At 40.7% G+C, this 144,179-nt stretch overlaps 6 protein-coding genes across 6 annotated transcripts in view; 4 read left to right on the top strand and 2 right to left on the bottom strand.

Moving 5' to 3' along the window:
- The window catches only part of LOC311059102 (uncharacterized protein), a 14,668-nt gene extending 90 nt beyond the window's left edge, over positions 1–14,578 (top strand). The window contains exons 1-8 of the mRNA XM_084076735.1: positions 1–119; positions 1,919–2,089; positions 2,920–2,983; positions 3,661–4,076; positions 10,138–10,610; positions 11,882–12,122; positions 12,953–13,216; positions 14,141–14,578. The exon at positions 1–119 is cut by the window's left edge and continues 90 nt beyond it. Coding sequence (XP_083932861.1) covers positions 1–119; positions 1,919–2,089; positions 2,920–2,983; positions 3,661–4,076; positions 10,138–10,610; positions 11,882–12,122; positions 12,953–13,216; positions 14,141–14,575 — 2,183 coding nt within the window. The 3' untranslated portion in view covers positions 14,576–14,578. The remainder of the gene's footprint in view (positions 120–1,918; positions 2,090–2,919; positions 2,984–3,660; positions 4,077–10,137; positions 10,611–11,881; positions 12,123–12,952; positions 13,217–14,140) is intronic.
- Positions 14,579–17,233: 2,655 nt separating this feature from the next.
- apmap (adipocyte plasma membrane associated protein) lies at positions 17,234–32,516 on the top strand. Its single transcript, XM_084076738.1, has 9 exons — positions 17,234–17,487; positions 19,875–19,991; positions 23,250–23,365; positions 24,150–24,242; positions 27,971–28,087; positions 29,503–29,677; positions 30,189–30,323; positions 30,617–30,809; positions 31,692–32,516. Exons 1-9 carry the CDS (start codon positions 17,396–17,398, stop codon positions 31,899–31,901), a joined length of 1,248 nt encoding a protein of 415 aa, XP_083932864.1. The 5' UTR covers positions 17,234–17,395; the 3' UTR covers positions 31,902–32,516.
- A 5,451-nt stretch (positions 32,517–37,967) lies between these two features.
- LOC311058893 (cystatin-F-like) lies at positions 37,968–42,313 on the bottom strand. Its single transcript, XM_084076424.1, has 4 exons — positions 42,176–42,313; positions 40,868–41,052; positions 40,311–40,430; positions 37,968–38,776 (listed from the first exon to the last, which is right to left on the bottom strand). The coding sequence occupies exons 1-4, from the start codon at positions 42,222–42,224 to the stop codon at positions 38,696–38,698; spliced, it is 435 nt and encodes a 144-aa protein (XP_083932550.1). The 5' UTR covers positions 42,225–42,313; the 3' UTR covers positions 37,968–38,695.
- A 3,368-nt stretch (positions 42,314–45,681) lies between these two features.
- psmc2 (proteasome 26S subunit, ATPase 2) lies at positions 45,682–51,932 on the top strand. Its single transcript, XM_084076409.1, has 12 exons — positions 45,682–45,839; positions 46,696–46,733; positions 46,844–46,925; positions 47,132–47,231; positions 47,380–47,511; positions 47,840–47,912; positions 48,501–48,596; positions 49,068–49,232; positions 49,338–49,425; positions 49,789–49,991; positions 50,771–50,867; positions 51,169–51,932. Exons 1-12 carry the CDS (start codon positions 45,770–45,772, stop codon positions 51,324–51,326), a joined length of 1,302 nt encoding a protein of 433 aa, XP_083932535.1. The 5' UTR covers positions 45,682–45,769; the 3' UTR covers positions 51,327–51,932.
- An 893-nt stretch (positions 51,933–52,825) lies between these two features.
- Positions 52,826–101,238, top strand: prim2 (DNA primase subunit 2). Its single transcript, XM_084076737.1, has 14 exons — positions 52,826–52,934; positions 54,642–54,791; positions 55,337–55,449; positions 55,594–55,688; positions 56,697–56,817; positions 59,114–59,209; positions 59,446–59,583; positions 76,660–76,727; positions 78,818–78,890; positions 79,578–79,763; positions 91,152–91,278; positions 92,688–92,770; positions 97,242–97,310; positions 100,883–101,238. The coding sequence occupies exons 2-14, from the start codon at positions 54,647–54,649 to the stop codon at positions 101,108–101,110; spliced, it is 1,542 nt and encodes a 513-aa protein (XP_083932863.1). The 5' UTR covers positions 52,826–52,934; positions 54,642–54,646; the 3' UTR covers positions 101,111–101,238.
- A 37,984-nt stretch (positions 101,239–139,222) lies between these two features.
- The window catches only part of khdrbs2 (KH domain containing, RNA binding, signal transduction associated 2), a gene marked incomplete at its 3' end in the record, with an annotated part of 93,606 nt that continues 88,649 nt past the window's right edge, over positions 139,223–144,179 (bottom strand). Inside the window, exons 7-9 of the mRNA XM_084076740.1 lie at positions 142,488–142,570; positions 141,866–141,924; positions 139,223–139,317 (exon numbers count right to left, since the gene is read on the bottom strand). Of these exons, the coding sequence (XP_083932866.1) occupies positions 139,223–139,317; positions 141,866–141,924; positions 142,488–142,570 (237 nt within the window). The remainder of the gene's footprint in view (positions 139,318–141,865; positions 141,925–142,487; positions 142,571–144,179) is intronic.

The following is a 144,179-nucleotide window of genomic DNA, read 5'->3' as shown; positions in this document are numbered from 1 at the left end:
TACGTTTAAAACAACCCTTTAATGACGTCATGGAGCGGTTTGTTGTGGAAATAAGTCAACTCTGTAAGGAGTTCACAGCTGATCAAGAGGACATGACAACAACACACAGGGAGACAGAGGTGATGTACTCACATGTTTTACTTAAAGGGATATTTCACTTTCAAAAAAACTTTTGGTCATTTTATAGTCTACTCAGGCTTTAGTGAGCCCTCCAGACCATTGTTAAGTTACTTTATTCAGTATTTAGATATTTGATATTCATTTTACCAGCCACGCCCCCTTCCTATACAAACCCATTATAACTTAAAACTCAATTTTTAACCTTTTTAACCATCAAAAACACCCGTCCTTGGTTCTGGTGACTCACCCTGCCCTCCTAATGTGTGAGGGGGCCGTGTTTTTTTTATTACTTTTTTCATTTATTTTTAATATATATTTTTTGTATTTAATTTTTTCATTTTCCAAAAAAAAATATTAAAAATAAATGAAAAAAGTAATCAAAAAAACACGGCCCCCTCACGCATTAGGAGGGCAGGGTGAGTCACCAGAACCAAGGACGGGTGTTTTTGATGGTTAAACAGATTACATTTTTAGTTTTAAGTTATAATGGGTTTGTATAGGAAGGGGGCGTGGCTGGTAAAATGAATATCAAATATCTAAATACTGAATAAAGCAACTTAAAAACGGTCTGGAGGGCTCACTAAAGCCTGAGTAGACCATAAAATGACCAAAAGTTTTTTTGAAAGTGAAATATCCCTTTAAGTAAGAGTATCAATACCGCAATGTAGAAATACTCTGTCACAAGTAAAAGTCCGGAATTACAAATTTACTTGAGTGAAATACAAAGGTATTGCCATCAAAATGTACTTTGAGTACCAAAAGTAGAAAGTACTCATCAGGCAGAATCCCATTTTGCAAGTTCAAAATGTATACTGTATAATCTTGTGAAAACAGCAGATCTACAAGCCTGTAGATATGCTATTTCAAATTATTCAAATAGCCAAAGTATATATAGGGCTGAAGTGGTTACAGTATGTTTTGTAATAATATTTAAATTTAAATGTACAAAGTAACTATAGCTAAAGTTTTCAAATAATTCTATTAGAGTAAAAAGTACAATATTTGCGTAGTGGAGTAGAAGTAAAAGTGCCGAAAATTTGAAATACTCAAGTAAAGTACAAATACCTCAAAATTGTACTTAAGTACAATACTTAATACTTAATTACTTTACACCACTGGTGTGGAATAATGATCATGACCTGAGTCCTGAGTCTACAAATGTCTTCTAAAGCAGTTTTCTGAAAAACATATGATGATGCTCAACCTTTTTCATGTCAAGGACCCCCAAAATTATATGTATTTGGCCACGGACCCCCATCCCAAAATATTTTGTTCCAGGGACCCCCAGAAGCAAATATTTGAGTTTCAAATGTTAGCTAAAATATGGTCAAAGTGGTTAAAATAAAAAAGATGACACAGATGCTTTCCTGGTTTTAATGGGTTGGTATCGATCATTTATTAATCCAAATATTACACACAAGTATCAAGTCATAAAGATGATAAATAAGTGGAGATCTACTGTCCTTGTCCTTGAATGGGATCAAGTTAAGAGTTTGATGAAGCTGCAGTGTTTTATCTTTTCTCCAGTTTTTTATTACACAATACTTACTCTTATCTGGCCCTTTTCAATCCTGCACCTGACTTATTTGTTTATTTGGTGCAGGATAGAAAAGGGCCGAAAGTATAAATGAACTAAAACTAACACTAAAACTAATAAAAACCAACTAAAACTATTAGCATTATCAAAAATAAAAACTAGTAAATCCGCTCTAGAAACTAATTAAAACTAAGTGAATTAGAAAAACAAATCAATCAAAATGAACTTAAACTAAAATGAAAAATCTGTCCATGTGTGCAGCTGTGGTGTGTGATGAGGAGGCTCTCGCAGGAGGTGGCGGAGGAGCTGCTCAGACTGGTGGAGGAGGAGGTCAACAACACCCTGCAGAGGAAGCTCCACCGAGAGGATGAGGAGGCGAAGGGGAGGATGGCAGTCACAGAGGAGGAGGATACTACACAGGTTTTACTACAGGTGTTTGTAGATCAGCAATCTGGGAACCCAAAAGGGGGGGGGAATGTTTGTTTTTGCCTCTGGGGGCAGCACCTTTTTTTGTGTAGAAACAGGAACTCGGTTTGGCTCCACCCCTTTCTTAGTCCACTTCCTCCCGGGTGCTTCTGTGTTTATTCCTACTAACAACAACACTACATGTTTAGGGCAGTGGTGCTGACACATTCTGCTGTTGGCAGAATGTGTCTTGAGAGATTAATAGATCAGTGGTTCTCAGTTTCATGTCAAGGACCAATGGCCACAGACCCCCATCTGAAAAAAAATGTGTCTCTGGGAACATGGGGGTCACAAATCTGTTGTTTTCATGGTTTACAAAGCTTTTTAAAGCTAAAGGTTACAATTTCTACAATTCAGATTGGGGTCAGCGTTAGGATTAGGTATGTTCCTTAGAGGTTAGGTTTAGGGTTAGGTTTAACCCATTAAGACCTGAGGCGATTCTTAAAACAAATCTAAATCCTAACAGTTTTTGGAAAAAAATCTAAAAATATTTTTTCAAGATATTTCAAAAAATAGCAGATCTACAAGCTCATGGCGCGGCACTCGGTGCCGCGCCATGAGCTTGTATATCTGCTATTTTTGAATAATAGCCAAAGAAATCTAAAGTGACACAGATGCATTCCAGGTCAAAATGCCAAGAAAAAAGTATAAAGCATTTACTATATCAAGAAAAAATTGCCATCCTAAAACGTGTGTGTGTGTGTGTGTGTGTGTGTGTGTGTGTGTGTGTGTGTGTGTGTGTGTGTGTGTGTGTGTGTGTGTGTGTGTGTGTGTGTGTGTGTGTGTGTGTGTGTCAGTCTGTAGAAGCAGCAGAGTGGTTCATTCATTGTCAGAAGTCGAAGGATGCACTGCAGCTCAGCTGTGAGTACAGACCAATGCCAACATATTCTCAATTAAATTAACCAACATTATCAATTATTATTATATATATATATATATTTATTTTTTTTGTCCAAACATAGCCAGTCTATAGGTTCATTTTCCCTATTTGTTGACAAAGTATGACAAAGTATATAGGGCTTAAAGGATTAGTTCACCCAAAAAATTACTACTTTTTTTACTTACACACCCCATGAAGCCTTGAATTAGTGGAGATTTGTTATTTTTTGTCGCATTGAAGAGTCCGCAAGTGTCCTACCGGAGACTCCGCCAGTCATCAAATTATTGTCTAAATCTAAATGAATTCAAGGCTTCATGGGGTGTGTAATTGATAGAAAATAAGTCATCTTTTGGGTGAACTACTCCTTTAAGTTGTTAAAGTGATAAGAGTGACATTTTTCATCAACATGCCATGTTACTTCATATCGTTGCTGTCGGGCAGAAACATCCTATCCATATTTTAACTTCTTGTGTTTTTCCGTAAATGAACGCCCTAATTGATCATACTGCATCATCACACAAAAGCATCAAACGTAGCAGATCTGCTACTTTTGATGCTTTTGAATTTGAATCCTGAAAAGTTACAGTTTTGGACATAATGAGGTTTCCACCCGACAGAGACGATACGAATGTTTACCGCTCACCTTGTTCACACGCAGCGTCCACGACAGACACAGCAGCTGAACCTTCCACAAAGGAAGCCACACACCACCACCACCACCTCCCCACAGAGGAGGAGGAGGTGCAGAAGGAGGAGGTAAAGGACAACCGCCTCCTCCTCCTCGCTCCGGGGGGGACGCAGGAGGAGGCGAGCGTCCAAAGTGAACAACAACCCGCTCCCCCTTCACCCCGACAAATGGAGGACGACGACCCCCCGGCCCCCCGCGAGAGGAGGAAAACCAGGAAGAAGACCGTGGGCCAGAAACCCGCCGCCGCCGCCGGGCCGTACTCGTGCAAGCTCTGCAAGAGCACCTTCGCCCGGCGGGGCAACCTGCGCGTGCGCGCGCACGGCCACGAGAGGCCGTTCAAGTGCTCGCTCTGCGGCAAGGGCTTCTCGGCCAAGTGCAGTGTCAAGGTGCAGTGATGTGAAGTAACTGTTTGCTCAAGTACTGTACTTAAGTACAATTTTGAGGTGTTTTTACTTTCATTGGAGTATTTCCAATATTCAGTACTTTTACTTCTGCTCCACTACATCTCAGAGGCAAATATTGTACTTCTACTCGGGGTCATGCCTATGTTCCCTCAGCCCTATGTTCCCTCAATCCCTAACAATTTTATTTTATCCAAATTAGTCCCTATGTTCCCTCAGCCCTATGTTCCCTCAACCCTATGTTCCCTCATCCCAAATTAGACCCTATGTTCCCTCAGCCCTATGTTCCCTCATCCCAAATTAGGCCCTATGTTCCCTCAGCCCTATGTTCCCTCATCCCAAATTAGACCCTATCTTCCCTCAGCCGTTCCTTCAGTGTCACATAATGGCCCTTCCATAATGTGCTGTTGGGGTCACCTGTTGGGTTCCCCCAGGCTCCCCAAGGTATCCCCCAAAGGTATTAGACTATATATAGATATATTATTAGTACGTTCTAAGTTATAAGACTTCATAAACTTTTCTTTACACCGATGATGATGGTGACCACAACATTAAATTGTGGCTACGTGGTGCAGCTCCGACGGCCCAGGTGAGGCGCGCACCGTGGGGTTGCCGGTCCGCGGAGACCCCCGTCTCGGTCTCGCTAGGTCGGGGTGGGCCATGGAGGAGTGGGGAGGAGGCCGGGGCCTCTCTGCACGTGGTCCCGCCGCGCCTGGTCGGCAGCGTCCGCCGAGCAACCAGAGGTGCACCTAGAGGTGCCGGCGGGGCCCTTGCAAGAGGCGGGCTACGATTACCAATCGGTCAGAATCAATTGTGGGTTCCACGGCCCTTGCGGGCGGCGTGGTTCCCGGAACACAGTGCTTTGACTAGAGTGGCCACCGTGGCAGACGGCGGGCCCTGCATTCGGGCAGGCCTACCGTCCGTCCAGAGCATCCGCACGCCGGATCAACATATCCGGTCTGGGAAAAGTTGCCGATTGTACCGGGAGAGAATTTCAAAAGAGGGGGCCATGGTGGACCCCAGATCCTCCTGGGCTCTCCGAGGACCTCCAGGGCGCCCATCCGCCCGGCCGTGCCCGAGCGGAGGCCTCTGTCTTCCCATAAGCCCGATGGCCACCGTGGCCTCCAATTTCATGGCCATCGCCGCTCGGCCCACCTGGGCCGCCCCAGACGGAGCCTCGCGTCGGGCATCGCCACGGCCAAGCTCCACAGGTACGTTCTAGAGTGAGTGGGCGTCCCGACCGGGAGACTTTTTCACAGGAGGGAGGCAGTGACGAGCGGGACGCCTCCTGGGCCACGGGGAGGGGACAGGGAGGTACGACGCGGAGATCCAGGGCAAGGCGGCCCGCGCCCCCCCCAGACGGAGCCTCGCGTCGGGCGAGGCTCCGTCGCCCTAGCTATCCTATGGCACCAGTTGGCCCTTGTCCGTAGCTTCCCACTCTCCACCAGGGGAGAGCCAGGGAGCCCAGGGCGACCTGAGGCTGCAACACTTCAGGCTGCAACCTCCAGGATCCATGGCCCTGCGAGGCACGGGGACGCCCCCGAATATGTTGCACCATGTCGGTTGCTCTACCCGCCCCGGGAGCCACCATCCCTGGGCGCGGAGGTGGGCCGGGGACCCCTGGGGGGGACCATGGACCGGGGAGGGCCTTGTGGACACGGCCGGTATTGCGCCCCGCAGCCACCACAGGCCTATCCAGGCTTGTGGATCTGCTCTTTTTCCACGGCAGGACTTTGTCCCTTTTCCAGACCCACGACCGGGGACCCGCCGGCCGCCCTTACCCGCCTCGGGAGCCACCGTCCCTGGGCATGGAGGTGGACCGGGGACCCCCGGGGGTCCCTGGCTCCATGTGGACACTTAGCCCCATCGCTTCCCCCAGGAAGGTGCCTCTTCCTGGGCATGGTCCCTACCTATCCGATGGCACCAGTCGGCCCTTCTCCCTGGCTTCCCCCTTCACACAGGGGAAGGGCCAGGGAGCCCAGTGCCTCCCGGCACAGTGCCGGGTTCACACTCGCCCGCTCTACCCGCCCCGGGAGACACCGTCCCGGGCACTGAGGTGGTCCATGGACCCCTGGGGGACCATGGACCGGGGACGGTGCCACCTGTGGCCGCCGGTGGTATTGCACCCCACGACAACAGGCTTTACAGGCTTTTACAAGCTTGTGGATCTGCTCTTTTTCCACCCTTTTTGAGCCCGGATTTCGGCTTTCGGACCCACGGGGCGTCGGAGCCGCGCCAAATAACCTTAAATTGTACGTGTTGAAAGCATATGTTCTGGGGGTACGTATACGTGTACATTATGTCACAAGGAAAACTTGACCATGATGACCATGACCATGACTGACCATGATGCTGACCATGCTACTGACCATGATACTGACCATGATGCTGACATGATACTGACCATGATACTGACCATGATACTGACATGATACTGACCATGATACTGACATGATACTGACCATGATACTGACATGATACTGACCATGGTACTGACCATGATACTGACCATGATACTGACCATGATACTGACATTATACTGACCATGATACTGACATGATACTGACCATGATACTGACATGATACTGACCATGGTACTGACATGATACTGACCATGATACTGACATGATACTGACCATGGTACTGACCATGATACTGACCATGATACTGACATGATACTGACCATGATACTGACCATGATGCTGACATGATACTGACATGATACTGACCATGATACTGACATGATACTGACCATGATACTGACCATGATACTGACATGATACTGACATGATACTGACCATGATACTGACCATGATACTGACCATGATACTGACATGATACTGACCATGATACTGACATGATACTGACATGATACTGACCATGATACTGACATGATACTGACCATGATACTGACCATGATACTGACATGATACTGACCATGATACTGACCATGATACTGACCATGATACTGACATGATACTGACATGATACTGACATGATACTGACCATGATACTGACATGATACTGACATGATACTGACCATGATACTGACATGATACTGACCATGATACTGACCATGATACTGACATGATACTGACATGACACTGACCATGATACTGACCATGATACTGACATGATACTGACCATGATACTGACATGATACTGACCATGATACTGACCATGATACTGACATGATACTGACATGATACTGACCATGATACTGACCATGATACTGACCATGATACTGACATGATACTGACCATGATACTGACATGATACTGACCATGATACTGACATGATACTGACATGATACTGACATGATACTGACCATGATACTGACATGATACTGACATGATACTGACCATGATACTGACATGATACTGACAGACAGACAGACAAGACAAAACATTAGAATATTACATGGGCTGATGGAACATAAGGCTGAAGGAACATAGGGCTGAGGGAATATAGGGCTGAGGGAACATAGGGTCTATTTTGGGATGAGGGAACATAGGGTCTAATTTGGGATGAGGGAACATAGGGTTGAGGGAACATAGGGTCTAATTTGGGATGAGGGAACATAGGGCTGAGGGAACATAAGGCTGAGGGAACATAGGGCTGAGGGAACATAAGGCTGAGGGAACATAAGGCTGAGGGAACATAGGGCTGAGGGAACATAGGGTTGAGGGAACTTGAGTACGCTCCCCTTTTACTCCACTACAATTATTACCTGAGGCTGCAACACTTCAGGCTGCAACCTCCAGGATCCATGGCCCTGCGAGGCACGGGGACGCCCCCGAATATGTTGCACCATGTCGGTTGCTCTACCCGCCCCGGGAGCCACCATCCCTGGGCGCGGAGGTGGGCCGGGGACCCCTGGGGGGGACCATGGACCGGGGAGGGCCTTGTGGACACGGCCGGTATTGCGCCCCGCAGCCACCACAGGCCTATCCAGGCTTGTGGATCTGCTCTTTTTCCACGGCAGGACTTTGTCCCTTTTCCAGACCCACGACCGGGGACCCGCCGGCCGCCCTTACCCGCCTCGGGAGCCACCGTCCCTGGGCATGGAGGTGGACCGGGGACCCCCGGGGGTCCCTGGCTCCATGTGGACACTTAGCCCCATCGCTTCCCCCAGGAAGGTGCCTCTTCCTGGGCATGGTCCCTACCTATCCGATGGCACCAGTCGGCCCTTCTCCCTGGCTTCCCCCTTCACACAGGGGAAGGGCCAGGGAGCCCAGTGCCTCCCGGCACAGTGCCGGGTTCACACTCGCCCGCTCTACCCGCCCCGGGAGACACCGTCCCGGGCACTGAGGTGGTCCATGGACCCCTGGGGGACCATGGACCGGGGACGGTGCCACCTGTGGCCGCCGGTGGTATTGCACCCCACGACAACAGGCTTTACAGGCTTTTACAAGCTTGTGGATCTGCTCTTTTTCCACCCTTTTTGAGCCCGGATTTCGGCTTTCGGACCCACGGGGCGTCGGAGCCGCGCCAAATAACCTTAAATTGTACGTGTTGAAAGCATATGTTCTGGGGGTACGTATACGTGTACATTATGTCACAAGGAAAACTTGACCATGATGACCATGACCATGACTGACCATGATGCTGACCATGCTACTGACCATGATACTGACCATGATGCTGACATGATACTGACCATGATACTGACCATGATACTGACATGATACTGACCATGATGCTGACCATGCTACTGACCATGACCATGACTGACCATGATGCTGACCATGCTACTGACCATGATACTGACCATGATGCTGACATGATACTGACCATGATACTGACCATGATACTGACATGATACTGACCATGATACTGACATGATACTGACCATGATACTGACATGATACTGACCATGGTACTGACCATGATACTGACCATGATACTGACCATGATACTGACATTATACTGACCATGATACTGACATGATACTGACCATGATACTGACATGATACTGACCATGGTACTGACATGATACTGACCATGATACTGACATGATACTGACCATGGTACTGACCATGATACTGACCATGATACTGACATGATACTGACCATGATACTGACCATGATGCTGACATGATACTGACATGATACTGACCATGATACTGACATGACACTGACCATGATACTGACCATGATACTGACATGATACTGACCATGATACTGACATGATACTGACCATGATACTGACCATGATACTGACATGATACTGACATGATACTGACCATGATACTGACCATGATACTGACCATGATACTGACATGATACTGACCATGATACTGACATGATACTGACCATGATACTGACATGATACTGACATGATACTGACATGATACTGACCATGATACTGACATGATACTGACATGATACTGACCATGATACTGACATGATACTGACAGACAGACAGACAAGACAAAACATTAGAATATTACATGGGCTGATGGAACATAAGGCTGAAGGAACATAGGGCTGAGGGAATATAGGGCTGAGGGAACATAGGGTCTATTTTGGGATGAGGGAACATAGGGTCTAATTTGGGATGAGGGAACATAGGGTTGAGGGAACATAGGGTCTAATTTGGGATGAGGGAACATAGGGCTGAGGGAACATAAGGCTGAGGGAACATAGGGCTGAGGGAACATAGGGTTGAGGGAACTTGAGTACGCTCCCCTTTTACTCCACTACAATTATTTTGAAACTTTAGTTGCTAGTTACTTTGGAGATTTTGATTATTATTACAAAACATACATTAAACTTTGTCTATTTGAAAATAGCAGATCTACAAGCCGATTAAAATAGCCGATTGTAGATCGGCTATTTTCAAAAGATTTGTATACATTTCATACATTTGTAAAGTTGTGAAATGGGAAAAAAAATATTTTAAGTACATATTGATACCAATACTTTTTGTACTCAAGTAAATTATGAATTCCCGCCTTTTACTTGTAACAGAGTACTTCTACATTGCAGTATTGATACTTTTACCTAAGTAAATAATTTCAGTACTTTTTCCACCACTGTCAAGGTGCACGAGGTGACCGTGCACGGCAAGGCGAGGCCGTTCAAGTGCGCGCACTGCGGGAAGGTGTTCGGCACGCGGGGCCACCTCCGGGAGCACCAGCTCACGAAATGGCCGACGACGGGGGGCACGGCGACGAAGTGCTCGGCGTGCGGCGAGGCCCTGCCGGCCAGATGCTGCCTGAAGGCCCACGGCGAGGCCTGTCCGCGGGCGGCACCGGCGCCGGCGGCCGGCACTAGCTTCGGATGCGAGGAAGGAGGGTGCGGAAAGCGCTTCACCCGACGGAGCGACGCGGTCAAGCACCTTCGCGTGCACACGGGGGACAAGCCGTTCAAGTGCCCCACCTGCCACCGGGGCTTCACGGCACGCCGCAGCGTGCGCGTGCACCAGCTGACGGTCCACTGGGGCGCCAAGACGTTCGTCTGCCACGCCTGCGGCAAGGCCTTCAGCCAGAAAAGCGGGCTGAGGGCGCACCTCAGGTATAGGCCTTTGTCACAATTACATTTTATAATTTAGGCATTTAGCAGATGCTCTTAATCCAGAGCGCTTTACAGTAAGCAAGAAAAACACAACGTAATACATCAATTGCATAGCAATAGTAATCTAGGATCATAGGTAAACCAAGAATCATCAGTCGAAACAGTATAATATCAAAAAGTCTATAATCTGTACATTGAAACTATACACACTACTACATAATTGCCCTAATCGCAATTACTTTAGATAATTGCAATTATTTTGCATAATCATCGAAATTGTTTCCACGTTGATTTTTTTTTATACAAGTATACAATTATTAAATATGTCGGTAATTTATTTGATTATTTATGTTATTTGTTATATCTGCGCTGTTTACAAAGCCTAAAAGGCAAACAGATTTTTAATCTGTTTTTATTCATATGTTCCAATTTATGTTCAAATGCCAAAAACACAATTAAATCATTAATCGCAATTATTTGTATGACAATAAATCGTCAACTTACATTTTGTAATCGTGACAGCCCTAACCTCAGGTAGGCTTTTGTCACAATTATTACATCCTAATTATTTTGAGATAATCGCAATTATTTTTGGCAGAATCGTCAGAATCGTTTCCATGTTGAAGCATGTTCATTAAATGTTTCTTTTTAGTAAAGAAATAGCAGACCTACAGGCTCACAAAGAGTCGTATCACGATGCGTTGTGAGCTTGTAGATCGGCTATGTATTATTTTAAAAGTATGCAATGTGATGCGAGAGTGCGGTCTAGCCAACACCAACTCAGGATTCTCAGAAATTAAAATTATATTCATATATTCCATTGTCCATTGCAAAAAAAAAAACACAATTTATTTGGTTAAATAGCTCTATATTCTGATAGTAATCATTGCGTGTTTGTTCAGTAACAGGATGTCTCCAGCTCATTAATGAACTGGGAAAAAAAGGTTAGGTCTGGATACCAATTTTATCGAATCAGGGTAGAGAACTAAGTTAGGATACAGATTAGTGAAATTGGAAGTGATGACACAAAGAAATGAGCAGACAAAATTGGAACTGTAACATGACAAATTAAGCTGATAAATGTGTTGATGTCCTGATTGGCTGAAATGTTGTCACCTACCTGAAAATGTATTTTGTTCAGTAACAGGGAGACCCCTGTTACTGAACAAACACTTGTTTTGTTTTAACTTACCCTACCATAATTGCAATTATTTGTATGACAATTAATGGTCAAGTTAAACTGTAATGACGGTGACACCCCTAACCCTCAGGACCCACACAGGGGAAAGGCCCTACGTGTGTGAACTCTGCGGCAAGGGCTTCTCCCGGAGGAGCACGCTGAACATCCACCAGCGTGTCCACACGGGCGAGCGGGCGTTCGGCTGCGGCGAGTGCGGGAAGCGCTTCAACGTGGCGGCCAACCTGAAGCGCCACAGGCAGACGCACATGGGCGTGAAGGCCTTCTCCTGCCCTCTGTGTCAGCGGAGCTTCTCCCAGGCCAGTCACCTGAAGGTAGCGTAACACCTGAACCAGTGTTAATTTTCTCGACTAAAACTACGACGAAAAATGTTAGTCGGCTACCTTTTTTCACTGACGAAAACTAAATAAAAACTAAGCTATGATGACTAAAACTAAGACTAAATATATTGACAATGTCGTCAACAAATAAAAACTTAAATGTTAGGGAGGGACTAGTTGAGAAGAGATCCAGTAGAACTAAAAGACAAGACATTTTATGTTTGGCTGCGCTCGAGTGTTGTGCTCTGAACATAGCAGATCTACAAGCTCACAATGCGTTGGGAGCTCACAACGCGTTAGGAGCTTGTAGATCGGCTATTTTCAGCATGCAACCAAGTGTAAAATCAGGCATTACGACGCCATCAACTGTAGAATATTAGGGCTGGGCTTCACTTCAAAATTACTTTTACTTTGATTGATTGAATACTTTATTAGTCAGAAATGTAAACAGCACGTTGTACAGTAAGACATTAAGGCTAAAAGGATAACACAAAAACGTCCCTGGGGGCTTGTTTCCATTGTGTTCCTATGTATTCAATTCATCACACGCACACTAATACATGTCATCAACAAATACAAAATACTATATGTACAAAGAAAAAAAAAGGAAAATGGCGGCAGTGCATGACACCGGCAGTGAATGACACCTTTCTATGGGAATATGCAAATTAAATAAAGAATATATATCAAAAAATCATTGTTTATCATTTGATTATAGGTCGTTTAGTGGCGCTAAATATCGGTTTTGATATATTTTCAGTTAATTGCGTAGCCCTAATCTCTCTCTCTCTCTCTCTCTCTTTGTCTCTCTCTTTCTCTCTAAGGTGCACCAGCGCACGCACACGGGCGAGCGGGGGTTCATGTGCGACGTGTGCGGGAAGGGCTTCGGCCAGAAGAGCGCCCTGGTGGTGCACGAGAGGACGCACACGGGCGAGAAGCCCTACGTGTGCACGGAGTGCGGCAAGGGCTTCCGCTCGATGCAGTACCTGAAGAGGCACCAGACGACGCACGGCGGGGAGAAGGCGCACACCTGCGAGGAATGCGGCAAGAGTTTCCTCACCGCTCAGGCACTGAAGACCCACCTCCAGGTCAGGGCCGTCGCCATCATCACATTTTACCTGAAGATTAACTGCCATACAAAATAACTGTGACAGTTTTAACCACTAACCATTAACCACTTGAACCCTAGCATCCCTATTCTGGTGAGAACATTAGCCAAAAATAGCAGATATACAAGTTTAAGTGGTTAAATATCTGAAAATACACAATAACATGAATCTAACATATGAATAGAGAAGATGCGTAAACAAATAAACAACAAAATTAAATTATTTATACAACACTGATGATAGTGCTGTCCATGAAACTATCTATCAAATCTATGAAAATGTTTAATCTGCAGAACAATTGTATCCTTGACTTAAAAACACAAGTCCTAGTAAAACAGACCTGAGATGCAACTGTACTTGGTGCTGCTCTTGTTTCACTCTACACCCAAAAAAATCTTTCATTGAAGATCTACAAGCTCACGTTGCGATGCATTGTGAGCTGGTAGATGTAATGCCCCCCCCTAGAATATGGATGCTGGGGTTCAAGTGGTTGATTCTGTTTTTGGCATTGGAGTACACTTACACTTTTGCTTTTAGGCTTTTAGGCTTTGTAAACACAAATTGCACAGGGCAGAGTATGACAAATAACTGGAAAAAAACGGGAACGCATCTGTGTCATTTTAGATTTTAACCTCTTTAACCATATTTTATACTTTGGCTATTCAGAAATAGCAGATATATAAGCTTGTAAATCTGCTATTTAAAAAAAAAATGTGTGCAAATCTTTGAATATACATTTTTAACTCAAATCTTTGCTACTGGGGGTCCCTGGAACAAAACATTTTGGGGTCCGCGGCGGCCAAATACATATCATTTTGGGGGTCCTTGACATGAAAAAGACATTTGTAGAATCGGCCTCAGGTCTTAATGGTTTAATGGCAATGAACGCCTGCCCCCACCCAGGTCCACGGCAGAGCGAAGCCCTTCCCGTGCGACATCTGCGGCCAGGGCTACAGCTCGCTCACCTACCTCAAGACGCACAGGCGCTTCCACTCCGAGGGGAAGCCGCACGGCTGCTCCAGGTGTCAGAAGACCTTCTCCACGCAGAACAACCTCAACCTCCACCTGCGCACGCACACCGGCGAGAGGCCCTACGTCTGCGAGGTGTGCGGCAAGAGCTTCAGCGTGGTGCAGAACCTGGTGCGCCACAACCGCGTGCACACGGGCGAGAGGCCGTTTGTGTGCACGCTGTGCGGCAAGACTTTCAACCAGGCCAATAACCTGAAGGCGCACCAGCTGGTTCACACGGGACAGAAACCCTTCAACTGTTCGAAATGCAGCAAAGGATTCGCCTGTATGAGGAACTTAAGAGACCACAAGTGCGTTATGGGTTTTTGAGTTGTTGTTGTTGTTAAAACCATTTTTTGGGGGGGGGGCTTTATGTGTGCTGTAGACATATAATAATAAAATAATATGAACCAGACCGGTGCCAGAATGCTGGGTCCAATACCGATTCCTGATTTTGGACAAACCTAGTAGATTTTACTTATAAGCAAACAAATAAGTTTAAAAGAAGAATGTAAACAAGTAAATATAAACACACAAACTGACCTTTTATTTAAACTGCTGTTTTAGCAGTCAGGCAGCTCAGAAACAAAAATAATCAATATATCTTTTGTGTATTATATTTATTTAATAATCTGGACACATCTGCTGTGTAACTGCTGGTCATAATGGCCGATAAGCCAGCAGCCTTTTCAACCTTTTCTGGATCAGGGCCCACTTGAAGATATCGAAAGCGTTATAAATAATTGATATTTTATGAAATATTGAATTGCAGATCTGCTACTTTTGCTATTTTTGTTGCAGTTTTGGACATATGAGGTTTCAACGCGACAGAGACAAAATGTGAATTAACAATATGACACCAAACTATCAGTATAATAAGGATTATGCTCCTTCTGTACTTTCCTCAGGTACGAACATTAAAGGGTCTGAGTACGCTCTCGTCCCTTTTTTATCAATAAAATAACAAAACAATTATTTGAATGTTATTGTCTTTTAGTTGCATTTTATTTCTCCCGATTTAACTAACATCTGTTCATTTATAGTAAAGGAATATTAACATAGTTTTGAAGGAAGCATTTTTTATTTACTTGTTTTACTCATTTTTAAATGAGTAAAAAAGGGATAGTTCACCCCCAAAATAACTATTTCTATCGATTACACACCCCATGGAGCCTTGAATTCATGGAGATGTTTTAGTTTTTGTCGCATTCCTAAGCTAATAATTTGATGACCGGCGGAGTCGGTCATCAAATTATTAGCTAATATAGCATCACCACTTTATTCCTATTTTATACAGCCTATCTACAAGCTCACAACTGCAATATGTTGTGAGCTGAGCTTGTACATCGGCTATTTTTGAAAATGGTAGCGGATACGTGGGCACCTCCTGTTAAATTTGCTATTTTTTCCAAAATGTAAAACAATACAAATTTGGAAAATGTTTTTAACTTAAAGGATGACTTCACCCATTTTCATATAATTGGTCCTCATTAATACTTATTATACAATGGTACAATTTTTTCCCACTTGGCCTGTCTCTCAGAAGTGAGCTGTGGACAGAAACAGAAAACCTGTCTACCAGTGACATCATCGATGGGGAATCCAAGCTAATAGAAACTGCAGGCTTTCTATTCCTGGAAAGTTTGCATGCTATAATGGAAGCCACTGTTCTCGCGTTATTAAAAATCTAAATAAAAAAATGAAATCTTGTTTGATTTTTTTTCTCCTGTCTAACGATGATGTCACTGGTAGACAGATTTCTGAAGTGTCCACAGCCCTCTTATGAGACAGTGAGTAGATTTTTTTTTTATCATGAGCATTAGTGAGGACTATTTATATGAAGATAGGTTGAAGATGGGTATAAAGAAGAAGTTGAAGGATACATTTATGTCTGATAATGATGTACCGTGCATGTTCACAACAGTACTTAAGGATTTTGGACAACATTTTACATCAAGGTGCCCAGATATCCCTAGTGCCCACCTATCCTGTATCCCTGCGGCCAAAATACATACAATTTGGCCGTCCTTAATACATGAAAATGTTTATACTACTATTTATTTCTCTAGCAGTGCAGTGTGCACTCCTGTGCAGCAGGTGGTGATAAAGACCAATCCGGAAACTCTTAGGAGTTGCGTGAAGTCAGCTTCAGTGCGATACACATTTAAGCCTTCAAAGTAAAAGCATTAAAATGGCTCAGAATCCAGAATGATGATTATAATAATATGCTTACACAATTTCAGTAATTAGTATCAGATTTTCAGCTACTTCGATTGTATGTTACAAATCATGACTACATGACTAACAAACTGAAATAAGAACCAGTGGTATTTGTTGTGGTTTGATACAGGAACAATGGCATAAACAAAATGTCCCATCAAAATCAGGGAAAGCATTTGTGACATTTTAGATTTTAACGTTGTGGCTATTTTGTTCAAAAATAGCAGATATACAAGCTCAACAGCGTGTCACTTTGTTCCGCACCCTGAGCTTATACATGATGCTATTTCTGAAAAATCTTGAGAAAGTGTGAGAGAACTTATGAAAATTAGAAGGCATTTAGAATCAGCTTCAGGTTGAGTTCACTCAATAAAGGACTTATTTCCTACCTATTACACACCCCATGAAGCCTTGAATTCTTAGAGATTTTTTTGTTTTTGTCTCATTCCTGAGCCAATAATTTGATGATGGGTCATGATAGGAGACTCTTTGAGTTTCCTACCGGACACTTATTGGTTCAGGAATGCGACAAAAACACAAAAATCTCCATGAATCCAAGGCTTCATGGGTTTTTTTTTTGGGTGAACTACTCCTTTAATGGGTTAACCATAAAAAAAACGAAGCGATCGTCAGAAAGCTCTTAATTTGAAGTGTGGCACAGGAAGTAGATTTCTATCCTTTCAACGTCTATCTTAACGGCTGCTGTTGGTGTGGTTTTGGTAACCTCGCGGGTTTTGGTCATCGTTGTGTGTGTGTTGACTTGACGAGGAGAAGAGGATGGTGTGTGCTGTTCTGCTCGGACCAGGTCCATTCAACAACCCGCTGTTCACATAGAACCGAACCGGACCGGACCAAACCGTAACCGAACAAACATACCGGGGGAGGAGGAGGAGGACCGGGGGTCTTCATCACCACCATCATATCATCATCATGAATGAGTCGGAGGGTCTGAGGTTCAGGAGGCTCCACCGGCCTCACGTCATCACGGATGATCTACAGGAGCCCCAGTACAAGGGATCCAGGTACCAATGAATGCAAATGACTCGGCCCGCCGGCGACTGTCTTTTGTCTGTCGCTCGCCCACAAGAACAGATCTACAAGCGCACGTACGTGCACTTGTAGATATGTTCTTGTGGGTGAGCGACACGCGCGGATTATCGGTGAAATGACCCTCCCGGTCCGTTAACTTGACCTATATTATTATTTTTTTGGGGGGGGGGGGGGGTAGAGAGTCAGGTGCGCATCATTGTCGGGCGGCGACCTACACGAATACTGTAACTCGTGGCTATAAGCTGTTTTCCGATTTATTTTCGACCAGACAGATTCTCCAGTCTAAATCGTGGATGATGTTGTCAAAGCTAAATGCTAATTGTCCTTCAGACTTGTTTGCCCCTTTGTTTTGTTATGTATTTTTTGGGAAAATCGCACCACGACTTATGGAGTCACACTTAAATGGGCCACTAAAGTCCGGGTGACGCATATGTAACGCTGAACGGTCCAAGGCAAACCGCCGTAATATGTGGGTCAGTTAATGTATGATGATGAGTTAATGTATGTGTGCACCACCAGAGTGGGTCAGTTGGTGTGTGTGTGTGTGTGTGTGTGTGTGTGTGTGTGTGTGTGTGCACACCACCAGAGTGGGTCAGTTGACGTGTGTGCACCACCAGAGCGTGCACGGTCATCTCAGTCATTATAGGAGGTGTTAAAGGGCAAGACCACTTTGGTAGAGGTTTTGGTTGTGTAGTTACCTTGCCATGATGTAACTCCAAAGGTGGACAAGAAATCAAAAATAATTGCTCCATTGATTAGAAATTGATAATTCAAAATATGCTCCTCATTGACTTACATTGTACGGTAAAACAGCTCTCAAAGTCATTCTTTTAGCACATAAATGAACACAAACAAAGTTGATTCAGACAATATAGAACATCACCAAACCCAGTACTGTTTTTTTTTAAATAAAAATGTTAACTTCCTGTTGATTTTGCTATTTTATTAAGAAGAAAACCTGGACCGGATCTTCAAATAGTAAAATCAGCAGGAAGTTAATATTTTAATAAAAAAAAAACAGTACTGGGTTTGGTGATGTTCTCCATTGTCTGAATCAGCTTTGTTCGTGTTCGTTTACGTGCTTAAAGAGTGACTTACAATGTAAGTCAATGAGGAGCAAATTTTGAATTATCAATTTCTAATCAATGGAGCAATTATTTTTGGAGTTACATCATGGCAAGGTAAATATACAACCCAAACCTCTACCAAAGTGGTCTTGCCCTTTATGCACAGAATAGTACATCATGCCTGACATGCCATTTCATATATTCGTTACATCTATGAAATGGTTGATATAATCAGTAGGCCTATGAAACGAGGGATTCAATGAATGTGGCAAGGATAAATGTCAGCCGATATACAATCACAGCATTTTCACTAATTTTGGCTGTCCCTAAAGTTCATTGTATCTCCTACACTGTCTCCCTCTCAGCTTTCCTACTGCCTGTCTCTCCTACACTGTCTCTCTCTCTCTCTGCTTTCCTACTGCCTGTCTCTCCTACGATTGTCTCCCTCTCAGTTTTCCTACTGTCTGTCTCTCCTACACTGTCTCTCTCTCAGCTTTCCTATGGTCTGTCTCTCCTACACTGTCTCTCTCTGCTTTTCCTACTGTCTGTCTCTCCTACACTGTCTCTCTCTCTCTCTCTGCTTTTCCTACTGTCTGTCTCTCCTACACAGTCTCTCTCAGCTTTCCTACTGTCTGTCTCTCCTACACTGTCTCCCTCTCAAATGTCCTACTGTGTCTCTCCTATGCTGTCTCCCTCTCAGCTTTCCTAATTCCTACTGTCTGTCTCTCCTACACTGTCTCCCTCTCAGCTTTCCTATTGTCTGTCACTCAGTATTAAATACGAAAGGACTGTGTAGTGCACTGTATTGTAATAACACTGTTTCTCAACGTTGGGTTCAGGGACCACCAGGGGTCCAAATAGAGGGTCTGTAACTTTTAACTTCCCCATTAAGGTTTAAGGCTGATCTAAAAGCATGGCTCCATGAACATTCAAATTAGCCAAATTGTTTCCCCGGTTGGCCTGGCCTCCCTCCATGGTCCCCCCACCCCCTTTTATGATGTTCCGTGTGTTCATGTGTGTTCATGTGTGTTGTCTAACAGTTTGTACAGTGGGAAGGTGTTCATGTTCTTGTGTTGTGTCGCAGTTCATACAGTGGGAAGGTGTTCATGTTCTTGTGTTGTGTTGCAGTTCATACAGTGGGAAGGTGTTCTTGTGTTGTGTTGCAGTTCATACAGTGGGAAGGTGTTCTTGTGTTGTGTTGCAGTTCGTACAGTGGGAAGGTGTTCATGTTCTTGTGTTGTGTTGCAGTTCGTACAGTGGGAAGGTGTTCATGTTCTTGTGTTGTGTTGCAGTTCGTACAGTGGGAAGGTGTTCCGTGTCACTCTGCTGTCCCTCGGAGGATTCCTGCTGCTCCCTCTGCTTGTGATCGTTTTCATTCTAGAGTCTCCCATCCAACCAGAAATATTCAGGTAAGCCTTTCCATCCAATCAGAGTTACACAGATGAGTGTACTGTCCAATACTCCCAATTACACTCAGTATTAAGTCAGCTATTTTATTATAGGTAAGTCAGTTATTATTATGGTAAAAAAAAAAATCCCAGGAGGAGATTTTTACAGTTTTTCATATATTTCAAAATGGTGGGAGATAAGGTCAACGTGGCAAAGTTGTTCCTCATTAGGAAACGCATGAGTGTATTGAAGTTTTATTGCTGTCGGTCAAACGGTTCATGAGCTATGCCTATTCAAAGTTAGCATTTTCAAGTGATTGCTATAGCGCCACCCTTTGGCCAATCAATGGCTGTGGGTTTTGTGTCTTTGTTGTTTGGCATAGCCCTCTACCATATTGCCAAGTTCCGTAAAAAACGACGGTTAAGCCAGAACTGCAAAAAGTGCTGGAAGAACAAAAACCAAAAGGGGACCACGGCACTACGTGCTTGGCAGTAATTAAAATAAAATCGGAGGTAGGGATGGAAAATTTCATCTAAATCATTAATTGATTAACCTTACCAAAAAATTGCCAAACAAAACAATTGCCCCTGTAAACTAATGTTTACCATTGTCATTCATTGTCAATATTAACCTCTCACATACAGTATATTCTATATAGGCTATATACGATATTAACCTTTCACATAAATCTCTCTCTCTCTCTCTCTCTCTCTTTTTCAAGTGTGTGTGTGTGTGTGTGTGTGTGTGTGTGTGTGTGTGTGTGTGTGTGTGTGTGTGTGTGTGTGTGTGTGTGTGTGTGTGTGTGATTTTTTTTTTTTTAACCCTTCACATACAGTATATTCCATTACAACACAATGGAAAGCAGTAGCGGTTGAAACATTTGTGGCTGTCGGGCAGAAACCTCTTATCTCCATATTTTAACTTTGTGTGTTTTTTCGTGAATTAACGATCATACTACAGCGTCACACAAAAGCATAAATTTGAATTTGAATCCTGAAAAGTAACAGTTTTGGACATATGAGGTTTCCACCCAGACAGAGACGACATGTAGCCTTTGTTTGTGATAATGAGTGTGGGAAAATCAGAACCATGGAATGTTCAATTAATTGTTTAATTGATTAATTTAATCAAGTACATTCTTAACGCACACTTAATAGATAGTCGATTCATTGTTAACATCCCCTAATCTGAGGTAATGTTCATAATTGTTTTTATTGGCTATGCAGGGCTGCATATAATATATTTGAATTAATTTCCTTCCCCTGGAAAAAAATTGAGACTGCTGACTCACCCTTTAACAGTCTGAATTACATTCAGTTGACCTGTCTGTATTTCTGCTGACTTATCAGATACTGGTTAATATTTCAGCGAAGTCACTCTTTCCAAAAGAAAGTCAAACTGTATTTCATATAATAACTTACATCATTTAATAACTTTGTTCTTAAATAGAAAAATACATTAATAGTGGAACTTTTTCAACATGGACATGATTATAATGATTATGCAAAAAAATGGGATCATCTCAAATAATTGCGACAGGCCTAGCCCCAGGCACAATTTTCTTTTCAGATGAGGGGTCCGTGGCCAAATACATGTCAACGTGGGGGTCCTTGACATGAAAATTGTTTGAGAGCCTCTGGATTAAAGGACAACTTTAGTTTTTTACAACCAAGGTTTGTGTTTTAGATTGTAATTAAAGTAAATAAAAGATGAGTGTTAAAATTTTTAAATTTACTGCTTTCTATAGTTTTAGCAATTTTCGCGATCTTTTATACAGTGGGTGGGGGCATTCTGTCCGGTGGCTAAATATGTATTTTTTTACACAATAACTCAGTGTTTTCTTTATTATTATTTACAGTAGCTCTTCTAGCCCCCAATAACTCATATCTGGCCATCAAAGACCACAGGACCTTTTTTATTGTGTAAAAAAGGCATATTTAGCCACCGGACAGAATGCCCCCGCCCACTGTAAAAAATATCGCAAAAATTGCCAAAACTGTAGAAAGCAGTAAATGGAAAAAAAATAACACTCATCTTTTACTTACTTTAATTACAAGCTAAAATATAAACCTTGGTTGTAAAAAACTAAAGTTGTCCTTTAAGTTACTATCTAGTATCTATCAGGTTAAGTGAGGCTGTTGGGGACTTTTACCCCCCCCCCCCCCCCCAATGCAGTTTTTCATCCAAACTTTTGTTTCAGCCAAAACTCCTCCATTCTCCTCCTCTAATGTAATTTAATTTGTCTCCATTTTTCAACCTGCTTGAAAAATGGCCGTCTGCCACACAGAGAAAGCTGATCGTATTTATGGTCAGACGTTCTTACAGTACCTCTCTGTCTGGCTGTGTACCAGAGCAGTCCAGTTCAGATGAGGACAGGGCTGTTTGCACAACACACTGTTGGGTGGAAACCTTGTATCCTGTGTCTAGGTGAGACATGACCTTTGACACGATCTAAATGTCGGTATAGAATAGAAGAGGTGGGAGACAAAATACAACCACCCCAATTGTATAAGTTATATTGTATTAACATACTCTACCATACAGATTGAACAAAATGAAAGTGTATTAATTAAAAACACGTTATATAGTGCCGCTTTAATTCAAACATCTTATTTGGTCAACTGTTGCGACTTTGCCCTCGTCTACTCACCATTACACAAAGAGTTAACAAGCAGAGCATCGTACAACCATGTCCAACCAGAAGGCTCTCAGAGGAACAATAAAGTCACTGAGGATCTTACACAAGATTTTTGGCCAAAAGATGGTATACAGTATACCAGAAGTTATTGTAATCAGTTATTGTGGTTTAATTCTAGTCATGATTACAATATTCAGCAAAAATAACAGGGATATAATTGTATAGTGGATGATTCTGTTAGGAGCTTGTAGATCTGTTATTTTCCAATATTTCTGACATATGACATTTTGGTGAAAGCGGTTAAGTCTGGATTTGGGCTTTATAAATATAGGACCAATGAAAAGTATCAACAAGAGCTTGTGACTAAATAATAAGAATACAAAAACGCTCGCCCCAAAACGCACTCGCCTGGGTCAAATCCGTAAAATCAGTAAAACTATGCCTAAACCTAAACAGATTCCTAACCTTAACCTCAGTAAAAAGAAAACAAGAATACAGAAAAACACTGGGGGCGAGCGTTCCGGTTACCAATAATAACTACAATGGATTTGTTGGAACTTTAGGACATGCAAGGTTTTCACCCGACAGTGTCAATAAGTATGACTGATGGACTGACTGTTTTATAACATGTTTACAACAGTCTCAGCGAGCCCCCTGTGATGACCGGCTGTTATGAACCCAACCTGAAGCTTCGCCAGGCGGAGAGGCTGTTTGAAGACCAGCTGCTTGGACCAGAGTCCATCACCAATATAGGAGGTGGGTGATGTGTGCTGTGTACTAAAAAAAACGTTTTTCGACCCCAATCTACGCTGTAAATTCCTGTGTTACGGTAGCTCTCCACCAAACAGAATACTACAGATTACTACCGACTGGCAGTCGAATGAAGTCGAGAGATCAGTCGGTTGGAAGGAGTGAAAAGAAGTTGCTGAATGCACCTGAGAGCCGACACGGCTCTTCAGGTGCCTATGGTGCTAAAAACAGCCTTATGTTGCTTTATGTCTTCCTTATGGATCCATTTGGTTCCATTTGTACACTCATAGATACGGACCCGTAAGGGCCCGTTTGGGCCCGTTTGGGCCCCTGGTGGTCCTGGGACCAGACATTGGAGAAACAAGAATTAGAGTCTTTGACTACAGATGGCCAGTCAATCTAATTCTTCAATGTGATGGACATATTTTAATAGATCAATACTCATTACCAGATACAAATTCATGTTGATATATGTATCTTTTTTTATTTGGCACCATTGTAAACAGATAATTATTTAACCAAATCGTATCAACTCTGTCTCTTGATATTCACTTTTAAACCATGACAAGTATTTTACCATGAATATAATTAGAATTAAACAATAGTCAGCCCTCAGGCTTGAACCCCTAAATAGAATTGGCTCAATGTTACGAACTCAAACGTTACACATTTTTAACAACTGTCAAACTGAAAACAAAATGTGAATGAAAGCATATTGTATTGTGTGTGTGTGTGTGTGTGTGTGTGTGTGTGTGTGCGTGTGCGTGCGCGTGCGTGCGTGTGCGTGTAGATGTGTTTTATACAGGTACAGCTGATGGGAGGATCTTAAAGCTGGTTGGGAAGAGGATACATTTGTTGACCAGACTGGGAAAACCTCCCTGTGGTGAGAAACTCTAACACTAAACCCTGACCCTGAAAAGAGAGCAGACCAAGTACAGAGACAACTCAGCTCAAGTTTACTAAGTATAGAGGGTTTAAGTGGATAGCTAGCAAGCTTGCTAGCTTGCTACTTGAGGTGACGCATGCTTCCAAATGCCACCGCATTCCTGTCAGAATTGTGTCTGCAGCCACGCCTGTTTCCATTGGCTCATCGACCCCAAGTGACAGAATATTTGACAGGGATGTTTGCTATGAGAACATAACAAGGCAACGAAGCAGCATGATTATTATTATCTGTGGTGCAAACTCAACTCCCAGAAAACTGCAGGTCGGATGCCACTCTTAGTTCTTTTAGATTGCCTTTTAAAACACCATTCTGTTTGCGGCTGCCCTTCACACAATTATTTCCCCCTTTCTCTTATGGTCGATTTTCCAATGAATGTAGAAGGCATCACCAAAAGTTTAGTCTGAAGTAATTGCGCCTCTTTTTAGTGTTGTTTATTTGCAGACGCTAAATTGTAGGATACTAATAAGTAGGTCTATATGCCACCCAACCTAATAATATAATGTAATATGGAGTAGCCTATTAATGTTTAAATATTAAGCCATAGAGGCGAGTCACTGTAACGCCTCATCATCGTCTCAGGTCCAGTGGCGTACCCACCATAGAGGCAGGGCAGGCGGCCGCCTGCCCAACTAAAATCTAGCCTCCCCTAGAAAATAAAGTAAAAGACTGAAAAACAGGCAGTGAAAAAAATCCAAAGAGAATAGTGGCCGTCGGACCTCGTCCATTCACGCGGGCAGGCAGCTAATCACTACCGTATCCAAACAGCAGAGCGACGTCGCCTATACTATAGTGATGCAAATGTTTGCCTTTATCTTCATGGGGTGCCAGGAGTGCTAGGTGTGGGGGTCTCTGTGCCATCACCTGTACTCACCAGGCATAAAAGGGGCTCTGAGTATGAGAGCTTGAACCATTAAACTACAACATGAAGATACCACTGCTGAATAATTGATTGATTGATTATACTTGCATATTGTTTTTATTAACGTTTTTCAGTTTTGTAGTCAGTGTTGCGTTGTTAACTTGTTTGCCCCGAGTACCCCCCCCCCCCCCCCCCCGCCCCTTCGGAGGGGGGGTAGGTAGAGAAAAAAATCTTGCCTGCCCTAAATGTAATTTCTGGGAACGCCACTGCTCAGGTCTTAATTAATTAACATACTAAGGTGCGTGCAGCTATTGTTATTGAAGTACATCAAATGTTGGCAACTCAGACAGGATTGCGGTGGCATTTGGAAGCATGCTGAGGTGCTTCGTTTGGTTAGTGGCAGGACCAGCCAATACTTAGTCCCTGCACTACTCCAGGCTCCAGTTTCGCAACTGCAAATGCAGGTCCTAGGACCGCATATCTATGACCCTAAAAACTCCACAAAGTTACACATTTCTAGAAATGTGGAATGGAAAACAAGGCAGGCGCACCACCGACAGCGAGGCCATGAGGCTCATGATGAGGCGTGTCCGAGCTAGTCGCCAGGCGGAGCGAGTGCCTGCTGCACTGAGCACACACACCACGGCCTCCCTGGTCGACAAGCGCACTGTCAGAGTTGGCAAGCTGCGGTGGACTGAATAGTTTTCGAAAATGCACATGTGGAGGATTGATTGATTGAATACTTTATTAGTCAGAAATGTAAACAGCATGTGCAGTAAGACATTAAAGCTAAAAGGATAACACAAAAAAAGTCTGGGGGACTTGTTCCCATTGTGGTCCTATGTACAGTATTCAATTCAACTGCATACAAAAATTCAACACTACAATATCTATCTATGGCTCGTTATTAAGTTATTTTAAAACCTACTTAATGATTTGGGGCTTTTGAGAAAACATAAAGGGTTGCAGCCCAAGAACCCTGACAACCCTCAACCTCAACCTAACTAATCCTAACCTCTGACTGATGCCTGATTATGGATTCCACCAACGCTCCAGGATTTAGACCCGCCTTACGTGTCTGATTGGCTCCCTGGCAGGCATAGTTTTACTGAGGTTAGGGTTAGGGTTAAGGTTAGGTTTAGGCATAGTTTTACTGAGGTTAGGGTTAGGGTTAGGGTTAGGATTAGGCATAGTTTTACTGAGGTTAGGGTTAGGGTTAAGGTTAGGTATAGGCATAGTAGCAAAAACGTAACTGTCAATCACAGCGACTACTGACCAATCACAGCGCCCGCTCAGCGGGTTTGCCAGGACGCGGCGTGGGATTCATAATAACGCCTGACTGATACAGTAGATCAAATCTATTGTTTGGCAAAGTTATTGGCAAAAAATACTATTTCAATTCTATATTTCAAAATATTGGTCATAGTTCATAAAGCGTTGTGGGTTATTGTGCAGCATGTCTGAACACACAGCTCTGACCGTTGGTCATTTCACAACGACTGAACTTTCAACAGATCATTTTTGGTGAGGAGAGAGAGTCATCAGGAGCTCTCGTTGCTCAACATTCCTTTTGCATGTTGCGAGTTATTATAGTCTTCAAGAACAAAGGAGCACCACCGCGCCTCAGCCAGAACAAGGCGGGTCCGGTGCATCACAGGAACGGGACTGTACAGCAGCGAAGGAGAGACACTGGAGCAGCTCGGACATTTAAGCCTTTTTTATTAATAAAGGTGCTAGTAACAAGGGTGACTGACGTTTCAATGTGAACTACATCTTCCACAGAGACTGTCCGAGCTGCTCCAGTGTCTCACCTTCGCTTATTATAGTCTTCTTCAGAATGAAGCATATAACTACGTTAATCAGTAAAGCTTTTGAAAGGGAGCTCTGTAAGCCACAGTGTGGCTTACAGAGCAACACTCAAACATCTGGACAAAACAAGAGTGCAACAAAAAAACAACACCAAAATATAGAAAATGTAAATCTGCAGTTTAACTACTGTACTGTAATGACTCCACCTAGGTTTTTAGGTGATCATATAACCTTATATAAGTAACCAGAGCCACACTGTTTAACAGTCACAGTATATAACCAACAATTAGTTTTATTATATAGATTCATATCGTCTCTATCAAGTGGAAACCTCTTTTGTCCAAAACCGTTCCTTTTGTCTTTAACACATTGAGTGCCAAAAACGGTCCGGACCGTTTTTCATAATCCAAACAAGGTGTGCCAAAAACGGTTATGGCCGTTTTTGGCCAAAAATATGAATATCAATTTTTTTTTTTCCTTCACAGCACCAGGAGATATGATTTTACGAAGATTTAGACTCCAATCCACTTCCTGGTTAACTTATGACTTCAAAAGCCTGTATCTCGGCCCCTGTGTACTTTTTACGATGTATTTTCGACTATTTTCAACTGGCTGCAACTATGGAACGGATTACCGAATGTTTTTAATCTTTTTCCCCGGATTGTACGAGACCTCTATGTGTGTAATGAGGGTATCACCGCGAGGACGGTGATCACTGAAAATGTTTTGTGACTACTTGAAAAAGGTTAAAAAATGGTTAAAAATCCAGGCACTGGAGGTACCCTGTTTTGAAAACCCCCTGGCACTCAATGTGTTAAATGGAAAATAGGGAAAATAGCCGGTCTACAAGCTTGTAGATCTTCTATTTTCACTACTTTCATGTGACAGTCTTGCATGATGAAGTAGAAGTAGAGCGTTAATTTATGAAAAAGCTGTTGTGTTCGTGATCACAATTTGATCACAACTTCACCTTGCCCTTCTCTCTTCCTTTAAAAAGGCTCCAAGGAGGACGAGCCAACGTGTGGGCGACCCCTCGGGATCCGAGCGGGACCCAATGGGACGCTGTTTGTAGCCGACGCCTACCTGGGGCTGTTTGAAGTTGACCCAATCACAGGTGAGAGGTCTGTGTGTGGCTGATGCCAACCTGGGGCTGTTTGAAGTTGACCCAATCAACAAGTTGTCCCTCCCCCTTCACCGAGGAAATCTATACCGGTGGTTCTCAAAGTGGGGTCTGGGGACCCCCAGGGGTCCTCCCCAAGGGTCCTTGAGGGGGTTCCAGTGAGACCCCAGCAAAATGAGGAGCAGTTTAGCCACTTTAACTTTACGAAACATTTAGAAAAATTGTGAAAATTTTTGAAAGATTTGAACATTGTGACAAAGATTGTGACATTTTTTTTTGTTTTTACAAATCTTCTCTTGTGGTGGTCCCTGTAGTCTTACGTAGCCAGACAACTATTCCCCAAATGCTATATAGAGTCTGGAACTACACCTCCCAAAAGCCGAGAACGAAAGCTGTCATCTGTTTGTCATTTCCGTTCATGAAACGGATATTTTATATATATTTAAAAATATCTTTACATTTTATTTTACAATTTCCATTTCTGATAAGCGGCAAGCTATATATCGTCCTTGTCGGATGGAAACCTCATATGTCCAAAACTGTTACTTTTCAGGAATCAAATTAAAAAGTAGCAGATCTACAAGCTCAAAATGTGTCGCTGCGCGCCACGTTTCAAGCTTGTAGATCTGTTACTTTTGATGCTTTTGTGTGATGCTGTAGTATGATCAAGTACTATTGATTTAGTACATTAATTTACGAAAAAAATAAATAAATAAAAATATGGAGATAAGAGGTTTCTGCCCGACAGCCACAATATGCTTAGATTATTTTGATTTATATTAGGATAACTTTGCTCGACTGTAAAGACGAAAAGGCATCACGTCTGTTTTTCCCCGGATCACTTTCAGAGCTTCCATTGCTTTCTAGCATTTAAAAACTAGAAAAAGCACTCCTTTTTCAAGTCTCCACCAGTTCAGTTACTGTAGGTTATTGTGGCCTCCCGGTGGTGCTATAATAGGCCAATGTGAAAAGGGTGCCATTTCTTCCTAGGGCCTTTCACGGCAATCGGACGCTGCGTTCATGATTTGAGGCATTTTGTCTTGCAAAAAACGGTCTGCTGGTGGCGCTATAAAAGGCCAATGTAAAAAGTGTGGCATTTCTTCCTCGGCCTAGTGGGTCCGTGCAAAGTTTCATAGCAATCGCGTTCATGATTGGCCTCTTGGTGGCGCTAATACAGGCCGATCTGAATCCAGGGAGTGTGCGTGCACAGTTTCGCTTCGATCGGGCCAACGGTGCCGAAAATTAGCTTGTCACAGACGGACGGGCGGGCACACAGACACACGGATGGACGGACAGGGGGCAAAACATATATGGGGGGCAACAGTCTGGCTCGCGAAACTAGGGCACAAAATATGTTCAGATGCAGGTTTTTAAAAGGGCATTGTTTGTGTACGGTATGTGTGTTTTAGGTGAGGCCACTAACCTGGTGTCTCCAGGAAAGCTGGTTGGAGGCAGGAAGCTGTCCTTCATCAACGACCTGGATGTGACGCGTGACGGCAAGAAGGTGTACTTCACTGACTCCAGCAGCAGGTGGGAGCGTAGGCACTACCTGCACCTCATCATGGAGGCCACTGCAGACGGACGGTATGTTAGGAGAAGATTACCACGCTGGGCAAAACCCAAGACAAAAAATATATAGAAAGACATGCCACCGGTTTACTTCCCTTATCTGCGTGAAGTAGCGCCTTTTTAGGAGACCAGAAGCAGGTTGGAGTCTATTGTTTCCAATGGCCGTACTATAGAAGTATAATTTAAGGTATAGAACTGCAACTCATAGAATGTGCACTCGCTGTATCGCCATCTGTACGATCTCTCTGAAAAGGCAGATCGTATGCCTTTATACAGTCAAATTGTTGTGCAAAAATTGATAATTCATACAACCTGTACATCGTGTACATCGTAACGGTGCGGAAAGAAGCTCTGGCTGTAGCCAGAGCACTGAGCAATATTTGTTCAAAGTGTGGAGTCAGTTGGAGCACTGGTGTGCTGTGAGACCCTCCCCAATGCTGACTCTGAACTCCATGGGTTTCTGCCTCAATTCTGGTAGCTGGATGTGCTCTATAAATTAAGCTTGATATGATTTGATGTTTGCCAGAGTTCTGGAGTATGACACGGAGAGCAGGGAGGTTACCGTGGTGATGGAGAACCTGCGCTTCCCCAACGGAATCCAGCTGCTGCCTGACCAGGAGTCTGTCCTGGTGGCCGAGACCACCGTCGCTAGGATACGCAGGTACCTGTCTGTCAGACCAGGAGTCTGTCCTAGTGGCCGAGACCACCGTCGCTAGGATACACAGCTGTCTGTCTGTCTGTCTGTCTGTCTGTCTGTCTGTCTGAAGCAGCTGTCTGAGGCATGTTGCACAGCAAAAATGGAAGCATGTTGCGCAGCAAAAATAGTCGATCTACAAACTCTCAATGCGAGCATGTAGATCGGCTATTTTTGCTTGTAGATCGGCTATTTTCGCTTTTATTTTTAAGATAAAAGCATTTGAAGTGGTCAAACAAATGTGTGTGTGTGTCCATCAGGGTCCATGTGTCGGGTCTCAACAAAGGGGGGATGGACACGTTTGTGGACAACCTGCCTGGTTTCCCTGACAACGTGCGGCCCAGCTCCACGGGGGGGTACTGGGTGTCCATGGCCGCCGTGCGCCCCAACCCCGGCTTCTCCATGCTAGACTTCCTGGCCCAGAGGCCCTGGATCAAGAAACTCATCTTCAAGGTACAGCTGACATTTAATATGTGACACGATGCAAGAGTACAGACTAGCCAACACCAACTCGGGACTCCTGAATTGCTGCCGTCTACTACAGTGGTTCTCAAACCAAGGACCCCCAAATTGATATGTGGCCGTGGACTCCCACCTGAAAATATGTTGTGCCAGGGACCTCCAGAACCAAATATTTGTGTTAAAAATGTTTGCGGTACTTGGTGCCGCGCTATGAGCTTGTAGATATGCTATTTTTGAGTTGGGTTAAAATGATTGTGACGCTTTAATAACGCATTTAGCTGAGGACCCCCTGGTATCCCCCCATCCTGCCATTAGCAGACGCTCTTGCGACTTACAATAAGCAAGGTAATCACATACATAGAATGCAGATTAACTGCATCAAGAACCTAGCATCCGTTTAAATGACATGCTATATAAATTGCATTCTTCAGTTCAGTTTATTTTCGTCTTTTGGGCAAAAAATTAATTATATCTGTGTATGTACAACAGTGCAATTTATGAACAAATTCTTAACATTGTGGTCAAGATGGTGAACATGAGAACGAAGAGGTTCACTGATAAATATGATGGATGGAGTCAAACCACTTAAGCCCTGAAAAGAAAAAGAAATTAATGTATTTGATTTTAGAGGCTATTTTCTTCCCCTTTTTTTCTTTTTGGTTACATTTTGAAAGTATAAAATGATTAAGGATCTTTACAAAGGATTTTTTAAATAAAATGTTTATGTTCCAATGTTCAGTGCCAAAAACAAATCTAAAGTGCTAAATCCCCTCTCCCTCTTCCTCTTCCTCTCCCGCTTCTCTTACTCCCCTCCTCTCCCCTCTCCCTCTTCTCTTCCTTCCTCCCCTCCCCTCTTCCTCCCCTCCTCTCCAGCTCTTCAGTCAGGAGGTTCTGATGAAGTTTGTCCCTTGCTACAGCCTGTTGGTGGAGCTGCATGACGGGGGCGTGTGCACGCGCAGCCTCCACGACCCCCACGGCACCGTGGCCGCTTACATCAGCGAGGCCCACGAGCATGATGGGTTCTTGTACCTGGGATCCTTCCGCTCGCCGTACATCGCCAAAATAGACCTCCGCAAGGTCTGAGATAGATGGATGGATGAATGAATGGAGGGGATGGACGCATGAATGGGACGTGCGCATTGATTTAAGGGTCCCGGTTTGAGGGGCTGAATATATGGCCACCCTAGGATGAATGGACAGACGGATGGGTAGACGGGTGGATGGATGAATAGAACAGAAGGAGGGGAAAGAGAATGGACAGAGGAAGGTGCGAAGGTGTAGACATGCACACTGCACAGAGATTTAACAGAACGGCAACTTGGGAAACTCACACACTACTTTCAACCTGGCGTCTCTATTCTGGGCATGTCATTTGAGGCAAAAAAATATGAAGAAAGTCAAATCCTTTTCTACAATTTTCAAAAATGTCCCCCAATTTATTTATTTGTTCGTTTCCAAAAATGTTCAAATATAGCAAAAATAGCATCTGTAGAGGCTCACAACGCGCCATGAGCTATAACACACACACACACACACACACACACACACACACACACACACACACACACACACACACACACACTCACACACACACACTGAGACTCTTCCCTTCCCTGCTTATGGGAGGATGTGATGTCACTTTCATATCGTCGCTGTCGGGCAGAAACCTCTTATCTCTATATTTTTGACTTTTTATGTTTTTTTTAATGCCGTACTTGATCATCCTATGGCGTCACACAAAAGCATCAAAAGTAGCAGATCTGTCGGCTCGAAACGTGGTGCAAAACGACGCATTTCGAGATTGTAGAACTGCTACTTTTGATGCTTTTGGATTTGAATCCTGAAAAGTAACCGTTTTTGGACATATGAGGTTTCCACCCGACAGAGACAATATGAATGATGATGATGATGACCAAGGGCTGTGCTCCGTGTGTGTGTGTGTGTGTGTGTGTGTGTGTGTGTGTGTGTGTGTGTGTGTGTGTGTGTGTGTGTGTGTGTGTGTGTGTGTGTGTGTGTGTGTGTGTGTGTGTGTGTGTGTCGGGTCACATGATCAACTTTCCACTGAGGCAAAAACAGACGAACAGGAAATACTGTGGCCTTTTATTAAGAAACGCCATTATCACAATAATTAATTACACGATGTAATCCATAGTCTCTGGTGAAATTGTCCTCGGCAACATAAGATGCTGGAGACAAACACAGATAAATGAGGCGTGCTGGTACTACTGCTCTGTACGTGTACCAGTGGGTGTACTGTGCTGGTTCGAACCCTGCTCACGACTTGTGCTGCATGTGAGCTTTGTCCTCCTGTCCCCCAAACCGTGTGCACATTATCGATGCTGTCGGGCAGAAACCTCTTATCTCCATATTTTGTTTTACTTTTTGTTTTGTTTTTCGTAAATTGATGCCCTACTTGATCATACTACAGCGTCAAATCTATCCATTTTTTTTTCGTTATGCCAATAGGCTCTATGCGCAGCAGCCATATTATCACTTCCTTCACATGTGTTACCAATGATACTAATGAAGGCTCTGTTCCATCTAGTGTAGCACAGTAGTTCTCAGACCTTTTAATTTCTACGACCCCTTACGGGTCCATTTGGTTCCATTTGTACACTCTCAGAGTTACACACCCGCAAGGGGCCATTTGGAACCCCCTCAAGGAACCATGAGGGTCCCTGGACCCCAATTTTAGACCCACTGGTGTAGCAGAGTGTTCCCAGTGAGCCAACGTGCACAACATCAGCACCCTGACTCTGTTTGACCAGAATGGAACAGAGCCTTCATTAGTATCATTGGCAACACCTGTGATTTCTTCACAATATGGCTGCTGTCCATAGAGCCTATTGATACCTCCCCACACACTTTGTGTTTTCACTGCTGTTGTATCCTACCGGCTCACCTACCAGTGAGGAGCTCCCACCGGGAGAACGTCGTCCAGCCTTCGTCCTACTCCTCCCGCCCAACACTCCCTGCTTACAGGTGACCCCCTCCTCCCCCCCAATAGGATTACGTGCAATGACAACGATCCTCCTCCCCGCCCGGCTTCCCTCCCCCAAACACGGGCCGATTGTGTTCGTGTAGAGACGCTCGACAAAGCCGGATGCCACCATGGTGGATTCGAACCCACAACCTCTGTGGTGGTGGTAGGCAGGCACTTTACCACTGCGCCACCCCGACTGCCTCCGCATGTGATCTTTGTCCACCGCTCCCTCCATTGTATGTACAGTACATAACATATCATTGCTGTCGGGCAGAAACCTCTCCTCTCCATATTTTAACTTTTTGTGTTTTTTTTTGGTAAATGAATGCCCTACTTGATCATACTACGTACGTCACACAAAAGCATCAAAAGTAGCAGATCCGCAAGCTCGGAACGCGACGCATTTTGAGCTTGTAGATCTGCTGCTTTTGATGCTTTTGAATCCTGAAAAGTAACAGTTTTGAGGTTTCCATATGACAAACATGTTTGGTTCAGGAAATGATCTCATGGTGACATAATGTCCAAGAGGGTAAAATAACAGATTGTCGCTTTCGGGTGGAACCCTTGTATGTCCAAAACTGTTACTTTTCAGGAAAATGAGGGGAGGGGGGGGACCTGTGTTCCAATGGATCCAATGTACTTTATTATTATTTAGGCATAAGCTCTTCTAAATGCTTTTCATTGGTTTAATATTTATGAAACCCACAGACAAATCTAACCACGTTCACTTAAAACTTCCAAATGTTTAAATGAAAAATTGTTCCATAATCTGCTATTTCCAATGCTTTTTACAACAGAAAAAGTACGAAAAAAACGAAGAAATATGGAGATACAAGGTTTCCTCCTGACAGTGACGAGATGCTAGATGACATTCTTACTTCAGAGTAAAGGTTAATTTATGCTTTGCACAAAAGGTTTTGGAATCCATACTGTTCGCAACGACAAAATGTAAACAGTAGTGTATGTACATTTGTGTATTGCCATGGTAGCTACTTACTTTTGTCTTTCCAATCAGAGTACACAACATTTTAACAGGGTGATTGCGACCATTCATTTTTTTGGTTTTGACGTCACTTGACGTGCGCCGCATCGAGCAAACGCAAGTATTTGTACTCGCCCTTTAACAGTATTAGTTTGATTTTAAAGGGGAACTCCGCCAAAGAACCTTTGATTTGATTCTGCATAATATAGTCACATATCTGCTTGATTTTTCTTTCTTTTTTTTCCTTTGCTGTCTTCTCACCTGTTATAAATAGCATTTAATGTTCTTGCAACTACTTTGTTTGGTGTGAGATTACGTCCGAGTACAGGGTGATTGTCAAACCTTTAATTTCAAGGCTCTCCGGTAGACCACAGACCCCCCCATAAAAATGACATAGGATATGGAACCAAATGGACCCGTTACTGTCTGAGTTACAGACCTTATAAGCGTCCATTTGATTCCTAACTATCAGTCATTTAAATCGGGAGACCCCCTGGAACCCCCTCAAGGACCCCTGGGGGTCCCTGGACCCCACTTTGAGAACCACTGTTCCAGTACGGTCATCCCTGCATGCTTGCTGCTTGCTATGTTGCATGCATGGTGTCCTTCACATCCAGGTACTGCCACTGGCTAGCTAAAATGTGTTTTTATTTAATACGTTGTTTTGTTGAAAGGTTAATATTCTATTTAGTTAGTATTCGGAACCCCACAGAGATCCTTTATCAGCTTCAATTGTGTTCCAGTTCCAAATGAGTGTCTTTGTTTCATCATTTCCCATTTCCCTTGTTGTTATCCTGTATCCTTTCAGTTCACTCTTCTGATTTGGATAACATTGGTATGCCGACCTAAAAACTATTTAATAAAGAGCTGGAGAGACGGGGAGATCCCTGTTACTGAACAAACACTCTATAGCAATGATTACTATCAGAAAATAGAACACTTATTTCAACAAAACGACACAAATGTTTCACCTTTGACCACGCTATGGAAGAGCAGAGTGCAGAAGTATTTCCTTGCCAGTATGTACACTCTAGCTTCTCCACCATCAAGGCCTCTGTTGTGCCATCTTGTGGCGTCCAATGGTAACTGCATGCTGTGCAGCCTCGGGCCAAAGAGCAAGCCATCTAGGAGCAGGAGTGAACCCCCAGACCCAGGAAATACTCTTACTCAATAGAACTAATGTAGTATACTTTAAGTTCCTATTCATTGGTATCACAATGAAAACAAAATTTGCAAGGTTTTAAAAATTGTTTTTATTTTATTTTTTACTTTTGTATTGTTATTTTATCATAAAAATTGTAAGTGTTTTGCCAATTATTTGGGGGCCACTTCTGATATCCTCACGGCCCACAAGCGGGGCCGACCCACAGGTTGAGAATCGTTGGCCTAATGCATGAAGAGACTCTTTTTTTTTTTTTTTTTTGATTGGCCTACAACATCTTGGTTGTTTTCTATTTCTGATTGTATTAATTTCTTTGAGTTGTTGATTCAATGTTGTGCCAAATGTAAATGTTTTTGTCTTGTGATTATGATCATTAATTTGCACTTTTATCTATTGTTTTGCACTGAACTGCCTCTCTCTCTCTCTCACACACACACACACACACACACACACACACACACACACACACACACACACACACACACACACACACACACACACACACACACACACACACACACAGACAGTTTGTGCTTCTCCAGAGCTAGATAATCAAACATTTTGCTGCTGTCGGGTAGAAACCTCTTATCTCCATTATTCTAACTTTTTGTGTTTTTTCGTAAATTAACGCCCTACTTGATCACACCACAGCGTCACTCAAAAGTAGCAGATCTGCAAGCTCCCGGCGCATTTCGTGCTTGTAGATTTTTATTTTTTATTTTATTTTTTTGAATTCTGTCATTTTTTTGGACATACAGTATGAGGTTTCCACTCGACAGAGACGATTTACAATCCGAAAGGGCCGGAGATTTCCATCCTTTTAATGTGTATAATATATTTTGGCTTCCCTCATTTGTTGGTAACATGATGAGACATCAAATGTGTATGAATTCTCTCCCAGTGCTTCTTTGTCATTTTGTTTTTTTCTGTGTGTAAACTACTCTGATGTCAGGAGCTCAGTCTTGCTGCTCCACTGAGCTTCCTTTGAATAAAAATAGTTAAGTTTAAAAAAGGCAGTCGTATACGTTTTTCATTTTCCAACGAATCCTCCATAAATACCACTTCACACAATGAGACATCACAACTATGACTGTATGTGTGTGTGTGTATTTATATAAACGCCTCCTCTTGATCTTTCAAATATACCCTTCTATGTATCTCTGCTAAATTATTCTCCCCGCATATTCTGCAGATCCCAACAGTCTTCAACAGGGGGTCCGGGGGAGGGAAGCAGGCATGTATTCCTAGGGGCTGGGGCAGCACCTGTCAGCAGGGAGTGTTGGGTGGGAGGATGGCATTGTCATAATGACTAAATTGGGTATAAAAAGTGGTAAAAAGCAACAACAAAAACATTGTGTGTGAATTCAGGCACACAAAAAAATTCTGATGGGTGGGCTGTGGCTAAATATATATACATCTGGGGGCCCTTGGCATGAAAAAGTTTGAGAACTACTGGTATAACGCATGTCATTAACTAATTAGTGGTTTATTATTCTGTCCACAAGGGGGCAATCTTGACTCATTTGTTGTAGTGTGGGTGCCAATCTTTTATTGTGCTTGAGGAAAACAAGCCAGCAACATGTGGAACTGATGAAACGTAATAAAGTGTATAAAGCAGTGTCTCTTAAACGTTTTCATGTCGTTTAAGATACTAGGACGCTGCCAGATGAAGAGTCAGACGGTAAGTTGTTGTGATATAGTGTATGTGTGTTGTTTGTTTACAATCTTTTTTTTTTTTTGGTTTCTTTGTTTAAATTGTACATTAATTCTCAAGGCGCAAGTTAGCAATTAACAGATTGCAGTCTTGTTCTTACTGGGGTCCCCCTGGAACCCCATAAAGGGCCCCTGGGGGTCCCCGGACCTGCATTGTTACGCCTTGTGAGCCTGTAGATATGCTATATTGATACGGTGACTCTGACTTACGACAAAGTATAAATGGGCCTGACATTTGTATTTATGCAAGGGCCCGGCACAAAATTCAACATGAACTTCATTTGTTTTTTCAAAACGTGTTGAGAATGCATCTGTTTAATTGCTCACAAAACATTTGAATAGGCTAAAGTGTGAGCGAACACATGGTCTGAGATTTAAGCATAAAGGAGAATTTGCACATATTACATGGCACAACATTTTATAGTTTTAATTAGCTTGTTTCTCCTAACAAACACTAGGTTTTGATGTAAATCAGGGGTCTTCAACATTTTCCAGGCCAAGGACCCCTTAGCTGAAAGAGAGATGAAGCAGGGACCCCTCACTACATATTGTATACAATTGTGTTGCAGATACAACTTTTTCATAGATAGTTTCATAGACTTGTTTAACAGCAACTATCATCAGTGTGTAAATGCTGGATTCATGTTAATGTGTATTTTCTGACTTTTAACCACTTGAACCCTCAATACTTAGTAAACTTGACCTTTCACTCTGTACTTGGTCTGCTCTTTTTTCCCTTCTACAACAAACATCTTTGCCGAAAATAGTCGATCTACAAGCTCACAACGCCTTGTAGATCTGATATCTTCGGCTAATGTTCCCCTAAGAAAAGGGGTGCTAGGATTAAAGTGGTTAATGTAAAAAAAAAAGTTCCAATCAGACAAAGATTTGGCACCGCCCCCCCTGTAGTAACTTTGAGGACCCCAGGGGTCCCAGACCCCCTGTTGAAGACCCCTGATGTAAATCATGTCAGTAAAAGCATTGAGAACTGCATGTTTAGATGAGGTCTGAAGGCAGCTTGTGGTGTTTGTTGTCCATCAGGGATGACAGAAGAAGAACGTGGTTTTCATCACATGCTGCCAGGGAATGGACCACACCTCGAAGTGACACTGCAAAGTCTGGGGAACAAAACAGGACAGAACAGGTTATCGTCTCTGTCGGGTGGAAACCTCATATGTCCAAAACTGTTACTTTTCAGGATTCAAATTCAAAAATAGCAAAAGTGGCTTCGCCCCAGCGTTTCAAGCTTGCAGATCTACTACTTTCGATGCTTTTCTGCGACTGTAGGATGAAGCAGGGCATTCATTTTATGAAAAAAACACAAAAAAGTTAAAATATGGAGATAAGAGGTTTCTGCCCGACAGTAACATGCTGAAATGTCTGGGAAACACTACAAGACAGATCAGAGGATGCTAGCAGCAGCTTTAAAACAATGAAAGACCTGCTATGTTCAGCAAGTGCTACTTTTACCAAAACACCTACTACTGTTAGTCACTGGGAGCTGACCAGTACAACTACAGTCTTCTAATGTTGTACTGGGAGCTGACCAGTACACCCACAGTCTTCTACTGTTGTACTGGGAGCTGACCAGTAGAACTACAGTCTTCTACTGTTAGTCACTGGGAGCTGACCAGTACACCCACAGTCTTCTACTGTTAGTCACTGGGAGCTGACCAGTACAACCACAGTCTTCTACTGTTGTACTGGGAGCTGACCAGTACACCCACAGTCTTCTACTGTTAGTCACTGGGAGCTGACCAGTACAACCACGGTCTTCTACTGTTGTACTGGGAGCTGACCAGTATACAACAGTCTTGTACTGGTCAGCTCTCAGTGACCAACATATAGATATATATAGATCTATCTATCTATCTATCTATCTATCTATATCTATATCTATATCTATATCTCTCTCTCTATATATATATATATATATATATATATATATATATAGTGGTACAAAAGATCAGAGCTTATCTATCTATCTATCTATCTATCTATCTATCTATATATATATATATATATATGTGTGTGGTTGACAGCTCAAACAGACAACAGGAAGTGGAAACAAAGACCACCTCCCACACACACCCCACCCACCCTCTCTCTCTCTGTCTTTCTCTTTCTATCTCTCTGTCAATTCAATTCATTTCAAAGGAGCTTTAATGGCATGAGAAAACGTATGTTGACATTGCCAAACCAGAAGTGAAACAAAACAATCAAAACAATCATTGTTTTGATTGTTTTGTTCCACTTCCCTAATATATTAAATAATATTTAATTGCACATACATACAAATATTATTTAATATAAATGGGAATAAATAAAAGTGTTCACGGGAGGGGCCATCAGGTCGCGTCAGCTGTTGGTAGATTCCACCGGTGAATAGTGCCTCCTTGTATGCAAGCTACATTGTCCACAGAAGTTGCAAATACATCCACTGCACCTACTACATTGACGATGGTAGTTACAACGGAGCAGTTTAACGTCATGCCCAGGACACACACACACACACACACACACACACACACACACACACACACACACACACACACACACACACACACACACACACACACACACACACACACACACACACACACACACACACACACACACACACACACCATGATGACAGGGTGAGTTGGTTACCTGGTTGAAGCGTCCTTCTGGTTGGAAGTCACAGGCTGACAGATCCTGGTTCTGCTGTCTTTTACTGCAGACGGTTCTGGAGATCTCCAAGTCCACCAAGTAGTGGATCCCTTTAACGATCTGGAACACAGAACACGTGCATTGCTGGCTAAGCTGTTTTTTAAAGAACTTAATACATTTTACTTTGGAAGCAGTAAAAACGGTGTGTTAGGGGATATGTTAGGGTTAAAGCAACAGAGGATGAGACATTGTCTTAATCACCTAAGAAAATGTCCTTGTGTTTGTTTCATTCTTCAATATATACAATTTCTAAATAATAAACATTTTTGACAAATTTTGAAGAAAAGAAAAAGGTATTACATTGTTAAATTGTGACGTTACTAATCATAGATATCAAACATGTCAGACAGTCTACATTTCCCAAAAGGAACTGCATTTATTTACTTCTGTCTGAAGCAGGGATAAAAAACATATACCTACCGGCCCAAAAAATAATAAGGACCAGAGGCGATATCAAAAGCACAGGCATGACATGACCACTGTCCGTGACCTCCCACCTGTCTCTGAGCTCCACCAATGGCAGAGGGTTTGAAGAGGAAGATGTCATTGGATTGGTTGTTGAAGGAGTAGGTGCCAGTCAGGATGGCGTCGTGCAGACCCGTGTCATTCTTGCTGATGTTGTAGGGAAACCCGGGCACCGGTTGACCCTTCCGCCTGACCTCCCCCAACGCACACAAACACCCTGGTGAAGTGACATCAATACGAGTGTTTGTATCATGAGTACATCCACACAGAATGCAAATACTTAGGTGTGATTTGTTTAACCACTGAGCTAATAGAGCCTGCATGCATGCTTGCTCTGGGGAGAAATTGAATATTGACCCTCAGGTCAAAATTCGTGTCAAACCTAGACACAGGAGCTAAATGTCTCAACAGAAGAGCAGGGAGACAAAATACAACCACGTTGTTGTTCAAGTTCTATTGTATTAACATACTCTACCATACAGATTGGACAAAACAAAAATATATTCACTAAAAACCATTACATAATAGAACTTTAACCTTTCATTTGGTATGTCATTATAGGCGGAGGTTTTCCAAAAACAATTCTGAAGTAGCTAAAATAGTAGCTCCACAATCTCATAACGTGTTGCATCGTGATGTGTTGAGAGCTTGTGGATCAGTTATTTTCACTACTTCCACATAACTGTCATACGACAAAGCATAAAATAGGGCATTAATTTATGAAAAGAAAAACATAAAGAGATGAATTATGGATATAGGCCTACAAGGTTTCTGCCTGACAGGGACGATATAGCCTAATATATTCAAATTCACGACAAGAAATGCCAAACAAGTTATTCGAATGTAAGATGGTGATGTAAAATATAAGATTCAAAGATTTCATCTTCCTTGCAAATCGTTGCTGTCGGGTGGAAATCTCATATGTCCAAAACTGTTACTTTTCAGGGTTCAGATTATAAAATAGCAGATCTACAAGCTCAAAATGTGTCGCGACACGTTTTGAGCTTGTAGATCTGCTATTTTTGCTACTTTTCTTGTGACACTGTAGTTTGACAAAATAGGGCATGTTCATTTACAAATAAAACAACCATAAAAAGTTAAAATATGGAGATACGAGGTCTCTGCCCGACAGCTACAAAATCCTCCTCGACACTATCGACCCACAATAAAGGTTACGGTCTAACAATAGAACTGCTGTTTCACTACCATTGATACACACAGATTAACGCAATTCTCCTGTTTCCGTGGCAACAATAATCAAACAGAGAGTCTCAAAGTTCAACGTATATATAGAGACAATAATAATAAAAATAGATTTATTTCCATGGTAACTCTCTTACCCAGGAAGACTAGCAGAGAGGTGAATGGCAGCACATGTCCCGTCGTCATGGTCTGTCTGTCTGTCTGTCTGTCTGTCTGTCTGCCTGCCTGCCTGCCTGTATGAATCTGTCCGTCTTTCTTTATTTCCTATGTTCTTTATTTCCTTCTTTCTCTGTCAGTTTGTCTCTCTCCCTTCTGTGTGTGTGTGTGTGTGTGTGTGTGTGTGTGTGTGTGTGTGTGTGTGTGTGTGTGTGTGTGTGTGTGTGTGTGTGTGTGTGTCTCTCTCAACACCACCCGCTGGCTTCCTGTATCAACATTTTGACCACAGATTACAGCATCCTCTCTCTCCATGCCCCCCCCCAAGAAAGCGCTGATGATTAGCTATCAGTTTAACTGTTCCTCACCTAGCCTCACATTACTGACAGAGTAACTAACACACTGACTTGTGGTCAGTTTGAAACTGGTCAACCTCTTGAGCTGTGAGCCCATAAGATGCAGATCTCACAGATGTAACCAATCATCTTTAAACAAGAAGAGCCAACTCACTCAGCTGAGTTACGTTACAGTTTTATCAAGATGATACTTAGTAACTCAGAGAGTTGTAATCAGTAGTGTGTTTGTAATCAGTAATTCAACTATTCATAGCTGCAGCAGTTCAACAGCAACTTGCATAAGAAGCATGTCTTCCTCATTTTGTTTCTATGTTTTGCCATACCATGCATCATGTATTAGTTGACTATGTAGTTGACGGTGGATTGACCTCATGTACAGTGCTGCCTTGTAGACCTACCAAAGTGCTACCACCTCTGTGTCTAACACCTTATGCACCTTATGTCTAACCTCATGTACATGGGCCTACTGCTCAGCTGGATTATGCTTATGTGTAGTAGATATCTTAGATATTTAGGCATTTAGCAGACGCTCTTAATCCAGAGCGATTTACAGTAAGCAAGGACAACACCAGGTAATACATCAAATGCATAGAAATAGTAATCTAGGATCACAGGTAAACCATAACCTATCACCAGTCTAATGGTATAACAGAAAAATCTATAATCTGTACATTGAAACTATACACACTATGCCAGGTCTACAAATGACCTGGCATCTGTCTACATAACATGCTGTCTAAATTACATTTTAACCTTTACATAAGCCTGCAAGGTTGCTACGGCAAGTGCTACGGGCTACATGGTTTAATCAACACAGTCATAATTAACTTCTTACCGGTTCTTCTTATCAGAGAATTTTGATGTAACCATATCAGTAAGTGATGACTCAACAGCTGCTATGAGATAGCATCTGTGTGTGTGTGTGTGTGTGTGTGTGTGTGTGTGTGTGTGTGTGTGTGTGTGTGTGTGTGTGTGTGTGTGTGTGTGTGTGTGTTGGGGTTAGAGTCAGGATTTGGTATTTAGAGGTCAGGTTTAGGGGTTGGGGGTATAGTTTCCCCATTTTTTACTTAGTTAGAAAAATAGCTATTGGTTGGTTATTTTCAGCAATTGTCAATGCCGTCCTAAAATGTTGAGGTCCTCACAAGTATAGTACAAATGTGTGTGTGTGTGTGTGTGTGTGTGTGTGTCTGAGAGAGAGAGAGAGAGAGAGAGAGAGAGAGAGAGAGAGAGAGAGAGAGAGAGAGAGAGAGAGAGAGAGAGAGAGAGAGAGAGAGAGAGAGGGGGGGGGGGGTGGGTCGGGTGTAGGGGAGGTGGTCTTTGTTTCCACTTCCTGTTGTCTGTTTGAGCTGACAACCACACACACACACACTCTTATAATAAGCTCTGATCTTTTGTGCCACCACCACTACAAACCCTCTACATTTATACATAGAGTTTATGTAAAACCACCTAGGCAAGGCAAGCCAGTTCTATATTTGTATTGCACATTTCAACAACAAGGCAATTCAATGTGCTTTACACAAAACATCAAGCAAAGGAAACACAATTATACAATGACATTAGGATGCATAAAACTAAATAGGCTACGTAGAAAAGTAACAGATACAGTTACAGTGCAGAAGAGAAAGAAAAAGAAAAGTATCTCAGTCAAAGGCAGCGGCAAACAGAAAGGTCTTTAGTTGTGTTTTCGAAGAAATAAGAGTAGCAGCAGACTTGGGAATTTGTGACAGATGTGTGGTGCATTAAAACTTAAATGCTGCTTCTGTTTATTTGTGGTTATAGGGACAGAAAACAGACCTTTCCAAGATGACCTGAGAGATCTGGATGGATCATGATATCGCACAAGATCAGAAATGTATGTTGGTCCTAAACCATTCAAAGCTTTATAGACCAACAGTAGTATTTTGAAATCAATTACCGTATTTGACACACAGGGAGCCAGTGATGCCACCTACACATTTAGTTTGACAGTTGTTTCTCTAAATAAAATTACAGCTGTAAATACAGAGGAGGGGCCCACACACTTTTGATATTTTTTTGATTAACCTATACATTTCATTTTAGGCCCAGTTCCCCCCAAGGGCCCCTCGTCCATACAAAGCTGGGCTTTAATTCTTAAGACCCAGGGTCAGAGATGAAGCAGGGGACCCCCCCCCCTCCCACCCAGGGCCGCTAATTTCATTTTGGACATAATATGAGACCAGTCAGACGACACAGAATGTTATGAAAGTGCCCCATCTTGTGATAACGCAGAGGTACTACCATAGGGTACCACCATAGAGTTAAAAGGGGTACCACCTATAACTCTATGGCCCATTAGACTGAGAGTACATTGCTTCAGTCATCAAATCAATTTCTGTAGGCCTACTTTTTGAGTTTTAATGGATGAAATTGTACCCATCATCAAGCAAGCCTGATGAAAGTATAAAACTCACAAAACTCACCAGAACACAGGAAATGACATGACATCTACTCTGTTGTCTGTTTAAAAGTTTCGCAAACTACTTCAAAAACGTCAATGACGTCGACAATCACAACACCAGAGGGAGCGCCTCCCACCCCCCAGTCCAATGGCCTGTATGGGTACTACATAGCCTTGGTTCAAGACTATCATAGATGTATTTTATCGAGTCAGCAATATTTTAATGTTGGCAGTTGTGACTAATCCCCATTATGCTGCTTGACATTTTTTTTCCATAATTTATAGTTACAATTATCTAGTTTATTCATAGAGTTATAACAAGTTTATTGCACTTTTAGTATTTTTTATCTCGTCATCGGTCCGTCCCATAGAGTTATAAAATATCTAGAGGGCGGACTGCCCCACCCCCAGCTATTCATTTCAATGAAAGTTGCTCACTGGCGTTTGAAGCACCCAGAAGGAAGCTTTACTTCTGCATTTGGGCACCAAACATGGGTGCCCAAATGCGTAAGTCCTGAGCACCGAGCAGGCGCACTAGAGTTTTAAGCGGTAGACAGAGGAATGCGCAGTGGCGTTTTAGATGCGGAAGTATTGCAATCCCAGATTTGACCACCAGGCGACGGCAGCGTCACTGTTCTACCGTGGCTCAGGGGGCTTGGTCCGTCCTCGATAAACCTCCCCACTGTTTCCTGTATAGCAGCAGCGGTCCGGCGGAAGTTCAAACCTGCTGTGTAATCGTGTGCAAAGAAAGAAGCCCTGGGTTTTTATCGTCAGCAAATATAGTATTTAATACATCAAATATGCCTGATTATTTAGGCGGCGATCAGAGGAAGGTGAAAGAAGAGGAGAAAGAAGATGGACCCATCAGAGGTACGTCTTAAGGAATGTCATTTCTCTATTAAACTAAACGTCAACATTGTTAGCTACTAGCTGGCTGGCTAGCTAACTAACTAGCGTTTTAGGTGATTGATTCGAGGACTAACAGCCACAGGCCAACATATAGTGATATACACTAACTTTATGTTATGTTTGGGCTTTAAATCAGTGGTTTTCAACCCTTTTCATGTCAAGGACCCCCAAATTGACACTTATTAGCCTGCCTGCGGACCCCCATTTGAAAAGATATACTAGGGACCCCCATAAGAGAAGACTTTTGTGGCTCTAGCAGTGATTCTCAAACATTTTAATATCAAGGACCTCCCAGTTTGTCATGCATTACCCCCTATTTAATGGCATTTCTATCTGGGACCCGAATTTATATTGTAAAATCAATGTTAATGTAACTCTGAGAGTGTACAAATGTAACCAAATGGTCCATTTGTACACTCTCAGATTTACAGACACCTAAGACTCTTATCATAAGGGTTCATTTGGTGCCTAAATATCTATCATTTAGCTGGGGAACCCCCCAAAGGACCTCTGGTGGTCCCCAGACCACTGGTTGAGAACCACTGCTTTAAATGCTTTAATCAACCCCCGGTGCATTCCCATAGCTAACTAACTAAATTAAGAATAAAACAATACACAAAACCCAACGCACACTGGGAGGTCTACCCCATATTTCCATCTACAAGTAAGAATGTATAACCTAGTTTTTATGTTCAGACAATCCCGGATTGGAACTTTTTATTATATAGTTATGGTAAATTAACTAGATCGCCCAGCTGTTGACTCTTTTGTGAGATTTCAGACTCATTTTTGTATTTTCTCTCCATCTTCATAACAGCTTTGGATGAGGGAGACATTGCCTTGTTGAAAACCTATGTAAGTATAGTGTCCTATGTGAAGACGTTAAAAAAGATATCAATAAGAAGTTAGTTTTCCCAATTCCCAATTCAGTCGCTTTTAATTTCATGTTTGTTTTTTGTCTACAGGGCCAAAGCACATACTCCAGACAGATTAAACAAGTGGAGGATGACATCCAGAATTTGCTCAAAAAGATCAATGAGCTGACAGGTAAGTGGTTTTAATTGTATGACAAGTAGGGATGCAACAGTTAATCGATTATAAAAAGTAATCGATAATTTAATAAAATAATTGATCAATATTTTGGACATGTCATTATAGGCAATATAATCAATAGTTGCAGCCCTAATGACAAGCAATCTGCTGTGTCTAAAGAGTGTTATTTCACTATCATGTTTTGTGGTTTCTTTTTTTAGGCATCAAGGAATCGGACACAGGCCTGGCCCCTCCCGCACTATGGGATCTGGCAGCTGACAAACAGACCCTTCAGAGTGAGCAGCCTCTGCAAGTGGCAAGGTATAGAGAATTACCTAATTTATTAATTTGTTTTAGATTTTAGTTCATCAACTTGAGTGATGTAGACAAGGATGTGTGTATTTTTTTATGGTAACTAAAAGGCATGTGGTGAATTCTTTGCAATTGAAGCTGTTTTGTTTGTGAACAGATGCACAAAGATCATCAATGCGGACTCGGAGGACCCGAAGTACATCATCAATGTGAAGCAGTTTGCCAAGTTTGTGGTAGACCTGAGTGACCAGGTGGCCCCTACTGACATCGAGGAAGGCATGAGAGTTGGGTAAGGCTGAAGTGGCAGAGAAATAGCGCTATGCTTTAACCACATGAACGCTTGCATCTCTTTTCTGAGCATTTCATAATTGATTAACATTCTGTGAAAATCACCCATCTACAAGCACAGCAAGCACTCACAATGCATTGTGTTGTGAGCTTGTAGCTTGGATATTGTCAGCAAAGTGATGTGGTGTAGAGAAGGGAAAAAAAGAGGGTAAAGTGGTTAAATTAATATAACATTATTTGATATTAACGTTTGGGCTTAAGTATTAGCCTATTGGCAGTTGAAATAATAATGAAAGTTCAAATAATGACCAAATGTATTTCTCTTCCAGTGTTGACAGAAATAAGTACCAGATCCACATTCCCCTGCCTCCTAAGATTGATCCAACTGTAACAATGATGCAGGTGAGAACACGCCAGGGTACTCTCTCCCTTATGAAGAATTCCCTGTTGCTTCACTGTACAACATGTTGTTTAGACAGATGTGGTCCATTGTTTACTTGGTATCCTAGTTTCTTTGAGGCACTACATTGTTCTCTCTGCACTCTACTTATGTGACTATTTACCTTGTTTATTGACTAGAGTGCATGCTTACTCTGCTTATTCCGATCTTGCACTTATATGTCGCTCTGGAGCGTCGTCTAAATGCTTAAGCATATTGTGTCATTATAATGGGCTCATATATTGGGCTTATGTGGATGAAATTGTAGCATTTGGTATTTTGACAATTAGAATTTGTTTTAAGAATGATGCAAGAAAATGTAACCACTGTCACCCTGGTGACCCTATTTTGGGTATGTCTTCATAGGCTAGAATAGTTTAAATGGTGGATACGGCCAATCAACAAGTTCACAACTTGTGAACTTGCAGATGGATTATTTTCACTATATTGGGCTTAACTGGCTAAAATAGTAGCATCTGGAATTTTGGTTATTAGAATTTGTATTTTTTTATATTAACACTCGTCAAATAATGAGTCTCCATATGTTATAGGTGGAGGAAAAGCCTGATGTGACTTATAGTGATGTGGGTGGATGCAAAGAGCAGATTGAAAAGCTCAGAGAGGTGGTGGAGACTCCTTTGCTCCATGTAAGTATTGAACAATAGTCCTCACCCCCCCCCCCCACACTCCTTACAGTTACATTATATCCATACATTGTTCAGTGTCCATCGTCTTTTTGCATAGCAGTTCTTGTCTATTTAAATATATTTTCGCTGTCAGGTGCTAGGTTTGTTTACTTGACCACTTTTCCTGTTGTTGGCCGACTATAGTTCATGCTGCTTACTCAGGTCTTTCACTTAAGTCGCTCTGGATTAAAGTGTCTACTAAATTACTAAATTATTAATTGCAAACCCTTTTGTTATTGAGAGTAAATTGAGAATCTTTCTAGACCCCATTGACCTTAACAGAGCGGGGAAGAGATGGCGTCATGTGTGTACCCCCTCATCATCTTTTTTGACAGAAGTTCACAAAATTTGACAGAAGTTCACATATCTTGTATGTGAAAATATTGCACTATGCCCCATGACCAAAATGTCTTTCCCATTTCCCCCTTGTAGCCGGAGAGATTTGTGAACCTGGGCATTGAGCCTCCTAAGGGTGTGCTACTCTTCGGACCCCCTGGCACAGGGAAGACCCTCTGTGCGCGAGCCGTGGCCAACCGCACTGATGCCTGCTTCATCAGAGTCATCGGCTCCGAGCTGGTCCAGAAGTATGTGGGAGAGGTGAGGCTTTTGCACACACATACAGAGTATAGTTGACAACGGTGTAGCGGTGGCTTTTTGAATAAACTTTGTTTGACATTGTCTAACCATATATTTTCTTTGCAGGGAGCCAGAATGGTGCGTGAGCTCTTTGAAATGGCCAGGACCAAGAAGGCTTGCCTTATCTTCTTTGACGAAATTGACGCAATTGGAGGTAGCATTTTCTTCAGTTATATTTCTAATATATCTAATCGTATAACCACCGTCTTCTAAGCAGCTTCATTGGAGCATAAGCGACATTGTACTTTATTCCTTCATTTAGGTCTTTCATAAAACAGCACAGTGTTGTTGTGTCAAACCCATAATTATCATGGGAAGCAGACATAATTATCCCATGACAACCCTGATATGTTCAGAAATTGTAAACATGTATCTAGTGTCTATTAATGGAGACAGAAAGATCATTTGCATGAGGCTGTTTGTCACAGCGGTCAAAACTGTGTATAGAAACACATAATCTCTTCTGGATATACTTCCTGTGTTGCTCATAGTCTTCCGTCATCTATGAAAATGACAGGTGCCCGTTTTGACGATGGTGCTGGTGGGGATAACGAGGTCCAGAGGACCATGCTGGAGCTAATCAACCAGCTGGACGGCTTTGACCCACGTGGCAACATCAAGGTGCTGATGGCCACCAACAGGCCTGACACCCTGGACCCGGCCCTCATGAGGCCTGGCCGCCTGGACAGAAAGATCGAGTTCAGCCTGCCGGACCTGGAGGTGGGTGCTTTTAGAGGCAGGGTCCCCACGGTCATGAAATTCCTGGAAATATTTTGAAATTAAAAAAAAAAAAATCCAGTACTGGAAAAGGTTTGAAATTGATCAAACATCATCAAAGGTCCTGGAATTTATCAAGGGTCCTGGAAAAATATTTGGCTATGCATTGTTTTTGGCTATTGATTTTGTTAAAACAAAACATTTTCATAAACATGAATAATATTACACGAAATATGTAACATAAGTAGTTTTTCGCCGAACGGGCTGTGTGACGGCAGCCTAATGTATGTCTCAAACTTTATTTTTGCTACACTGCCTATCTTTGGGCATTCTACATAGGAGTAAGAGACACATTATTGCGCCGAATGATTGTTATATAGGCCTGGAAATTGGGCTAAACATTCTGGAAAAGTTTTGGAAAAGTTTTGGAAATTCATTGCTAAAAATGTGTGGGGACCCTGTAGAGGACATGGTGGCCCATAGAAGATGTATTATAGACTTTTGATTGAACAGGGACAGAATCATATAACGTGGTCTTCGTACTCTGTGATAAATCCAGTAAATGGGAGACCATTATATTGCATTTGTTAAATATACTTGGAAGAAATGTACAATGGAATCGTTATTATTTTAGCATATACGTTACTGCAGAGTCGGTAATGGCAGAGTCTCTGCATACATTTCTGAACCTCTCCTACCATCAGTTGTACAAAAATGTCCCTGGGACATCATTTCCAAAGTGGGTTTTATTTTTATTTTAACACAATGGTTTTGCGTTTCAGGGCCGCACACACATTTTCAAGATCCACGCTCGCTCTATGAGTGTGGAGAGAGACATCCGCTTTGAGCTGCTGGCTCGTCTCTGCCCTAACAGCACAGGTAAGGAAGAGAACGGCACTGTAGAGGAATTGATGTATCCATGACTTCACTTTGGCCACAAGGGCGCAGCACCATATTGTTTAAGTTGCGGATATGCCTTATGCATACATTGCACTGGGAATGAGTTTCAAGTTTTCACTATAATGCACATCTACACATGCTATGCATACAACAAACAGGGTCTTGTATTATCATGACCTGTATTTGCACCGTCCATTTTTGTGTCCATGACATGTGTATTCCTTTCAAACACCAGGCAGTATATGTTCTACATTATGATATATTCTGATTCGTGTTTCAGGTGCTGAGATCCGCAGCGTGTGCACAGAGGCCGGCATGTTTGCCATCCGTGCTCGCAGGAAGATCGCCACAGAGAAGGACTTCCTGGAGGCAGTGAACAAGGTCATCAAGTCCTACGCCAAGTTCAGCGCCACCCCCAGATACATGACCTACAACTAAGCTCCTCCGTTAGGCTTTGTCTTCATTTCAATTGAGCTGAAACAATATTCTGTCTCTTTTGTCGTTCTTGCTCTGCTCATTTAACAAATAAAGTGTATTCTATGTGTGACCTTTACATCAAAAAATGTTGTATGATTTTGTTAATTATCACTAATGTGTATTTTCAAATATAAAACCATGTTGGTTTATATACATTTACAGTACACATAAAGCATCAATAATAGAAAGATATTGTGCTAACTTGACAGCACTACTGAAGCAATGAATAGTGTTGCACAGTGACTAACAGCAGTGCGTTTGTAATACATCTTTACTAATAAAGTTAAAAGATGTGCTTAAACGATGATGTAGGATATTTCTCCATGGCCTTGATTCCTGAGTGTTGTGTGGTGGTATTGATTGACAACAACCTGTTGTTATCCCTATATTTGTATATCGTATAACCTCATGTAGAATTTGGGGCCCAATTGAACACTAATGGATCACACAAGAAAGCTTGACAGTAAAAGAAAAGATTACCATTTATGGAACAAGAATGCAACTGCATTTGCCTGTTCTATTCTGGAGACTGGGTGGAATTGAAGATTTTGCATTGGTTTAGCAATAGGCTACATCAGGGGTCGGCAACCTTTTTTGACATTGCCATGTTTTTATTTTCTTGATAGTCGGTGTGCCATAGCATGTTTAATTATGACACATAAAAATGTAATATCTCCAAACAGATTTTGATTGTCCATATACAGAACCTTTAGAAATCTCAGGATGTAATGATCATTAGACTCGGAGCAATAACCCACCTATCTCACAGACTCCCTCTCCAGTCAGAGTTTGAATGAATGTAGAATTATGTGATTATTATATGATGTCATTTGCATACAGATCTGAGGGGACTTAATTTAACTGACTTAAAAATATTTAATTTTAAAAGAAAAATCCTTTCTCACACTTATGCCAGTGATCTCCCTCCCCTTGTGCCAATGTTGGCACCGGTGCGTAAGTTTGCCCACCCCTGGGCTACATCCTTCCAGCCTCTAGGACTATGGTCAAGATGAGGATGTTGGGATTTACATATTGGGAAGCAGGAGTAAAGTACCAAAAGTAGAGAGTACTCATTATGCAGAATGTCCCTTTTCACAAGTTTTAAAATGTATAAAAAATACTTAGAAAAATAGCAGATCTACAAGCTCATAATGTGTTGCATCGCGACACATTATGAGCTTGTAGATCTGCTATTTTTAAATGGCTGAAATGTATGTAGGGCTGAAGTGGCCAATGTATGTTTTGTAATAATCAAAATCTATGAAGTAAATAATTGTAGTGGAGAAAAAAGTACAATATTTGCCTCTGAGATGTAGTGGAGTAGAAGTAAAAGTACTGAAAATTGAAAATACTCCAGTAAAGTAAAAAATACCTCAAAATTTTACTAAATACAGTACTTGAATAAATGTACTTAGTTACTTTACACCAGTGACGCAGACGGTGCACTCCGTGAGGGTAAACGAAGGTACACCGGTAGTGACGTCAGCGCGAGTGACGTCAGTTACCCGCGTTTGTTGAAGGAAACAACACAGCGGTTTGGCGGGAGTCCTGTAGGAAGACTTCTGATCGGTAAAGTAACGTAAAATAAAATCAATATGGGTTGATGTATGAATTATTGTTGTTGGCCAACGCTTAGGAAAGCTAGAGATAAAATACAGTACCATGTAATACTGACAGGAGGCACATTTACTGTCATGGTGGTGGAGTAGCTTCCCAGATCCCATAACAAACAGCATAGTGCTTATTGTTTGCTTGCGAATGATTGTTGAGAGGAGTGCAACTCAATGTACTGTATTTCAATACATTTATTCTATCGTTGTGGCGTCGTGTAACCAACATTGGTTACAGGATAGCTGGGCACTAGGGACATATGGGCACCTCGATGTTACATTGACTATTTTGTCCTAAATGTTAAATAAAACATTTGAAAAATGGTCTTAAGTAATGTAAAGTATATATGATGTGAACATGCATGTTTTGGTACATCATTATCAGACTTAATTGTATCCTTCAACTTCTTATTTATGCCCCATGGTTCACATGACGCTTGTATGACAGTCTTTTGTAAGTGTTATGACAGTCTTTTGACAGTGTTTTGTAAACATTTGTTACAATTGGACAAACATTAGACCTTAATTGTCTATTGTTTAAGCATGTTCTAATCGTGTATACTTTACTTTACTTAAGACCATTTTTTCAAATTTCATTTTTTTTACATTTTGGACAAAATAGCCAATTTTACATCGAGGTGCCCAGATGTCCCTATAGTGACCACCTATCCGGTTACCCCAAAATCTAGTCTAGCAACCATGCCACCCCACCAACCAATGACACAAATTGCATATTGTTTAAAAAATAATGTCATTAGTTAAAGACATATTATGCCACCTGCAAGCGATTCTGTTATGTTGGTTTTGTGCCAATCAATTTTTTTTTCCCACTGGAAATGTATGCATGGGACTAACCAAGCTATCATAATGGATGTATTTGATCGATTTTGACATTTGAAAGTCAGACTTGATTAAATACATCTATGATAGTCTTGATCCAAGGCTAGCATGGGACCTTTTTATGGCTGTAGTTATACAGGAGGGACATTTGATTAGCAGGTACAGACAATACTGTTCCCCATTGACAAACTTACCTACTAGATCTACAAGCTCACAACGCGTTGCGAGCTTGCCTATTTTTGAAAAACTTAAATCAAATCTATGTTTTTCAAAGCATTTTTGACAAAATATCGGTAACATTGGTAACATACTGTAGGTAACCAACTTTCCAAAGTTGGAATCGACATCGTGGCCAGAAATCTGGCATCTGTGCTCTAGACCAGTGGTTCTCAAACAGTGGGGTTTTGAGGTGGCAGTGACTGTTAACAAACCAACATGCAGTATAAGTGTACACAGGGTACATTGATTACTTTTGCTGATTACAACATTAATAATGCATAAAAAGTAATCGACAAACTAAATCAATAAAAATTGTCAAACTTAGACCAAATTGTCAAATATTACCTAAGAAAGAGACAAACATTTTCACAATATTTATCTGTGGAACCGAGTACATTTTTTTTAATGCCTCCTACAATTCCAAGTGCTTGTCATGGTGTGGGGTCCACAGTTCAAATTTGATTATTTTGGGGGGTCGCAGAAGTTTGAGAACCACTGCTCTCTAGACTGAAGTGAAATGACTGGATTGCAATTTTAGGTAATACCAATTTGACATAATGGCTTGTAAATGTGTGCTCTAATCACCGCTGTGTTGCCCCACCATTAGACACGATGCAGTTCAACAGCAGAAGAAAGAAGTTCATTGCAAATCATCAGACGGAGCTCTATGGACATTGTCTACAATTCTATGGGCAGCCGCCTTTAGAAAACATTTCACTCAGCGAGTTTGAGACATTTGCTGTTGAAAGACTGAAATGTAAGAGCCACTTGACATGCCTGACTTAACGTTTGAAATGTGTTCTCAGAATGATACTAAGATATTATAGGGTTAGGCAATGTGGTTCTCAGACTTCATGTGGCCAGCCTGTGATGTCAGACATCTTTAACATTTGGGCAAAGTTTCAGTCCGAACTGAGCTCCATTAAATTCCATTCTAAAATGTAATATTTCAAAAAGTATAGAGCATCTGTGAAGGTACCGCCGTTGCCTACTGGCAGTGTGACACGCACGCACGCACGCACGCACGCACGCACGCACGCACGCACGCACGCACGCACACACGCACACACACACGCTAGACGGCTAGCCTCCTAAAGGAACACAGTAAAAAAAGGCGAAATGTTCCTTTAAGCCCATTTTATATTCCATAGATGGAACATGTTAGCTTAAAGATCAGTTCTTGTCTGCAAGTGACATGGTTTTGCGATGAAAAGTAAGCTTTACCAATGCCTAATCAGACTTTTGTGATGAAATGTAAAGTAAGCTTTACATTGCCTAATCAGACTTTTGATGTCATTGTAGTGTTGAAGACTGTTGAGAATTTGGGAGTGAGCTATGTGAAATCAACTGAGTCGTACACAAAGAAGCTGGATGCTGAGCTGAAAAACCTCAACTTTCCCTACAGAACAGAGGCTGTGAGTATAGTAATTAATTACAGTAATTTTATCCACAATACATCACATACATTATAGACAGAGCCTGTAAATGTAATGTGGAGTCTATGATTGCGTACCATCTTTTATCAATTACGGACAATAACTCCAATAAAAATCCACCAGGATGATCGAAAACCTCAAAGTGGACCAAGTGAATATGAAAAACGAAGAAAAGACCATATCTCCCATTTCATACTCAGACTCGCCTACTGCCAAACGTAAGTGGACTTTTATTTTCTCGAAGTTGTAGTAGTACACATGACTAAATGTTTTTGTAATGCTTTAATGGTGTGCACCGAAAACTAGCCCATTTACAAGCTTACAACATGAAGACATAGTATACATATTATGGATTACAGTTCTCAATTTGCCTTGACTGATTTCAGGCATTTGGATTCCATAGAATCTTGGCTTGTTGCGTGTCGGTTTCAGGCACCGAAAATAGCTGATCTACAAGCTCACAACACGAATATGAGTTTGTAGGATGTGGAAAGTATAAACCAGGCACAGCCCTAACCCATGTGGTTGGCTGGTAAAGTCAAGACCTACAGTAATCGGCTAAGGGCCAGGGAATTTTCATAAAACAAAGGCTTAACTCATTAAGACCTGAGGCCGATTCTACAAAACACACACACACACACACACACACACACACACACACACACACACACACACACACACACACACACACACACACACACACATATGATAGAGAGAGATATATATATATAGAGATAGAGAAGTGACGTGCTATGAGCTTGTATATCTGCTATTTTTTAATAGCCAAAGTATAAAATTTGACTTTTTAGCTAAAATCTAAAACAACACGGATGCTTTCCCGGTCTTAACGGGTTGAGCCTCAATCTGCAATTTCTTCAATTGGTTGGCCCTATGTAGAACAGCATAAACACATCTATACCCTATAGAATGTATACAACGATAATACCAAAACATTGTATACAACGATAATACCAAAACAACTGAATTTTATATTCTTTTACATATTGCGCTAATTGTTTAGGATACAGAGTGCTGGTGTAGGGGGGCTCCTTTCACACTTTTTCACAAATCCCAGATTGGGACTTGGCCTAAAAAAACAACAACTTTTCAGTTGGGATGTTAATTTTGTTGCTTTAGTTTAATCCCATACTATAAGTCTGGTTCATGAGATTGTTTGATATATGTCAACCGTTGATAAAGTGTTTGGTTCCAATGTGTTGTTAAAGGGAGGATCTCAGGCGATGGTTCATACAGCAAGAAGTTGACCTCTTCCGCTACCGTTTCAGTGACCTGACCTCCAAATACAAAAGTGAATTTCTGCACCGGAATAACCTGCAGTATGATACGGTGAGCTTTGTGAAATATAGACCGGGTGCATTGTCTTCCATAACATAATAAAATTAAATGGATACAGATCAAGATTTTTATTGCCTGGGTATGTTTGCACCTGCTAGGAATGCTGGGTGACTTTGGTATAATCAGTGTATAATAATAGCAACGTATGTACTATATAACATATGCAATGTACATATTGCACAGGGAGACTTAGATATATTTCATAATCTGTGGTGACGATGTATTAAATATTTATACATTACCTCAGCCCATCATAATTATAAACGGTGGGTTATTTAAATACAGTAGTACATGATAGCTTTGCAGTCAATAGGTCTTCAAGGTATATTAATTGGCAATGATTAAAATGCCAATCTTTTTTCACTTTGGTGCAGGACACACATCTAAAATCATTTGGAATCCTGGATTGAGTTTCTCATTATGCCTGGCAGCCCTCCTGGTTAAGCCTGATTTATACTTGCTGTACAACAGAGTATAAATTAAGTAAAGTATAGAAAATTGTTGTTTTAAAGCCTTAATGAACCATATCCTAAACAATATGCAACCTGATGTTATCCTGATGTCAGATTTAATCTACTGACTCGATTTATTTGGGATTCATTTTGATATTGTACTGAGATTACTTTCAGTATTTCAAATGTTTGCCACCAGATGGAGCTGTCTGATCACAGTGTATGTGTTGGTTGGACATAACAATTAAGATAAAGATTTGTGAGTAATATTAATCAATTTTTATCTAAGATACTTGAATTGGCACAATGTCAGATGCAATTAGGCCTGACCATTATTATTTTTTGCATCCAAATCAATTAGATTTTACACTGAGCAGTAAACCCATGGAAATATGATCCAAATCCCAAACAGGGTCTCCTTTTAGATGGTAGTTGACAGATTAACACTCGCCTTTTATTTTATTTTAGTGGTTGGATGATTCAGCTGTCCTGAGCAACATAAAACAAGTACAACAATGGTTGGTTCAATTTGTTGATTCAGACTGGAAGGGGAACAAAAATGATGTCCTCCACTCCGAAATAAATCTTGTTTTGGGGTCAACAGACTTCCAGACATTTATTATTCTTTTCAGTCAGACGGAGCTTTTCAAGTCCTGAATGAGCTGGATGTGCACAATGCACAGTCTGCACTGTTGACTCAATTTGTTGACCTTCTACAACAGTGATTCTCAAACATTTTCATGTCAAGGACCTCCAGGTTGATTTGTATTTGGCCAGGGACCCACATCTGAAAATATTTTTGGCTAGGGAACCCCATAAGAGAAGAGTTAGTTATTTTGATTCTATATTATAAACTAATATTGCTCGCGAAGCCCTGAAACCCCCTCAAGGACCCCTGGGGTCCCCTGACCTCACTTTGAGAACCACTGCTCCACATTACACACAACCACATCACACATCACCAGTGTCGACTCGAGAAGCACAAGGTCAAACCCAGAGCGCTCAGGAAAAAAAAGATTCCACAATCCCAGAAGATCAGATAGCGGGGAAGTGACGGCACAAGAAAAGGGAAAGAGCTTAGTAGGTTTTTTCCCCCCTCACTTCTTAATTGAGACAAGGTAGGTTAGATTGAGATGGGGGGGCAGATAGCAGAAGGGAATCTGATTAGGGAGGCGAGGAGGATGTGACGTACTTTGTGAAGAGAGACATTTTCAGGTTACAATGGAGGACTCAGTTGGGCATGGTCTCCAAGTCCATTTATTTTCTGCCTGTGTACGGTAGGTTTAGGTACCCTAGAAACTGTGTAAATCAAAAAGTGGGTGAAATTATTTTTCTTACAAGCTCATATCGTTTCAGGACACAGAAGAAGAATAGTGATAGAAATGGAGAACAAAAAAAAAGGTCAATATTTATTTCAAAGCTACCAAAGATATTGGTAGCTTTGAACTTGTAGATCGCCTACTTGCCCCAAACTATTAAAATCCAGAATTTATAAAACACACGTGTTACACAACTGTCTTATTATCATTATTTTTTCTTTTATTACGGGTTGAAATTGTTTTAAAGAAGCTTACTAGTGTGTTCAGTATTCGGCAAAATGCTGACATGAACATAGCTAGCTACGTTGAAGTCCAATCACTTTCAAGTGTTGCAGCCATTGGAAAGTCACTCTTTCATTTTTCTTTAGCTTTAATGCAGCACATCAGTTTGACAGAATGTGTGTACATCAATAATGCCACATGATCACCACTGGCATCAAAGTTTAATGTATTTACACAAGTTCTCCCTTTGCAGTCCGTCATGGAATTTCATCAACTTGATCAATGTCTCCCCAGATTAGCGCAGATGAAAAGGGAACCCTGGTGGATAAACTCGTCAAATCCAGCTTCGCTGGCAGTGGAGCCAATGTGGAGGAGCAAGACTTCTACAAAGTGAGTTACTGATCTCTCTTCTGCATTAACGAAAGTTATGGAAGTCGCTCACAGTTCATAGAAACTTTTTAATGGGATAAAAAGGAACACTCCCAGCGTTAAATGAATACATATACATTTGGGTTTTAAGAGACTGATTTCCTTGTGTGTACCGGTATGCATATATCCATACAGTTAGGTTAGTATGCTTATTGAAATGTCTTCATTACACTCCTCATCTTTTTCCAAAAATATAGGTTCCTTTTCAAGATGCTTTGGATCTAGTAAGGACCAGGAAGGTCTACCTGAAAGCAGGCTATGCGTACATTCCTCACCAGGACATCGTCACCATTGTTCTCAATGACTTCCGCACAAGACTGTCTAAAGCCCTTGCAGTAAGTGACCTTATCACTGCATTACCTCTAATTACATTTTTGTTGTTTAGTTGTTGTTGTTTTTTGGGGGGGGGGGGATTATAGTGGGTTTATTTGCGTCCTGACTGAATATACTTCAATACTTCAAATCAACAATAAAAGAAAGTGGTCCGCACTCAGAAAAAGTCCGTTTATTTCTTTTTTAATCATCCATTTTATGTCCTTCACAGCCACAAAACCTCTTAGGCCAGTGTGTGTCACTGACAAAGGCCGGTGGCATAAAATGGATGCTTAAAGAAATCACCTGACTTTTTCTGAGTGTGACCGTCTTTATTTGATTTTTCTCTAGAATTATAGTTTGAAAACATGTTTGGCCATTATACACAAAAATAACATTTTGTGGGGAAATGCACTTACAGTATTTGTTACTGTTGATCATTCGTTACTGATATCTTATCTTCCCAGAAACATTCCATATTGTAGCATAAACATGGTGATGTACGAGTTGGTCCATGTCATCAATGGATTTCAGAAAAGTTATGCCATGTTCGAGCAGTAAGGCTGTGCTATGACTATTGGCACCATGAGACCCTTAGAATGTATAAAAGCTACACTTGCGTGACAATAACGCAAAAGTGATTGTGTACAAACTGCTACCATTACTGGAATAATTACTGGCAATTTTACAGGTTGGTCAGCTAGTCTACCTGCAGTTTTGTGGAAAATGGTTGGAGATATTAACGGCTCCCTTTTCTACAATTTTGTTTACTCGAGGAAAGTAATTGCCCGAACGTACATCGGATGACGTAGACCATGACATTACGAGTGTTTATGATTAATAATGGGACCGTTGGGTAGTACCATTGCAACCGAATGAATCACAGTCCTTTTGTTATGAATATTAATTGGAATATCTTCTTAAAATATTTTGGTAAACTTAACGTTTTATGTGAAGAGTGGAGTTCTCAACTATTGTAGAAGTTGTTCATTTACATAAAAGACACAATGTTACCACAAAGAAGGCACACACACTATGTGAACACTTATGTGCAGCCATAGAGATTGGTAGTAAAAGCGGCATGTAACTTTTTTTTTAAATGTAATTTTGTCCAATCTGTATGGTAGAGTATGTTAATACAATATAATTTATACAATTGGGGTGGTTGTAATTAATCTCCCTGCTCTTCTATTGAGACATTTAGATCGTGTCAAAGGTCATGTCTCACCTAGACACAGGATCTGACATGAAATGAATACTGACCTGGTGGTCAAGATCCAATGTATCCCCTGAGCAAGCAAGCAGGCTCCATTAGCTCAATGGTAAAAATATCAGCACTTGTGCAGGAAACCGGGTTCAAATCCGGGGTAGAAGAGGAAGGTTACATAGTGCAGCTTTAAATGAGATAATTACAGCCAGGAATGGGTAATCAATATACATTGGAAGAATGAATGAATCAGCCAATTTAGGGATAGGGCTTGAGGTTGATTGAGCCCTTAATACGTAGTTCTTACTCAATACTAAACAATAAACAATACTGTTTGATTGGCATCTCTGGACAAAAAGATTGTATTTGCACACATCTGTCAAAAGGACACAAAAGCCAGAGATCTTAATTCACATATTGTCCTTTAATAATGTTTACTTTATACATGTCTGCCTCCATATTAGAGTAATAAAAAGAAACCTCAACATATTAACAAAGCAGCACTTACTGTAGCAAATCACAAACGCAAAATGACACATATTGCACATTACACAACCAGAGATAAGAACTCCACAAAGCTATTGCATAACCCCTGCAGCCTCAAGCAACATTATGAAAAATGTAATTGCCGTAGGCACAAAGAGTTTTTAAAATGGTTGAGGTTACCTTGGTGTAACCTATATCGTCTACCAGAAGGTAAGAGCTCATACTTAACCCATAAAACCAGGGAAGATTTAGATTTTAGATTTTTTGACATATACAAGCTCATAGCGCGTCACTTTGTGCCACGATATGAGCTTGCATGTCTACTATTTTTTTTAAATCTTGAACATTTGTACAAATCTTTTTTGCTTCTGGAGGTCCCTGCAACTAAATATTTTGAGATGGGGTCGGCGGTCAAATTCATATAATTGTGGGTGGTCCTTGACATGGAAAACATTTCAGATCCACTGATAGCAATATAGGGTTTTCAGAAAACTGATTTAGAGGACATTTGTAGAATCGGCCTCAGGTCTTAATGGGTTAAGAACATATTCTCTGTGCTAGCCTGAGTGCTGACTGCTCAAGCATTGACTGGAGGGGGTCTGGTGTTCATTCTGTTCAGTCTGTACTTTGTGCCAGACGAACAAGGCAAACCTACTGTACAGTGGGCATGCTATACCATGCTTACATCCCATACATCATTATTACGCCTGAAACTATTGATTATTTTCTTAGTGATTATTCTATTGATGACTTTTTGAATCAAGAACACTTCTTTTTTTGTACTTCAACGATCAATCGATGCAAAAAAGTCTTAATTAAAAAAAAAATATATATATATATACATATACATATACACACACACACACACACACGCTGCCTACAAGCAGTGTGTCTGTGGATTCGTCTATATATATACACACATACATACAGTATTTGATGCATTGTGAGCTTGTAGATCGGCTGTTTGGTATTGTATTTAAAAGTTGTTTATTTTATTAAAATATATATTTTTAATAATCTGTTAAATCGATTTGTTCGATTAACTTTTGCACCCCATACTGACTATGCTCTCTAATACAGCCTTGTAGAATAAAACAAAGTATCCTTCTCTGATCCACCCCATGCACCCTGACTCTGTGTAAAAAAAAAAAAAGTATAATCTCTGCTTCCAGCTAAAGCTGTTCTTCAATTGAACGTACTTGCAGAAGCAGACCTGATCACTGGACTATGATCCCCCAGTGACGTCTCTCAGACGTTCCTCACATCTTAACACATAAAAACCGAAAAAGCAAACCCAAATCTTGTCTCCTTAGCACAGAAAAGTTTGAGAACTACTGCTTCTGAAGAATCAGCCTCAGATCTTAACCCATTTAGAGGCAAATAAAAAAAAATCGTATTCAAAAATGTAAAAAGAATTCCTGTTGCCAGCTATACACATAGCATCATGTTAAATAACACAGATGATTTACTGGTTTTAAAGGTATAACTTATTGACTTTCTTAATGGGTTAAAACAAGTTGGCATCACATCAATACACACAACTTTATTTCAGTGAAACGAGCCGAAGGACTTTATTGTTTATTATCCATCTGATTTGTTTGCCACTAATCTGTGGCTGTTCAACAACACTTGTCCCATTTGGTTCTTACAAAAGCCACACTAGAGGAAAGGGCTTTCGCTGCATGGGAAAGGTTAACAATGCAAAGCATTTCAGTTGGCAGGCAGATGGAGAGGACATTGTTGGCTCAACCAGTGAATCTGAAGTGATGAATTCAGTCTAACTTCCTTGTTTTAAAGAGTTCACTGTTATAGCAGTCAGACATCATCTATACTGTACGTTTTGATGAAGCGTTGTTTCATTATTTACACTTAAGAGTGTTCTTGAAAAAATATATATATATTTCTATTTTTACTACTATAAAACTGTTAAAGTTAGGAAGTTAACCCATTAAGGCCTGAAGCTGATTCTACAAATGTCTTCTAAATCCCAACAATATTCAGAAAAACGTATGTTTCTATATCAGTGGTCCTCAAACTTTTTCATATCAAGGACTCTCAAAATTATAAGTATTTGGCTGCCGACCCCCATCTCAAAATATGTTGTTCTAGGGACCCCCCAGAAGCAAAGATTTGAGTTAAAAATGTTCGCTTTAAAATATGTATATATATATATATTCAAAGATCTGCACATTTTCACGATTTTTCAAAAATAACGGATCTACAAGCTTGTAGCGCGGCACTCGGTGCCGCGCTATGAGCTTGTAGAGCTGCTATTTTTGAATAGCCAAAGTGTAAAATAATGCTTTTTATAAAATAAAAAAATATTATATATATATATATATATATATATATATATATATATATATATATATATATATATATATATATATATATATATATATATTCTACAAATGTCATTTCAGGATGGGTAGTGAACCGTACCAGCCAAGATGTTGCTATCTTTTAATGCATCGGGAGCCCTGTGATGAATTAGGTGTCAGTCCTATTCATCTCAGTAAATGAAAACCTACGCTGTGTGCACACTTACCTCCAGTGTTAGTTGAAACAGTGGCTGTTGTACCATACCATAAAATGGGTAGATTAATTTGTCATTTACTTTGGGCACCGGTACATACCAAGACTTACTAGTTTCTGTATGTTAATGTTGAAATGGATTACTTATTGGAAAATGCCTTCTGCAACATGGTATTATTCTATTTGATGGTTAAGAGTCGAGCAGTGTATCCACCAGTGAAGGTAAAATCAAAACATTAAGCCAACACACTCCCAAGGAGAGCTGAATACCCCCCCCCCCCTTCTTTTAACCATGTGAATATGACAGCTGGTAGCTTGGCAGAAGCTGTCCTATTTGTGGGGATACTTGCAGTGGAAACCGTCTATCATACATACTTGCATTGCACTGAATAACCCAACTCTGTGGGGAAGGACAAATCGGTTATGAATAAAACCCCAGTAAATGAAATGCAACTATTGTGGACATGTCCGAAATGCTAAGGTGCCCGGGTAGCACAGCCTGGGGCAAAGTACCTGTTCACCATCGCAGTCTGGATGTTCGAATCCACTGCAGTGCAATGCATCCACCTTGGCCAAGCGTATGTATACGAACCCAATTGGCTTTAGGCCTGTCACAATCCTATATTAATCCATTTAGACCTGAGGCCGATTCTAAAAACGCCTTCTAAATTTTCTGAACTTTTCTAAACTTCAAATATTTCTTCAAAAATTACAATAAATGTATGTTGCTATATACTGTACCTAGCAACAGGAACCCCAAAATGGGTTCCCGTCCGGAAAGGTATAGTTACAAATAGGGGTTCCTGCCCAAAATGGGTTAAAAATGTCTAATGGGAGGAAGGGTGGGCGGACCACAGCCCCTATGACTCAGACATAACCATAAACAAATCCCAATACGCCCATATGTAAGAATGTCACTATGACTCAGACATAACCATAAACAAATCCCAATACGCCCATATGCAAGAATGTCTCTATGACTCAGACATAACCATAAACAAACCCGACACCCCCATATATATAGGCGCATATGGAGATCCGGTTGTCCATAGCCTCAGATCCAACTGCTATATATATGGTTATGCACATATTATGGGATCGGCCGACTTCCAGAGCTTGTGGCCATTTCCTTAAGTATTTCAAATTGTAAAATGATAAAATATGGTCTATTTTGGCCATAGTACATTATTTGTTTCGATTGTTGGTACAGGTCATTGTGAGTCATTTCTTTGTATATTCAATTTATTTCTCATATCTGCACTGTGCAATGTTTGTTCAAAAAGCTTAAAAGGCAAACACAAATGTAATTTTTATTTATATATTCCAATGTTCATTGCCAAAAAAAAGCGACTCTTCTGCAGCAGCCTGGGGCTCATCACTGGCAGGTGAGCCAGTAGGCAACAATAGCAGTGCAGCACAGAGATGTGCGGGGAGTCGTGCTAATTGGCATAACGACTAAATTGTGAGAAGAAAGGGGGACGATAATTGGCTACTCTAAAATTCCCCACTTTGTTTGGAGAACAGTGAGGCCACCGAGAGAACACAGCGTTTGTTTGACGTAGAGTTGACGTAGAGTTGAGCAACTTATCTACCAGTGAAAGTGAAATCAACACATTTATTATGCCAACACACTTCCCAAGGAGAGGTGAATGCCTTCTTTCTTTTTTAACCATGTGAACATGACAGCTGCTAGCTTGGCAGACGGCGACCCCGTCCTATTTGTGGGAATGCGTACAGTAGCTCCTATCATCATACACTTATATTTCACTGAATTTCGAAGGGGTGGGAAGGACACATAAATAAGTTATGAATAAAACCCCAGGAACTGAAATGCAACTTTTGTGTCCCTCGTATGCTCTGATGGTGCTGAGTTAACGTGAAGAGGCCAGTTAAGGGGGATCAGCAAGCCTATTGCCAGGCAGAAACCTTGTATCTCCATATTTCATCTTTTTATGTTTTTTTTCTCTTAAATCAATGCCCTATTATATACTTTGTTATATGCCAGTGTTGCTTAAAAGTAGCAAAAATGGCAGATAAAAGCTCATTAGTCAATTTTAATACATGAGGATAAAGTTGAAGCTGTGGGTGTGTGTTGTGTATGAGTGTCTGTATGTGTTTAACAGCAAAGAGTGCGCAAAGTTTGTGCTCTTGTTAATCAATTGTCCCAAAAAAGTATTCCAGTCAGGTGCGTAAAGCCAAACAAAAGACCAAGAAGACAAAAGGAATGTTCGCACACCAACATAATAAAGGGTATGTCCGCAGAGCTTTGGCAGATGCAAAAATATGTATTTTTAATTATCCATATTTGTGAATTTGTAAATTGGATCATGCTGTTTTTCTAGTGATTAACCATGGTGATGTTCTTTAATATTAGATTATTCATAAGATGTCTTTTTGATCTGTGTGTGTGTGTGTGTGTGTGTTCTGAGTTACACATGAAGGATCCTCTGATTGACTATTTTGTCCCTAGGACACTGGTGTGCGTCTTTACTTTTCTTTGCAGACTGAGGTTTTTTGTAATGAAACATGTATCTGCTCCCACCTACCCTGGCCTGTACACCCTTTTTGGTAGCACTTGCTATGCTCGTGTGTGAGCATTCCTTTTTGTCTGTCTGTGTTCCTAGATAATGCCCAAATATAGACATGTCTGACGTCGCAGTACTCAGAAAAACAACTAACGCACCTCCTCCGTTCCTTGGTGCTGAGCTAAACTGTAAGAACAGTAACGTAAGAACAAAGCGGGGCCAGCAACTCACTTCTTTAATGCTCCAAAGGTTATTTATTTATAACAAACAGCAAATAGTATACAACGTTTCGACCCTTCCGGTCTTTTTCAAGTATAAACAAGAAAACAGGAAATTACATCCTTTTCTAAAAAAATGAATAAATTGGTTATCAGCCCCACCCTGGTGCTCAGTGGCGTTACCAAGACTTACATGATTTCTTTATAAACATTTCATATATGACAACAATTCATCTTTTACATTTTAAATTTTTTTTTTTTAGAAAGTATCTTTTTAAAAAGAAATATATTAAAACCACCTAGCTGAGAGAGGGACGAAATGGGGACCTCCCCCCCACTACATATTGAATTAGATTGTGTTGCAGATTACATTTCTTCTTAGATTTAATACTGTAGGTTCATAGACTTGTTCCAGGATGTTGGATTCGTGTTAAACATGTATTTTCAGACGGTTAACCTTTGAACCCCTCAATATTAAGTCAACTTGACAGTTAGCTTTTTCGTTTTCCCTCTACGCCAACATGTAGATCTGCTATTTTCTGCTAATGTTCCCCATCACACAAAGATTTTGGCGGACCCCCTGTAGTTACTCTGAGGACCCCCTGGCGGTCCCGGACCCCCTATTGGAAGACCCATGGTCCATGGTATATACGTTAACTTACTTGCTAGTGGTGAATGGTGTCCTACTTTCACCACTAATGCCTTAAATACTTTGTTACAAGGAAAATAATTTTTCGTCAGGTTAAAAGCGGTTAATTCCAGAGTGAGTGTCTGCTTTAAGCATGTATTTTATCCTATTGTTATCTTATATCTTGGCCTTGGATTCCTGGTACTACGCAGACGGCTAATGTTCAGGTCTGAAAAGGCGGTGGGCGCCAATTTAAATTATGGCAATAGAAAGCTGCATGAATCATGCTCATCCCTGTTGGCAATGCGAGCTTACTGTTAATTTTCTTGTCACAGACTCGGTTACATAATATATGCTCCACTACCGAAGAAAACATGATGGAATTCTGTGATGGGGTGAGGTAAAAAAAAAAAGTCACTTGTGGAATAATGAGACGGAGTGCATAAGCCACTGTCTAGGTTAGCCAGAAATTGTTAGGAGTTTCCTATGCATGCAGATGAGACTTCAGGTTGGCTTGTAATTTTGCGCTTATGGAAATCAATGATGGATGCCCCAATTTGACGGATTTAGTCAAGTGATTAGGCCAAGTTTATATCAAGTTATTTTATTATTTAACCACCTAAGCCTTATGTACTTACTTGTACAACAATTACGAATATTGCAGATCTAAAAGCTCACAACCTTTTGCGACGTGCTATTCTGGCTTTTTTTTTTTAACTCTTTGAACATTTGCACCTGTAAATATAATGCCCAAAACAGGGACGTCAGGATGAAAGTGCTTAATAGCACTTTAACTAAATGGAAAAAGAGAAGAGATTCTATATTTTTGGACCCTAGTCAACATTGTGAATGTGTTTGCAAATCACCACTTACAAAGTCAGTGTCATTAAATCTTGCACCGAATATCAACAGAATAAGCTGCCTGCTGGGAATAAGTTGTTTACTGGCAGCACTGACTCCTGATTCAAATCTGAAATTGCCAATACACTAATTAACCACACCAATGCTAATGCATGCTAATTAACCACACCAACGCTAATGCATGCTCATCAACCACACCAATGCTCAACACACCAGCATGAATATACAAACTGATCAGGAAAGTTGCTGGATTTGTAAAAAAGGAAAGGTGATATTATCACCTTGTTGTCTTATATCATGTTTTGTGAAATTACTGCTGAAATCCATTGCAAGTCACGGCAGTCACTGACTTGATCAAAACCTGACTTTTCAGTATTTTTTTTTTTAAGTTTAATGACACTGGATACATGTGATGAATATGGTCATTATGTGATCAATGCCCTATATACTGCATCATACGACGCTATTTTTGAAAATGTTGAAAGATTTCTGGGATGAGGAAAGGGTTCAGACTTGATTTCATTTCATTGACGTACTGTAGTTACACTACTGGGATGAATTATTTGTTGATTTGCTCATTGAGATGCAGAACAAATACCTTTTTTCCTTACGCTGTGCAAGTATGCATGCCAAGAATGAGAAAAATAACTGCTTTGAGATGGTTAAATATGCATTGGTTGCACTGGGAGAGCGGTCGTCACATTGAGGAAAATATTCCCACTCGTTGGTGGCATTGATGAGGTCGCTCCTTGTGAGCAGCCTGTGCTTTTCCCTCAAGACACTGACTTGGTTATGGATTTATTCATTCTCAATACACTGTAGATTGTGAATTCTAATTATTTGTCTTTGCCTCATGGAAAGAGGACAATGTTGAAATATTAACCACATGAACTCTAACATCCCTATCCTGGGCATGCCATAATAATAATAGGCGAACACGTGACGAAAATAGGCTAAATATATTCTTCAAGATTGTATAATTTGCCTCTGTATTGGGAAATGAGTGCGCACCAAGTATTTTGTATAGTGGTATATATTGCAGTAATAATGTGTGCTTGTCATAAAATCCAAAGGCACACTTGCAGATGCCTTACGGCACAGCAGTGTGCCTCGCCACCCCTTTTGGGAACCACTGTAGTACAGAGTATGTTAACCCATTAAGACCTGAAGCCGATTCATCCAAATGTATTCTAAATCCCAACAGTATTCTGAAAAAAGTATGTTTCTATATCAGTGGTGCTCAAAGGAGCCACACAATTATATGTATTTGGCCACCGACCACCATCTCAAAATATTTTGTTCCAGGGACATATCAGAAGCAAATATTTGAGTTAAAATGTTTGCTTTAAAATAATATATATATTCAAAGATTTGCACACATTTTCACGATTTTTCAAAAATAAATCTACAGCTTGTGTATCTGCTATTTTTGAATTCAAAAATAGATCTACAGCTTGTGTATCTGCTATTTTTGAATAGCCAAAGTGTATAATAATGCGTTTTAGCTCAAATCAAAAAATTACACAGATGCGTTCCTGAGGCCGATTCTACAAATGGCCTCTAAATCAGTAATTCTCTACAAGCTCATACATAAAGCTCATAACTTCCTGGTTGACGTATTTTTGGAAATCGCCTGTATCTCGCCTCCTGTGTTTTACTATGTTTTTTTTTTTTGCGAGACATGCTATTTTTAACGCCCTATAACAAGCAAGCGGGGGGTCGCGATTAGGGATGGAGCTCGAAAACCGGGTCCATTATATACCCGGGCATGAATTTATCGAGACCCGGTTTTCGATAAGCTTTAGGCTTGTCGAGCCTGTTATCGAGTGTAGCGGCCCATGACGTCATGTCTAAACTATCAAAACAAGAGGCGATCAAGAAATAAATCTAATCACCCACGCTGGCACAAACATGTTGGTCTAAAAGTGTATTGATAGCTGCAAGTTGTGCCAAACAGCGCTGCCCGGAGCGTGTCCGTCCCTCAGTCTATCGTTGCCGAAAATGGCAGATCTACAAGCTCACAACATGGTGCGAACAGACGCAGTGTGAGCTTGGAGATCGGCCATGTTTGGTGCGTGACACCGTCGTACGATGAAGTATACATTGCGCTTTTAAAGTGACAGTACACACATTAACCGTTTCTTCAATATTATTTTCCAAAAGTAAAAAGGTCACTTGCCTTCTGTCTGTTAGAAAAGTACTGTATTTGAAGGCCCTAGTAAAATGTAGTGCAAATGATATATTTTGGTTAAAACAAAGAAAAAAGAATAGAAAAAATAACTATGCATTTTTTGTTTATAAAAAGTTGAAGAGACATGGAGATTTTATAGTAATTGTTACAGTACTATTCATAATATAAAGCCATTTAACACTTATTGCACATTATATGAATGGTTGTTTTAATGATAGGCAAAAATATTTTTTACTTTTGTCATCTTCATTTAATTTTAGATAGTGGTCAGCCACAAACTCACTGTCACAACTGGCCAATAAAAAAAGATACCGGATCTGTTCAGAATTTTTCGCCTCACGTCTTTTTTCTTAATAATAGAAAAAGATCGATAGTGGGCTCGATAAAAGCTCGGTTCGATAAGCAGGCTCGATAAGGTGCTCATTATCAATAAAAATTAACGAGCTCCATCCCTAGTCGCGATGACATACTTTTTCCCTGTGAAACCCCCCGTGATTAGCAACGATCAGGGGACCGATCGTACTGGAGATAAATATTCTGTGACTACTTGAAAAGGTAAGAAAATCGCTGGCAGTGGAGGATTTATTTATGCATTTATTCTGGCAGTGAATACGTTAATGGGTTAAGCCTCTGATGTACAGTAGCATCATGTGTTTCAAACCTCCTTTTGAAGGCAAATTATTTATTGAACAATCTGTGGTGTCCCTTTTGTCTTCACTGCACAATAACTGCAGCTGTAAGCGCGAAGGTCCTTTTCAGCGTATGACCAGTCTATGTAGTTTTGTAACGTAAAGATGAAACAGGAAGACACTGGTATGTAATACTACTGTCTATATATTCTAGTGTTTCAGTTAGGGCCCTTTGTCAAGATGACAGCCACAGTAAAAGACTTGCACACCATATAACATGCCTACCAAACTGATTGGAACTTACTAGAAACCCGAGGAGTCAGCGATACACGCAGGAAATGAATATCCACGCCGACCACAATCCTTTTTACACCAATAAATGCTTGTGACTCGTCTAACCTTGAGTCTCTACAGTCCATTAGACTCTCATCATCTGCCAACATGTGGAAACAGCAGACAGCCATTATGAAAAGTGTTGAAATATCCCCCCTGCGGGATATAACCTTCACCGTCTGATAAACCACTGGTTCTCAAACAGACCCCCAGACAGGGTTGCCAGATCTGCTTCTCATAATTTCCCCGCAAGATTTTATTTGAAAATAGACGATCTGCAAGCTCACAATGCGACGCCTTGTGAGCTTGTAGATCTTCTGTTTTCAAATAGCTGATGTACATGTTAAAGTACTCATGTGGCCCATAGTCGCTTCTTTTGGGATGGTTTTCCTAGACCTGGTTGCTTGTTTCTCTCATGGAATCTGGCAACACTGCCCCCAGATAATGTATTTGGCCACGGACCCCCATCTGAAAACATTGTTGTGCCAGGCTCCCTCTCCATACTACATATGTGTCGTTAAAATGTTTCAAAGAATATTCAAAAACTTATTTCAAGTTATTTTTTGCTCAAGCTTGTAGATGGGCTATTATCAGAAATCCGATGTATAGGGTTAAAGTAGTTAAACTGATAGTGATGCTATACTAACAAATGTTGCTGGTGACCCCCTGGAACCCCCCCCAAGGACCGCCAGGGGTCCCTGGACCCCACTTTGAGAACCACTGTGTTAAGTTAAACACACACAAAAAAACACTGATTCGGCAAATCAGATTTGAATCACATTCCTAGGTGGTTTGAAATGCAATTCAAAAATGTCATACTTCATTGTATGACAGTGTCACTCGCCGAAAATAGCCGATCTACAAGTACACAACAAGTCGCCCTGCGATGTGTTGTGAGCTTGTCGATCTGCTATTTCGGCTATTATTGATCTGATCACTTGCAAATAACAGTGGACAGTCGATAAAGACCTAATGAAGATAAGCTTTGAGAAACCAACAGATTTGCATGCAGTCTGAACAAAGACTTATCCACTTTGGTTACTTGCCCAAGTGACTGGTAGACAAAATGTGAGTGGTTGTTTACCACCTCGAAGTAGGTTAAATGTTGTATTCTTTTTTTTTTGCAAGTATAAAACATTTCTCCTCTTTGATGTACTGCAAAACATAATTTAATTCAAGGTTCACTGTGTTTAACTACATTCCACCCCTCTTTTCTTCTCTTGTATGATGTAAATTAAACATTAATAATTCATAGCGTATGAAAAATAGCATATTTAGCATATTTGTGCGACTGAACAACAGTGTGCACACATTTAGTGATCTAACAGTATGTATCCCTTAACAATTCCGACTCCAGTGCTATCTGCAGCTTTAATGCCAACTTGGCAATTATTATTTTCAGATCAATCAGCATATGAAAAGGACTCGGTTGTCACCTGTGGTTTGGCAAGTAGCCGACCTCACCAAAGCTGGTGCCCCAGAATTATTGATACACTTAATAAAGATGAACTAATGTGGAGATACTGTTCAAGTTTACCATAGCGGAGCCTGCTCGGTGGTCGAATAATCGTTATTAACCATATTAAATCACATGGAGATTTCCATCTCTTTTTCCAAGTCGGCCCTGGGGCCTTTACAGCAAAGCCCTGCTTCACACTTGCACAGTTACACACACATTAACTCCTGGGAGCTGCCCAGTTCCAACAACGGTCTGATACTGTTGGCCATTGAGCAGCTCCACTGGAGCAGTGGAGGTTAGGTTCCTTGCTCAAGGGCACTCTCAGCAGTGGGTGTTGGCGATTCATGTCCCCAGTGCCCAACCCGATTGTTCCTGCCGGTCCAGGGGATTGAACCCAGGGACCTTTTTCAGCCACAGGCACGCTCTGCAGTGCAATAGTTATTAGCTTGTGGATCACTTATTTCTGCCAAGTGAACACCATCGTATTGCGGAGTATGAATAAAGGCTTTATATTAGTCTGCTGTATGAACTTGCACTATGTGCTTTGAATTAGTCTATTATGCTATCCACTATGAATTAACGGGGCTTCAACGTCTTTCAGGCTAAGGACCCTGTAGACGAGAGAGAGATGAAGCAGGGACCCCCCACTACCTATTGGATTCATGTTAAATGTGTGTGGTACTTGGTCTGCTCTTTTTTCCACTGTACACCAAACGAATATAGTCGATCTACAAGCTCACAATTCGTCTGACGCATTGTGAGCTTGTAGATCTGCTATTTTCGTCTAATGTTCCACCCAGAATAGGGATGTGAGGGTTCAAGTAGTTAATGTAAAAATAGAAAATTAAAGGCCCTGTCACACAAAGATTTGGCGGCCCCCCCCTGCAGTATCTCTGAAGACCCTCCCTAGGGGTCCCAGACCCTGTGTTGAGGACCCCTGAATTAATCAATGAGACTACATAAGTTCTTTCTTTTGTCCCGATGGAAAGCTGACCCATCAGATCACAATGTCCAGTCGTTATTTGTGTCATGGTGTAGCACAGGAAAGCATTGCCATTGTAATGAAGTTTTGGTGCTAATAGATCTCACACACCTGCCTTGTTTCAGTGTCAATTCATATCTTCCACTGTTCTCTCATATCTTCCCAAACGAAATTGTTTTTTTTGTGCATTCTGTGACTGTTCCTATGTCTGTGCAGTGTGCAGCACTTTGGAACTCATGTCTAGAGAAGTGCTATATAAATAAAGTTATTATTATTATTACTGTGGAATAGGTTGGTCATCCTCTCCAAGCTGAAAAAGAAACATTGTTGAGCTCATCCTCTCTCCCATTTTCTGGCAATTACTCGGATCACTAACTGCTGGAATGGTACAACGTTGCAAAAAACGATCTTCTTGTAAGTGTGCCCATGCCATTGTAACAGTTGTGTTTATTATAATGGCCATTCAGTTCTTATGGACAGCAAAAAGGGGACATCACAGGAAATGTGTCATTAAGCCATTCAATCCGGGAAAGCATCTGTGTCGTTTCAAGATTTCTATTCAAAAAATAGCAGATCTACAAGCTCGCCGCGCTAGAAAATCTTGAAAATGTGTGCAACTCTTTGAATATATATATATATTTTTTTAAAGCGAGCATTTGTAACTCAAATCTTTGCTTATGGGGGTCCCAGGAACAGAATATTTGACAAATGTTCGTTTTAAAAATATATATTTTCAAAGATTTGCTCAAATTTTAAAGATTTTTCAAAAATAGCTTGAGCTTGTATATCTGCTATTTTTGAATAGCCAAAGAAATGTAAAATGACAGATGCGTTGATTGATTGAATGTTTTATTAGGCAAAAAATGTAAACAGCACAATTGCATTTATAATACTTTGTCTAAAAGGTCCGTCCAAAGAAGTTGTTGCGGTCTTGTTTCCATTGGGGTCCTTGGTATTCAATTCATAGGATTGAATGGGTTAAATGGGCGTGAAATTGAAAGCAGCTTCTCCATATGACTGGATTTGTCTTCCATGGCCACTTTAATGTGAAGAGAGAAATATCTTTAGTTTCAGATGCACATCACGTTTATGTTCTGGTGTTGAGCAGCAGTCATATTCATTAAGGAACTGGCAGATTAAACAAAACATTTACATCTAAACGAGGAGGGATGTCCACACAATGCCTTTTAAAGACACAGTACGTGATGTTTGCCACTTAAGCCCTATGTGTACTTCGTCGTACAAGCAAACGTAGCCGATCTACAAGCTGACATCACATCGCGATGCATTGTGAGCTTGTAGATCTGCTATTTTCACAGTTTTTGAAAATGTTGTACTTATTTGACCAAGTGTCCTGGGTCTCTGCATGGCAGGGAAATCACCCCTCCCTGAGTGCATGCGTTTAGTTTTTTCTTCACAAAATTAGGGTTAGGGTTAGTTAGCTAAAGCCTTATTCAGGAGATCTTGTACATGAATACAACCGCACAAATTATATCCTGGTCGTTTTCTTCTTACCATTTCAAACCATAGCATCCTGGTTTGGTAGTGTTGTTACTTATAATGTTAAAGCAATTTGATTTTGAACTTTTGAAATGTCAAGAAAAATGGCACATCGTTTTGGGTGACTATCCAATATCCATTTGCTGTATGTTATCTCTGTACTCTCCCTCTCTCTGCATGTCCTGTCTCTCTCCATTGTCTCTGTCACATAAAGGCTTAGAAATGCCCCCCAAAATGACTTTAAAAATATATTACGGCCTACATCTGAGGAAGGTGGTGTGACATGTACCATAACTAGGTAATTAGGGTTGGGATCCTTTTTTTTTAGGATTTTAACGATTCTGGTTCCTTAACAATTCTCTCGTAACGGTTCGATTCCTTAACGGTTCCCTTTAATGATTCATATAGGGGGCTCCGAATGGACCCTAACAGGTCTGTAACTCTGAGAGAGTACAAATGGAACCAAATGAACCCTAACAGGTCTGTAATTCTGAGAGTGTACAAATGGAACTAAATGGACCCTAACAGGTCTGTAACTCTGAGAGTGTACGAATGGAACCAAATGGACTCGTAAGGGTCCATTTGGTTCCATTCGTACACTCGTACATCCATTCGTACTTAAAACGTTTGAGAACCACTAGTATTGTAATTGTACAGCAGACGTGAAGTCCACATAACCAGCCCTGACGGTGTGATATAACCGGTTTTCTGAAACCGTTCCAAATGTGATGGAACCGATTGCTGTTCCTCAATGTTGGATCCGGTTCCTTCCCGATTCTTCCGGTTCCCAACCCTGTCACCGATGCTAAATGAAATCACAATCACTGTTTCACCTTGGCAGATTACCTTGCAATACTTTCACCTGATTTATTTGATCCATTCATTCCCTTTGCTGTTTATGACAGTCTCTTTATCAACAACACAAGAGAGTATGTTTCGCGTCCTCGACTATATTATATATTTTTTACGATGACCTTGTTACTGTGCTTAACGGCACTCAGCACTTTGTGTCAAGCTTTTTTTTTTCTTTGACATTATTGAGCGATGGTGGAAAAAAATTACTTATATCTATATCTTAGATAATATTTTCTTACACAAAACGAACAGACTAGCATACCCAGAGTTACGACGACAAACTAATCCCTTCCTCCCTCCCCTCTCCCACAAATAAAAATACATAAAAATAAGTAAATAAATGGAAAAGGAACAAGTGACAAGAAAGAAAATAAACTACACACAGAAGACATCAACAAACAACATTGACATAACCGGACAAAGGAGAAAACATCTGTCACAGTTCAAGCTTATATTCCTGTTCGTCAAGCTGACTAGGATAGAAATGCTTTGTGTGTGCACAGCCCCGCTGAAGGTGTTCGTTCGGCCGTGACCGGCTTTTACTCAAGTTATCTATTGTAGCAGTTAGGTACTGAATCGTTCTACTGAAATGTTCACTTGCCTTTTTATAAATGGTCTGTCGTCTTGTGGCACCATTTTACATCACTCATGTAATGCTTGTCTTTTCCTTTTTTTTTCTTTTTCTTTCAGTTGACGGCCCGCTCTCTGCCAGCTGTGCAGTCTGATGAACGACTCCAGCCTCTGCTTAGCCACCTCAGGTAATTGCCAATATTAGCATGTGCTTCCCCTTCGTCTGCTTTATTTCGTTAATGTTGACGATAGTCTATGTCCACTGTCAAACGGTCATGTCATGCAGTGACACAAGCTGAAAGACAACGTGCCCCTTGTCCACTTGGAGGACAGTCTATGACGTCAGTACTACGACCATATTGATGGGATCTCCATGCATGGGCATAAAAGAGGCACAGACAGACAGACAGACAGACAGATACTGCAATTTGTGGAATTATCTCCATATATGTGTATATGAGGATTTGTCGATTTATAGATATTTTTGGAGATCCGCAGATCCGACCGACTTAACACCGAGTACGGCACTCCCTTGGGTCCAGCCAAGGGCAATTTTGTTTTGAAAATGCCAGGTTGAAAGTTTTAAAAAATCGGGACACATCAGCTGCATAATTGCAGATACCGATTTAAAAAAGATCAAATAATGGCTGATACAGTATATCGGCCAAACCAATATACCATTTTGGCTTTAAAATCTAGTTGTGCGTTTAAATGGCCTGACTGAGGCATTGGCCTTGTTTAGCACCAGTCATCTCTTAGATATTCTATGCACAGGCTGAGCACAGAAACGGGCTGATTGCTAGTGTCTGTTGCTCTGTAATGAAGACCAAGACATTTATTTTGATAGGCCTTGTCATGCTGTCTGAATGTTGTTGTTTTTTTGTGGTAGAAACTCAAGAAAAATGTCAGCCATTCGATTCAGGGTGCTACATTCTTAATAAAGTTGCTCTCTGCCGACTGGCAATGTGCACCCAATAAGAAAATGTGACCCCCACTCTACCAGTCACACTTTGCTCAAAACACATTTTGATTCATGCTCACTCTCTGGAAAGTCTGTATTTTTAGTTTTGCACTCTAAATTGAATCAAATTCACTAAGTTGCATTTCATAAGTGCAAGTAGTTGCGTACAAATTGGCCTTGTTCCTTTTTTTAATGGGTGGGTATAATGGGGGGTAAAATCAGTAAAAGCATGCGAGTGCACTGTTGAAAAGTATGTTGCCTTCTAAACAGTTCTGTATCCAAGTTATTTTCCAAAACCTGAAACATTCATATACTGTGTCTTTATAATAGGTAAGAGAAGCAGATACAGGATTTACATTGGTATGAGATACCAATTGTGATATCATGTCATTTATGGATCATTAAATGACTTAAGTATCCAAATACATTTGTAAATAGAATATTTGATATTTGCTCTACTAATTCCTGTCCATGATTACTGGCTAGAGAAATAGTGTTCCTCTTTTGCCGGCTCTTTAACCATACAACTCTGTGCTTTATCATTGATAAAATAGCTCTCGTCGTCTTAACCGCTGTGTAACACTGGTTTCGGTTGTACAACACCACTCCACCACCGGGCTGCTTAAATTTGCATTAACCTTTTTATGGTTACCGGTGCGGGGATGTTAAGCTTGTGCGCGTGTGCTCAATATCACATTATTTAAGGTGTATTAAGACATGACATGCACACTGTTTTACACATGCAGAGTTTTCTGTGTGTGCGTACTTTTCACATTTTTGCGAGTATGGCAACTTTCAGTATGAAAGCTGTGCATTAGTTTATACACGAGGCCCCTGGGGAAGATGGTGTGAACTTCCATGAGTGTTACACTCTCGTGGTGAAACTCATAACTGTCAAGTGAAAAGAGTGTACCATTGTGTATTAGAGGAGACATGTGGTTGTCTAGCCACATTTTTAATATCTGGGATAGATTAATCTAATAATATCTATTGATTTCTGTGTTTTCCCCCCCCTTTTATTTGGGGGCATGGGGAATGATAATTTTATCAGTGACTGTAGTAAAATAAAATAAAACCAGTTGGACACTATCCTCATGCAAATGGCCCTAAAAGCCATTCCAGGTTTGAAATTGTGTGAATTCACATTCAGAGACACAATCGTTGTGTACTTCTTTGTTGCCTCTGTACTGTGTAACTGAAGTAACTGCCTTGTACAGTTGAGTGCTGTTTTTCATGTGTTTTTTAAGCCTAATTTCTGCTCTGTCGTACGTAGTTGATTACATGTTTGTTATTTTTACCTTGCATTTTCACTTCTAGCCATGCCTATGTGGGCCAGGACTACAGCATCCAGAAGAGTGTGGGGAAAATCTCCTTGGAACAAATTGATGGGGTGAGTTTATGTTGACAGCTGAATCCTAGAAGAAATACTTTAATTCTCTTGACTTTGCCACTTGAGCGTTGGAGAGATTCTAAAAGGCCAGTTCAAATTGGGGATATAACAGTGTTAGGTATGTACAGTGGCATGTAGTACCCATTTAGTATGAATAGATTGATTACATTGTATAAGCATCTTACTCCAACTTACCGACAGTAACGGTTCACATTATTCTTTCTACTAAATAAGAACATTGACTGCTTCTCTTAAACCCTATGTACTAAGTTCACCGGAGTCCCCCAGGGGTCTGTATGGGCCCCCCTCCTTTTTTCCCCTCTACAGCAGGGGTTCACTTCTCAGACTTAAAAAAAAATAAGTATGTGTGTGTGTGTGTGTGTGTGTGTGTGTGTGTGTGTGTGTGTGTGTGTGTGTGTATGTATATAGGAACTAAATATTTTGAGATGGGGTCGGCGGCCAAATACATATAATTTTTACATAAACGTTTCAGCACCACCGATATAGAAACATACTTTTTATCAGAAACCAGTTAGGATTTAGAAGACATTTGTAGATGCGTTCCCGGGTTGAATGGGTTAAGTGGTCATGAAGACTAGAAAAGCACTGTATAAAATTCAGCCTATTTACCATTCCTGTTACTTGTGCTCCAGTCTCCTCACATGTGGCTTGTTTGTCGTCTTTCAGCTCGCGGTCAAGTCCTTCCCGCTGTGTATGAGGCAGCTCCACCAGGCCCTGAGAGAGAACCACCATCTCCGTCATGGCGGCCGCATGCAGTACGGCCTCTTCCTGAAAGGCATCGGCCTCACGCTGGACCAAGCACTGCAGTTCTGGAGATCGGAGTTTGTCAAGGGCAAAGTGGATGCAGACAAGGTAACGGCGGTAGCATTGATACTGTAATGATTATTTTTAGCTTCTTTTTTAGATCTTTTAGATCCAGGCTTACACTTTGTGCGTGTGTAAGGATTCTGATGAACGTGTGAGGGAAGGGCTGGTCGTACGCACAGAGAAAGGGCAAACGTGGGAGCATGGGGACAGAGATTAGGAACTGGCCGTGTGTTTGTTGCGGTACGCCTGAATGTGGTCGCTGCTAACTTAACTGTTAACTTAATACTTTAAAATCCTGTATATCGGCCTTTTTTTGTGTATTTTTGGTGAAACATGGTATTTTCAACTGGCTGCACTTTTTTTTTGTTTTCCTGTGTGTGTGTGTGTGTGTGTGTGTGTGTGTGTGTGTGTGTGTGTGTGTGTGTGTGTGTGTGTGTGTGTGTGTGTGTGTGTGTGTGTGTGTGTGTGTGTGTGTGTGTGTGTGTGTGTGTGTGTGTGTGTGTGTGTGTGTGTAATGAGGGGATCACCGTGAGGACGGTGATCACGGAAAATAGTTTGACTACTTGAAAAAAAACTCTGGCACTCAATGTGTTAAGCGTGCAGAGAGAACAGTGTAGTTCCTCATAGAAACTAGGATACCAGGTTAACAATGAGCCTAGCATCTGTCTAAATAACATGCTATGTAAATAGCATTCTTAACATTTGAGGTCAAGAGAAACAATACTACGAAACAACACGAGAAGTGGCAAGAAGGGATAAAAGGAGAGTAAAGTGATAGCGGGTGAGGTGGAATCTGAAGAGTGAGTCTGCAGTTCTGACTCGATGGGGAGTTTATTCCACAGTTTGGAGGCCAGCAGGGAGAAGAGTCTAGGACGTGTAAAGAGTTGTCCAGGGTGTTTAAGGGAAGGCTTGTACAGCATTTCTGTGTTAGCTGATCTAATGGAGCGGAAAGGGTTGTAGGATTGGATCAAGGTATGGGGTGACATGCCCTTGGTTGCCTTGTAGGCTTTATTGTTTTGTACTCGGTGCAGACAGAGACAGGGATTCAATAAAGAGAGCGGAAAAGGGGGGAGACGTGAAAAGTTTGCACACACTACTGTATATCTCAATATGTAATGGGCATATTGTCATGAAACTTGAGTGCATTCAAGCTCTCTATGGGATGAACCCCAAACATTGGAGTCCGCCCATGAACTTACCTCTAGTGTCACCCTCTCAACGTTGCACACAAGCTATCTCATAGTCTCACAGTAGCCAGCCGATTCTATCCAACGTGTGGGTCACAACTATTGAAAAGCTACCTAGCCAAAGAAGATTCCCTTAACTTTCTGTCTGGTAAAACCCGGACATGTTGACTTTCAGATCTTCCATCATAAGATGTTGGGTCTGACCACGTGAGACTATAGCTCAGAATGTAATGGGCAGATTGCAGTATGAACCCCACTGATTTTGGTGACATGGCGCCATCCTTTGGCCAAAATGTCTTGTTGGCTATAGGCTGTATGTGGAACATTTGATATGGGCTTACTCCTGTTGGAATTTGAGCTAAGAACTGGACCATATTGAAGTAAATAAAATAAGTGGCTGTTTTGAGTGATTTAAAAATAATCACTTGACAAAAGTTGTAGTAAGCATCCAATGACGATAACGGTATCTACCTACCTTTTATATCCCTAGAGCAGTGGTCTTCAACGTTTTCAGACCAAGGACCCCCTAGCTGAGAAAGAGATGAAGCAGGGACCCCCACTATATTGTATACAATTGTTTCAGATTAAACTTTTTTTTTTTTACTTGATCTGCTCTTTTTTCCCTCTACATCTATAACTCTCTGCCGAAAATAGCCGATTTACAAGTGAGCTTGTAAATCGGCTATTTTTGGCTAAAGTTCTCCTAAGAATAGGAATTCTATAGGGTTCAAGTCAAGTGCTTAATGTACAAAAAATATCCTATCACACAAAGATTTGGCGGCCCCCCTGTAGTAACTCTGAGGACCCCCTAGGGGTCCCAGACCCCCTGTTGAAGACCCCTGCTTTAGAGAAATTGGTCAGCACTTCTTAAAGTTTACATTTGTAATATTAAGTTGATTGTGTCATGTGGTGTTTGGGTTGGTTGGAACACACAATAATTCAAAGTGCTGCATTTGTCTTTTATCGTGTCTGCTTCCAAGTAAATTTCACAGACTCAGCAGCAGTACGAGGCAGTGTCTGTCCATCTACCAGAACTTACAGTTTTTCTTGTCATATACTATCCCATTACTCTTACTGGATAAAAGCCTCACGGCAAATCCTCTGGCAGTCATGCAACGACACTCTTCAAAGTGTCCCATTTCCAGGGTGACTGGGCTCCCTCTGTCTACCCTCCCATGTGTAACTGGAATGGGCAGCACGCAAACGTCCAGCACCGAGTTCCCATCACGGACTGCTGTGCTGACCCAGGGCAGAGCTCTCAACGTTGATCACTGGTGGAAAAAGTACTCCGATATTTTACTTAAGTAGAAGTATCAATACTGCAATGTAGAAGTACTCCGTTACAAGTAAAAGCCAGAAATTCAAAATTTGCTTTAGTAAAAGTACAAAAGTATTGGTATCAAAATGTACTTAAAGTACCAAAAGTAAAAGTACTAAAATGTTTGAAAATAGCAGATCTACAAGCTCGCAACGCGTCGCGATGCGACGCGTTGTGAGCTTGTAGATCGTCTATTTTCAAATAGCCTATATATAAAATAGGGCTAAAGAGGTTAATGTATGTTTTATAATATAATAATTGACAATTGCAAAGTAACTAAAGTTCTCAAATAATTGTAGTGGAGTAAAAGCACAATATTTGCCTCCGAGATGAAGTATAGACAATTGGAAATACTCCGGTAAAGTAAAAGTACCTCAAAATTGTACTTAAGTACAGTACTTGAGTAAATGTACTTTACGTTACTTCACACCACCGGTGCTGACCAGAGCAGAGCTCTCAACGTTGATGTATGTGTTGTGTCAGCGACTGCACTTTGTGGCAGGCTGAACAAAGCCTGTCCATTAGTATGCGGGCAGGCAGACGGAAAAAGATGGGGGGCAGCGATGCTGAAAGGGAGGCTTGGGGGGGGGGCAAGAGACACGTAATATTAGACTAGAGAGGGAGAGAGCGAGAAAATAGATGAAATCAACTTGATCTATCCATTTTTCTTTCTGTGGAGGCTAGCCTATTCATTTTGGACGAGTGTCTACTTCCACGACTTGTGAGTTTTAGCATTGCATTTGGGTAGGTCTTCTTTTAAACTGCTTGTTTTCCTGAGGTTAAGTTGAGGTTAATTCTCCTGCAACTGACACTACTCTATTTATGTTCAGCACTAGGGGTGCAACTGTTAATCAAACTAATTAATTCAATTCATTATAATACAAAATGGTAATACTTAATTTTATTTAAAATATTGTTTTCTATATACTGTAGCAAAAATACAGATCTAAAGCTCACAATGCTATTTTTTGTGTGACACCTACAGTATGTACCACGAAGTAGAACATAGGACTTAAGTGATTAATCAGACCGAACGATTTAGTCAACAAAATATTTTTTAGAAAACGTTCACGTCGTATTCGTTGTATATAAACAGAAATATATACAAAGAAATGCACCTTGATTATTTGATTAATCAAAAAAGTAATTGATTATATTGATTGAGTTTATAAGGAAGGAAATGCATACATTATAAGTAAGATGCTTCTAAAAATGTCTAAAAATGTCTATCCTAATAGCTTTCTGAAAAACGTATGTTGCTATATCAGTGGTTCTCAAACTTTATCATGTCCCAAGACCCCCAAAATGATGTATGTATTTGACTGCGGACCCTCAACTCAAAATATTTAGTTCCAGGGACCCCCAGAAGCAAAGATTTGAGTTGAAAAATGTTCACTTTAAAAATATATTTTCAAAGATCACAAATGTGCACGATATTTCAAAAATAGCAGATCTACAAGCTCATAGCGCGGCATGAAGTGACGCGCTATGAGCTTGTAGATCTGCTATTTTTGAATAGCCAAAGTATGAAATAAAAGTGTTTAATATCTAAAATGACAGTCACCGATGCTTTCCCGGTTTTAACGGGTTAAGGAATACTCATTAATTTCAATAACTTTATTTCATTTATCTTTCAAATTTACAATTAGTTCAAAATCCATTGCAATAGTACAGATCCACAGCTCAGAAAAATGGACAAATTCAGTGAGACTGTAGGTAGAATAAACACAGGAGCAGATTCTGCTGATGCGTGCTGTGGTTGCCCACAAAGTGCCCCTAAACATAAGGCCTAAGTAGGGGAACAGACTGCTTACCTCGTTGTATCGTCCTGATTTTTAAAGTGAACGTGCCAAGCACAGTTCTCCTCTGAGAAATGCACACTTTCATCACAGCAGTGTTGTGATAACACAGGTGCAGCCCTACTGGCCTGATTTTTTTTTTATTTGTATTTGAGGAATACGTAAATTATTTAATCATGTCATGCGTATCTTCAATAGTAAACTAAGCAGGGAATCTAAGAAGAGAGAGCACACGGAACGTCGGTAGTCGGTACCCCAGTGTGTGAACATGTGTAACATCAGCTCTCTTATCTTATAGATATCAAAGTCGGGTTGTAACATTCGCAGAACTCCTACTGTGGGGAGTCAGGGACCTCCGTGGGTGAAAACTATGCATCTTAAACACTGACTACTAGCGTACTAAAACCTTGTGGCTTTTGATGCACCTCTAGTGTGTTCTAATATTCTTTTTGCTAATTTGGTGTAAATGAAATATGGCAACCCATCTTTTCCAGGGTTATTGAAATATGACATGTATTCTGCCGCACTTCATTATGTTGCGCTGTGTGTGGGTTGATGATGGCATATCTATTGGCAAAGTAATATCAACCCCCACATCTATTTGCAGAGTAATATCAACCCCCACATCTATTTGCAGAGTAATATCAACCCCCACCTGGGTTTCACCCATTAAAACCAGGAAAGAAACTGTGTCATTTTAGATTTTAGCTATAGCAACATACATTTTTCAGAAAACTTTAAAAAGATTTAGAACAGTGGTTCTCAAAAATAGCAGATATACAAGCTCAACAGCGGCTCACTTCGTGCCACGCTGCGAGCTTGTACTTCTGCCATTTTTGAACATTTTTGAGAAATCTTGAAAGTGTTTTAAAAAACGTCAGAGCCAACAATATGTTTGTTTTGCTAGAGAGTGTGCACCGGTACGAAATAGGATGTTTTGGGTGAACTATGCAGATAGATAGACCATTGCAGCACACAATTATGCATCCTTGTTATCTAAATGTCACAATGTGACAACTGTGAGGTATAAGGAATCTATTAAGAAGGCAAATGTAGCACAGACACCAGAGCAGAAAGGTGAGAAAAGAATGTACTTCTCTGATCATTTACTGCAGGTATCCACAAGATGATAGAACATCTATTTCAGCTTTTAAATGGACAAACTGTAATAAGACCATATCATTTACAACCCACTAAAGGTAGCTACCTTTCTAAAATACTGACACACACTGTTAATACAATAAGCAAGTCTCAGTTTACTTTTTTTCCCAGCTCAGTAGGTTAAGTCCCACAACACAACCCATGGCATGTCATATACAAACTGCAGTGGGATGGACATGCTCTCTATTGGTCTGGTACAATGGTTGTTTTCTCCCTCCATTTCAACTAGCATTAAGCAATGTTGTCTATGATTAACCCATTCAATCCGCATCTGTGTCATTTTAAGATTTCTTTGGCTATTCAAGAATAGCAGATATACAAGGCAAGCCAAACTTGTAGATCTGCTATTTTTGAAAAATCTTGAAAATTTGTGCAAATCTTTGAATATATATATATTTTTAAAGCGAACATTTGTAACTCAAATCTGGTGGTCCCTGGAACAAAACATTTTGAGATGGGGGGGGGGGTTAAATCCTAACAGTATGTTGCTGTATCAGTGGTGCTCCAACTTTTCCATCTCAAGGACACCCCAAAATGATTTGTATTTGGCCGCCCGGACCCCCATCTCAAAATATTGTTGTTCCAGGGACCCCCATAAGCACAGATCGGAGTACAAAATGTTCGCTTAAAGGCCAGACCGCACCAAACTCCTTGCAACAAAACAGTTTTAAGGCCAGTCCACAATGCCACTCCTTGCAACTGCCATTGGGGATAATGGTTGCAAGTAGTTGCATGTTGCAAGGAGTTGCATTGGTGTGGACTGGCCTTTAAACATATATTGTATATAAATATTCAAAGATTTGCACACATTTTTCTCGATTTTCTCAAAAAATAGCAGATCTACAAGCTTGTATATCGGCTATTTTTGAATAGCAGATATCTTAAAATGACACAGATGCGTTCCCGATCTTAATGGAAGGAATCAGCATGAGAAACTAGACTAGGGCTCCGCCTGCTTGAATCAAATGTGACCGTCTGTCTGCTATGTATAGCTACATATCCAGACTGAACGCTTCCTCGATTGAACTGCTACGTTCTCACTAAATTATTCCAGTCACTTAGCGGCTCTAATCTCCGTTTCCATCTTGCTGTGTCTCTAATGCCTCTGTTGAAACATTAGTTTTGGGGCGCTTGTTTTGCAGTGTGCCGTTGATATATTTCTCATAGCTAAAGGAGAAGACAGGCTGCGCTCTGGGCTCCATTAGTAAGAGGCCATTCTCAAAGAAGGAGCCCTATACTGGAAAAAAAAACATCTTTATATATCTTGGTGGTAAACTGGTTCCTGGGCTAAGCAAAAAGATAGCCTGAGAATGCAGAATGTACATGTATGTAGGAGTAATGTATAGCATTCTTAGAAATGCTATTAGTCCATTACTGCTGATGAATTACAAGTAATATATATACCGTTATGTAAAAACAGCCTGTATTTATGAGTAATTCTATGTAAATAGGGCTATTTTTACATTTATATATTTATACTAAATGCTCAATACAATATTTGTTTAATAAAAACGTAAAATAAAGTAGGCCACTCTGCAATGAATGCTTTTGTGATTCACAAAACTCACCCACCACAGTCTGTAATCTTATGTGGTTTATTATAGTTCCCATAACGGTATGCTTTTGTGAGACTGGATATAAACATCCAGTTGTTATGAATAAGTAATATCCTATTACTGTGAACATTTAGGATCAAACTATATACCCACTTTTATATGCCATGAAAAACATGTTTTTTAATGTGTCCGTTTTCCTTGTGGTGCAGCACCAAACAAGTTGACTTTATTTTGGGCTACAGATTTTACAGTACTTACCTTACATTCCTACAGGGTTTAAAAATGCCTGTAATGCTTATTAAAATGGAAAGTGTTTTTTTGCACATGAGATGGAGTGGGGCAAGAGCAACATCAGTGTCGGAGTTTCAGACTTTGCCTAAGGCCGTGCCCAGTTGACATGTGCATACACTCAAACACACACACGCGCACGCACACACACACACACACGCGCACACAAACACACACATTCTGGCATCCATAATCCCTTTGAATTGTGTCCTAATTCTCCCTCGCCATTGCCTTAGGTTTGAACAAATATATCTTGGAGAGGGAGATGCTGCAGTGACGGAGCTCCATTAAGCAAATATTAGCACAGCTGTATCTTTTTCCATTTGCATCCTCTGTGTTAATACTCAGCAATCCTCTTCATCTCGGCTACAGAATATCAAGTGATATCCAGGGATAGGCCACACATTGCATAGTAACTTGGCTGTTACTTATGATCCTTTTAAATAAGTGGTTATCAAACATTTTTGTGTCAAGGACCCCCATTTACAAAGATGTTGTGCCAGGGACCCCCCATAAGAGACGATTTGTCGAAAGTCTTTGAAAATACCGTAGCATATCTACACGCTCAGAGCGCTTCGCATCGTGAAGCGTTGCGAGACTGCCTGGAACCCCCTCAAGGACCCCTGGGCGTCCCGGACCCCACTCTGAGACCCAGGGCTTTAAATTACAGATTTCCCTGTCTTTGGATAAATGTATGAAATGAAATACATTTAAATATTGTTACCTAACTATGATGAAATATAGAGCTTAAGCTTGCAAATGTAAGACCGTCTGTAAGTATCCATTTTTCCCTTGTTAAGCAAGAAGTTCTCAATCTTGGTTGTTTTGGCTGCCTTGACGAAGGCAGGAATAAAGTTAATATCTTCCCTATGTCGCACTCTTTTCCAAACTTTAATTATTATCGTATAATATGCAGTCAATTGTCAGTAGTGAAGCTCTTAAAATGATTTCAGTAGAGTGTGGGGTGATCTTAAATCTGGATTTAGCATCTTAAATGTGTAGACCCACCCGATAATTAATATGATTGGTTGGTTCGTTAGTTTTTATAGATGGTAATATAGCCACGGTACAAGTAGTCACATTGTCAAGTTCAATTGTTTTATTGGAGTTTTGATGACCTCTGTGTCGGTCAGTACTGGGTTATTAATGCAGGAAAGCTGTAATTCACATTTTTAGAAAGCACATATTTTTGCACAAGGCTGTAATTTTCTAAATTATATTCACATCTTTCCTCATCCTGTGCTCTGTTTTGCTTTTTTTGTGCTGTAGATACGGTTCAGTTTTTCACTGAATAACATTCATTCAACCTTTTTATTTAATGAAAGGTCCTTTTATAGTTTCCCTGAATTAAAGTCCTGTTGTAGCGTCATCTTAACCGATTTTAAAAAGAAAACCTAGTGGAAAGTAACTTTTAGCAAGAACCTAGGCATTTAGCATCAACAAGGCAATTCAAAGAGTATTAAGACCATAACCCATTAAGACCTGAGGCCGATTCTATAAATGCCTTCTAAATCAGTTCTCAAACGCTTTTGTGCCGAGGACCCCCAAAAGAAAAGATTTGTGTAAAAATAGTTGCTATATAGACCACCGAAGTCCTGACGTCACTCGTTCATCCCCAGTTTCGTAAAGTAATTTCGCTATGGAGAATAACATTGGGTCATCATAGAATCGTCTCATATAAGAATTGTGGTCCAAAAATAAACAAATTGTCTCGGCATAATTGTCAGGGAGGAGGCTCTGTATCGTTTATGATAGTCAGTCACTTATATTTGATACAGTCTGTTTCTGGAAAATGTAACTAATTCGGCGGAAGTAACATTATCGTTTTCTCACCGTCAGTTGATGCTTCATATCCATAAGAGTCAAACCCCCGGGGTCACTTGTTTATTTTTGGAACACAGTTCTTATTTGACGCGATATTAAAGACGTCTATGGGATTCAGAATGGGGGTGGAAAACCGCGAACCAGGTAGACAAACCAAGGATGTGTAAATTACGTCAGACTTCGGTGGTCTATAAATTAGGCCTGACATCGATTATTCGAATAGTTGACTAATCAGCCGAGGGGAGTCTTTAGTCGAGTTTATTGGGAGAAACCAAGAAAGTATACGTTATTGTTAAATCAGACATTAAGCACCCTACAGCCCAAATGGAATGTTCCTCTATTGCATAACATATTTTTTTGCATGATTTGACTGAGAGATTGGCAGTCGAATCAGACTGATTCGACTAATAGGCAACATTTGGCCAATCAGATTTGACTATAGAAATCTAAAATGACACAGATGCTTTCCCGGTTTTAATGGTCCTTTTAATTATTAAAGGACATTTTAGGAAAAATAAATATGTTCAAATAAAACAAGAAATGGGTTGGATATTGTTCATATGTTTGGATTGTACAGTGCGGTACAATCCAAACTGAAACATGTCCTGACCCTCCCTCTGTTAATATCCACAGTCTGCTGATGGTCATGTCAAGATGTATTATGTACAGATATGGGTTAATTACATGATGTTTAGTATGATGATATATTTAGGTCTGTGATACCACCATGAACAGCAACACATTTCTATTTGGTGTAATGCATTGCTTAATTTTTATGATGTGATTTCTGTTTCGTGTGTGTGTGTGTGTGTGTGTGTGTGTGTGTGTTTCATGTCTGTTTCATCATGTGTATGTTCATGTCCCATGATTACGCAAAGCATACATATGGAAATAAAAGTCAAGTGCAAAAATAAAACGTAAAAATAAGAAGTGTACAGGAAATTATTGAAATAAAACCTCAGTAAATACTAATAGACAGCAGCAAACAGAAAGGTTATCATCCTGATTTAAAAGCAGTGAGTTCTCAGTTGTAGCAGACCTGCAGTACAGTATTTTGGCAGTTTTATCTAGATATGTGGTGCATGGAAATGGAACGCTGCTTCTCCACGTTTTGTTCTGACTCTGGGTTCAGAAAGCAGGCCCTGTCCCAGATGACCCGAAAGGTCTGGATGCTTCTGATGTAGCACAAGATCAGACATGTATTTTGGCCCTAAACCATTCAGTTCTTTATAAAGCAACAGTAGTACTTTAAGAAGGTTATTTCAACAGACTTGGCTTTGTGTTTTCTTTTTTTTTTTTTCAAATGATTTGGCACCAACCAGTGACAGAAAGATATCGTACAACCAACGCCTCTCCTTTCGCAGTTGGCCAATTCTGTCATTCTCTTATCTCCTCTTGTGATAAAATAGGGGGAACTTATCACCCCCTTCTCAAAGAAATATTGGATGAGTCTGCACAGTTTGCACCACATATCCACCCCCCATTAATAGATGAGTAAGTGAGTGTAAAGCTCTGATAACTGTAATGATTATGATCCACTTTGTCGGTATTACTATAAGGACTAGAAAGTGAGATATTTGCTCAAACATAAAGATGTGGCTGTTTGTTATTTTTGATGTTGAATTATGTTTTTCAGAGATCTCAGACCTGAGAAATAATATAAAAAGGGGTGCAATGCTCAGTGGACGGGGTTGCACGCCGAGCAACCACTTATTTGGCCAGGGGGACGCGCAGGCACACGCATAGATTTAAAACTACTTTAAATTCACACTTCATCAAAGTTTACAAAGGCTCCCGACTCACGCCAGGTACATTAACATAGGAATTAGGCTATATGCATATCAATTGTCCATTGTGTGACCTGTACTGTAGGTGTTAAGCGACGTGCGCGTCACGTCATTAAAATAGAGAGCAACCACTTCTCAAATGAGCATAGCATCACTGAATATAATGAATAAAATAATATAATATAGACATTTCTGCGAAGGTATGACATCTTACACTATTGTGTGGTTAAAAAGTACAGGCAGCAACAACAAATATAATGAGAGGGGAAAGAGGGCCCACGTTATCCATATACCGCGGTCTCATCCGTCTGCAGTGTGGCTGCAGCACCTCTACAGCAGGTTCCCTCTAATAGCTTGATATTTCATTGATGAAAACACCCCGTCACAAACGACATGATGTACGACGATGTCTGTTTTTCACCCCAACCTTGCCTTCTCTCTCTCTTCCACTCTGATCCTCACTAACACCCCTCTCTGCCTCTCTGTCTCTCTCTCTCTGTCTCTCTTTTCCAGTTTGATAAAGCGTATGCCTACAGCGTCCGTCACATGTTTGGGAAAGAAGGCAAGCGGACAGATTACACCCCCTACAGTTGCATGAAGGTGATTTTGTCAAACCCACCCAGCCAAGGCGACCATCATGGTGAGTCAGAGAGCTGCGGGAGAGATGGCTATTACACGTGTGATGAGCCGATTCTGCTCTCAATTATTGTTGGCCTTGGCAGGAGTGACGCAAATGACTGTGTGGTTTTGATCATCGAACAAAAAGACAATCCAAGTTGTGTGCAGTAGGGCTGCAACTATTCTTTTCTTAGCGATTGTTCTAGATTTACTTTGTCGATTAATTGAATTTTTTTTTTTATAATTGACTAAATTGATTAGTAAGCTCTATTTTATACTCTGTACAAAGCGCTGTTGTGAGCCTGATGCACTGTACACCTTACGACTCAAAATTAAAAGTTAATACGGTCACAAACGGCCTGTAAAATGATTCATATTCATAAGTTCGTATTAAATCAACTCAATCAGCTAAATCAAAGTGATGTGTCGTCTCTAGGTTCTTGTTGCCTGGGGGTTGCATCTTAATTTTTCTCTCTTGCCTCGCTGTGGTGCAGCTCAAGCCATGGGAAATAATGGATTTCAGAGCACAGCTGTGAGCTCATGTGGACGTTTTAGAAATGATTACTCTATGGCTTTTCCCTAGTTTAACTTAAAAAAATCAGCCAAAGAATAATAATAGCCAGGGGTGTAGTGCTTCTTTTTATACCTCTACACCAAATCTCTTTTCCAAAAATAGCCGATCTACAAGTTTTGAGTTTGTAGACTGTTGGACTCATAGTTTTGTTTAAACAAGTTAAAACAACCCAATTTGGAAACAGGGAAATTGTTATGTTTACCAGTAGGAAATAATGTAATAAGGCTATATGTGTCTATTATTTAGCCTGGTAAACCCTCCCTCCGGAAATCTCATTTGTAATTTATTTCAGGAGTGAGTCTGGCATGATCGCCCATTCTGCAATTTGGCTGTGGGCTGGAGTTGGGCGGGAGTAATACCGTTGACTGACAACCCCTTCAGCCAATCAGCAGTGTTCTCCTTCAGCCAGTGCATTTTTTCCACCTCCAGACTAATGTGACGCAACGGGACTTTTGAGACGGCCATGCCCAAAATAGGTTGCCTTATTCGGATACATGCGTGTCACTGCCCGGGCCTGCCGGTTCTCTGAATAAAAAAAATAAAAAAAGGCTCTGTCATGATTGATTGACCACATATACGAAGTTAAACAACTAAATTCTATCCAAACAATATCTTAAAAGTAAATTCTGTGCCTCAAAATAGAAGTTTGAGAGCGTTTTGAAGTTTAAAAGAGAGTAGAAGAAAACAAAAAAGATCAAAACCTTGCCATATTGGCTTTCAATGTGCTCTAATGCCTGCTTGGGTTTACAGGGTCCCCTCAGTCAAATCTGTCCATTTCTAGCACTGGCTTGTGATGCATATTGTCTCTGTCTCCAGGCGGATTACAGCTAACATGTTTAATCATTATTTTTTTCTAGGATGCCCATTCCGGCACAGCGACCCAGAGCTGTTGAAACAGAAGCTACAGGCGTATAAGGTCTCTCCGAATGGGATTAGTCAGGTCAGTATTACCCCTGTCTAGACATCTTCAGATGGACTGCCAGCCCCCTGTCCAGCCACTGGGGATGGCAGGGCCATGATGACAGTGGCGTGCCTGACTCTACACAGTGAACATGATAGAAAAGATATGGTGTTATGGCCGGGCCTGATAGCCCAGTGGTTAGGGAGTACAGTACAGTATGTACCATATGTGCGTAGGCTCTGATGCCTGACGGCGAGTCCCTGGTTCGACTCCCCCGCCAAGCAGACCATTTGCTGCGTGTCACTCCGATGTCCCTACTCTCTCTCTCTCTCCTCGTTTCCTGGCTCTCTCCTTGTTTCCTGGGGCGGGCGGGCGGGGGGTGGGGGGGTGTATCATGTTAACCCATTAAGAGCTGAGGCCAATTCTAAAAATGATTCTTCTAAATCCTTAGTTTTCTGGAAAACGTACGTTTCTACGTTATATCATTGGTTCTCAAACGTTCATGTCAAGGACCCCCAAAATGATGATATCAAAATATTTTGTTCCAGGGACCCCCAGAAGCAAAGATTTGAGTTAGAAATGTTCGCTTTAAAAATATATACATATTCAACGATTTTCTATTATGACAGAATAGGGACGCTAGGGTGCATGTGGTTAAGAATATTTTCAGGACATATTTATAGTAGGTACACTTTGTAAGCTCTTTCAATTATGTCTATCAACATGTTGAACTGGGTTCAGTGGTTCAGGCAATAAAAAATACTTTAAGTATATCTTCTTGCCGTATATTCTCCAGGAGTTATGAACCTTCGAATGAACATTAAAGTAATTCATGGTTCATTTTTAATAGAGTAATAAAGTATTATATTGAGCCTAGCATGAGTGAGGGTATGATTTAGATTATAATCTAGTTTCACAAAGTACTGATGAATTTGTGTGACTCATTACAGTTTTCAGTAAAAGGTAAGAAATTATTAGATATAAAAAAAAGTTGTAGGGCTTTAAATTAAACTAGGTTGCACCGGAGATTTCTCTATCTGTCTGTATGTGTCCCTTTTATGCCCATATATGAAGTCTAGGCCAGTCTATGATGTCATATTGATGACATCAGCATAATCCATATGGGGATTTGCGGATGTATCAAAGTTTTTTGATATTTTTTGGAGATCTTTCAGATCCGCGCGGCGGGTTTGAAGTCTGTCGTGTCGGTCCCATAATATGGTCATGACCATATATGGGCCGTCATTTGGTCCGTCATATGGGCCGCCACACATTGCCGGTTCTATGGACAACCGGTTCTCCATATATGCCTCTATATGGGCGTATCGGTTAGATCGGCGGTTCTGGGCAACCGCCTACCCGACCTACTCGACTCCGGGCGCGGCGATCCCTCAGGTCATAGGCGACACACGCGCCGAGTTTGAGTTCTGGAGATACGTGAACTACAGACGGACGTACAGAGATTTTGTGCATTCATTGTAAGATTTAGAGATCAGAAAATGGCTACATAATGTCGCTGGTTTTATTCAAACGTGTTTCGTAAATGGTGTGACTTGTGCTATAACTAGATACATACAAAATATATAAAACATACATTAACTACTTTAGCCCTATTTTACCTAGGCTATTTGAAAATAGCCGATCTACAAGCTATGCGATGCGACGCGTTGTTGTGAGCTGTTGTGAGCTGCGTTGTAGATCTGCTATTTTCAAACATTTTAGTACTTTTACTTTTGGTACTTTAAGTATATTTTGATACCAATACTTCTGTACTTTTACTCAAGTCATTTTTGAATTCCAGACTTTTACTTGTAACAGAGTACTTCTACATTGCAATATTGATACTTTTACTTCAGTAAAACATTACTTAATGAGTACTTTTTCCACCACTGTTCACAACCAAATGTCTTTTAGGAAGTTCTTAACCACTTAAGCCCTATTTAGAAAAAAAAACTTTCAAAATGCATGGCTGTAATGACATGCTGAAAGCAGTGACGCCCAGTGTAAAAGTCGTTAAATATTGATTTGCCTGTAATGCAAGTAAGCCATTGAGTACTGGGAGAACAAAACAGCACAGATAGCTAATTTAGGTGAACATCTAACCCTCGGGGGACTTGTCTTTCATCACATTTAATTAATCATCCGGCTTCTGTCCCCTTCAGCACCAGCTTTGCCATACAGTAGAACCCTTTGTGTGCGTCTGTCCGTGTGTGTGTGTGTTATACAAACACTATGCATGGCTAAGCCTTGCACCATGTCAAGTGTTTAGCCTGCAGACAGCCAGAAATGCCCGATAATTAAAAATCAAAGAGTGAGCTGGGTGCGAAACAACTCAGCAGGAAGCGATTAACATGCATTCTCTCCCATGCCCTGACCAGGGCTAACGGTAGCGCTGCAGGCCAGAGTTCATACACTGCTCTTTACTAAAGATGAGCCTGCAAGAGCATGGCTTGCCACTAGTTTCACATCAGACGTGACACACAACATCTACACGTTAATTCATCTAAATGCATTCAATCCGGGAACGCATCTGTGTCATATTAGATTTTAGCCATAACCATTATTTTACACTTTGGCTATTCAAAAATAGCAGATATACAAGCTCATAGCGCGGCACCGAGTGCCGCGCTACGAGCTTGTATATCTGCCATTTTTGAAAAATCTTGAACATTAAGTGCAAATCTTTGAATATGTTTTTTTAAAGAGAACATTTATAACTCAAATCTTTGCTCCTGGAGGACCCTGGAACAAAATATTTTACAAATGTTCGCTTTTAAAAATAAATATTCAAAGATTTACACAAATTAGCTAGGTGCCGCGCTATGAGCTTGTATATCTGCTGCTTTTGAATAGCCAAAGAAATCTAAAATGACACAGATGTGTTTCCGGATTGAATTGTTTGGGGACTGGAGGCGTGATGAATAAACAATCCGAAAAAGTGTGTATGTTTTACATCAAAATATAAATTTGGTTGGCGCCTCATTCATCCTGATTGATGCCTTTTATTCAAGGTGTAACATGTACCTCGTTCCAAATCAAAGTTACATTGTTTATCACTGCATAATATTTGCGTTGTGTACGGATGTACTCATGACACAAACATTTAGAAAAAATATATTTTCAGCCGATTTAATCGCATTGGGAGAAAAAAAAGCCCTGGTGTGTAAGATCCTTTGCTCTGAGTAGAAGGGTCATCCCGAAGGACCACGTTTTTACATGAATCTGATTGTTTTATTGTGAGGAGGTGTGAAACTTCTCAATGCGATCTGTGTCCCGAGAGCTCTGCCTTTTGTGGTAAAATGGGTGTGCTCTCTGCCGGATTATGTGTTTTTGCATAAAGCTTTGACCCGTAACCCACAATTGGAAAATATTTTATGTAACACAGCTCTAGGGCTGGATTCTGAACCCCAGCATCACATCCATGTGGCAGGTGGACTAACTGGTTAAACCACCAGCGCATCCATTTAATCGTATTTTCATAGTTGTCCAGTTTAATTCTACACAGCCCATGGCAATGTGAGTTTCAGAAGGCCATAAGGTTAGCTGGATGTGTGAAAGGTCCTTTACATTTATGTACGAGAGAGAGCGAGAGACCAGTGTTAATTGGCATTTAAAAAAATATATCTTTCAGTGAGTTTGACGTAGCGAATTACATTTAGCCTAAAGCATACAGTCATAGAGAAATAAAACCGCTTCAGGGTGATTCAAGACCTTGAATCTCCCTGAAGGGGTTTTATTTCTCATTAATGCCTGCCTCGCTGTTCATTATCCTGCTTATTACACGGCTTTGACGGCTTCTTAATAAATCACTCGATAATGTGACACACAGAATGTGACGGGGACAGACGACAGCCAAGGTTTTAGGTCAAAAGTCGTCTTTATTTCCATGCGACCACATATTGCTTACCATGCGTCTGTTGTCATGATGCGGCCACAGGAACACAACCATCAAATCGAGATAAAAGCGTGTCATGACAGAGGCTGTCTCTGTCTGAACGTGTGTGGGGATGAGCAATGGAGCCTGAGTGCATCGATTTACGACAGGTATGCATAGTACTCACACCTAGCTCTGAGTTCGTTAATTTGACTAAATCAGCCATTCCCCGTCCTACAAAGTACAACAACAAAAAAGATTTTATTGATTTTAGAAAGGATTCCATTGCTTCCACTTAAAGACAACATTCCATTAGATTGCACAGTTGTCACAGGTGTTGTGAATGAAGTGATTGTGAACATTCTGTTATTGAGCACTGCGGTTTGCAATTAAGGGTTAAGACATGGCATGCATTCCCCTTAATACCCACTTTAAATGTTCTCCTCTAATGCATGCTATTAAGTAGCGACCGCTTTATTTTTCAACACAAATGCTCCATCCATCAAAAGACTTTGAGGTTGCTTGGCTGTTAGCCAGTGTTTCTTTTTTTTTTTGTCAATATGAAGTTATTTCTATCCAAAAGTCACATTTCAGTTCCAATAACCTGTACTCTCTCTGTCTTTGATTCTTCTACAGATTCTGGAGCTGGTGAAGGGGATGCACTTTCAGCTGGCGTGTCAGAAGTACTTTGAGTTGACGCACAATGTAAGGACATCTTTCATCTGGCTGTAGAAGTAATCGGAGCTGCTTGTGTCAGTCTGGGAAATGGCCTTGCAACTTGAGCATGAAGGCTCGAGGCAAACATTTTCATGTCAAGGACCTCCGAATTGATATGTATTTAGCCCCGGACCCCCATTTAGTGACAGGGACCCCCATAAGAGAAGACATGTCTTTTTTCTTTTTTTTATAGCCGATCTACAAGCTCCTAGAACCTTGTAGATCGGCTATTTTCGAATAGCGGAAATATAAAATAGGGCTTAACTATTACACAGTTCCTCATTTTAGCGTGGGACCACCTGAAACACTCAAGGACACCTGGGGGTTCCCGGACCCCACTTTGAGAGCCACTGTTCTAGAAGAACTTTAATCACATTATCATTAACTGGCTGTCTTAGCCACTCAATTAATTCGTATAGGTTTATTATAGCATTTAGAATGATTTAAGCCCCTATGGAAGTTTATTTGATGTAAAGCTTTTTGCTTTAGACCCCCCGAGTCATTCCCCTTTCATTGACACTCAAGATTGCTAGTGATCAGTCCCATTTAGAGAGAAGTAGACACGCACAGGTGCGCGCGCGCGTGTGTGTGTGCGCGCACGTACGTGCGTGCCCCTGCGTGTTAAAATAGTTCTCAGCGAGCAAGTAATCTAGGGAGATGTTGGCGATGATTGCCTTTTTAGCTCGTGCCCTTTCCTTCCTGGAATGATTGGAAGCGACAGAAGCATGGATAGAAGGTGGATATAATAGCACCTAGGACGTGCACTATCTGATAAGTGACAGTTCAATTTGAAACCTCAAACGGAAGCTGTCTTTGAAGTAGATCTGTTGGGTACACTCCAGGCATTTTCACCGTCGTCGCTCGTGGAATTACCGCCTCGGGAACTGAGTTGATATTCTTTACGCCTCAGTCTGATAACAATGAGCGAGTACGTAAACAAGCCCGTTTTTTTTTTTTTTGCTTGTCACGCCCGCGTTCCGTGTTCAAACAGACGTGGCCGTTCTCGGGGCCGTTTACACAATGTGTCGCTACGCTAGCCGATGAGTTGTAACCCCCGTGTCTGTTTAGATGCTGGGTGATTGTTGCAGTTTTTGAAATGCATTCTTAATCCATTGAATCCGGGAACGCATACTGTGTCATTTTAGATTTCTTTGGGCTATTCAAAAATAGCAGATATACAAGCTCATAGCGCGGCACAGAGTGCCATAATAAACCTATACGAATTAATTGAGCGGCTAAGACAGCCAGTTAATAATAATGTGATTACAGTTCCTCTAGAACAGTGGCTCTCAGCGAACCCCCAGGTGTCCTTGAGTGTTTCAGGTGGTCCCCAGCAAAATGAGGAACTGTGTAATAGTTAAGCCCTATTTTATATTTCCGCTACTCGAAAATAGCCGATCTACAAGGTTTGTGTTGCGACACGTTGTGAGCTTGCACCGAGTGCCGCGCTATGACCTTGTAGATCTGCTATTTTTGAAAAATCGGCAAAATGTGTGCAAATCTTTGAATGATATATTTTTTAAAGTGAACATTTGTAAAATATTTTGTTCTAGGAACGCCCAGAAGCAAAGATTTGAGTTACAAATGTTCGCTTTAGAAAATATATATTCAAAGATTTGCACAACTTTTCACGTTTAAAAAAAAATTAGCAGATCTACAAGCTCATAGCGTGGCACCTGGTGCCGCGCTATGAGCTTGTAGATCTGCTATTTTTGAATAGCCCAAAGAAACCTAAAATGACACAGGATGCGTCCCCCGGATTGAATGGGTTAACCGCAGTCTGACACGCACACTAACTCAGACAAATGAGGCAGTCAGCAGGCTACCTGCTGTCATCTGTACCGGGCAGTATAATGCTTAAATTGTGAGCAAAAAAAAATCTATATCTAGATGCCAGTGGTGTAAAGTAACGAAGTACATTTACTCAAGACCTGTACTCAAGTACACTTTTCAGGATTTTTTACTTTACTGGAGTATTTCCCATTTTCTGTACTTTTACTTCTACTCCACTACATCTCAGAGGCAAAAAATGTACTTTTACTCCACTACAATTACTTGAAAACTTTAGTTACTTTGCAAATATAAATCATTACATTATAAAACATACATTAATCACTTTATCCCTATTTTATACCCAGGCTATTTGAAAATAGCAGATCTACAAGCCCACAACGCGTCGCGATGCGACACGTTGTGAGCTTGTAGATCTGCTATTTTCAAACATTTTAGTACTTTCACTTTTGGTACTTTAAGTATATTTTGATGCCAATACTTTTGTACTTTTACTCAAGTAACATTTTGAACACGGGCCTTTTACTTGTAACAGAGCATTTTTATATTGTGGTATTGATACTTTTACTTAGGTAAAATATCTGAGTATTTCTTCCACCACTAGTCTAGATGCTAAGAGACATCTAGACAATAGCCAACCATCCCCTCTCTCCCCTCGCCACAATCTTTTTAGATTAACTTTCTTTTTCTGTCTCCCCCATTCCGGTCATTTTGCCAATTCCCCTTGAACACTGCACTACAAACAGTCCCTGTTTCTGCAGCGCCAACCCCCCCACAGTTGATCCGTGGAGTGTGTAGACAACCACATGTCTCCTCTGATACACGTGTAGTCCTCGAGCTGCTTCTTTTCAGCTGACGGTGGAGGAGTTTCAACCAGGAGAGCGTAAAGCCAGTCATGCTGCTGACCCTCCTAGTTCAGCTCCCTGCCGACAGGCACCTCGACCAACCTTTTTTTTTTTTGAGTCGCCAGTACAAAGAACACAATCCCCCCCCCCTGCCGGCTTCACGCGCACAAACACGGGCCCGGTTGCGTTTCATTGGAGCACTTGGCCAGGCCCCAAGGCACCGTGGTGGAATCGAACCCCAGTGGGAGCACCTTGAACCCATTAAAACCGGGAACGCATCTGTGTAACCACTTTAATTATTATTTTATACTTTGGCTATTAGAAATAGCAGATATACAAGCTCATAGCGCGGCACAGAGTGCCGCGCTATGAGCTTGTATATCTGGTATTTTTTTTAAATCGTGTTGTAAACATTTGTGCAAATCATTGAATATATATATATATAAAGCGAACATTTTTAACTCAAATCTTTGCGTCTGGGGGGTCCCTGGAATAACATATTTTGGGATGGGGGTCCGAGGCCACATACATATAATTTTGGGGACCCTTGACATGAAAAAGTTTGAGAACCACTGATATAGAAACATACGTTTTTTCAAAAAACGTAGAAAAGGATTTGAGTTAAAAATGTTCCCTTTAAATATATATATATATTTTCAAAGATTTGCAAAAAATGTCATGATTTTTCAAAAACAGCAGATCTACAAGCTCATAGCACGGCACTTGGTGCCGCGCTATGAGCGTGTAGATCTGCTGTTTTTGAATGGCCAAAGAAATCAAAAAATGTCACAGATGTGTTCCTGGGCTTAATGGGTTAACCCCTGTGTCAGCAGCCAGACTCCGCAACCATGGAGTGTGCTCAGTCTGAAAAAACGTATTTACTTTTCCTTTCCTTTTATCTTTTTGCATTTACTGTACACACAGGTTGAAGACGCTGGGTTCTCGCTGAGTCACCCGAACCAGTACTTCATAGAGAGCCAGAAGCTTCTGGGCGGAGGGAAGGAGATAAAGCGTGAGACGGACCCCCCACAGAAAGCACAGGAAAACGCTGCCTCCAAAGGAGCTGTTGTGACCCGTGAGACGCCAGCCCAACCCGTCCAGGATGTGGCAGAGATGAGCGAGGACCTGGATTCTTTCTTCCAAGACGCCTGATGATTTTGTCTTATTTCTTTACTTTTTTCTATTTTACAAATTAGCCAGCCAGTCATATTGTATGGTGGCTCTGAATGGTCATGTCCACAATGTTTGGAAAATTTATTGTAAACATCCTCTAATAAAGGACTCAATTATTAACATTGTGGATCTGTATTATTTGCTAGCTTTCATTTGGCATCTAAAGACGCACACGATGATAAATGTATTTAACCAAAGTATTCATGTACTCAGCTTTAGTCATTTGCGACATTAACTAATAATAATAATAATAATAATAATAAACTTTATTTATATAGCACCTTTCATGACATAAATGCAGCGCAAAGAAAATACACAATAAAACAGTGGCAAAAACAAAAACAAAAAACACTGGCATAAAATTAATGGCTAAAACAATACATAACAGGCAGTGAGGCAGTGAGCAAAACAGTAAAGACATGAATAACAACACAGAGATTTAGAAGAGAAAAAATCAACTAAAAGCAAGAGTGAAGAAATATGTCTTGAGCTGTGCTTTAAAACTGTCCACAGAGGGTGCTTGTCTTATGTGTAATGGGAGTTTATTCCAAGCCGTCGGACCGTAGAAGCAGAATGCTACTTACACCGTGTTTTTTATATGACATTTCAGGCACTTCAAGTAGGCCTGCACTAGAAGACCTGGGGTGAACTAGGGGGTAGTTAGCGGGGTAAACTAGGGGGTAAAATCTGCCGATACTGCCTAAGATCCTGGTATCGTTGAGTATGGCAGTCTATGCCAATCTGATAACACATTGATGACAATTATGTCATTTATAGTAATACATTATTTGGCATTTTTAATGCCTCAGTTGATGTTACACTTGTACTATTTATTTACTTTATTATTTTACTGACTTGTAGCTGCACTTTCTATTTATTTATCAGTGGACCCCATAACTCTTGAGAGTTACAGACCTGTAGGGGTCCATTTTGAACCCTGAGGGTCCCTGGACCCCACGTTGAGAACCACTGTCCTAGATTTATTTTTTAACCCATTAAGACCTGGAATGCATCTGTGTCATTTTTTTATTTGCGCTAAAAAGCATTATTTTACACTCAAAAATAGCAGATCTACAAGCTCATAGCGCGGCACCGAGTGCCGCGCTATGAGCTTGTAGATCTGCTATTTTTGAAAAATCGTGAACATGTGTGCATATTAATATATTTATATTCTTTTAAAGTGAAACATTTGAACCCAAATCTTTGCTTCTGGGGGGTCCCTGGAACAAAATATTTTGAGATGGGGTCGGCGGCCAAATGCATATCATTTTGGGGGTCCTTGACATGAAAAGGTCTGAGAACCACTGATATAGAAACATACGTTTTTCAGAAAACTGAAAAAATTGTATCTGTACAGATGTGCCACTTCAAAACTTCACACGTTACTGTTCTTTCCCTGAAAGTGGCCTGAAAATGCATTTTTTTCCTCCCTTTTCTGCCCTTAAAATGCACTGTTTTGCCACTGAAAAGAGGTTGTCACTACACACCCCCGTTTTTCCCTTCAACAGACATCCATATACATGAGAACAAAAGAATGTGTGTTGAATAAGGTGTCAGACTCATTATGAGGCGAAAGGTGATTTGACCAGTTGCTCAAATTAATTAGCATCATAAAAGCAGTGATCATCAAAATAATTCAGCATTTTAAATGCCCTTCTTTGTCCCTCTTATTGCCCTGGGAATCCCCTGAAAATTTACTGTCTTGGCGATGGGAGGACATGTGAAGTTTTGAAGTGGCACATCTGTACATCTCTACTTGGTGGACACAGTATACATCTGTTTTCATCTGAGCATCCGGCTTTATACACAGTACACAGATGCTTCGTATCCAGTCTCACTGAATTGTACAGTCAAGGACGTCAGCACTTCATGACTAGAAGTTTTACTAACGTTGTTTGCTGGTAGATGGCTGGATAAAGATCAGCCATACAGAGTTATTTTTCCTCGCAGGATCTTTTGTGCAGTTTATTTATGTGCTTGGATAGGAGGACATTACTATATGCATTCATTGAAGGTCACCCCCTGGAAAAGTAAAGAGCCAAAGTGCTGGATGTTCAAACACATTTAGAACTATTGCAAATGAATTGTCAACGCCAGGCTGAAGGTGTGGCAGAGACATGTTTTGCACCCTGTCTGTCCGTCCGTCCTTGAGTGTGTGTTAGTGATGAGCGGGTCGGGTTTTTTCATGACCCGCCCCGTCCCGCCCGGCGACGGAACCCAACCCGCCTCAACCCGCCCCGCGAACCCATATATAAATCTATGGCTCAACCCGCCCGCGACCCGCGATTTTTTTTTTAATTCTGTAAAATCATGGTCAGAAAAGAATCCCCAAGTATATTCAAACTGTTTTATTGTTATTATTCTTATTCTTATTAGGAGTACAGACAAAACAAGAGCATGTGATTATTTTTATTTTTTTTGCATGTGAGAGCGGCTGACCCGCTCACCCACAGCCCGCATAATTGCCTCTGAAATTCTGACTCGACCCACCCGCGCCGCGGGTTGACCCGCGGGTCCCGCGGGTTACGGGTCGACCCGCTCATCACTAGTGTGTGTCTCTGTGTGTCTGTCTGTGACCAGCTAATCTCCGGCACCGTTGGGCCGCTCGCAGCGAAACTGCTCGCACACTCCCTGGATGCCAAAGCAGATCCTCTGCCCCACATTTTTCAGATCGGCCTGTTATAGCACCAGCAGGAGGTCGATTTTTGCATATTGCGCGCACATTTTTTTTTATTTCTACAGATTTTGTCAACATTTCATGCAAATAAGTACACATGATCCCTATAGTCATGTGATCAAGATGGATCTGTTAGATTTTTCATATTCCATCTTGAGTTGCTGATCTAAAGTTTGCAGGAGTGGCCCGTTTTAAACCAAATGCCTCATCACGAACGCAGCGTCCGATTGCCGTGAAACTTTGCGCGCACATTTGCACTACGTTGAGGAACAAATGCCACCCTTTAGACATTGTCATATCATAGCGCCACCAGGAGGCCGATTTCTGCAAAACAATTATTTTGATATTACTCCTACAGATTCTGTCCAAACGTCACGCAAATCGGTACATATTATCTCTATAGTCATGTGATCAACATGGATCTGTCCCGATTCTTCATATTCCATCAACATTGCTGGCCCACAATAACCTACCTGACCTGGCGGAGCCCTGTGCTCTGAGGAGCACTTTTTCTAGTTACTTGTATTTATGTCTAAGCAGTAAATGAGTTGGTGTTGTAAATGTGTTTTCTCTTAGTATATGGATTATATGTGAATTTAATGTTGTTACAATTGAGCTAATCATTTGGGTAATGAATTGCATTTGAAATAAATAAGTTATGCAAAACGTTAATTTATGTGTTCAGTCAGGACAATTGTCATCCACACACCTGTGTTTACAGATGACACTTGTAGTCAGTGGTGGAAAAAGTACTCAAATTCTTTACTTAAGTAAAAGTACCAATACTGCAATATAGAAATACTCTGTCCAGAATTCAAAATCTACTTGAGTAAAAGTACAAAAGTATTGGCATCAAAATGTACTTAAAGTACCAAAAGTAAAAGTACTGTTTTTTCAAATAACCTATGTATAAAATAGGCTATTTGGCAAAAAAATAGGCTATGTATAAAAATCTTCTCCTTGTGCTGCTACCTTGACGTGGTGGAGAGGCTTGTGTGCCTCCGTGACTCAGAAGGCTATACCGGAGGGGGTTCATACCCTCAGTAGGTGCAACCATGCCGGGCAGGTTTCTAGAGTAGAGGCCGGACGAAAAGTGGCACCTGGTCCTCCAGGTTGGGCGTGGGGCTAACAACCCTACCCCGTAAAACACTTCCTTGTTACAGAAACGCCAACAAGAGATAAACAAGACATCAACACCTTGGCCCAGGGAAGAGAAGGGTCTTCGATAAAAAGGGGTCGGCCGAGAAACACCTGGAGGCAGACACCAAGACCATGAAGATGACCTGGAACCAACTGGAGAGAACAGCTCAAGACAGAGATGCCTGGAGATCGCTTGTTGACGGCCTATGCCCCAGAAGGGGTAGTAGAAGTAAGTAAGTATGTATAAAATAGGGCTAAAGTGGTTACTGTATGTTTCATAATATCATAATTTATATCTAAAAAGTAACTCATTTTTTCTAATAATTGTAGTGGAGTAAAAGTACAATATTTGCCTCTGAGATGTAGTTGAGTAGAAGTAAAAGTATTGGAAATTGGAAATACTCAAAGTACAAATACCTCAAAATTGTACTTAAGTACAGTACTTAAGTAAATGTACTTAATAACTTTCCACCACTGCTTGTAGTTCTATGGAACTCTCGCGATTAGCTATTCTCTTTAACTGTACCATATTTGTATGCTAGGGGAAGGCATGTTTTATAGAAGTGAACACTGCACCTGCCCTCATCTCACAATCTTCATATTTTAGACGGTAGTTCATTAATGTCTCTCATGTTTAAATTTGAGCCACCAATTTTAACACAAGGCTTGTTTTGGGACCTGTGCTGCAGCTGAAGTTAAATTAGTTTTTTTTTAGGAGCCAAGCGTAGTGCTTGACAGAGATGGTATGTGCAATATAATAAGGCTGTATAACCATGCACAGCCAGGCTGCTGTCACCAAGAGACCTTTCTGTTTAATATTTGGTGCAGCTTGGCTGCATTTGACAATAGTTGGCCCTTTATTCGTAGGCAGTGTTCATTAGCTTACTAGGACCGTGTCTGCCAATTTTAAATGAATTTACAATGCCTAGGCATTATATTTCACTGCTTTTGTATTATTTATGGGCAGCCATTATTTTGAGTACTGTATGAATTCAATGTTTTTTTTACGGATTCGTTTTTATGTTAGGTTAACCTCTCAAGAACAGATTCAGAGCTACGCTACTGAATCTGTCGAGTGCCCCGTTCAGAACGTGTGCGCGTTAGCTTACAAGTGGGTGTGCCTTCAGATCAGGAAGCAAGCCGCGCTTTTCCCAATCAAATGTAGCTCACAATGTGTTGCATCGTGAGCGTGTATATCGGTTATTTTCAAATGGTATAAGTATATAGGCTAGGGCTGAAGTGGTTAATGTATGTTTTGTAATACTTATCTAAATCTACAAAGTAACTTGTAACTAAAGTTTTCAAATAATTGTATCCTTTTGGAAAGCCTGGTCTTTTAGTTCCTTCTGATTTGATTAGCTAAGTTAATGTTGTTACTGTTTAGTTTCTTTTTTTTTGTTTTGGCTGACGGCCACCCTGAAGATACAGAATTTTAGTAAAACCTTTTAAAGGGCTGAAATGTCTTTGTTGCTGGTGGGTCTTGTGAACTGGGAAGAGGGGAGTACCACTTAATCATATTGTGTTTCCCCCACCTTGTTTCAGATGGCATACAAGCACAGTATTCTGGCACAGAAGCATGTCTTCGTTTTATCCGTTTTCTAGGATGATGATGAATACAGTACACAAGTTATTCTGTGCTCTGAAATCAGTGAGTCTTTACATGAGACGGTAACAACCAACTTGAGGGCAATTAAATATTGTACCCAGTTGTAAGGCTATAATGGAAGCAAGAAAAGATGATTTAGTTCCTTTGGGGATTCCACTCAAATTAACAGTGTTACTCCACACACATTCATCTTCATTGCATTTCAACAGAGCTGGCAGACTAGCCCATTAAGACCTGAGGCCGATTCTACAAAATGCCTTCTAAATCTGTAGTTCTCAAACTTTCACCATTTTTCAATAATGTGCAAAAATAGCAGATGGACAAGCTCGCGGCGCGGCACGAAGTGACGCGCCGTGAGCTTGTCTATCTGCTATTTTTCAATAGCCAACGCAAAAATCGAAAAATGACACAGATGCTTTCCCGGTTTTAATGGGCTATAAGGGAAATGTGTTTGTTTCAAGGTAATTGAGTTTCAGTAGATGTAAAGTTCCTCATTCTTCAGTGACGTGAGGAACTACTTCACAGCAGCAGCAGATAACATGGTTCTCCGTGATGGATGAACTTGCGCGTAACACGCTGCAGTGGCAGCCATGCATGAACAGATGCAAAACTGCCACATTCTCTTCTTTGAGGTGGTTATTTCACGGGCAGGTTCCCGTGTCTCTTTGCCCAAGGAGATGACAGTGGATGACGTTTCAATCCACAAGCCTGCACAATGGTGTCCTTTCCAAGACGGCTGATGAGGCTCAGAGAGAATGTTTGTCTGATGGCAACAGCCAACAGGAGGAGGAAAGCTTTTTGAAAACCGTTCCTATACTGTCATGGCTGGGTGTCCTCGTCATTTGTCACAGTAATACAAGACTGTGAAAGAGCCACCAACAAAACCCTGTACAATACCAGCCTTATAACTGATATGCCAAGTTCTCCAGTGGCCGGAAAGGCCACGATGCGATGGCTGCCAGACACAGTGAGTGTCACATGGACAGGTTTAGAGATGCCTTACAGAAAACAAAAGTCTGCCACTTATGAATGAAACCGGGCAGCAACTAATACCTGAAAGGCCCTGAACTCACAGGTGTTTTCAGTTAGCTTACTCATCCATGCTATACCTCTTTGACCAGACTCTCCCAGGGGTCTATACTGTAACAGTGGTTCTCAACCTGTGGGCCGGGACCCACAGGGGGGTCCCCAGATGACAGTGAAGTGACAATTCAAGGACTTTTTAAGACCTTTTTAATACCTCTCGCAACACGAAACCTTGTGAGCTTATACAGTAGATCTGTATTTTCACAATATTTATCTGTGTAACCGAGTCAAACTAAATGTAATGCCTCAACTCCTACATTCCAAGTGTCTGTCAGGGTGGGGGGTCCCCAGTTCAAATGGGTCACTGGTCTATAGGCCCCCCTCCTTGTTTCTCCCCAGCTCTTTAGTAAACAGAAAATAAATCTTCAGGTTGGGATACCGATTTAATCCAATCAGGAGAGATAACTCATACAGCATACAGGATTAACAAGTGAAATTGGCAGTGATTATTATTATTTTTTTAACTGTTACACGTTAAAATTGAACTGATCAATTATCTTTGTGGTGTTCTCTGTCCTGATTAGATCAAACTGATATCCCAACCTGAAAATGATGTCCTGTCCAAGAGCTGGAGAGACAGGGAGACCCCTGTTACTGAACAAACACTCTATTGCAATAATTACAGTACTTGGAATGTATTATAGGGCTGTAACTTTTTAACAACAAACTTTATTTCAAACAAAACATTTAACCTACCTCCCCTTAAACTACTGTAAATGGGTCACTTTATTTTCAAGTACATGCTGAGTCAGAAATCTATTTTTTTTACTCAAGGTCAAGCTTACAGTGTAATTAATTAAACCTTTTTTAAAATTGAACTGATCAATTATCTTTGTGGTGTTCTCTGTCCTGATTAGATCAAATTGATATCCCAACCTGAAAATGATGTCCTGTCCAAGAGCTGGAGAGACAGGGAGACCCCTGTTACTGAACAAACACTCTATTGCAATAATTACAGTACTTGGAATGTATTATAGGGCTGTAACTTTTTAACAACAAACTTTATTTCAAACAAAACATTTAACCTACAATACCTCCCCTTAAACTACTGTAAATGGGTCACTTTATTTTCAAGTACATGCTGAGTCAGAAATCTATTTTTTTTACTCAAGGTCAAGCTTACAGTGTAATTAATTAAACCTTTTTTTCTGCCAGTTCCTATTTTCAAGTACATACTCACTTCAAATATAGATTTCTGACATTAATTAATGTCTCGGCTATCCACAATGTACTACAGTACTGTAAAAGGAAGGGAAAATGTATTTGTTTCGAGGTAATCGGGTTTCATGCAGACGTAAAGTTATGTAAAGCTTGCTACATTAGTATCTGATTTAATACTGATTCACTACACAATGTCTATATCACAGCATCATGCAACAAGATACTGTCTGTTGTCAGTATGCAAATATGCACAAACATTGCAGTGGACGAGCATCAAAGAAAGCCCTAGTTGTTCCATCGAGGAATCAAACTTCTAAAGTTCTTGTCTCAGATTTCAAGGGCATAACTAGAGGGCGGCGCGGTACAATCCATTTGTAAATCCATTTGTAACTTTGACAGCGTACAAATGTAACCAAATGGACTCATACGGGTCCATTTTGGCTACACGTGTACACTGTCAGAGTTAAATTAACGCTGAGCATTTTTACTGTGTGGGAGGTATCCTACTATCCTACTATAATTCTAGTAACCTCTGTCCGTTTGTAGTGGTGGTGGTGGTGGTGAACCCGGTTCTCCCCACTGGCTGGACCAATTGCTCTGATTTTGCACACAGCCATTGACCATTACCATCTGAACTTAACTGTGAAGCCCGTTTTTCAATTTCATCAAATCTCAGCTTCTTATTAGCGTTTTTGGGTCAAAGAATGTCGTCCCATAGCTGCGGCTGCCCAGCTATGGGACAAACTGCCTCCCGGGTTGCCAGATCATGTGCGCATATCCCCCCACGGCTGCGCTGCGCCGACCGGGTATGGTCTAGTAGCTGCTAATTCCCAGAGGTGCCCTGTTGTGGACGCTTATGGAGGACAAAATGAGGAAAACAAATGAGTCTTTCCTCGTCGCCTCATTCATCAGAAGGCAGCTTTCTGGCATCTCTGGCTGGCTGAAGAAATGGGGGGAAAAAAGGAAAGAAAACATGCAGAGCTGACAACATTCTGGGCAGAGGCTGAACCAAGTCTTCTGTGCTTGAGTCCTAAAGTCATCCCATTGCAGATTAGAATTCAACCCGAGTACAAGGCCATTCTAGCAAGTGAGTCTTTGTTTCCTCTGGCTATCAAGACTCAGGTGGTTGGGTACACCGTACACACACACGGTGTACACACGCGCGCGCGCACACGCATGCGCACACACACACACACACACACACACACACACACACACACACACACACACACACACACACACACACACACACACACACACACACACTGACTAACCATAAGCCTGAGAGAATAGGAAGGTCTTAAGCCTTCCTGTTAAAGCCTTAAGCCTTACATTTAAAACATGACACTGTTGTTATAGATCTCAGGTCATCTATCTATCTATAGACCTGTCTGTCTGTCTGTTGTTGAGAGAGTGAGAGAGTGAGAAGCAGACACACACACTGACTGACAGAGACAGAGCAAGAGACCTTTGCCTTTCAGGCAGTGAAGATGAAGATAAACACCTACGCTAACCTGTAGCAATACAAAAGACAATTTTTCAATCAATACTGTTTTGAACATTTAATTAGTGAGTATTTGATCCTTTTTTATTAGTCTATAAGATACCTCAAAAGCTAATATTTGTCTATTGATGATTTATTTCTTTGTGTTAAAAGCTCTAAAAGCACATCCCCAACAAAATGCCTTTAATAAGCCAGAAATGTATTCCAAAATGTTGTACCAATGAGATGAATTACACAAATTTGATATTTGCTCTGCTTGTGATTAGGCCCAGAATAAGAACTCTTCTAATAGGAAAGTATTATTTACCTCCCAAATCTGGCCAACGCATTAATCATCCTCACCAGGACAAACACAGAAACCATCATGGCTGTAGCGCTTCTCTTCTTAGCTATTTTAGTTCATCTAGAGCTCACAAGATCACAAACTATGGGTCGGGAGTCGGGACCCTAAGTGGGGTCATGGGAAGGTGATGGTGGGGTCGCATGTTGACAACTGAAAACCAATTCACCACTTAACACCCCATATGGTTGACTGGAGTCCCTCAAGGCTCTGTACTGGTGTATTTTCTGTTATTGTGGGGAAAGCTTTAGTAGAAAATAGCCGATCGGCAAGCTCACGAGTGAGCTTGTCAATCTGCTCTTTTCAGTAGATAGGCTATTTTCGAATAGCTGAAGTAATAGGGCTTAAGTGGTTAATTTATGTTTTAAAGTTTTCAAATAATTGTAAAAAGTACAATAATTTACCTCTGACATGTAGTGGAGTAGAAGTATAAAGTCGAAAAAATTGAAATACTCAAGTAAAGTAAAAGTGGTACTTAAGTACAGTACTTGAGTAAACCACTGTCGACATTCCTGCCCATTGCAAAATTCGAAGAAAGAAAGAAAAAAGAACACCCCTGTGGCTGCTTGTAGACTGCTCATTATATTAGTTATTTGGCATTTGTCTCATTAACGTGACGATGCATGAGCCACTGTTCGTGTGATTATGGCCTCACTCACAGACTTGTCTCTCTGCAAGCCTCACCTGCAGCCATGTTTTCACAGTCACATCATATCAGCCTTTCATATTGGAACACCGCCTCTGTTTGGTTAGCACGGTTTAATCAGAACAGCACAAACACACGCAAGATGGTTTCACCCCCTGGTTCATGTTGGGATATACAGTAGCTGCAAGCAACTCTTGGATCCTATTTTTAATATCTGGAATCTAGAGTTGCAATACCAACCCTTGACAGCCCATACATCCAAACAGAAACGTCCTGTCTGATTGTATTAAACAACGTTAAGCAGGAGGACATTGCCTTATAGAAAACGAGCGCTCCCAAACTCCACCACTTAGAAAAAGAATCACCTGCACAGCATTTATTAACAGAAAGTAGCTCATGGCATGTCAATGGTGGATTTTTATGAAACCAAAACTTTGCAGCTAGAAAGAGGATAATTCAAGCTTTCCGTACATCAGCTGCAATGTTGGTGAGTTTAACGGCGCTTAATACAATCAGATAGGACTTTTCGGTTTGGATGTATGGGCTGTCAAGGGTTGGTATTGCAACTCTAAATTCAAGATATTAGAAATAGGATCTAAGAGTTGCTTGCGGCTAGTTGGGATACATTCTTACAGGGAGCAGTAGCATTGAATGCACCAGTCGCCAGCAACGGCGAGGGTTGTTTACCTTGTCGAACTTGCACAGTTTTTTGAAAATGTAAAGTAAGGGAATAAACAATGTTATATTGATTACTAACATCCACACGCTTTCCACAATGTAAAGACTGTCACTGGAATGTCGTATAGCATAAAAAAGGCCAATATATAAATACAGGAGACAGTTACTGGTCTTGCTATTTGATAGTGTATGACATACAAAGATTTACTATCCCATCTCTTGACATGACTCATCTTTAAGCTAATCACTGCCTTTAGCTGAGACACATTCTAACATCAAGTGGGAAAGCATAAGTAGTGTTGCCATTGGGCAACCTTTCCAGCACCGCGGAAAAGTCTCCTCGACTTCCCCCAGCTGTCGGTTAAGTGGATCCTGTCACACATATTAAAAACAAATCTGCTGCAATGTGTGACACATCAAAGGGGAAATGGAAACCAACCCCCTGTTAATGGAGTGAATTGTGGAAGCTTGAAGTGGAGGATGTTAGTGGGCCATAATGGCACTGACAATCAACCGACTGAGTGGATGTGGATTTCTTTTCTTTTTTTCTGCAGGGGGTGAGGGTGGGTGTAGGCAGTGGTGTAAAGTAACTAAGTACATGAATTATGAGGTATTTTGTACATTCTTCAGTATGTACAATTGTGAGCTTGTAGATCGGCTATTTTCAAAAGATTTTGTTATACATTTTGAACATTTTGAACCGCTACTTTTGCACTGTATACTCAAGTACATTTTTGAATACGGGACGTCTGCTTGTAACAGAGTATATATCTACATTGCCGTATTGATACTTTTACTTAAGTAAAACATGTGAGTACTTCTTCCATCACTAGGGCTCTGTATCTTTCTGACGCTCCACAACCTGCCATTCAGATAGCACTCTGAACAGATCAGAGATAAGAACTGGAGGGGCCATGTGATTGTGAGACACCAGACCGAGGAGCAATCACCAGGATTTCCCCTTTGACATTGATAGATTGAGGAGCCAGCTCCCGCAGAGCCAAGCCTGCAGATTGGCCCTTTGACATTGGCAGATAAAAACAAGAAAGGTTGTTTTGTTTTTCATGTTAAGCCTCTTAACAGGAGCATCGTGATAAGTTCCAGCAAGAGGGAAAAACCTTTGAAAAATCAATCATTGTAGGGAACGTTCGTTCACCTTGCAACTGTGCTCGTTAAGACACAAGAAAGATATTCTCGGTTCGAGCAAATGTTAAAATACTTTCCCTCTTTGATGCTTATACGTCGAAATACAAAAAGGTGCATTTGGTGAAAACATGCCAATCATTTAAGAGGCAAATAAATAACAGGTTATTGTTCTTTGTCAGCTCATTATTCTTTTTCCATGTTTATGTCAGCACATCTGTGAAAAACATTAACTACAGCACTTTATATTCGGTCATGAAATCTACCATTGAGATGGAATCCAAGGGGAGATGTGAAAAAAGATCTGGGGTCTTTAAAGGTGAAAACAGATGAAACAGATGAATGACTTGCGCATGCTTTTAGAGGTGATTAGGGCTCAGGGACACATAGTCACATAAAATGACACAATAATGCAACATTTCTCTTTTTAAAACTGCATTAGATTAAAGCTCCATGTGCAGTGAGCAATGCTGCACATTTTATGTTTATGAACGAAAGTTCCTTTTGGATAGTTGAGTTTAACTGTCATATAAAAATTGTTTATCGTTTGTTTATTTTAGTAAACAAGACGTTTTTGGAGCTGTACAGCTTGCTTTCTGAGGTGCAGGGGTAGAATATCAGAGCTCTCACAGCCGCGTTGGGGAATTGGGGTTTGTCACTGCTGACATGCATTTCCCTCCGTCTTCACACAGCCAGGGTCTACAGAAGCACTCAGGAGAATTGCAATGAGGAGCTTCCAAGAGTAAAACAGATGCAGTGTAAAAGATTGCCTGTAGCCACACACAAGCACACAGAAGCACAACTGGACACATCTGACAGATCTTTCGCTGCACACAGTGACTGATGGTCACATGGTCTTTCTCTAACCATGCTTCACATGGATGCGGCTGCAGATAGTAATCACTATCTCTCACTTGTCTATAGCAGCGGTGGTTCTCAAGCGTTTTCACGTCAAGGACCACCAAATTGATATGTATTTTGACCGCAGACCGACAAATATTTTGTGTCAGGGACCCCCATAATTTTAGAGAAGATGTGTGCTGTTAAACACGTTCAAAATTATTCAATTCTTTCCCCACAAAAGCTGCAGTATAAGATATGTTGATCTGAATTTGATACTGTATTGATGGACAGATTCTGGACCCCAATTAGAAAACCAGTTCTAATGATCATTGTCTATCAGCTTTTTCAAGAGAACCTTTCGTATTTCATCACTTCCACCTGAATGGTAATGTTTTTCATTCATATCAAACGCCAACAGGTACAACGCGTTTTCTGTGATTCTCTGCATCATGTGCCTCATGGTGTACTCTCATTGTCACTTCCGTATGATGAGGAGCGTGAGCTCCAAACATCACTCTGGCACTAATAATAATGACAATAATTTAATAAACCATTGCCCTTTGTCCAATATTTTTGAAGGATGACAACTTAAGTATTGGTTCAACTTTACCTGACACCTTTTCATCCAGGGTCCACCAGGGATCTATATTTGGTCTCCTCTTGTGTATTTATCCTTTTGAATTCATTTTCAATAACTGTTCAATCAATCAATCAATCAATCAATCAATCCTATACTTTTTTCTCTCTACACCAAATCTCTTTGCCTGTTTTCGTCTATTATGACATGCCCAGAAATGGGATGCTAGGGTTCATGTGGGTCAGTATCCTGGACTGTAGGGTAGGAATCTAAGTATACTAGGAAACAGGAATTGCTCATGGCTGGATACACAAATAGCCGACACACACCACGATTTCATTCTTTCAAAGCCGTTCAGCATTTTTGCCACCGTTGAGGCATCATGACAGGGGAATCATAACTGAAATCCGTGCAGGTCTCAGAGAATGTTAATTATAAAATGTCAAAGATCCGTTTCCACACTTCTTTCACGGTTGCCTTTTGTTCGGTCCTGATTTGGACAAAAAAAATGATTTGGACTACCCTCCCCCTCCCCCTCCCCCCCTCCTACAGCCCCAGGGGTTGCCACATTGATAAGGTGAGGTCAACGTTAGCTCGTAATCGACTTCAACAGCTTATTGCACTCACACCCTGGGGTATTTTAGCATAGAAACAAAGCATTGTGGTGGAATAATATGGGGACTGGAGAGTAAAATTGCTGCTAGAAAATGTTCCTTTTTAAATCCAAGGTTTATAGAATAATTTCATGTCTATTGTTTCGGCTGGGTATTTCATACAAGAAAAGATAACAGTGAATAATGGGCGCTGCGGTTTTCATTATTGAGATTACAGATTACAGTGTAGATCCTAGCTTAGAATTTACACTAAAACACTATCAATCTACCAGTTGAATGAGAGACAAAATGTCATTGAACCAAATTAACCCTAGTGTCCCTATTCTAGGCATGTCATAATAGAGGAATATTCTACAACAATAGTAGATCTACAAGCTGACAGTGAGCCTGCCAGACCCCTGGGGGGGCCCGGTCAATGAAGTATAGAAATAGTGGTTAACCCATTTAGACCTGTTACCTATACATTGTTATACCTTTCAAGCTGGGAACGCCTCTGTGTCATTTTAGTTGTTACTATATATCGCCGTTGTCGGGCGGAAACCTAGTATCTCCATATTCTAACTTTTTGTGTTTTTTAGGTAAGATTGAGAAGGCATTTTTAGACTCAGGTCTCAGGTCTAAATGGGTTAAAATGATTATAATGTATTGCCGCCTCGCAGAGTTAAATTAAACTTATGAAAGGTGATTCTTTCTGCCAGACTCCTTTGGAATTTATTTAGGTTGTTCGCTGAATCATGACCCAGTTATGCTGTTGATATCTGCATGCAGGCAGGGAGACGTCTTGTAGAGTCCCATTAGTTATTAATATATTTTTTTTACCATAAAGTGTGGTGATGTATAATACACATCGCCATGTTTTATTCAGTTCCAAGCACTGACAGTAGGTTCTATATGAGAAAATGTGACACCTCCTCCTCTTCGACTCATTTCACTTGTTGGTTGTGCGGGCGGGCACTCTATCTGTGAACGTTATGTGGGATGACGCCGGATGCTTTTCATTTAATTACACACGCTGAGCTATAAACATGACCTTGGCTATCGGCGGCTGAATCAATAGCTGACACTTCTCGTGTGGGGTTGGATGGATCACTGCACCAGCCTGAGCAACAGCTCCTCTACGTAGTCTTGTCATACAGATCAAATACAACCACTGTGCACTTCTCCAGCTGTGAAAGGAAATACATTAGCCCATTAAAACCGGGAAAGCGTCTGTGTCATTTTCGATTTTAGCTATATATAGCTATAAAAGACTCTTAGGATTTAGAACAGTGGTTCTCAAAAATATCAGATGTACAAGCTCGCAGCGCATCACTTTGTGCCGCGCTGCGAGCTTGTACATCTGCTATTTTTGAATATTTTTGAAAAATCTTGAGTGTTTGAAAAAGTTTGAATATAAATATATTTGTACCTCTTTTCTGGGGTCCCTGGCACAAAACATTTTCAGATGGGGGATCCGCAGCCAAATACATATCATTTTGGGGGTCCTTGGCATGAAAAAATCACATCCAGTGTGAAGTGAGTGGTGCCTTTGATGAGTTCATTATGCGCATGTGTTGTACTCCTGTTTGTGTTTAATTTGTGTAACTGGTTGCATCTTTGTGTTGCAAACAGCTGCAGCTGTTGAGGCCAGACACAAACATGTTGAGGCCGTCCGCAAACATATACGGACGGACAGACACACACAAAGACAGTCCTTGTGAGTGGTTGGCACCACTCAAAAAAATGGAGAACAACTGATTTAGAAGACATTTGTAGAATCGGCCCTCAGGTCTTAATGGGTTAGAAGCTAAAGTAAACTGCCTCATTATGGATGTCTCCGAGTCTCGTCAGCTACACCACGGCGGCGTCACCTGTCAGAGCAGCATTTATCTGACAGGACGCGCGCGTGACACTGAAAGCAATACATTCTATGCGGCAGAAGAGAGAGAGCATGCCATTATCGGTGCAGCACTTCTTCCTAGGCGACATCAATTTTTAGATAAAGTAGATTGGCCTTTTGGCTTTTCATTATAGAATGATTCAATTGCAAATGAAAATTAAGTTTGTATTGTGATAACGATAGGGCGGAGAATTGGTATTTTGACCCTGTAATCGACAGCAGCCCATAAGATGCCAACGGTACACAGAATATGAGAGGAAGAGTTGATGAGGGATTTAGTCATGCTGTCTTTCGCTTTAAGATATGATGACATGGTGCTTCCATAAATCAATCAAGTCAAGCAATTTAAAAAAAAAAGGTGTTTATAAAAACAGGGGTTATCACCAAATACTTTAGAGACCAACTGAGGACATATACAAATACATAAATGATGCTAGCAACATAAGGCGTGAGGCAAAATAACCACATTACAGTAAGATTGATATATGAATCCAAACAATTGTGTGTGTGTGTGTGTGTGTGTGTGTGTGTGTGTGTGTGTGTGTGTGTGTGTGTGTGTGTGTGTGTGTGTGTGTGTGTGTGTGTGTGTGTGTGTGTGTGTGTGTGTGTGTGTTTTTCCTTTTGAGTTACTTTCAGTTAAAATAAGGAAAAATTACAATATTACTTTCCGTGTCAATTAACACATTTATTTATCATATAAATTGTATTACTTTTGTGTTACTTTCACAAAACACCCTCAAATGAAGTGCAAAATGATTGGACTTTTAATGTTACTTAAGTTTTTTGTGACATGCCCATTGAAAGTGGTTGAAAAATAATAAATAACAGAGGTTTTGAAAGTAATGCATTACCTGACATAGTAGCTGTAATAACGTTACCAATGTGTAAAGTTAATGCTTAATGTTACTTTGTTTGGAAAGTTACATAATGCAGTTTTAGCTAAGTAAAACTGGTGGTCAACATATTAACCAATGTAATATTATTTCCTTGAAGAGAAATACTTTCGTAAACCCAATAAGCATGGGGAAAAATATCAAAATTCTGTAGCTTGAGGGGATATCACTGCTGGCTATACAGACTCTTGTCAACAAGACTTGATCTTGAGGATGAAGCCTGCTGCAGGCAGTGGACTTTTTGAATGTGTACTTTAGGATTCAGTAGAATTCCCTCTCCATCTGGCACTGTTTATCTCAGTAACATTCAGAGAGAATAAAGAGATTGATTATTAATCTATTGTTTCATTAAATTAGCGATACATTTTTATTATCGATTAAATCAATTAGTTTGATTAACTGTTGAACCCCTAGATGCGAGCTTCCTTCCATATATCGGCTATACAACAGACGGTGTGACAGAAAAGCTTGCAAGCTTGTGAAAGATGCCAACCACGGCCTGTTTCAGATGCTACCAGGTGGCAGGAGTAGCCACAGAGCCACTAGCAGCAGACTGCCAAGCAGCTGGTTCCCCAGGACAATCAGGTTTCTAAATGCAGGCCAGAAAAGAGAAGAACCAACTGTGAAAACACTAATTCCCTCTACACCAAATCTCTTCACTGAAAATGGCCAATCTGCAAGCTAAACAACGCATTGTGTTGTGATATTATATATCTGCTATTTCCCCCAAATGTTCGCCTTTTGTGATATGCCCAGAATATGGACGCTAGGGAGTAACAGAGGTGTCATTTCATAAAAAACGAGAGGGTGGCAAAAAAGTGACTTGATAAAAAAAAGAAAAAAAAATAGCCTGTCTGCAAGCTCACAACACAACGCATTGTGAGCTTGTAGATCTTCTATTTTTGAAAACATAGATGTTCGCCTATATAATGGCACGTCCAAAATACGGGGGCCAGTTGTAAAGTGATTAATGAATGTATCGTTTGCAGAAAGTAAACATGTGTCTATACGTTTCAATCAAGAATAAAATACCTGTATTTTTTATGCGAAAACTAGGGGGTGGCAATTGCCATCCCTGGAACCCCAAATGACGCTCCTGGGGAGTAAATAAGTCCCATTTAAATCAGTACAGTATGTGACATCTTGGTGTTGTGTGTGGGGTGCTGGTGTGAAGTCATGAACTGACCATTTTTGGTTGTGGGGATGTCTAACTCTATGGCGTTGTCATGACAATTGGTCCATTTATTGAAAGCTCATATAATGACTTGATTGGTTGCACCTTGGAGAGATTCAAACACAAACTCCAGTAGATACACAGACAGCTCTTGCTAAACAGGGTCAGAGTCAGACCTTTAGGACGTTACCGGGGGTAAAGGGGACATGTTAAGGGGACAGCAAAGAGCACGTTTTCCAGCTCGATTCACAGTAGATACATATGTGGAAAAAGAGCAGCAGAGTATTTTTTTTAATAGACGGACATGGCATATTTTCAAGTAGGTTTACTTTCATGCAGTGCGATGGTTGAATATTTGCCATATTCAGCCATTATAAAATATTGATCGTTGTTCCTTATATTCCATATTAGTGATTTGATGATGGCTCACACCTCTGAAATCAGAGAAGTGTGTCTGTTGAAGTACTGAACAGAAGACATATTGCCTGCAGTCAGCTTTATCAGAAGGGGTGCCAACTGCCAACACCAGCAGGTTAGTTTCATCACAAGTTTGTCAACAGTTGTGCCTTTGTACCTGGATGTTGGCAATGAACCAACACTTGAAATGATACCAGAGGTATTATTGCGAAAGTGCTAGACAAATATTTACAGTATACACCATTTGATACTCTAATTAACTCTAATTATTATAAATATAGATTATTACCCAGGCATTTGTAATTGCCCCAGGTTATCCAAGGGGATGGATGACAGACTGCGCTCCAGGAACTACGCCAACAAACAAACGCCGTTCCACTGGGATTTCCCCAAAAGTGTGGTAAGGAAGTTGACTGAATACATTATCTCTCAAATGTAATGATGCAACCACTAGTAAAATCAGCAGTCTATATACAGTAAGCAGGCTGTATCCAAAAGAAAATTGCTGCTTTGGTGGAAGGCGCATTTATTTTATTTTAGCCCTACTTGCAAGAGGGAGATCGACTCTAAGGATCATGACAGTGTTGTTTGTTCGGTCCAAACTGCTTAGGTCTAGGGTTAGGACATTCCTTCAGAATTTGAACGACACCGGGTCCTTAACGATTCCTATAGGGGGTCCCAAATGGACTGTAACTCTGAGAGAGTACAAATGGAACCAAATGGACCCTTTGGTGGCATTTATTTTATTTTAGCCCTACTGGCAAGAGGGAGACTCTAAGGATGACAGTGTTGTTTGTTCGGTTCAAACTGCTTAGGTCTAGGGTTGGGATCCTTCAGAATTTGAACGATTCTGGTTCCTAACAGATTCTCTCTCAACTGTCCGATTCCTTCATGGTTCCCTTTAACGATTCCTAGTATAGGGGGTCCGACGCAACAAATTGCTTGCTGAGGGTGGGACAATGTCAGGTCTCTGCTATACATGTAAAGTGTCTTGAGACAACTTGTGATTGACACTTTTATAAAAATGTATGCAATTGAATAGACATACAGTAGACCTACATTAAAATGGAAACAGAAACGCATGGCCTATGTGCAAGAAAGATTCACTATATAACATTAAATTAAGGATTACAATCTGTATGTGTCTTCACGCTAACAAACAAAACGGACATATAGGAGCTGTGCTCAACCACAAATGGATATAGTCTGTGGCTCTTTGGACTGTTCAGTCTGAAATGCAACTTTGTACTGTAGGAGAGTTGCAAGATGTTGCACGATGTCTCATACTGTCTGGTATTGTGCTGTTCACTGGATCACAGACTGCGGGGTGCACGCTTCATAACAACCGTATCAAGACATATTACAATATTAATGCTTCAAATCCACTGAAAAATAAGAATCAGAGTCAGTTTTATTTGTCACATCACAGTTTTACTGGTGTGAAGCAGTGGGTGAAATTCTTGATTTTGTGCGCACTCCATTGTTTTAGAATGAAATAAAAAAACAAAGTAAAAACATAGGAAAGTTCCCATGGCAGACAACATGCACTCCTCATATCGTCGCTGTTAGGGGAAGAAACCTTGTTTCACCATATATCAACTTTTAATGTTTTTTCAAAAACGAATGTCCTACTTTGCCATACAAGAGTATCATGCAAAAGTAGTGAAAATAGGTACAAGTTCACAACGTGTTGCATCGCTACACGTTGTGAGCTTGTAAATCTGCTATTTTTGCAAACATTTTTACAATTATGAAACTGAAAGTGGTTAAGTGCTTCTCTGGGTTTTATAAATATTTAAACAATGAAAAGTATTAACATGAGCTCAAGTCTGACTACTTGGGCAACAATCAGCTGCGTGAAATGGAAAACTGAATTTCCCCCGTGGGATCAAATAGGTCAACATTATTATCATTTACTGTAGCATAATCACAACATATACAACTATACATCCCAATGAATTCAATATGCCACACACATCTTGCTACCACGTGGGCATGATATTCTTAATTTAACATGTAATGAATACAGGCACCCCAACTCTACTGGTTCTAACATTACAAATCAGTAGATTATTACCTAATCATGTATCAAAGATGCAGTCCATGACAACATGCAATATCATTGTCGTCATGACAAGGCAAACGATAGCTAAGCAAACAGTCAGGTTGAAAAACATCTTTCACCTCATCAAGTCACTCCATCCTGTTGTCACTGATTCTCATATCTAAAACTGGGGAAAAAATGTGTTCATGCAATATTAAAAGGCCAAAATCATAGTGGATAACTGGATATTTTTTTTTATTTTAATTAAAGAAGCAAAACCTTTATGTACCTACAGCAACAGGTGCGTAAGGAGAAGACCAAGGGTCGATCAAAGTGGAAGAACAAACTCCTGCAGTCTTCAGATGCAAAAAGCAGAATTTTCAGAATACAGTGTGTGGGAGGTTTTTCTTCCACTAGAATCTTGAAATCCCTTACATTCAGCCTATATTTTTGAGCTACTGGAAAGTGATCGTACAGTGAATTGTTCTGTAAGATACAACTGCAGGCTAACAAACCAGCATAACCGCTCAATTAACTGTATTGGACCCGCATGACTTGTTTAGTAGAAAGAATGGTTAGCCATGCAGCGCACACCTTAGCGATAATCAACTGTCCCAGAAAAGACTCCAATGAGCTGAAGCGCTGGCTGCCTCCAAGTGAGAAAGCTACAGTTTGACACAGAATAGGCTATACAGTACGTACAGTAAAGTATACAGCAGCACACAACTTCCTTGAGGTCTCGGCTCACCCTGAACATCCCCGCATTCTGTCACGACGCTTGGGTCCCAGCCAGCTGTCAATACAAGGTAAAAAGAAAAGGAAATCACCAACAGATGTCAAGGACTCTTGACACTGCACACAGTTGCACACTGTATTGGCGAAGAACTTTTTCCTCGCCTATAAGTGCCCTCATTTCCATCTTGGCTTATCTAGCAGCTATTTAAACAGCTGAGTGCACTCAGTTACCTGTGCTTGGCTGGGGGAATTGCTGTGTATTTGAACTATAACTGTGCGCTGCTTTGCATCATTGGACTTTCTGGCTATCTACGTGCTTCCTGAGAACACTTCCAGCTCTTTGTGTTTCCAAATATAAAGGAAGATAAATGGTGCGCTATCCTAGCAGAGAGACCCAGTGGATGTGTGTGTCTTTGGACAAATGAATTAAGCAAAGGCCTAAATTATAGATAAATGTTGTCATAGAGGCAGGCAGTCCACCCCCGAAGCGGAAATGTGTAATCTTGAATTCCCATTTCTTTCTCGAAGAAGATCTTAGGCAAGCAAAAACAATATTAAATATTTTCTTAGTAGGAACGGTTGTGCCTTTACGTTGGCTTCCCACATTTGTTCAGTGTTGTTTTGACAGGAAAACTAATTGAGAAATAAAGTGCTCGTATAAAACATTGCGCTGTCCTCTACACTATACATGCCTTGCATATAAACTTGGAGCTGCCCTATAGAACGTGCGCACATTCACTGAACTGTTGTGATGTTGCTTGTGTTCATCTCATGTTAATCACCGCATAGCATATGCAGGGCTCCTGACCGGTGCCATTTATTACAACTAGCACCTCTCTCAGAAAGCAGCATGAGGTATGAGCGGTGTCTATAAAAGTGACGTGCATTCAGGTGGCAGGGACAGGCCGGGCAAGCGAAATAGCTGTGACATCTGGCCTGCGTGCCAGCAGTAGACCACACTTGCCTAATGAACTATCATGTTCATGTTGGCAGCACTGGGTGACCCATTTATTAGCAAATTTAGGACACACACACGGGGGGGGGGGGGCGGGGGGGGGTATAATTCTATTTGATAATTACAGCTCGGCTTCCAGGGGCCGGTTGCACCACCTCACACCAAGTCAAACTCTAGCCTAGTGATAGCCTATAACGTATCTTTAAAGCGTGGTTCAGACCAAAGATTTGCGATGAGGCAAAACGGTTTTATGTCTGATTTGGTTTACCTAATTAATCCTTTGATATCGCTTTTATTTATTGAAGGGCCTTTCCATAATTTAGATTTTGAAATTTAGTTGATTCTCGTAATTATTTAAATTTCATTCTGCACTTTTGAACGTGTTTTTGTTATTTGATTAGATTTTTGTACTTGTACCTTGATTTTGATAAGTGCTCTATATATAAAGTGTATTATTATTAACTGTATACTGAATTACGGATCATTTTAAAAATGGTTCTGTGGACATAATGACAGATGAAACGTGTGTCCTTAGTGTCTTTTGTTCAACTAGTGCACCTTTAAGACCAGAGTTCAGCCTCATGTGTGGGTGGATACTGGATAGCCAGTATGGTGCTGTAATTGCCCTGGGCTCACTGACTGTCACTTTCACCTCCAGTTATTATCTGTCAACATAGGTCTGACATCACGGGTGCAGGTTGCTTGACGGGGGTGAGATGCTGTCAGGAGAAGCAGCGTAGCCGCAGACAATCAGCTCAGCCCTCGGATTATGAGAGTTTTCTGAAACAGGGGCCTCATTATTCTTAAGTCAGCCATTTTAATAGGCCTGCTATTGTCTATAACTCTACATGTACATAACAACCAGTTGGAGCAATTACAGTAGAAAGAATAACATGGGTGTAATGCGTAGAGACTAATGGTTACGCTGGAAAGCATGTTGTGCTATAGGAAAATGCCGTTTACACACATGCACATAACATTTGATCGCACGGTAAACAAGACCGATTAGAATGATCAAATGGTACATTTTCAGACAAATTAAAGTCCAAAGCTAAACAGCAATGTCTGTTTAGCTTTCAGAATTGAATCACTGGTATTCAGATGTGTGTTGTGTCGTGTGTCAAAGAGGTGGGAGTTTTTAATTTAAAATGCATGCAGTACAGTGTGTAAAAAAAAGTCTGTGCCTCAATGTAATCTGTTGTCCTATCATTGTCACGTGTTTTGTTAGTTTATCGAGATGAACAACTACACTAATAATTTTCACTCTATTAATGAATCTTATTTTTCATGAAAAGTTTGCAGGCATAATATGAATTACTATACTAGGTGGACACGGGTGAATGACTGCATAGAAATAAAACAGGTTACATTTTGATTATGTGGCCTGTGTTGAAGCATTGCTAATCCCGGTCAGCTTCCTACACACTGTATATGAAATAAATTGGCTCTGTCTGCCATCCGAGTCAAATCTCAACTGTGTGCTATACAAATAACAATTGCATTTTATCGGAACAATTGAGCCACATGTTTTCAAATGCAATCATATTCCATAGGTATGATGCCTGTAGGAGCTCTATAAATAAACTTGGCAACGGTGGTGGGCTGACAAAGGAACACAATGTTCTGCCCTAACCTGCTGTCTAGCACCAGTTGATGGATGGAGCATCCTGTAGGTCCACATACTGTAGGAACTAATGGCAAAAAGATGCAAAAAGGTATCTGAAAACATTTTAACACATCTGGCGCGATCTGTTTCTTGTAAAAAAAAAGAAAGAAATAAGGCTGTGTTCACACTGGAAGTGTTTTGTGTTTTTGGGGGTGGTCCATGTTGCACCATGCCCACTTGCCCAGTGTTGCCAAGTTGTAAAGTCGATTAAATATTGGTAGTTGCGGGTTGCTTTGCGGGCAGAAACCTTGTATTTACGTATTCCACCTTTTATGTTCTTCTCCTTACTTCGTCGTACAAGAGTGTCATGTAAAAGTAGCAAAAATACCAGATCTACAAGCTCACAACGGATCACATTGTGAGCTTGTAGATCTGCTATTTTTGCTACTTAAAAAAATAAATAATAAGACAAAGTGTTTAAGTCTATGTGTGGGTTACATAAATATTTAAGCAATGAAAAGTATTAACAGAACTTGTGACTAAATAACTACATTGGATCCACTGACTGGAACACAGGTCAATTCTTCCATCGTGACGCGTTGTGAGCTTGTAGATCTATTTTCAAACATTTTAGTACTTTTACCTTTGGTACTTTAAGTATATTTTGATGCCAATACTTTTGTACTTTTACTCAAGTAACATTTTGAACACAGGCCTTTGGCTTTTACTTGTAACAGAGTATTTTTATATTGTGGTATTGCTATGTGGTATTGTGGTCTTCCACCACTGCAGACATCACAGGCCTGTGTGAGGAGCTTCTGTTTACTGGCCTTGGACACTTCTTTGTGCCAGTATCTATCATCAGCTCTAACCCAGCTTGATCCCTTTAAGAGCTGCACTTACTGTTACTGACGTTTAAGTCCTGACTTGCACTTGTACTACTAGGATGTGGATCAACTTTAATAGATGCCTGTTTAGGATAACTGTAGAGAGAGACTGCACTTATATTCAACGCCAACTCATCCAGACACTCACTGTTGAAGGGCTGTTGTCAGACTGTAGTGTATAGCCTATATTATATTCATTTTCATATTCACACTCGATGGACTGTACACATAATACATAATACATTCTTATGCGTTGATAGTCGGTACTTGCAGTATATTCTTACATACTGTTGATAGCAGTGTTGATTTTGACAGTCAGTCTTTTGAATAAAATTCCATTTAGTTTTAGTCACATTTTAGTCATCTGAAATGTTTCTGTCTAGTTTCAGTCGACTAAATGTACAGTTGATTTAGTCGACTACAATGTATTTTGGCGGTGCGTTGATGGCGTCGTAATGGCAGATTTTACACTTGGCTGCATGCTGAAAATAGCCGATCTACAAGCTCACAACGTGTCGCAGCGCGACACGTTGTGAGCTTGTAGATCTGCTATTTTCAGAGCGCAACACCCGAGCGCAACCAAACATAAAATGACTTGCCTTTTAGTTCTACTGCATCTCTTCTCCTCTAGTCCCTCACTAACATTTTAGCCTAGTTTTTATTTGTTGACGAAATTGTCAATATATTTAGTCTTAGTTTTAGTCATCATAGCGTAGTTTTTATTTAGTTTTTCTTTAGTTTTCGTCAGTGAAAAAAGGTAGCCGACAAACATTTTTCATCATAGTTTTAGTCGACGAAATCAACACTTGTTGATAGACTGTACATACTTTATAAAATTCATGTTCAGTGTTGATAGACTGTTAGTCTATCAACTACATCTTAGAGGAAAATATTGTACTTTTACTCTACTACAATTATTTGAAAGCTTTAGTTACTAGTTACTTTGCAGATACATTTTTACATTATAAAACATACATTAACCATTTTAGCCCTATTTTGTACCTAGGCTAACTAAAATATTTGAAAATAGCCGATCTACAAGCTCACAACGCGTCGCATCGCGACGCGTTGTGAGCTTGTAGATCTGCTATTTTCAAATATTTTAGTACTTTTACTTTTGGTACGTTAAGTACATTCGGCCAATGCTTTTGTAGTTTTACTTAGATTTTTACTTGTAACAGAGTATTTCTATATTGCAGTATTGGTACTTTTACTTAAATAAAGAATTTGAGTACTTTTTCCACCACTAGCTCTCGGCTAATACCGACAACAACCCTCTCTGGCTTGCTTACTTATTCTTATTTATCTTGGTTTGGTTCTTATCTCTTGCTCTTACCTGTATCTCTCCTGTGTTTCACTCTTACTGCTGTTGCTGCTATGACACCTGAATTTCCCTCCAGGGGTCAATAAATGTTTATTATCTTATAAATTTAAATGTTATCTTGTTTAATTGGGCTAATGTGTGAGAGATCCCAGTAGAGGAGGTCACACAAGTTGAACATACTTTGCAGGCTTTGGAATTTCATCTTGAAGCTGAATGTTTATTAAGGAAATGTATTCGACTGCCTTTGGCCGAATGCAAGCGCTGGCATACGAATAACTCTTACCCAGCCACACAAATCCCTTCAGTCACAGTTACAAACACACAGGTTCCATGAAATTCAGTTCTGGAACAAACTTCCTGAGCCTCTCAGATCAGATTTGGTCAGGGAATATTTTTTTAAATGTGAAGGGCAATGAATAGAATTTACCCCTTTTAAGTACTGTATTGATATCAGTATGTACTATGTACATATATTGTCCACTAAAGACAAAATTATTAACCACATGAACCCTAGCGTCTCTATTTTGGCATAACATAAAGGGCAAACATTCCGCCAAAATAGGCAAGAATCTACAAGAGCTTTCAGAACGGCTATTTTCTGGGAAGAGATTTGGTGTAGAGACAAACAATTAGGGGTCCAGGATTCAGAGTAACTACAGGGGGGCCGCCAAATTAACCACTTTAACCCTAGCATTCCTATTCGGAGGTGTTGTGAGCTTGTAGATCGGCTATTTTCGGCAAAGAGGTTTGGTGTCTAGGGAAAAAAGAGCAGACTAAGTAGGCTACAGAGTGAAAGTCTGTGACGCTATCTAGGAAATCTAGGAAAAACATGTAGTGGGGGTCCCTGTCTCTCATCTAAGGGGTCCTTGGCCTGAAAAACTTTGAAGACCCATGGTATAGGGTATAGTGGTTAATCCTACTTTTTCTCTTGATGGATTCATAGTATGTTTTTGTAACCTCCCTTCCCTGCCTTGAATACAACCACGCATTAAAGCATTGGAACTGACACCAATTAAAATAACAGGTTTGAATAATCTCACTTGGGGCAGGGTTCAAGTATTAACAACCAATTCTAGCTCCATCTCTGCATGTGAAAATATACCCTTCAATTTCATTAATGGAATAGTCTAGTATCTAAAATGCACTCGATGAAAGACATGGACAGTATTGTTATAAGCAAAGCTGACTTCAAAAACAGTATAATAGTAGTGGTAAGGATTACCAATTTACTCTCCATTTTAATCATGATATAGGCGGTTTTCAATTATATCAGACCTGTCAACACGCTAAAGGATTAACCTCAGTTCCTTGCTGTCAAATTGGCAAAACGATATGCCTATGTAACACGAGCCTCTATATTTTTCCAGACTATTTGTTTGTAATGTAGATATGAAGGACAGGAATATTCCCCCCCCCCCCCCAACATATGTTCTATGCAGCACAACTTGAGATACCTACCAGGGCTCATTTGCACAAACGGCTGATTGATGATGTGCGTCCGCCATCCTGATAGGTCAACACAATCCTCTGTCCCCGGAGATCGGCTTCGTGCGCATTCAGCACTGGAAATAAACACATAAGCAACAACTATTACAGTGTACTATGATTTAGCTGCTGTCGGGCAGAAACCTCTTATCTCCATATTTAAACTTTTTGTGTTTTTTCCCCCGTAAATTAACGCCCTACTTGATCATACAGCTTCACACGGCTACAGCGTCACACAAAAGTATTAAAAATTGCAGATCTACAAGCTCGAAACGCGGTGCGAAGCGACCCGTTTTGAGCTTGTCGATCTGCTATTTTTGCAATTTATTTTATTTGAATCCTGAAAAGTAACAGTTTTGGACATAATGAGGTTTCCACCCGAGAGAGACGATTTGCAATGCTTATTTAGAAATAAGCATCATGTGAGCGTAGCAGAATATGAGAGTGCATGTATAGCAGTTGAACGGTAACACTTTGAAACTAATTTATTTCACCAATCACTGAAGGATTAATGCGGCAGTGGCTCAGGCTGTAGAGCAGCTGCTGCGTGGGAATCGTAAAGGGGGGCGCATGCTACCATTTTTCGGTGATCACCCTCTCACCGCGGCGGTTTGAAGTTTACAACATGACGTCACTGAGCCACGGTGATAAGCGACTCACCGCTCACCTCAACACATCTCTCTGTTTTTACTAACCGAAATCACCGGAGCGCCTACTATCCAAGCCACACGTGGTCACAAATGTTGATAGGGTGACCACCTCATTTGGTAGCATGCAGGAGCCTTTAGGTTCCGCGGTTCGATCCCCGGCTCCTCCTTAGTCCAGGGGCCAGGCCATATTTTGGTACCACCTAAGGTGACCGTAAAGTTTTTGTATTTTTGTCTTCCTACATGTCTCTAGTTTATATTTTGGTATGATAACCCTTCCAATCTTGTAGCTTAATGGCAGTTATCACTACCTACCGGCTAATGTATCCGGTAGGAGACACAAAGTAGAATCTTTGTGTCTCCTACCCCGGGCATCAAATTATTGCGACAAAAAACAAAATATATCCATGTATTCAAGGCTTCATGGGGTGTGCAATTGATAACTTCTCAGATTTTTGGTGTTTGCAAAAAGACTGCTTTCCATAAGCTTGTAAAAGCTGACCCTCCTTCGGTCTGGGGTGGTCATAGCTGAATGGGTAGAGAGTCCCCCTGAAAAACTTAAAGGAGGAATTCACCCAAAATAATATTTATTTTCTATCAATTGCACACCCCATGAAGCCTTGAATACGTGGATATATTTGTTTTTTGTCGCAATAATTTGATGCCCGGGGTAGGAGACACAAAGATTCTACTTTGTGTCTCCTACCGGATACATTAGCCGGTAGGTAGTGATAACTGCCATTAAGCTACAAGATTGGAAGGGTTATCATACCAAAATATAAACTAGAGACATGTAGGAAGACAAAAATACAAAAACTTTACGGTCACCTTAGGTGGTACCAATTTGTGTTGAATATCAGTGTTGGCCCCTGGACTACCTGGAAGTGTATCGAAGTGTCCTTGAGCAAGACACTGAACCCCCTAACTGCTCCCGAAGATTGTGTGTGTGTGTGTGGGTGTGGGTGTGTGTGTGGGGCGTGGGGCTTTGGATTTACATTTACCAATGTTTTTATGCACAGACTATCATGCATGCACTATGCTGAGTCAAAATATGACTTGACAGACGATCTCATCTTATTTTATAATGTTTTGTTTAGTTCTAGCAAATGATACCTTGATATTTAATTAGATGTGCACTTATACCATTCCTTAATTATGCTATGGACATTGAAAATGGAAACTGCAATGCCTGCTTGCAGTCTGCATAATTTGACATAATTACAAAGTAACTGATTACAACCACAACTGATTAATGTGCTACAGAGTCTGTAAAGTAGATTAATCACGGCACTATTTTGAAGCAATGGGCAGCTCACTCCTAACTACTGCACATTTGGGTAGCTTGTGAGCATTTGATCTAATTTGAGAATTTAATTATTCTAATCTATATTGATCCTTTCGAAATTAGCAATTACCACTTTGGCATCCGGGTGAGGGAGAAATTAGATACAGATGGGTACCAAGGACAACACAGCAACTGCTGCTAAAAATGACCCCAATTTTAGCTGATAGTGATGTTGGAAATATGGCCAGAATTTTACAAAGAGCAAAATGTGTCTTTTATGAAAGGCATAGTACAAACTAGAACATGGGTTCCCAAACTTTTTCATGTCATGGAAATAATATAATATTTTTTTGCCAGGGACCCCCATACAAGATTTGTGTTTTCGTACAATGTTTTTGAAAATAGCTGATGTATCTAGGTTTAAAGTGGTTAAAACTGATTTTGATGCTATATTAACACAATTTTCTGGGGTCACCCCCTCAAGGACCCCTGGGGGTCCCCGGACACCACTTTGAGAACCAGTGAATGAGAACATGGGTTACCAAACGTCCATGCTGACTACGACATGTTGTGAGCTTTTAGATCTATTTTCGCTGTCTTTGAACATCTTTGAAATGTTCTGTCTTGTGTGGAGTGCCTGTACATGCACACCTATGCCATAAGACCAATCGCTACAGTAGAGTATGTTAATACAATATAACTAGCATCTGCAGTGGTTGGAGGTGGTCAATCTACTGTTCCATTGAGAAATATAGACCCTGGTGTCAGACACTGACCGGGACACTGACCGGTTGACAGTATCAATAAAGTTATATGAAGTACTGTAGAATGTAGATGGAGCACAGGATTGGACACTGGATGCACCGCTTCTTGTTTAGACAACGTTGCAATTACCTCTCTCTGTCAGGAGAGGGAGACAACTGACATAACACTTATGGACTGTATCTTTAACGTTAAAATATATACTCCTCCAAGAGTGGAAGTCTACATTTTAAGTCGCTTGCAATTAGTTACTTGCATCAACTGTGTTATGTAATGGCATGTGCACGCACGCGCACACACACAGTTACACAAATCATTTTATAGGGAATTAAGTCCTGGAAATTGTATTGCTTTTTCTTATCTTCTGTTACAGTATGTAGCCATGGCAAAAGGCCATTAAATATACTATCTTATTTATTTTCACAGAAAATGTCAAATTGTCATGCTAAACTAAAACATATTAATCTTGTGCTAAATACTGTGTAAGGATAACTGGCATATATTATTCATATTTTTTGTGTATAATCAAATCGGATTTAAGAAACTCTCTTTGGAATTGGATTTATTTTCTGTACAGATAATCTCATAGATGTTCCCACTGAGCTGGAGCTTGTGTTAACTCATTCACTGCCAGAATTATTCTGGCTGCGTTTGAACACTGCCATATTTTTCATTGAAAAAAAAGAGTACTCAGGAGCCGAGATACAGATTTTTTAAGTTTTAAGTTAACAAGGAAGTGGATGGGAGTCTATATCTTCGAAAAATCATATCTCCTTGGTCTTTGGGTCAAAAAAAAAAAAAAAAAAATCTAAAAAAAAAAAAAAAAAAAAAATATATATTTTTAATTTTTAAAAAAATTTAAAAAGTCGTTTTAGTCGTTCTTGGCAGGCATGGCTTATGGACAGAAGTCGTTTTAGTCGTTCTAGGCAGTATATGAGTTAACATACCTCCAGCGTTTTCTGCCAACTGCCACACCGCATTCTTTCAAATGAACAAGGTCCAAGACTACAGGGCAAGGGTGAGGTTGACATCATTCTTTGGAGGATAGTATTGACATAATCTTTCTGACCTTCATTATGTAGCTTGAACTTTCCATCTACCTTCACAGCCTTGGCCACAATGTTACATTGAAACGAGCTAACCTGATACTGTACTGTAACCAGCAACAAATCAATCTTTGCCAGGTAAAGAATGTAGGCTACAAGCTCACAACGCATCACATTGACACGTTGAGCTTGTATTTTATGTGAGATATTTTTGAATTGTCTATACTGTATAAGTGTATATACAGTTTACAAGTTTTTCAAATTGATTACAATTCATGTATCACTTTTTGACCAAATATCAGTCAAAAATCAGTAATCAGACAGTGGGCTGGGACTATCCAAAATCTGGACTGCATCAATATATGGCATTGTTCTGGCTCTAATAAAGACATACAGCTGATACTGGATCAATATGTGTCTTTCAAAGACACAAATGCATTATTAATGGTCAAAAATAAAATAAACAGGTCAAAAATAAAATAAAAATCTAGTAAATCAAAATCAGTGATATTGCTAGCTAGTACTGTATACATAATTGAATAATGGCTTTACCTTGCTTTACATGTACTGTAGGTCCACACAGCCTCTTATAGGTGAGGTATATTCCAATACATCTGGAAGGGAACGGTCTCTTCTAGGATGTCTCCAGCCACAGACACTGAGTGGTTTGATGGGCATGGAATTGAATTAACCATATGCCAGTGTTCACTCCATCATCTGATCTCAGACCACAGTTGAGAAATTGATGGGAGATTCTGGATCCACCACTACCCAGGTATCTGCCAAAATAAAGCAAAGAAGGCAACTGTCCTGATATCAAAACGGCAATTTGGTGCTAAATATCATCATGACCTTACACCCTACATTGATAGACAACAAGCAGTTTCTCTGAATAATCGTTTCCTTCTCTGCGGTTAGAAATGCTTCCATCTCTCATCTGTTTTTAATATTTATAGAAATGTACTGTATGCCATACAAGGTCCAGTAACGGGGAGTTTCCAGACTAAGGAATAATGATGTATGCAAATAAAGAGAGCTCTATCCTCTGCCTAAAAGCAGGATACTATATGCTTTCCACCACTATACACAGGCATAAAGCAAAGTCTTGATATAGTTTTGGCGCATTATAAACCGCTTACTTCCGATTTCCGTGAAACTTTGTACGCACATCCCCACTAGGCCAAGGAAGAAATGCCACCCTACATTTTTCAAATCAGCCTCATGGTGGCGCTGTAACAGGCAACACGTTTTGGCCTATACAGTTCAAATTGTTTTTTGAACACTCATCTTTAATTATTATCATTACAAACTAATACAATAACCCTTGTTGTGAAAAAACAAAGTTGTCCTTTAGCAAATGTACAGGGTGAAATTATTTCACAGATGTACCTCTTTTGGTGTATTCATACAGTACTGCTGAAAGCACTTCATCTTGCAGAGTTCCAGAATGGCATCTCCACATCACAACTCCCAAAAGCGGGAAAGCATCTGTGTCATTTTAGTTCAATCACAGTCATTTTAACCACTTTAACCATCATTTTATACTTTGGCTATTAAAAAATAGCAGATATACAAGCTCATAGCGTGGTGCAAATCTTTTTTTTTAAAGTGATTTTTTTGTACTCAAATCTTTGCTTCTGGGGTCCCTGGAACAAAATATTTTTAGATGGGGATCGGTGGCCAAATACATATCATTTTGGGGGTCCTTGGCATAAAAATGTTTTCATAAAATTGATTTAGAGGACATTTGTAAAATCGGCCTCAGGTCTTAATGGGTTAACAGAGCCACAATGGACCCTGCTTTCAATAACTTCCGATGGTCCATTTACCTGAGATGCTTCCTGTATTTTGCTATGTTGGTTATGGATATTTTTAGCCCTGCTAGTGGCTGTGCTCTTAAGAATTAGAATTAGCACCACTTTGGCCCCAAACAGATTTACAAAAAAAAGCTACTGGCTGGATTGCCATTGAATTTGCTGTGGTCCTTAATGCTCCACACTAGAGTCCTGCATTAGGGTCCCACGGGACCCAAAGCAAATCTCACAGGAGCGACCCTGCCGGTCCCAGAATAACCAAGGAGTATTGAAGTAGAGGTCAGATACAACACTTTCTAGGAATTGGGGGGCAAACTGAAAGTTTTATGGAATGCACTGAAGCAAATGAGCTGTATATGTAACGGGTCCATTTGGTTACATTTGTCAATCAGTGACAGCCTAACTGACAGTCACGCGGAGGAGGAGAACGTAATTCTGAAATGTTATTACCGCCAGTTAATCTAGGCATCTATTTATTCCTATTGATCAGCAGTTAGCGGGGGCGTCTCTGTCCAAGCCTCTGTGGTGCTGAAATTGTCCAAACTTCACTCCCTCTCCCTTTCATGCTGTCTTTTTGTTCGTATTTGGGTCCCAATGAAAATATTGTGGGAGCAGACGGTACTTAAACCTTGCTGCGTGTGGGAGAGGGTGGTCAAAAATAAACAGTGGGCGGGACGAGTTGAAACCATGGTCAGTAATCCAGTGGGAGCGGGATTAAATAAACAGTCCCACGCAAGGCTCCACAGCAGATGAACCCTGCTGAGCACCTTCATGCTCCCCAGAGGATGAACCGTATGGATTTTAGTGACCCCATGTTCTTTCTTCTAATCTAGTGCCTCGCCGATTTCAAAAATTCCACTTGCAACAATACAATATGTACGTGACGTGCATTTATCTCAAAATGTAATGGCCTGATTGGTATGAAACTTGCTGAGCAAACCTTCTGTGTGGCGGATGAACCCTGAACATTTCAGTGAGCCCAGGATGTTTTCTGTAGCACCACCCTCAAGCCAAAATGGTAACTTCGCACCCAAGATATTTCATAATCTGTCAGGCACATTGCATGATGAATCCTACAGATTTTGGTGACCCCATGGCCTTACCTCTAGAGCTTGCTTCAGTGAATATACGACATACCTCCCCCTGCCCATAATTCTACCAATAATGGCAATGTTTTGTCCCAACTAGGTTCTAAGGATGGCAACGTCTGTCTGTTTAAATATCTTTGTTTCTGTTTGGTGTAAAAAGTAGCACAGCCTCTATGGTAGGGGTGTCAAACTAATTTTAGGTCATGGGCTGGAATCGTCAAAATATGACTTCATGCAGGCCTGATTACTTTTTGACTGTGTGTGCATGCCTACTCCCAACTGATTACTTTTTGACTGTGTGTGTGCATGCATACTCCCAACTGACTACTTTTTGACTGTGTGTGCATGCATACTCCCAACTGACTACTTTTTGACTGTGTGTGCATGCGTACTCCCAAATGATTACTTTTTGACTGTGTGCGCACGTGTACTCCCAACGCTGAAATGCACCTAGTCATACAGTAGTATTTGATCATAGCACACAAAACACAATGGGTTGCATTTTTAGGATACTGACTTCAGCTCTAGGACTAAACTGGAATGTGTATACTACATTAGTTTGCTTTGTCAGAGTGTCAGCACTGTCTAAGCCTCCAACTCCATTTGAGCCCACCTGTGGTGATGATGGCTTCCCTTCCTCGTTCTTAATTGAACAGTGCAATTTCTGCACGTAGCCTGGTAGCAGCTTGTCTCAGAATAGACTTTGCCTATTATAAAATGATTTCCTGTCTAGGAGAATTTGTTGAGATGTGGAGGCAAGGGGATGTCTTCTGTAGCGTTGATCAAGAGTCACTGGTTTTGTCTCTTTAAGAAAAGAAGGGGTCCCGGACCCCCTAGGGGTCCCGGGCCCCTAGAGTTAGTCCTTAGAGTTACTACAGGGGGGTCGGCAACTCTTTGTATGATTGGAACTTATTTTTTACATTGACCAGCTATGAGTTTAATCCTCAACACAATATGATAGTGGTGGTCCCTGCTCTCTCAGCAAAGGGGTCCTGCTATAGGGTAAGGGTATCATAACAGCCGAGGGGAATATAATGACTTACCTTTAACTGTCCTCCATTGAATTGACCAGATCACAGAACAGAGTGTTACATCTGAAAAAAAAACAAAAAAACATAATAATTATGATTGGGCAAATGATGGTTATACGAATTAAGATGAAAGACTGACTACCGTTGCAATACATTTATAATAAACAGACTGCATGCAACGTGTAACAAAGGATGCGTACATTTAATTACTGTAAAAAAGTAAACCAATTTGCAGGTTAAATTTCGGTATTATGACCGTTTTGATTTCTAGTTATATCACTGATGTGCTGTTTAGTTTGTCTTTTATTGAAACGTGTGTTATGTCATTTAGCACAATTTAGGTTAATTGCCTTTTGGATTATCTAGTTATAGGGGGGGTTAAATGGATACTTATTGGGGGGTTAAGAAGGGAAAGGTTTACTTTTTTAAGCGTAAGAGGCTATCATCGTAAAATTAGAATTATTATTAGGGTTACCTGCTTAGCTTTTTAGTCTTCCTTTGAGTCCCGTGATCTATGCGCTTAATGAGCCGTCAGCGGTACTAGTCACAAAAGAGAATTTAAATAGCTAAACGGCCTTCAGTCGTTATATTTAAAACCATGAACAGTTGCAGTAGATATACAGTCTTCTCATGTTGAATGACAAAACAAAAGCAGATTAGCAGACACCAGTGGGTTGCAGGTAAAGAAGACTGGCAACTAAGGATATCCTTGTTTTACACTCATTGACAACATACAGTATGAGTGTAAATAACAACCAATACTCACATACTTTACATTATGCTCTGTGTCGGAACCAGCTCCAAAGTGTCACCGCATTGAACAAATTGTTAGAAGAGTAGATGGGGACGTCTTACCTCATTAAACGCCATATCATTCTCAGAGTCATGCTACTGTAGCGCAACCCGGTCAATCACAATATCTGTTTAATAACGTAAAACTTAGGAGAATAGATTAAGAAAATCAGTTTTATTTGTTTCTGAACAGTTGCTCTCCACTATCATTTATAAAGTTATCCAAGACTCAGTGGGCAAATTAGAATAGTATAAGTTATTGTAATAAATTATTCCTCAAGTCAATTTGTTGCTTTTGTTATGGAATGTTTTAGCCATCACCTTTATGCTTCCTAAATACCAGTTAATGGCCACCTATTTAGAGAGGCTTCCAACATGGTGCAGTATGTTGTTTTATTAAATGCTTTATGTACAAATACAGATTAAACACAGAACAAAGCACGTATTATAAATTACACATTGTCATTGTACGGTATAGAACAAATTCATTTCAACCCCGCCCCCCAAAATAAAATAAAAATATAATGCCAAGATCAGTGTCTAACATCTTAGAACGTTTCAAATGATGTTGGATTAAATGTGTTTATACACTAATGTACAGTAATCAAACCATCAATAAATCACAAAGTTCTGGAACAGTTGCATGATTTAAAAGTTGAGATTTAGATTTAGATAGTTTAGATTTTTGCACATTAAACCTGTTTATGTTCTTGTAGTAATGGAGGCTTGAGGAGACAATGTGTGCTGTTGTATCAAAAAACGCTTGTGCCAGTTTTAACAAAGGTGTTTTAGCAAATGTCTGTTTCATTTAATGGATTTCTTCAGGGCGAGCCACACTGTCAAAAGTATGTATTTTCCATATCTATATGAGTGTTCTGTGTTTACACAATGTGTAATACATTTCTTCATACGGTATGTTAGTAAGAATTAAACATTGGTTTTGAAAGATTTCATCCAGTTTGTAAGTGTAAAGGATAATGTAATTATCAAACGATACAAAAGTCATATTGTACACATAGTCTGAAAACATAACTGTTCTCCGGTACAAGAACAGTTTTTGCATTATTCCTGACATTTGTAATGGGTAAACAACATATGTTCGCATTATGTATGTTTATGATATTCTAATATTATTTGCAAAGTCAAATAAATACGGGCAGTAAAACATTTTGCCTCTGTAGAATGCAGGTATGCCAAAGGTGGCTGAAGGTGTCAAGACTTAATAATGTGTTAACATCCGAGTATTTTCATAATGAACATGATTAACCTTGCCTGAAATGATGGTGAACCCCCTGCTGGGTTTCTTTTGTCTACTTTTGAATGACCTGAATGAATCACTTACAACCCCAAAGGAATCCATTAAAGCAGTGTTTCACATTGTTATTACAGTTATGTGGCAGGCTCATCAAGAAACGGCAGGGTGACTGGGAGTGGAGAGCACCAACATTTCAGTAGCAACAGGGGGGATGGCTGCAACGTTCTGAGAGCCACTGTATTATCCCATTAAGGCCCGATCTTATGAAAAAAATCTAAAACATTTTTTTTCACGATTTTTCAAAAATAGCAGATCTACAAGCTCGTAGCGCGGCACTCGGTGCCGCGCTATGAGCTTGTAGATCTGCTATTTTTGAATAGCCAAATACATCTAAAATGACATAGATGCGTTCCAGGTCTTAATGGGTTATGGGGCAACAAATGAAAACTTCTCAATGGAAGAACATGTCTGTGCAATTTTCTATCACCTCAGGTAAGTTTAATGTAAAAAAAAAATGGAACAAACCCCTTGAACGATATGAACCCTATAGCATCCCTATTCTGGCGGGCGAACACTCTGCAAAAATAGCAGATCTGAAAGCTGACAACACGTTGTGAGCTTATAGATCGGATGTTTCAGAGAATTTAGTGTAGAGGGAGAAAAGGTGGGGGCATCGTATACTGTATGGTTAGTGGTTAATGTTTGGGGCAGGATGGTGTGGGGCATTAAAACAATCAATGCCCATTGTTTTAGGATATTTCCTTTGTGCGTTCTAAAAGTCAGTCATTTTTTTATCAAAAAAAAATTCGAAATATTGATGTTGAACAATAAGGGAATAATATGTGCTAAATGGCGTTGACGAAATGTCCTGGAGGAGGTGGATGCAAAAAGGAAAAGTCTGTTACAACATTTTATGAGGAATCTTTTGAAGTTGGAGGCCAAAGATTTGGAGCACCTTCAGTATCTTCCATAGGGATGTTCTCTGTAGCCTGCCCTTGACAGCCGAGTTGCTGGAGCTTTAAGACTTAAACGGGCGGTCGCCCATTCCTCCTCTGCAAAAATAGGAATTTTAAAATAAATTGAGTGTTTTAAGTGTGCTTCACAATAAAAAAGATTTGAAACTAAAGTCCATCCATCCACACTTTCACATGATACAGCATTTATGCACCTCTACACCCCAGCGCGCGTGCGCATGCGCGCACACACACGCTAACCAACCACAAGTGTTAGTTGGTGTGTGTTCAAAACCCCCTTGTTTTACTGTTTCTGTTGATTTTCCTCGCAGACATAACTTATTTTATTGCTTTTTCCTTAAAAATGTTTTTCTAAACGCCTAGAATGACATGTCTACGGCAGGGAGAAAGTGTTTAAAATATGACGGGAGCTATCTCTCCCATCAGACCAAGGACATTCAAGAGATACTCTTTTTCATTTTAGGCACTGCAGGGGCAACTGCTGCTCACTCCACAGAACATTCATTTACAACGCCCTCCTTCCTGTATATAGGACCAAAACTGAGATCTGATGCATTTTAACCACTTAAACCCTATAGTACTTGGTTGTACAGATACGTCAAATAGCGAAAATAGCCGAGCTCACAATGCATCACAATGCGATGCTTCGCTTCGGCTATTTTCGCTGAATGTTCACCTATTATGCACCCTGAAAGAGGAACATTTCGGTCTGGAGACTGAGTTATGACATGCCCAGAATAGGGACGCTAGGGTTCAGGTGGCTAAAGACAGTGGTGGCCAAAATACTCAACCCCAGTACTTGAGTCATAAGTAAGTATAGATACTCCTGGTCAAATATTACTCAACTATAGGTGAATGTTGCTCAGAAAGGTTTGTACATGAGTTAAAGTACTTGCTCTTAAAAATACTTATAACTATATTCTTCTTTAAATACTTTTTGCTGACTAATTTTCCAAAGATTCTCCAGAAACTTTGCAGGAATGTCAATAATAGTGAAAATAGCAGATCTTCAAGACCACAACACGTCACAATGCAAAATGTTTTGAGCTTGTAGATCTGCTATTATCACTATATTTGTAATAGGGCTACAATAAGTGGTTAATTCATAATGTACTCTTTCCCTTCCTGGAAATGCAGGGGAGTCAAAACTATAACATTTGTCTTTGAAATGTGCAGTGCAGTGATAAGTATCCCAAGCCAAATACTCAAGTAAAGTAGATACTCAAGGAATGTACAGTAGTCAAATAAATGTAATTCATTACTGTCCACCACTGGCTAAAGAGCCAAGTACATAAAGCTGTCCAGCTCTGGGACATAGCACACAGCTTTAGGTCCAAGTCAGGGTTTATGGGGCAGAAAATCAAATCATTGCCTTTGTTTTGGTTTCTTCCTCATTCACTGGGTGGAAATGAATGGTCTTGCAGGCCCGCTGTGGAAACCAGCTTATGTGGAGAGCAGCGAGTAATACTCAGACAATTGTAAGAGACGAGCGCTTCTCTGGGAAACGATCTCGAATTGCCCCATGAGGGCAGTGGTGCAAAAGGCAACTCACTGATGTAGTGGCGCCTTTTAAAGTGGGCATCAGTTAGGCTTCTGGTCTGCGGGTTGGCACATTTGCTGTGCTAGTCAGTTCCGCAGCCTATAGCAGGGCTATGTGTGATGCATCTAGCTGCTCATTGGACTAGATTGCTTACCCGTTTGGGTAAGCAATCTAGTCCAATGTGCAAGGCTGTTTCTTTATTCATTTGCTTGTGCAAGATTTCCTGTGAAGTGCAGAATGGGCAATACCCAGTAAAATACTTAGTTACATTAGTAACTGATAACTTTACTGTGTAGCCAGTCTTGTTTGGCCACCATGTTGTCATGAAAGTCCAGTGTATAAGTTAGGTAGTCCAAGGAGAGTGTGTGTGTGTGTGTGTGTGTGTGTGTGTGTGTGTGTGTGTGTGTGTGTGTGTGTGTGTGTGTGTGTGTGTGTGTGTGTGTGTGTGTGTGTGTGTGTGTGTGTGTGTGTGTGTGTGTGTGTGTGTGTGTGTGTGTGTGTGTGTGTGTGTGTGTGTGTGTGTGTGTGTGTGTGTCCATGATTTCAACTAATTACACAGAATTGAATAGTCACGGTACTTTGGTGTTACATCTGTGTGTGTGTGCGTGCACCCAATCCCGTGCGGGATTGGATGCTTTTACTTGCATAACTACAGTACTAGTAAATGTATAGTTTTTTATAAATTGGCCGTCTTGTTCTGAACGGCCTTGATGACACTGCTAATTCCGTTGCATGTAGCTCTGCTCCATATGATGAAACTGATTAACTGATTGCATCGAACTGAGTTGAAATAAAAATATCATTATATTAAAGATTCCAGGATATATGGATGTGACTTTCAGCAGAGTAAGTTCACGCTACAGATGATGCTGTGCATTGTTGCATCCCATTCACTGTTTCGACGTCTACTGTAAATACTGCACCAATCAGTTAGTTCTTTGTAATTTAACAGTGTTTTACTTTACTGGAATACAGTGGTAGGAGAGAGGCAGATCATTTGAGGGACAGACTTAAAAACAAACGGGTCAGAATTTGAGCCTCTTAAGTTGTTGTAAATTGTCCTCTCACCAAATGAACTTTCCTTACCATAGTTGTTGTAGGTCTCATCATTGGCTCCGTGTCCATATTCATAATATTCTGAAATACTAAAATATAAAAGTTGGAAACAAGTCAAAACAGGCCTAATGTTGTTATATAATCATTTTAGAATATGCTGAATTAGTGGAATTCTGGGCCAAAAACTATTCATACCGCTACAGTACAGTACTTCAGTGAGGCGCATAATGATGTTAATTATTCAGCTCATTAATGGTAAATGAGTTCAATATAAATTGGATTAAACTTATTGCTTATTGTTGGCATTATAGATGGCAAACACACCCAGGATTAGCACAGAAAATGTCATTAATGTATTAAATACTGATGATGTTGTTATGAATGACTATTTGATCCGTTCAATATTAGTTCAATTCAGTGCTGTTTGTGCAGCTTTTAAATCCTTTAAGAGTCCTTTAAGAGTCCTTTAAGATCGTTTAAGTCATTTAAGAGTCTTGTAAGAACACAGTACACTGTGACACAAATAATCAACAACATTCACTGTTTCCTCAGGTGCATGTCTCATAACTAACGTATAGCTATTTGTTTTCACATGATGATCATTAGAGGAAGTTCCTTTTTTAAGCCAAATATTGACTCATTATTGACTCACCTCTTTGACTGACTGACGTTGTTTTCTTCGTAGCTCTCGTAGCTCTCGTCGTCATATTCTCCATCGTAGCCGTCGTCGTAACCCTGTGGACAGAGCGGACAGTGCACAGAGTTTGATATGAAAACGGTCGATGATTTACTTCCACAAGCAAAAGTTCATCCACACCAGGAAAGGAAGGGACGTGAAGTCGTGTCAAACAGGGAGTATTGATTAACCCATTCAATCCGGCGACGCATCTCTGTCATTTTAGATGTCTTTGTCTATTCAAAAATAACAGATATACAAGCTTGTAGATCTGCTATTTTTGAAAAATCGTGAAAATTTGTGCAAATGTTGGAATATATGTATTTTTTTAAAGCGAACATTTGCAACTGAAATCTTTGCTTCTGGGGGGTCCCTGGAACAACATATTTTACAAATGTTCGCTTTAAAGAAATATATATATTCAAAGATTTGCAAAAATGTTCATGATTTTTCACAAAATAGCAGATCTACAAGCTCATAGCGCGGCACTTGGTGCCGCACTATGAGCTTGTATATCTGCTATTTTTGAAAAGTCCAAAGACATCTTAAAAATGACAGCGATGCGTCCCCGGATTGAATGGGTTAAGGTTTGCAAGCGAATAGATCGTAATAGTTTAGACCTAATTGACAGGATCCCAGCCAACTCACTCATCGATCCAAACTATTGATACGTTGCTGCCAGAGAAATGTGTGCAACCGCTCTGCAAATGTTAAACATCAATACAAATGTCTGAATGGCAACCACAATGCAGCATGCGTGGCTTAACATTAAGTATTTATATGATGAAATACGATGGCACCAGTTCAACCTATTTATTGTACAATGAATTGTTATTATATTGTATACCGTAGTAAAAACAAAGTACTCTCTGTTGTTAATGAGACTATAGTATATGTACAGCCTGTTACTATATCATGGTCCTCAGTTTAGCCTCCTCAGTTTTCTTTTAGGCTGATCTACTGTCAGAATCACATTAGTTTTTGGCACAAATCAGTGTTATTGAAGGTATAACTCTAAAGGTGAAAGCGCTTTCACAATTTGATTAAAACCTTTGTGTTCTGTTCTGTTCTGTTTTTACTAAAAGAAAAAAATATCCAATTTATTGTCTTCGCCCTGAAACTCCACATACTTATACATATTTTATGTGAAGAATATGTACATACAGTGCATATTTCATGGAGTAAACATGCTACCCCAAGGGGTGGAAACAGTTGGTAAAAATCATTATGGTACATATGAATGGTACATATCACACCTGTGAGCACATACAGTACAGCAGTGGTTCTCAAACTTTTTCATGTCAAGGACCCCCAAATTGACACTTATTAGCCCGCGGACCCCCATTTGAAAAGATATGCCAGGGACCCCCATACGAGAGGGTTTTTTACGGCTCTAGCAGTGATTCTCAACCATTTTAATTTCAAGGACCCCCAGTTTGACATGCATTAGGGCTACAGACCCCTATTTAATGGCATTTCTATCACTTGGACCGCAATTATATATTGTAAAATCTATGTCAATTTAACTCTGAGAGTGTACAAATGGTACCAAATGGACCCGTTAGGGTCCATTTGGTTCCATTTGTACACTCTCAGAGTTACAGACCCATAAGGGTCCATTTGGTGCCTAATCTATCATTTAGCTGGGGACCCCCTGGAACTCCCTCA

The sequence above is a fragment of the Gymnoscopelus microlampas genome, assembly GCF_963454915.1.
Source record: "Gymnoscopelus microlampas genome assembly, chromosome: 13".
Taxonomy (NCBI): Eukaryota; Metazoa; Chordata; class Actinopteri; order Myctophiformes; family Myctophidae; genus Gymnoscopelus; species Gymnoscopelus microlampas.
Note: the sequence above shows the minus strand (reverse complement) of the source record. Positions and strands in the feature narration are given on the sequence as shown.

Excerpts from the sequence above, each read along its gene's own strand:
- psmc2 (XM_084076409.1), top strand. The coding sequence starts at position 45,770 with ATGCCTGATTATTTAGGCGGCGATCAGAGGAAGGTGAAAGAAGAGGAG. Across the intron at positions 46,734-46,843 it reads TTGCCTTGTTGAAAACCTAT|GGCCAAAGCACATACTCCAG; the intron begins GTAAGTATAGTG and ends TTTTGTCTACAG. Across the intron at positions 49,426-49,788 it reads CGAAATTGACGCAATTGGAG|GTGCCCGTTTTGACGATGGT; the intron begins GTAGCATTTTCT and ends TGAAAATGACAG.
- apmap (XM_084076738.1), top strand. The coding sequence starts at position 17,396 with ATGAATGAGTCGGAGGGTCTGAGGTTCAGGAGGCTCCACCGGCCTCAC. Across the intron at positions 24,243-27,970 it reads ACTGGGAAAACCTCCCTGTG|GCTCCAAGGAGGACGAGCCA; the intron begins GTGAGAAACTCT and ends TCCTTTAAAAAG. Across the intron at positions 29,678-30,188 it reads GAGGCCACTGCAGACGGACG|AGTTCTGGAGTATGACACGG; the intron begins GTATGTTAGGAG and ends GATGTTTGCCAG.
- prim2 (XM_084076737.1), top strand. The coding sequence starts at position 54,647 with ATGCAGTTCAACAGCAGAAGAAAGAAGTTCATTGCAAATCATCAGACG. Across the intron at positions 55,689-56,696 it reads AGACTCGCCTACTGCCAAAC|GGAGGATCTCAGGCGATGGT; the intron begins GTAAGTGGACTT and ends GTGTTGTTAAAG. Across the intron at positions 92,771-97,241 it reads CTCCGAATGGGATTAGTCAG|ATTCTGGAGCTGGTGAAGGG; the intron begins GTCAGTATTACC and ends ATTCTTCTACAG.
- LOC311058893 (XM_084076424.1), bottom strand. The coding sequence starts at position 42,224 with ATGACGACGGGACATGTGCTGCCATTCACCTCTCTGCTAGTCTTCCTG. Across the intron at positions 41,053-42,175 it reads CTCTCTGCTAGTCTTCCTGG|GGTGTTTGTGTGCGTTGGGG; the intron begins GTAAGAGAGTTA and ends TCACTTCACCAG. Across the intron at positions 38,777-40,310 it reads CAGAAGGACGCTTCAACCAG|ACTTTGCAGTGTCACTTCGA; the intron begins GTAACCAACTCA and ends TTTGTTCCCCAG.